This window comes from Mytilus trossulus, chromosome 13, assembly GCF_036588685.1.
Source record: "Mytilus trossulus isolate FHL-02 chromosome 13, PNRI_Mtr1.1.1.hap1, whole genome shotgun sequence".
NCBI classification, from domain to species: domain Eukaryota; kingdom Metazoa; phylum Mollusca; class Bivalvia; order Mytilida; family Mytilidae; genus Mytilus; species Mytilus trossulus.
In genome coordinates this window covers 9,467,400-9,611,578 of record NC_086385.1, presented here as the reverse complement: position 1 = coordinate 9,611,578, position 144,179 = coordinate 9,467,400, and the positions used below count along the sequence as shown (strand labels likewise).

The 144,179-nt window shown below is 32.3% G+C and overlaps 5 protein-coding genes across 5 annotated transcripts; 3 read left to right on the top strand and 2 right to left on the bottom strand.

Moving 5' to 3' along the window:
- The first annotated feature begins 67,064 nt into the window (after nucleotides 1-67,064).
- On the top strand, nucleotides 67,065-88,093 carry LOC134694963 (uncharacterized). Its single transcript, XM_063556087.1, has 10 exons — nucleotides 67,065-67,120; nucleotides 68,618-68,701; nucleotides 69,746-69,844; nucleotides 71,354-71,452; nucleotides 78,174-78,281; nucleotides 81,080-81,142; nucleotides 82,963-83,038; nucleotides 85,135-85,401; nucleotides 86,465-86,905; nucleotides 87,761-88,093. The coding sequence occupies exons 1-10, from the start codon at nucleotides 67,103-67,105 to the stop codon at nucleotides 87,952-87,954; spliced, it is 1,449 nt and encodes a 482-aa protein (XP_063412157.1). The 5' UTR covers nucleotides 67,065-67,102; the 3' UTR covers nucleotides 87,955-88,093.
- A 2,967-nt stretch (nucleotides 88,094-91,060) lies between these two features.
- Nucleotides 91,061-95,705, top strand: LOC134695468 (uncharacterized). The gene is made up of 3 exons (XM_063556738.1): nucleotides 91,061-91,130; nucleotides 93,845-94,313; nucleotides 95,430-95,705. The coding sequence occupies exons 2-3, from the start codon at nucleotides 93,875-93,877 to the stop codon at nucleotides 95,480-95,482; spliced, it is 492 nt and encodes a 163-aa protein (XP_063412808.1). The 5' UTR covers nucleotides 91,061-91,130; nucleotides 93,845-93,874; the 3' UTR covers nucleotides 95,483-95,705.
- A 16,847-nt stretch (nucleotides 95,706-112,552) lies between these two features.
- Nucleotides 112,553-119,263, bottom strand: LOC134693959 (uncharacterized). The gene is made up of 4 exons (XM_063554937.1): nucleotides 119,137-119,263; nucleotides 117,368-117,532; nucleotides 115,337-115,429; nucleotides 112,553-113,266 (listed from the first exon to the last, which is right to left on the bottom strand). Exons 1-4 carry the CDS (start codon nucleotides 119,207-119,209, stop codon nucleotides 112,893-112,895), a joined length of 705 nt encoding a protein of 234 aa, XP_063411007.1. The 5' UTR covers nucleotides 119,210-119,263; the 3' UTR covers nucleotides 112,553-112,892.
- Nucleotides 119,264-119,329: 66 nt separating this feature from the next.
- LOC134693958 (superoxide dismutase [Mn]-like) lies at nucleotides 119,330-123,247 on the top strand. Its single transcript, XM_063554936.1, has 4 exons — nucleotides 119,330-119,590; nucleotides 121,204-121,295; nucleotides 121,760-121,923; nucleotides 122,997-123,247. The coding sequence occupies exons 1-4, from the start codon at nucleotides 119,342-119,344 to the stop codon at nucleotides 123,245-123,247; spliced, it is 756 nt and encodes a 251-aa protein (XP_063411006.1). The 5' UTR covers nucleotides 119,330-119,341.
- Nucleotides 123,248-127,937: 4,690 nt separating this feature from the next.
- On the bottom strand, nucleotides 127,938-142,988 carry LOC134694630 (prohibitin 1-like). The gene is made up of 6 exons (XM_063555671.1): nucleotides 142,756-142,988; nucleotides 138,719-138,880; nucleotides 137,527-137,669; nucleotides 130,645-130,761; nucleotides 129,630-129,725; nucleotides 127,938-128,240 (listed from the first exon to the last, which is right to left on the bottom strand). Exons 1-6 carry the CDS (start codon nucleotides 142,835-142,837, stop codon nucleotides 128,028-128,030), a joined length of 813 nt encoding a protein of 270 aa, XP_063411741.1. The 5' UTR covers nucleotides 142,838-142,988; the 3' UTR covers nucleotides 127,938-128,027.
- Between the last annotated feature and the right edge of the window lie 1,191 nt (nucleotides 142,989-144,179).

The window sequence follows — 144,179 nt, the reverse complement described above, 5'->3', positions numbered from 1 at the left end:
TTTTGAATCATCACCAAAAAGTATACAGATCTTTAGATTAATATAACAAAGACATGTGTAAAGTTTTAAGCAATAATCATAAATAGTTTTTGAGATATGGCGCGACATGTAAAAAAAAACTCCCCCTTTTTTACAAAATACTGAATAACTCAAAAATGAAATTTTGAATCATCACCAAAAAGAATACAGATATTGCGATTAATATAACTAAAAAGTGTTTAAAGTTTTAAGTCATAATCAAGAATCGTTTTTGAGATACAGTGCAACATGTGAAAAAACACACCCCTGTTTTAGTTATAAAGTGCCGTAACTCAAAAAGTTTAAATCTTATTTTCACCAAAAAGTATACAGATCAACAACTATATTAAGTCTCATGAAATTTGGAGAAGTAGTTCTCACGTTACGTTGCAACATGTTTACGCCGGACAGACAGACAGACAGACAGACAGACGGAAGGACACTGGACATTTGTATACCATAATACGTCCCGTAAAAATTTTGACGGGCGTTTAAAAAGTTGTATTTGTTTACAGTTACAGAAAACAACCTCAAAAATGTAATCTGTTGACTTATAACATGAGGTTTTACTCTTACATTATGTACATTTGTTATTATCTAGAACAAAAGGATTCTGATATATTATCAGCAAGTCAATTGTCGAGTGGCTATATCTATCTTTTTGTGGTTAATATGATGCATACATTTACATGTCGTTTAATATTTAAATGATGAGTTAAAGAGTTCAAATCATAGACCAAGAATTAACAAGAAACTCCATTTACTAATCATTCCATTCCTACCCTGAGATTCCTAGTATCTTCTACATGAGAGCAGATATTTAGCAAATATCATAGATTATATGTATATTGAATTAATTGATTCATTTCTATTTGCAAGATGCTTTCTTTTCGTACTAAGCTGTTGGACTTCTTTATTTACGTTGAGTTCAAATTTGTGTTGTCAAATGTCCTTTTAACACGATAATTCGCAAGGCATTTTTTCTTTAAACTAAATGAAATATTTAATCTCCAGAGAAGAATTTGAATATTACTTAAGAAAACGCATCTATTCTTGTCAAATGATTATTGCACACACCAATGTATTTGATTGATTGGTTGATTGGTGTTGAACGCGAATTTCAACACTATTATACTATTTCGTAGCGGTCAGTTTTTTTGGCAAAAGAAGCCGGAGAGAACCAACGACCGTCGGTAGGAAAACTAATGATCCTAGTCAATAAAGAGTGGAATCGAATGCACACCCCAAGTGTTGAAAGACTAGTGATACATTAGTTCGACTACTTTTTTTTCTGTTTATCATTCGGCCACCGATGTCTCTCAATGTATTTGAAGATGAATACTCCATAAAAGTTGTATATCTGTTTATTGACCCCTTCCGATAATTTAAATTCACATGTTTTGTTTTGTTTGGTATGATATTTAACGTTGTAAATTTAATCGAAATATCGGTTCAATATAATTTTTTTTAAAAGAGAACTGATAATATTTATTTAAATGGTAATACGATACGAAAAAACTTTAAAATGAATATCATTGATATAAAGATTTGATATGCACGCTATGTTTGTTTTGTCTGTTTAAAAACGATGATCACGCATAAAAAAAATGGTTGACGAAGGATTGTAAGTGACCGTTTTCAACTGCACATATTTGTATATAGCAGATATCCAACTTTCACCAGGTAAGTCGTCAAATATTGAAATCTAAGGAATTTCTGTTTGGTTTTATTATTAAAGACAACCTTTAGGTACTTCGATTTACAGGGAAACTGGAAAAAATAATCTGCGAAGGGTGTATGGAGATATTTTTATCCTAAAATGAAAATTTGCGATCGGTTATATTACGTGGAAGTGTCGAATAATAGGAAATAATTTGTTCACAGATAGAACATTACTTACTAGTTCTGATTCAAAAGCATAAAATGTTTATTCAAAGTCGCGAGATAATTTTACAGCTTTTCACATGGAAGTTGGTCGCAATGACATTAACGGTATCAAATGTACTGTACCAGATTAGCATTTCGACACTGGATAAATGCAGTGATGATCGCGAAGTCAATGTATTTGAAAATTCAAAACCTTATACAATGTTTTTAATTTATAAAACCAAAAGGGATCAAAGTAAAACCAAACCTGGACAGAGCTATGTATAAGGGAGATACATTCCCTAATCAAAAATGATTTCGAAATTTTATAACGGCAAGTTAAATATGAAAAAAAGTTTATTAAGTTTTGCTGTGGTAAAAATTGACTGGCATTGATCATTGAGAATGTCATCTTTGCTCTTGGTGTCACTTTTAGGAAATTTCATTTATCTTTTTAACGGTGAGACTGCTGTCCTTTTTAGGTCTTTGCTCTTGATGTATAACAAGAATTTCGTTGCATTGTCTTTATAATCAAAGCTGAACTTTTCACTGTACCTCTTGCATGATTTCCCATTGTACTTCTTGTTTCATATCCTTACTATCCTTTTCTTTTTAGTTTTTTGTCTGCTTTTTATATTTTGGTTTAATTTGCGTTCTAGTAGTTGCATAAATCCATGGATAGGGTTAGTTATAATGGAACTACATGTATCTAATCTATGGCTGTTTTGAAGGTCTTTCACAAAGAGTCATCATTTCTGTCTCTGATGTTTATGAATGTTGTTACGAAAGTTTAAAAAAAAAATCCTATATTTTATGTATTTTCTTTTTTTTTCAAATGAATATTTTCCTTCTGACTGGTTTTAGTTTCTGTTGTTTACAAGCTACATGTATATCGAGTAGAACGATGTCAAGATCGCTGGGTCTTTATAATCTTCAACTTCATACTTTATTTGGTCTTTTTAACCTTTGATTCGAGCGTCACTGATGAGTCTTTTGTGGACGAAACGGAAGTCTGTCATATGCATGATACAACATTTCAATCCTGGTATCAACGATGAGTTTATTTCATATTGACGATTTATGTTTGCAGCTTAATTTAAATGATGGGTGAAAAGTTAACAATATACATGTTAGTTCCAAGGTGTTTTCTAGTTTTGTAAAAATCGTGCCTGTTCAATGTGTAAATGGAAGGTGATCATAGTTTTTGGCGAGGTAAAAAGGCCAACAATTATCTTGACATGTAACTTGAATTTATTAAAGGGGCACTAGCTGTCAAATTCGTGGTCACCGATTTGACTCAAAATTCTCATATTTGATTTATAATAGTTGAAAACATTTATCCAAACTACCAAAAGTCTAAAATAAACAGTTTACAGAGCATGGGGTAGATAATATGTAGGTTCGTTTCGTGTGTATTTTAGCCCAGGCGCCATATAATTTACTATCGATTTGACCTCAGATGACCATATAAGCGATGTAAACATGAATGAAGATATGAATAGATTAAACCAACACGTGCAATTGGATTTTTTTTATGTCTGTTTGAGTTCATTTTATAGCTTACACATATATGTTTCTCATTGTTTTAACCTTATAAGAATGATTTTATATGGATCAAATCAGTAATCAAATGATTTACCGTAGTTCACTTTCATTGTTGACATTCTTTTTCTTTGAATAACCAGTACACGTATAATGCATGCGTTGTCAATCTCTAGCAAGGGGTTAAATTGAAGTTCACATGAATACGGACTTAATGAGGTCGACTCATTCACTTGCAAGGGAATGAGTAATTATCAATGTTTCTTCGCTTAATTTGACAAAATTGAACCATTTTGGCTGCTAAAAGCGAATTATTATTTCACTATTTCACTTTCATTATTGATTGCACAAAAACAAATCTTACTTTAGTTTTTTTATATATCTCGTAGCTAGTGCCCCTTTAAGGAATACCTTCTTGTGGTATTTCAAAAAAGTATTGAGAGATTAATGCGACATGTTACAATGTTCTGCAATATAGTGATCCACTTTAACATCACTTTTATAACCAGTGAAACACAAAATCCAAAAGAATACCTTCGTGACTTTTATACCTTTACAATCCACAGTAAAGTAATTTGTAAACAAGTTAAACAATTATATTTTCCCTTGTGAGCAAATAAATAACTTCAACCTCTATCTAGATTAAGACTACGACATTTAAGACGAATAGTGCTTAAACCAATCATAACTTTACATAAATATGTAAAAAGAATCAATATTGATTTGTCAAAAATGGTTATCTAATTAAATGGAATCAGTGAATGTAAGTGACAAATTGTTAAAAGATTATTAGGAATAACTGCAATTCCCCAAAAAGATATTCAATATATCAAACAGGGTATCTATCTTAAAACAACATCTTTTTGCGCATTAATTAGATATTCGAGACCGATTCACATATAGTCGTCATTATTATTAGAATGTTTGGCCATTACGTGTAGTGAACTAGATATTATATCGTAGCTGTGATCGAACCATTTTTACAGGAGTTATGGGTCTTTGACTAATTACTGGAAGCATTGTAATAGTAATACCTTGTGAACGCATCTCATCAATTTCCATAGAGCTCTCATACTAGGTCGGATTGTTTGCCATCATGTGTTGGTTACTGTTTTATGCTGAACAATACGTAGATGTGGTATGATTGCCAATTAGACAACTATCTACCGAATATCAAATTAAGTGAATGTAAGAAATTATAGGCAGCCGTACGGCCTTCAGCAATGAGAAAAAAAACCATACCTTATACTAGTAGTCGACTATAAAAGGGCCCGACATGAAAAATATCTGACTCAATTCAATTGAAAAAAGTAACGGCATAATTTTTAACAAACCAATTTACAAAAAAAAGTGACAGACATGAACCAACGCCACCACTGAACTTCAGTCTACTGGCTTGGGTTAATCACATAAAAAATATGGCGGGGTTTAACATTTTTTCTAACGCTAACTTTCCACCACATTAATATGGGCATTGATGTAGTATTACAACACAAGATTAAACTATAAAAGTCAGTTGAAAAGAGCTGAACAACTAACACAAACACAGACCGGACGTGCCAGGGAAAGTATACATCCCCACAACAAATAAGACACTATGTACAGCTCTGAGAGTTTTCGCACCTGACAGCAAGTCAAATCATTTATCTAAGACTATTTTTTAGTTGACTTCTATTACACCGTCATTTTGATAGGAGTAATAGATTTTCACAAATTTTAACGATCGATTCGCAATAACACATTGTAATACCTCATTTATACAGCAACATGATACCTTTCGATATGGCCTAGCAATCGTGTTTGGTTTAATACGGTAAAATAAATATATATGAAAATATAACTTTAAACAATATATTGTGGTATTAAAGTTTAGATAGAAATGAGATACGAAATAAGATCACAACCTTAAAGTAAAAAAGCATTGATATAATTATGTTTTTAACACGGTCTGGTTGTTTTGTATGTTTAAACATCGGTGATCACGCAACAAAAATGGCTGATAAAGGATTTAAAGTTTTGTACATATTTTTGGATATAGCAGATATCTAACATTCACCAGGTGAGTCTTTCAAAATTGAAACTGAAGGATTGTCTGCCTAGTTAAATTGTTAAAACACGACGAAAACGAAGCAACAAAACAACACTAAACCTACTGTTAGTCGTGTTAAATAGATATGTAATCTGATATAGTAACGCCTATTTTTGTACATGATAACTGAAGTATTATGCATAGAAAATGTCTATTGAAAAATGTGCCATTTAAATCGGTTTGACGGCAATTCAACAGTTCACACAACGTTTGACAAATAAGGATAATCTAAGGACGGATACAAAGCAGGGTTACTTGTTCTGTGTCTAATGATGCGCAATCGATTACAATAAATTTTATTAATGTAATGTAATTTAAAAAGATTTACCAGTTGAGCAGTGAACGAAAAAGTCTCAATAATTTCAAAAACTCTTACTCTAAATTATACAAAATATATTTCAATGGGACCTGCTTTTTGAAAAAAAAGAAGAATTTCGATCCGAAGGGTTCACAAGAAATTGTTCTCATTGTACAATCGCAGTCATCCCCAAAAATATAATGTTTGCTGCTTAATAAGTATGATCATTTCTGAAAAAGAAATGTTTTGTCATCATAAACACGATAATTTGACTGTAAATATCGAGACTGGAACGAAAATAGTACACATTTGGAATATTCTCCCAACGTCAACGAAATGAAACACTTCCTTTTTGACAAAATATGTGTGTCTCCTTTCATATCCGCAGTTTGGTATTTTCTGGAAAAAAAGGCTTCTGAGATTTTGATACCCTGCAAGCCAATTGTCCAGTGGCTGTATCGATCTTTTTGTGTTGATGAATATGATGCATAAATCTACATGTTTAATATTTGATTTGAGTCGAAAGGTTTAAATCGTAGATCAAGAACTAATAAGAAAATTCATTTACTAGCTATTTTACTCTTACCATGAGATCCTTTGGGTCTTCCACACGAGAGCAGATCTTGTGCAACGATCATATATTATATGTATATTAGATTAATTGATTTGTTTTCTATTTGCAAGATGCTCCCTTTTTATATAAAGCTGTTGGAACTCTTATAATTTGTTTTGAGTTGAAATTTGTGTTGTCAAATGTTGGTTTAACACGATAATACGCAATGCTATTTTTTTACTTTTAACTAAATGAACCATTTCACCTCTGACCAACAATTTAAATACGAATTTAGTAACGTACCTATTTTTATCAATCAATTATTGCACATACCAATGTGTTTGAATGATTAGTTTTTAACGCCACTTTCAACACTTGTTCTATTTCGCGTCAGTCAGTTTTCATTGGTGGAGGAAGCCAAAAAGAACCCCCGACCTTCGGTAGGAAAACTTACAATCCTAGTCAATAAAGAGTGGAATGGAATGCACATCCTCAGTGTTGACAGACTAGTAATACAGTAGTTCGACTACTTTTTTTCTCTTTATCATTCGGCCACCGAGGCCCCCAATGTATTTGAAGATAAATACTCTCTCTCTATATATAATCATATTAGTTGTATATCCCTTTATTGACCTCTTCCTGTAATTTAAGTTCACATGGTTTGTTTTGTTTTGTATGATATTAACCTTTTTATATAAAATCGATATACCGGTTCATATTAATTTTAAAAGAGAACTGATAATACACATTTAAATGGAAATACGATACGAAGGAGACATACAACTTTAAAATAAATACCATAGATAAAAGATTTCATATGCATGATCTGGTTGGTTTGTCTGTTTAAACAACGATGATCACACATACACAATGGTTGATAAAGGATTTTAAGTGACCTTTTTCAGCTGCATATGTTGGTGTATAGCAGATATCCAACTTTCACAGGGTAAGACTTGAAAATATTGAAATTTACGGAATTTCTGACTTTAATGTACTTCGATTCACAGGGAAACCGGGAAAATATGACTGTAACAAGTACAGTTCCCCAATGGTGTAAAGGGATATTTTGTGTCTTAAAATGAAAATTCCCGATCGTCTATTTTATGTGGAAGTGCCGTGTAATGGGAAGTATATAACGATATCGAATTTGTCAACAGATAGAACATTACTAACTATTTTTGATACCTTTGATAACTATTTACACCACTGGGTCGATGCCACTGCTGGTGGAAGTTTCGTCCCCGAGGGTATCACCAGCCCAGTAGTCAACACTTCTGTGTTGACATGAATATCAATAATGTGGTCATTTTTATAAATTTCCTGTTTACAAAACTTTAAATTTTCGAAAAACTAAGGATTTTCTTATCCCAGACATAGATTACCTTACCCGTATTTGGCACAACTTTTTGGAATTTTGGATCCTCAATGCTCTTCAGCTTTGTACTTGTTTGGGTTTATAAATATTTTGATTTGAGCGTCACTGACGAAACGCGCGTCTCGCGTACAAAATTATAATCCTGAAACCTTTGATTTTTTTTATTTACAACTAATCTGATCCAAGACCATAAAACGTTTATTCAAAGTCGCGAGATAATTTTACAGCTTTTCACATAAAGATGGTCGCAATGACATTAACGGTATCAAATATACTGTACCAGCTTAACATTTCGACACTGGATAAATGCAGTGATGAACGAGGTCAATGTATTTGAAAATTCAAAACCTTATATTTATACAATGTGATTAGCTTATAAAACCAAAGTAAAGCCAAACCTGGACAGAACTATGTATAAGGGAGACACATTCTCTATGACAAAATGATTTCGAAATTTTATAACAATCAATTTTTCCCAAATTAAGTCGTACCTTAAGAATGCCAGCTTCGTTCTTGATGTCACTTTGAGTAAAGGAGTAGGTTCAGTAAGACGCCTTTTTGGCCCTAAAATATAGCAGTTTTACAAAATTATGAAAATGTAGTCTTTTAGCTATTTACTGGAAAGTAGAATGCTTCTGCTACATAAATATGGGCTGTTTTTGACAATACAATGCACATATATCGAGTACTAGATCATTAAGTCATGCTGAATTACTGAAATCTTCACAATTTGAGCATTTAAGTTAAAATTTAGACGGTTTCCGTCTTAAATGAAAGTGGCCGCATTCGTGTTCATTTATAATATTGAAATGTAAGTTATATTTAATGATAATATATAACATATATAAAGGTTGAGGATGAACACGGATGCGGCCACTTTCATTTTTGACAAAAACCATCTGAAAAGTGACGTCTTTTGGCATATTTGATATATTTTTCATATTTAAGCTTGATTCGGAGCGTTTTTAATGACTAAATCAGTTAAAATCTTTCATATAAACTAATTTAATCAATTGAAATAGACACTTAAGTGTTTAAAAAGTGTCCCAAAACATTCGTTAGATGAACGTGAAAATTGAGGCAAAAATCGGCCCTTCCCGGACCTACTCCTTTCATTTTATATTTTTAAAGGTGGCTGCTATTCATTTATGTTTTTTGCTCTTGATTTTTCCATTTTTTTTTAATCAGAGCTGATGTTTCAATGTACCTCTTATTCCCTTGCATGACTTCCAATTATACTTCTTGTTTCATATAGCTACTATCCTTGTTTTTTTTTTCTTTTTAGTTTTTTGTTTGCTTTTGTTTTTTGCTTCTGCTTTATTCTGCGTCTAGTAGTTGCATAAATCCATGGATAGATGTGTCTTCCTTTTTTTAGTTATAATGAATGAAGTTGAAGTATATTGATTATCTTGACATCGTCCTGCTAGATAAAGTATGTAAACCACTAAAACGAAAACCAGTCAGAAGGACATATTCATTTGATAAAAAGAAAAATACATAAAATATAGGGCGTGAAGATCTTTAAACTTTAGTAACAACATTTACAAACATCAGAGATAGAAATACTGACTCTAGTTGAAAGACCTCCAAACAAACCAATACCAATAAATTATTGAGGGAATGCGACTTGTAACAATGTTAAAGAATTTAGTGTTCGACTTTGACAACCCATTTTATAACCAGTGATACACAAAATTCAAAAGAATACCTTCGTGATTTTATGCATTTTAAACTTGACCTTCAAATAATGTTTAAAAAAAATAAGATTTTACCTTGTGAACAATTAAATGACTTCAACCTTCTATCAATATTAAAACTACGAATGAATAGGGCTTAAACAAATCAATTGTATAAACAACTTCATGATTTGGTCAAAAGTTTGATAAATGTATATTTAATTGAAATAGTAAAAGTTTGTGATACATTGTTAAAAGATTATTAGGAATAAATAGAATTCTCAAAATATTATTCAAAATGTCAAACAGGATATCTATCTTCAACATGTTTAAATCTACATCTTTGTGTGCATACATTAGATATTCTGAGACCGATTCACAGATAATCACCACTATTAGTAGAATGGTTGGTCATAATGTGTAATCGTGTATATATAAAATCGTAGCTGTGATCGGACCATTATGCCATCACTTGGCGTCCGTCGTCGTCCGTTGTCTGTCGTCTGTCGTCCGTCGTCTGTCGTCGTCCGTCGTCGTCTGTCGTCGTAAACTATTTCAAGAATCTTCTCCTCTGAAACTACTGGGCCAAATACTTTCAAACTTTAACTGAATGTTCCTTAGGGTATCTAATTTATAAATTGTATCCGAAGTTTTGATCTATCAACAAACATGGTCGCCATTGCTAAAAATAGAACATAGGGGTCAAATGCAGTTTTTGGCTTATAACTTAAAAATCAAAGCATTTAGAGCAAATCTGACATGGGGGTAATATTGTTTATCAGGTCAAGATCTATCTGCCCTGAAATTTCAGATGAATCAGACAACCCGTTGTTGGGTTGCTGCCCCTGAATTGGTAATTTTAAGGAAATTTTGCTGTTTTTGGTTATTATCTTGAATATTATTATAGAGAGAGATAAACTGTAAACAGGAATAATGTTCAGCAAAGTAAGATTTACAAATAGGTCAACATGACGGAAATGGTCAATTGACCCCTTTAGGAGTTATTGCCCTTTATAGTCAATTTTTAACCATTTTTCGTAAATCTTAGAAATCTTTTACAAAATTCTTCTCCTCTGAAACTACTTGGCCAAATACTTCCAAACTTTAACTGAATGTTCCTTAGGGTATCTTGTTTGTAAATTGTATCCGAAGTTATGATCTATCAACAAACATGGTCGCCTTTGCTTAAAATAGAACATAGGGGTCAAATGCAGTTTTTGACTTATAACTCAAAAACCAAAGCATTTAGAGCAAATCTGACATGAGTAATATTGTTTATCAGGTCAAGATCTATCTGCCCTGAAATTTTCAGATGAATCAGACAACCTGTTGTTGGGTTGCTGCCCCTGAATTGATAATTTTATGGAAATTTTGCTGTTTTTGTTTATTATCTTGAATATAATTATAGATAGAAATAAACTGTAAACAGCAATAATGTTCAGCAAAGTAAGATCTTCAATTACGTCAATTTGACCAAAATTGTCAATTGACCGCTAAAGGAGTTATTGCCCTTTAAAGACTTTTTTCACAATTTGTTCATCAAGTTGACTTACTTTAAAAAATCTTCTCCTTTGAAACTGCTGTATCAATTTCAGCCAAACTTAGGCTAAATGAGTTTCAGAGTATCTAGTATAAATTTTATATTTTATTTCCTTGTATGTCAAGAAACATAGCTACTATGGCTAAAATAGAACATAGGAGAAAATGATTATTTTTTTGGCTTTTGAAGAAAATAGGACGATCCAAAAAACATTTAAATAAATTGAAAAGCCAAAATAATCATTGATGAGAGATTTAACCAAAAGAATTAAGGTGAGCGATTCAGGCTCTTGAGAGCCTCTTGTTTTAGGAGTTATGGGTCTTTGACTATTTACTGGAAGACTTGTGAACGAATCTCACTAATTTACATATAGCTCTCATACTAGTTTAAATGGTTTGGCATCGTATGTTGGTGACTGTTTTATGCGGAACAGAAACCTCTATAAAATACGTAGATGTGGTATGATTGCCAATAAGAAAAATACCTGCCGAAGTTAAAATGAAGTGGATGTAAGCAATTATAGTCATCCGTACGGCCTTCAACAATGAGAAAAACACATTACTTATAGTTTGCTCTGCATGGCCCCGACATGAAAAATCCGTGACTCAGCTTAATTGAGAAAACTAACGGCTTCATTTATAACAAAACAGTTTCCAAGAAAGTGACGAAAATGAATCAACAACAACTACTGAACTAGAGTCTCCTGCAGCTGACTTAGATATATCACATAAAAATGTGGCGGGGTTGAACATTTTTTCTAGAGCTAACCTGTCACCTCTGTAATATGGGCATTGCTGTAACATAACAACACAAGAACAAACTATAAAAGTCAGTTTAAAAGAGCTTAACAACAAACAGAAACACAGACCGGACGAGCCATGGAGTGTATACATTCCTAAAAATAAATACAACACTATGTACAGATCTGAGAATACTCGTTGTTACTGGAAGCAAGTTAAAGGCCAATAACATCTATTAAAAAAGACTATTTCTCAGTCGACTTCTATAATATCGTCATTTTGAATTGACCTTTTAACAGTATTAGACTTTTCACAAATTTTAACGACCGATTTGCAATAACACATTGTGACACAAAATCCATACTTTATTCATACGGCAACAAGATACCACCCGCTATGACCTAGGAATCTTGTTTGGTTTAATACGGTAAAATAAATATATATACGAACATTAAAGAATTAAAAATAGTACCATTCAAATTAAGATAGAAATAAGATACGAAATAATATCACGACCTAAAGTAAATAAGCATTGATATAACTATGTTTTTATCACGGTCTGGTTATTTTGTCTGTTTAAAAATGGGCTATCACGCAACAAAAATGGCGGATAAGTTTCTTAAGTTTTGTATTTTTTTTTTAGATATAGCACATATCTTACATTCACCAGGTGAGTCTTTCAAAATTGAAATTGATTGTTTGTCTGCTTCGTTTATTGTTAAAAACGGCAAAAATGAACCAGCGTACTACACTAAACCTACTATAAATCGTGTAAATAGATAAATGATGTCAAAAAGAAACGCCTACTTTTTGTACATGCTAACTTCAATCATTATGCACAGATAATGTCTATTGAAATACTAGCCATTTAGTTTAAACTAGGGATGTCAACTCGGTGAAGATTTACTTATCGATGTACTCGTTTGATTTACCGAGCGATACTCGAGTACTCGTTCGGTAAACATTACACCCATTTATTATTGTGGGCCGTTGTCTTATGATCGTAAAACCCTCAACATTATTACCTAGGACTAGATAATAGTCTAAGGAATTTTATAACGTAATTAATATCTCATTTACTACATGTAATAATTATGTAAATTGGTAATTAATTAATATTTATTGAAAAAATATTGCCAAAACAACAGTACTTGGGAACCGTAAAAAAACCCACATTAAGTGATCAACAAAGGGGTGATGATTAGAACTTTCTGGTGCCATTCATCAATTAATAAGGCTCGATACCGGGTGCAACGATTTTTCTCTTATTAAAAACATTATCTTGTCAACTTTTTCTGGGAGGTAACGATTTCTCAAATTTGTTAGGGAACTAACAGTCCTGCCGATGAAAATATATGCTCTGATGGTACAGAGGTGGGGCAGTGACTAAAAAAAAGCTAATTGTGTAGGCCTTGGACAAATGCTCATGTTCTTATATCCTACATGTGCCTCTGTTTGGGGGAATTTTAAATGACACCTAAACGCAAACATTCAAATCGTTAAATTTTAAATTTTTATTATTTTTGATTAATGTATAATTTCCCGGAAGGAGCTTTCAATAAAAATATTTTTTTGTTTAAACCTAAGAAAACAATACAATTCTAAGAAAGCAATACCATTCTAAGAAAGCAATAGAATTTGAGAATGGAAATGGGGAATGTGTCAAACAGACAACAACCCGACCATAGAGAAGACAGCAGCAGAAGGTCACCAAAAGGTCTTCAATGCAGCGAGAAATTCCCTCACCCTTCTAAGAAAGCAAAAACATTTTAACAGGAAACCAATTAGTTGAGCATCATTTTGGTAATCGATACTCGGTACTACTGAGCGATGCTCGAGTACTCAAGTACTCGTTGACATCCCTAGTTTAAACAATATTTTATTTTCAAAACTGCACAAAACACAATAACAAAATCGAAATACATGGATTCGGAAACAAGACAAAACTAAATAAATCCGTCTCCCTTTCAAAAACAATGACAAAATTGGAAACAATGTGTAGGAAACTCGCACAATATATTTTCAATTCACGTAACATGTTTCTCAGAAGTCAGTTTGTTCGAAAAATTTTATAAACTAATTTTGATAATTGTGGAATCACTTGCCATTTACATCAGTTTGACGAGATTTGAACTGTTCACAAAGGACGGCTATTCACAAAATAAACCATGCTATTCATTTTTATCATCTACATTACTTTTGCTGTAGAATTATAAAAAGAGGCAAAATCAGTGATACTTTTTCTGCGTTTACCGATGCGCTATCAATATCAACAAATCTCATTAATATAACTGAAAAAGATTACGGATGTCAACAAAATTGGTCAACATTCAACATTCAACATTACACTTTCAATTTTTTTTAATTTTTTGGTTTGAACATTCGATTTCAACATTCAACATTCGTTTTTCAACATTAAACGTTCGATGATAAACTTTCTCTAAATTATACAAATTATATTTCAGCCAGTGCCCAGTTTGAAGGTCAATTTAGTTACTGCATTTACTGATTGATTCAATATACGTGTATAAAAAGCATAAACAGTTTGAAGGTTAACTAATAATAACTTAATCCAATCCAATTGCGTAAGATTTAATAAGAATGTCGACCGGTCGACTTTATGAAATTAAGTAATGACAGATATTTTCAGTTCTTTTTTTGCCAAAATGAACTAAACGTTGTCAATCAAACGTTTCGCCATAATTTCATAAACGTGTCGTTCTGTATTGGTATCGTTTTTTGGTAACTTTCATTTGCGCATTTAAGACAATAAAGAACTCGGGCTTAACCTCTCACTTTTATGACAGTCGCATCAAATTTAATAATATTGACAATGATGCGTGAACGAAACAAACCGACACAGGTAAAAATGTCACAAATGAAGGTATAAAGTCTAATTCGGTAGATCACATTCGTGAAAAGGGAACGGGATTGTAGTTACGACATAAGGAACACATCCGATATCATCTATATAACAGATATTCCATAACGGTCAACCAACTCGGGATGGCCTCCGTAAAATTTGCGAAGTGATCATTTCAGCTTCTCAATGCTTCACTATTTGGAAGCTGAAATCACCTCTTTTGTCGTAACGTTTTGTTTTCAACCGACCCTGATAGTCCATTTCTAGTTATAAATCCTTATCAAGTGGCAAAATCAAGAGCTCAAACACACAAAAACAAAGGGACAACAACTGTCATGTCCCTGACTTGTTACAGGCATGTTCAATGTAGAAAATGGTGGATTGAACCTGGTTTTATTGCGCCAAACCTCTCAGTTTTATGACAGTCGCATCAATTTCCGTAATTTTTTCAACGATGCGTTAACAAAACAGACATAAAACACTCTAATACACAATCAGATTACTTCTGTACTTTTTTCTCCGAAGAGATTTTCGAAAAAAGTGCATAATGAGTTACAATCAGAAAGACAGTAAATTTTGTTAAGTGAATGCGCCGTAAAGGAATTTTAAGATGTAATCGAATGCATAAATTTATTGAAATACAAACGTATCATTAAAAAAGAAATGTCATCTTTAAAGACTGTCTGAATTGAGCTTGCAGTTCAAAGGTTTATCTTTATATTAAATCAGTTGTGAATAAACTTTTACGATAACTGCTTAGAATTAGTATATCTAGGTACTGTTTGTTTTGTTATGAGTTACAATTTATGACAAAAATAAGCAAAGACCCATCAAAACAACATCTGATAAACAAATTTAATAATACTTTTAGATATTTGGATGATATTTTGGCTCTCAATAATGACGACTTCAGTATGTATATTAATGAAATTTATCCTGCTGAACTTACTTTAAATAAAGCTAATACTAACAATGACCACTGCCCTTTCCTCGATCTTGATATCTATATCACTAACGGAAAGCTGAATACTAATATTTATGATAAAAGGGATGATTTTTCATTTCCTATCGTTAATTATCCGTTTTTAGATGGTGACGTTCCCTTGTCACCATCTTCCGTTGTTTATATATCTTAACTTGTACGATTCGCTCGTGTATGTAACAATGTTTTAGATTTTAACGAGAGAAATTTATGTATTACTGAAAAACTATTACACCAGGGTTTTCGATATCACAAACTAGTCAAAACATTTACTAAATTTTATCATCGGTATAAAGACATCATTCGTAAATGTAGCTCAACATGCAGACTTCTTATACGTTCAGGTATTTCACATCCAATTTTTTATGGAAATATTCTTTATAAAGCACAAAGGTGTCAGTATTCACCTCAGAAACTTACAAAACCTTTGAATAGACTTATTAAGAAGGGATATAATTACGATACTGTTGTCAAGTCATTAAGGATTGCATATTTTGGCGTTAATATTGAGTCACTGATAAGGTCTTTGCGTCGGAACTAAACACATTTATTCTAAAAACAGTTGTTAGCATGACACGGGTTATGTTCTTCTCATATATGTTATGATGGTATGATACTAAACCCCTAACGGGAAGGATTGTGCCTGATGTTCATATGATGAAATCATAATCTTTCAGTCAGTTTAATTGAAGTCTGGAGCTGGCATGTCAGTTAACTGCTAGTAGTCTGTTGTTATTTATGTATTATTGTCATTTTGTTTATTTTCTTTGGTTACATCTTCTGACATCAGACTCGGACTTCTCTGGAACTGAATTTTAATGTGTGTATTGTTATGCGTTTACTTTTCTACATTGGATAGAGGTATAGGGGGAGGGTTGAGATCTCACAAACATGTTTAACCCCGCTGCATTTTTGCGCCTGTCCCAAGTCAGGAGCCTCTGGCCTTTGTTAGTCTTGTATTATTTTAATTTTAGTTTCTTGTGTACAATTTGGAAATTAGTATGGCGTTCATTATCACTGAACTAGTATATATTTGTTTATGGGCCAGCTGAAGGACGCCTCCGGGTGCGGGAATTTCTCGCTACATTGAAGACCTGTTGGTGACCTTCTGCTGTTGTTTTTTTATTTGGTCGAGTTGTTGTCTCTTTGACACATTCCCCATTTCCATTCTCAATTTTACTATAACCGCTGTACTTAATTGACATTAAAAACATATAGACCATTTAAGAAGACTGTCAATGCTTCATTTCACATTAACATAGCTTCAATTATATATTTTTTTAACTGACTCAAAGAGGATTGTTAGCTTCGATTTTAACTGGTCATGTACACATTTGAGTAACCCTCCCTTACCAATCCAGCCCCCCTCTTTTAAAAGAAATTAAATATGTTTTTAAAGATCTACGTCAAATTGTGACTCATCATTATTAGAAATAAAAAGGGTTGTCTTGTAAAAAAGTATCATCTCTTTCAAATTTCTTGATGGTGGAAAATAGATAGAATTGTTTTAATGGTACTTTGCTTAAATAAGTTCAAGGCCTTTTCAAATCAATGCATATTTTCATACATGATACTTCTATATATTTAAAAATATAGACTTACACATGATATCTAAAAGATATATCAATAAGCTTTAATGCTGGTTTTCAGTCTTTCATTTCAATTTGGATTGTTAATGAATCAAAACTCGATAATAAACAAAAGTCAAAATTGGATAGATCAGACGGCTATTGCTTATTATACTTTGTCCGATTCAAACAAAAAAATCATTGAAACTGACATTTTCAAGATACTTGATTTCTTGATTGACAACATATTTCTTACGTTTGAAGGACGTGTTTTTCAACAAACTATTAACATTCCCATAGGGACCAATTTTGCCCTTTTTGCCGACTTGGTCCTTTATTTTTGTGAGGCTGACTTCATACATGAACTTCATAGGGGAAAAAAAGAAGTTAGTAATATCCTTTAATTTTTCTTTCAACTGTATAGATGATGTTCTTTCACTAAATAATTCAAAATTTGGTGACTATGTTGAACGCATCTTTCCAATCGAACTAGGAATAAAGTATACAACAGATACAGTTATCTGCCTCATATCTTGTCTTACATCTAGAAAATGACTATGAGGGTCGGTTTAAAACAACACTTAACGCTAAAGGGTGATTTCAGCTTCGCATTTTTGAACTTTCCATTTCTATGGAGCAACATTCCAGCAGCGCCTGCATACGGAGTATATATCTCCAAATTGAAACGATATTCGCGGGCTTGTATTTTTTATCATAATTTCGATGATAAAGGGTTACTGCACACAACGAAGCTTTTTAACCAAGAGTTCCAAATAGTGTAGTTGAAATCATCCCTTCATATATTTTAGAGAAGCCATCACTAGTTGGTTGACAGTTATTGAATATCCGTTTCACAGATGATATCGGGTATGTTTTTTATGTCGTTACTACAATGCCGTTACCTTTCAACAAATGTGACTACAGAATTAGATTATTTATCGGGTTTGTAGTAACATGAGCAACAAGACGGATGCTACATGTAGGACATGATCTTCGTTCCCTTCCGGAGCACCTGAGATTACCACCTGTTTTTGGTTAGGTTCGTGTTGATTAGTCCTTAGTTTTCTATGTTGTGTCTTGTTTACTCTTATATGTTTGATTATTTTCATCTTTTTTTTGCCATGGCGTTGTCAGTTTATTTTCTATCTATTAGTTTGACTATCACTCTGGTATCTTTCGTCCCTCTTCTATTTAGCTCGATTCAATTTTATGCAACTTAACAGAAAAATCTTGTAAACTAAGACATGTAAAAGGTATACTATACTTTAAAAAAAATTAAAAAAAAGAAACAAAACTGGTCAGGTAAAGCAGTGTATGAATATTAAAAGTCAACAATTGCAGTTCGAAAAGAATTAAAACAAAATCTGTTTAACTGTTCACTAAACATACATATTTTTGTTTACTCAAATCTTAAGAAAAATCAACAAAAAAAATAATATTAAAAAAAAATCTTTGATAAACTTTCAAATTCAATAAACTTTTTAATGACATCGCAGTATATAATTTAATGTTTCCAAGTCTGTCTTCTACTGACAAACTAGTAGTCCTGCTTAATCCTAGTGGGGAAAAACAGGTTTTTTTATAAGTCTTAACAGCCTAGAGCAGGGGACTCTTAAATATTTTTGCTTGTATATATAAATATATATAATTCGTCTTAACATCAGCCCAAAAATGTAAGTTCTGTAAATTGCCTTTCCCAAACGTTTCCCTCCCCGGGATTCGAACTCATGCTACTGAGATATCGTGCCACCAAATCGCCTGCACTGTATCCGACGCGCTAGACCACTCGACCAACTAGGCGTCACAATTATAAAGCTATCGGTGGCTTGGTGTTACCTTTTCTCGTCAGTTGTAATCTAGCGTCGTAATACAGTACATGTTATATGAGGCATGCAGATGGAATTGTTACAGATCAGCTGAGTTATCTATTGTAAAGAATCCTACAAATTAATGCAAGATGTTATTAAAATCTTTCTGGTCACGATACGTGATTTCTATACTATAGAGAATACATGTCTTCGTATTTACAAATGATTGTTATGTCATACATCAAGGCAACAGTAGTATACCGCTGTTCAAAACTCATAAATCCATGGACAAAAAACAAAATCGAGGTAACAAACAATTTTGTTTATTTTCTTTGGTTACATCATCTGACATCAGACTCGGACTTCTCTTGAACTGCATTTTAATGTGCGTATTGCTATGCGTTTACTTTTCTACATTGGCTAGAGGTATAGGGGGAGGGTTGAGATCTCACAAACATGTTTAACCCCGCCGCATTTTTGCACCTGTCGCAAGTCAGGAGCCTCTGGCCTTTGTTAGTCTTGTATTATTTTAATTTTAGTTTCTTGTGTACAATTTGGAAATTTTTATGGCGTTCATTATCACTGAACTAGTATATATTTGTATATGGGCCAGCTGAAGAAAGCCTCCGGGTGCGGGAATTTCTCGCTACATTGAAGACCTGTTGGTGACGTTCTGTTGTTGTTTTTTTCTACGGTCGGGTTGTTGTCTCTTTGACACATTCCCCATTTCCATTTTCAATTTTAAAACTGAGGGAAACGCATTAAATATAAGAGGAGAACAACGACACAACATTAAAATGTAACACACACAGAAACGGACTAAGAATTAGACAAAATCATATGAGAATAACAAATATAACATCAAAACCAAATAAATGAATTTGGGATAGATAAGTACCGTGACATACATACATTTTACTTAGTTTTAATATATTTTTTAATTTTATTTCAACTTCTAGCAACGGAATTTATGAACACTTTTTCGACGTAAAATCTAGCATATCATTTCTTTCAAAATTAAATTTCTATTGCAAATAATACAGTAATTTAGTAGTGATCATACGTGCTTTTATTTAAAGACAGACTGTTTTGTTGTTTTTTCTCTCTGATTAATTGTGAACTTTGATTTATTAATGCATCGTTGAAAATATGATAGCATTGCTATTTAAATTCACTTACAACATGTACAATACCTTCTAGTAAAGAAAAGGCTTTAATTTTGAAAAGGAATCAACACAATAGTTAAGTTATAGATACAATTGTTAAGCGTTGTATATGAAAAACAAATGATTTGCCCTCCGGGCTCATGGTTTCTTTTTCAAGAATCTACGCATTCATTGTATCTATATTACGTATCTATGATTTAGCACTATAATCGAAAAAAGTCCAATTTCAATTTTTTAAGTTCTTAGACAATATTCATTATATATAAGAAACCTAACTATGCTTTGTCAAATATTTAATCACAAATTCAGAGCTGTATTGCACAATTAAAAGACGTTTTTAAAGCATTATATTTTAAAAGAAAGGCGACAGATTTTATAATCCTGTATAAATTAATTTTCAGAATGCTATATATGTATTATTTCATATTTGTGAAGTGATCCCCTTTAAAAACTTAGCTAATATTGTCAATTGATAACGGAATAAATAAATTAAATTATTGGTGTACTTGGATATTCTGAATCTTTCCGTATATTTAGATGTGGGATATTATAACACAATAGGTAAAAGTTAATTTTAAAAAAATCAGTTCTTTGACCTAATTCGTTCTGAGACAGAAACCTATACTGTAACAAATGTTTAATCATTATCCAAATTCAAAACTGTATCAAGCTGGATAGCCAAGGCTTCGTGTTAAAGACCGTACTTTGACCTATAATGGTTTACTTTTACAAATTATGACTTGGACGAAGAGTTGTCTCATTGGCACTCATACCACATATGCTTATACCTATTGAATTAAGTTAACAAACTAACCCCTAACGCTACCTAGGGGTTGACGTCAATGCAGCACGTAGCCTTAGCATTTCAGAATATGTATGAAAAATCGTTAAACTGTATGGTTTGGTTTCTGCTTTTTATGTTTCGATAGTTGAATTATCACTACCATTTATTGTCTGTTGTCTTTCGATATGATAAAACACTTCTTGACTAGATATTCGTGTAATAGCAAGTTTATTGTCCCCACGGAGACAACTATTGCCCTCGGCTACGCCTCAGGCCAATAGTTGCACCTCGAGGACAATAAATATACTATTCCTCTCATACCCAGTCTATAAGTATACATTGTCAAATCCAAATTATGTCTAATTATACTCAGGCATATCACATGACATATGGCAGAGCAGAGAGAGGCATCGTCCATATCTAATGTACTTATGGTTTTTTTCCAGATGTTACAAAGGCAAATCGTGTCAATTATCAGCCATAATGCAAGATCCAAATACGTGTATGAATAGCTATGATGAACAGTGTAAAAAGACATGGTCTTAAAGTCTTTGAAGTTAAAAGAATGAAACCGCCAATTTGATTTTAACAATCCAAGACAATGGCTTCTATATTTACACAAGAGGAAGAAAACTATGTCAGGATGAGTTTGTTACTCACCGGAATATCTACTCGTGCAACACGAGCCTTGTTTGATAAAGAGTTTAGTCCATCATGCTTGGGTAAAACACTGATGCAAAATAACCGTGACCTGAACAAACTCAGATATATGAGAGTAATAAACGAGTCTCAGTGGAATCGCCTGTTCCCTAATTTTCCAAGTAAGTTTAAAGAGATATGGTATGTGTCAGTCACAGTGAAACGTCATGTACCCATGATTTCCTGGTAAATTTAGACTGGTATGATAAATGTTAGTTACAGTGAAACCTCATTTTCCCAAGATTTCATGGTAAGTGAAGAGAGATATTTTATATGACAGTCACAGGGAAAACTCCTATTCCAAAGATTTCATGGTAAATTTATAGAGGTATGTTATATGTCAGTCACAGGGAAAACGTTCTCAAGATTTCATAGTTAGTTGAGAAAGATATGATATATGTCAGTCACTTAAAAATCATGTTCCCCAAAATTTCCAGGTAAATACAAGGAGACATATGTCAGTCACTATGAAACCTCAAGTTCCCTAAATTTATTTGTAAGTTTAGAGATCTATGTTATATGTCAGTCACAGTGGAACCTAATATTCCCGAGATTTTCTGGTAAGTTTCGAAATATATGTTATACATATGTCAGTCAAAGTGAAATCTCATGTTCCTAGATTTCACAAATGATATCAGATATGTTCCTTACGTCGTAACTACAATCCCCTTCCCTTTCATGAATTTGACCTACCGAATTAGACTATTTACCGGATTTGTAATCACATAAGCAACACGACGGGTGCCGCATGTGGAGCAGGATCTGCTTACCCTTCCGGAGCACCTGAGATCACCCCTAGTTTTTGGTGGGGTTCGTGTTGTTTATTCTTTAGTTTTCTATGTTGTGTCATGTGTACTATTGTTTTTCTGTTTGTCTTTTTCATTTTTAGCCATGGCGTTGTCAGTTTGTTTTAGATTTACGAGTTTGACTGTCCCTTTGGTGTCTTTCGTCCCTCTTCTACACATACATAGACTTGCAGCAAACAAAAAGCTTGCCGAAACCCTTCAATAATGTTTGGAGAAGTTTGCAAACCTCCTGCAAATATTGCAGCTTTTTGCTACAAGCTTGCAGCAAGTTTGCAGGAAAAACTAGAATATAAGGATTGCTCACAGCTCGATTGCAGAAATCTTTGACCATTCAATATATTTGCAAGAGTAGTGTAAGAGAATTACATAAAATGACTGAGTTGGTAACTTCCTGGATGAAAAAGATTTGAAAAATCAGAAAATGTTGATGGTATTTGAGTAATGATATATGCTAGTGTTCAGGGAAGCATTTAAGGTTGGAAATTAAAAGTTTAGTTTTTAACAACATTATTTGTAAGTACAAATTCTTCATTTAAATGTTAACTTTTAAAATATGACCCCTCCATAAATACCTGCATGAAGGTTTGAAAAGCAAAAAATATTAATTTATCTAGCTGTATATATGCACAAAATAAATTTCAAATACACTTTTTTTTGCATTTTAGATATTCATGCATGCATTCATTTAAGCACGTACTTAATCAACAAAATACTTTAAATTATTTGTTAAAAGATATTAACTTTTAAATGCTATGATAATTTTGCGACTGATATAGTTTTTGAACTATTGTATGTATATGTATGTAACATTACTATTTCAGAATTTGCTGTGTAATATAGATAATGTGATGTGTATCCAACAGGACATTGGCTAATTGTATAATGTATGTAGTTCCTTCAAATTTGCGGCAAACACGCAGAAGAAAGACTAATTTGAATATATATGTTTGCTGCCGGTGTTCAGCAAACAAACATGAGAAAGATTTGTTTTAATGTTATAAGCAGGTTTGCAGCAAACACTCATTTGTCTAGTTAACTGTTTGTAGCATAATTGCAGCGTATTTGCAACAAACATACCGCAATTACAGAATCTATGTTCGCTGCAAGTCTGCAGCATGTTCGCTGCTGACTTGCAGCAAATATTTGCAGAAGGCTGACTTTTTCAGTAAGGGATGTCAGTCACACATTCACAATGAAACCTCCTGTTCCCTAGGGTTCCTGGTAAGTTTAGCGAGAAATGTTACATGTTGAGATATGTTATATGTCAGTCATTGTGAAACCTCCTGTTCCCTAGATGTCTTTGTAATCGTAGAGCCGTATGTTATATGTCAGTCACTATGAAACCTCAAGTTCCCTAAATTTGTTTGTAAGTTTAGAGATCTATGTTATATGTCAGTCATTGTGAAACCTCCTGTTCCCTAGATGTCTTTGTAATCGTAGAGCCGTATGTTATATGTCAGTCACTATGAAACCTCAAGTTCCCTAAATTTGTTTGTAAGTTTAGAGATCTATGTTATATGTCAGTCACAGTGGAACCTAATATTCCCGAGATTTTCTGGTAAGTTTCGAAATATATGTTATACATATGTCAGTCAAAGTGAAATCTCATGTTCCTAGATTTCAGTGTAATTCTGGAAAGATATGTTATGGCAGTCACAGTGAAACTTTATATTTCCTATATTTCCTGGTAAGGTTAGCATGTTTAGAGACACATGTTATATGTCAGTCACACGGAAACCTCATGTTCTCTAGATTTCCCTGTATAGAAAGATATGTCATAGTTGAATGACAGATATATGTCCTGTTACCTAATCTCATGGATAATTTTGTAGAGACTTGTTAATATATTTCATGTAATCATGTATGTCAGTCACAAAGAAGGCTGCTGTTTTTCATACTTTCTGATATAATAGACAGGTTCTATGTCAGTCGAAGTGAAATTTTCTGTTTCCAAATTATCCTGTTATGTTTTGAGAGACATGTTACATTTCAGTCATACTGGAACCTTATATTCCAAAAATTAAGTTGCTTGTTGTGAGTAACAGATTTAAAAAAATTTAGAAGACTTTACATTGTTCATCACCGACAAATTGTAAATACTAGTAAAAACAAATAAGTTACCACAGCACAGGAAAAATGCCTTTTTCCCCACTGCAAATCAATAAAAATCACACATCAGCTTATGTATCTTCCTTCCTTAAAACAGATAATATTATTCCTTATTTAGAAATTAACAACATTTTGGGGATTATTTCAGATCACTCTCGGGATATATAAAAATTAATCATTTGTCTGGGATCTTTGATCTTACTCATTAGATATACAAAGGTTATTTATAGAAATGATGTTGCGAGACACAGTGACAGGTATAAATTGTTTTATAACTTTACATCCTTCATCATTAACCAATCACAAATACTAAAAGAAATTAACACAACCCACAAAAAATAATTTTCTTCTGTTAATAAAAAAAGATAGCAAATTTTCTTATGAAACTGTCAACTTTTTCTGTAACCTTTTAAACTAGTTCAATTGTTGTATTTTATTACCATTAACATGATCCATATTCATGTATTTATACACTCACATTTGTTTACCAGTGAGCAATAAGCGATTCATTTTCAAGCTTGGACAAGTTCAGACATGGTGTGTAATATCTTACTCTGATTCCTTTCTGAAAACATATCATTATATGCATTATTTAGAAATGATCAAATTTTGGCAATGTTCCATCACACTATTAGATATTTAATTAGATATTCAAAGGTTGTTTATAGAAATGGATCAAGTTTTCTTACTCGTGGGATATATTAAAGTTATTTTTAGAATTGGATCAAGTTTTCTTACTCTTATGATCTATAAAGGTTATTTTTAGAATTGAATCAAGTTATCTTACTCTTCGAATATAAAGGTTATTTATAGAAATGGATCAAGTTATCTTACTCTTAGGATATATAAAAGTTTCTTAAAAAAAAATGGATCAAGTTATCTTACTCTTAGGATATACATGATATATGAAGGTTATATATAGAAATTGTCAAGTGTCGGTAATCTATCTGCAATGGTTTGATGTTTTTATATATTTTATTTCTAGATGTACCTGATTCTAAAACATTTGATGTAACTCTAATGATAAATTTACTACGTCACCTGACTAATGAATATGATCTTCGTGCTGGATATGACAGCTTGCCATTTGCTAATGAAACGACACCAACATCTGATTTAGCCAGGATAAAATATTACAAGAATTTCCTGGCTAGTCTGTGTGAGTGTAAAGTAGACAATACTACATTTACCATAGCATGGGATAATGTAGTTGGTGTAAGTTCATTTTAAAAAATATATTACCATGGATACAAAATATATAAATAATATTTTGTATATTGAAAATTAAATCAATGGAGGACATTCGTTTCATACAATTGCACATGCATAGCATAAACAGTTAGCATAATTTGTTAGAAAGCATAAAAAGAGGACTGTGAAAAATATGAAGTTTAATGCAAAGTATTAAATTCTTGGTGTTTTCTCATATGCCGAATCTAACCATGTATTTAGATTTTGGATTTTGGAACCCGTTTTTTAAGGTGTAATAACACCATTGATTTTCCCCTATTAGTCTTTGTTAAATTTGCACTTTTCAAAAAATTGTGCAGAATTTATCTTTGTTTCAAATAAAGAAATACTTGGCATGAGTAAAGTGTTATCCTGTCCAGTTCTATAGAAAAAGTTTCACATAACATTTCATTGCATATAAGAAAATAACCATCATTGGAAGTTAACCAATCAAATGTATCCCCTTATTCTATCTGTGTACAAGGTTTAGTCACCATGTAACCTCAATATTACAAAATTTTCTATAGAAATCACAAATAAAAAATAATGGTGTTTTGAAATACCCAAGACATATGTTTATGACACAGAAATAGTTTTACTGCAATAAAATGTAGGACTAATTACCTACAACGGTCAAAATCAAGGGAATATTTTGAATGTAGTGACCATACTTGCCCTAACTGTTCAATGTTCGACCTCTGTGGTCAAAGAAAGCTGTGCCCCGTGGACATTTTATTTAGTATTGTCATTCCAGAGTTATGAGACTTCTAATGGTCATCATTTTGTTATAGTTTCTGATTTTCAAATACATGTACATATCATTCAAGAATTGTGATTGTCATGGTCAACTTCTTCAAAAACTGTACCTAGTTCATACAAGTGATCGATTTTTTACAGCCTTAAATAAGTACAAAGCTTTCAGGGTTTTACCGGAATTATTTTTTGTTGAAGATGCATGTAGAAAAGGAATAAGCCATATTAACCTTTACGCATGAAGACTGTTCTCTGTTAATTTCTAGGCCATCAGCAGATTAGGGGGACAAACAATGAAGGAGGAGTGTGATGACCTGAAAGTGAGGATACTGGGACAGGCTAACCATGAAATAATGATGAACAATGAATTTTCAAATGAATTAATGGAACTGGAAAAAACCAAGGACGATGTGCAAATAGAAACAAAAAAGTTAAAATTGTTTCACAAAGATACCGTACCTTGGAAAATTAGCGGTAACTATTTTATTCAACAATTGTATTAATTCAAATATTTCAATTTTGCCAGAGTTGACCCTGAAATCAATACATATATTTCAATCCATCTCTATGTTAGCATAGATAGAAATAGCTTGAGCATTTCTATATTATTTTAATGGTTAAGAAAACACTTAAAATAACACCATTACAAACTTAATCCCAATTTCATATATTTTTTTCCTGTGACCTCGCTTTTTCTGGCATTGATACATTCGTTTGACGCACTTTTCATAACTCTATTGTGGTGTACTTGTGTCAAATTATTGTAACCACCATTCCTTCCTCTTTTCCATGAAAGGGATATATTGAATAAGATTTATCACTGAGTTTGTACATTCATGAGCAACATGATAATGTCGTTGTTGTTGTCTTCTGAAGACAGAAGGTTTCTAGACAATAACTTGAATATAAGTGTCTGGATCTCTATCTCTATGAAACACAACAAAGGAAGGTTAAGATTGGTTTTGGGGGTCATCGCCCTAACCGTTGAGGAATTAGAAACTAAAAAAGAAGCCAAAACAAGACTTATAATACTTTTACTATAGGATTTTTGTCTCTGTTTTTGGCTAACCTAGCCTAAAAGGCACTTGGTGTCCATCGTTAACTTTTACAAAAATCTCCTCTGAAACTACTGGACAAAATTTAAATAAACTTGGCAAAAATTATCATTAGGGTAGTTTATTATGTTTGCCTAATATCTGAAAAACGATAATAGAGAAACTTTATATTCAGAGAACTATCAACAAGGCAAGATCTACAAATAACTCCACATTGCCGAAATCATCAGACGACCCCTTATTTGAGATATTGTCCTTTAACGACGATTTGATCATTTTATCTGAAGATTATTATAGATCGATTGAAACTTAATAAAGAACAAAAGTGATCAGCAGGACAAGATGTTACAGTCTTGAAATCGTCTGACAACCCCTCATTTTAGTTTTTGCCCTTTGACAATGATTTTTTAACATTGTTAGCTCACCAGGACCCGAAGGGCCCTGGTGAGGTAAAAATTGAAGACCTGTTGGTGACCTTCTGCTGTTGTTTTTTTATTTGGTCGGGTTGTTGTCTCTTTGACACATTCCCCATTTCTATTCTCAATTTAATTATGCCATCATTTGTCGTCCGTTGTCGTCCGTCGTCGTCCGTCGTCTGCCGTCTTATTTCAAACATCTTCTCTGAAACTACTGGGCCAAATACTTTCAAACTTTACATAAATTTTCCTTATTGTATCTAGTCTATAACTTGTATCCGAAGTTTTGATCCATCAACAAACATGGCCACCATGGCTTAAAATAGAACATAGGGGTCAAATGCAGTTTTTGACTTATATCTCAAAATTAAAGTTTTTAGAGCAAATCTGACATGGGGGGTAAATTTGTTTAATTGGTCAGCCCTAAAATTTTCATACAAACCGAACCAGCAGTGGCATCGACCCAGTGGTGTAAAAGTTATCAAAGGTACCAGGACTATAATTTAGTACACCAGACGCGCGTTTCGTCTTCATAAGACTCATCAGTGACGCTCATATCAAAATATTTATAAAGCCAAACAAGTAAAAAGTTGAAGAGAATTAAGGATCCAAAATTCCAAAATGTTGTGTCAAATACGGCTAAGGTAATCCATGATTGGGATAAGAAAATCCTTAGTGTTTCGAAAAATTCAATGTTTTGTAAACAGGAAATTTAGAAAAATGACCTTATTATTGATATTCATGTCAACACCGGAGTGTTGACTACTGGGCAGGTGATACCCTCGGGGACGAAACGTCCACCAGCAGTGGCATCGACCCAGTGGTGTTAAAGTTATCAAAGGTACCAGGATTATAATTTAGTACGCCTGACGCGCGTTTCGTCTGCATAAGACTCATCAGTGACGCTCATATCAAAATATTTATAAAGCCAAACAAGTAAAAAGTTGAAGAGCATTGAGGATCAAAAATTCCAAAAAGTTGTGCCTAATACGGCTAAGGTAATCTATGACTGGGATAAGAAAATCCTTAGTGTTTCGAAAAATTCAAAGTTTTGTTAACAGGAAATTTAGAAAAATGACCACATAAAAATAGAGTTATTATGAGTTAATATAATTTAGAATTAGCTAATCAGTTGGGAGGGATATTATCATACATATTTAGTAATAAACGCCCTAAAAGGGGCCAAAAACATTTATTTTTCTGGTTTGCAGACAATAACTTGTGTAGAAGTGTATGGATCTTTATCAAATTTTAGCAGAAGGTCCCATACCACAATAAGAAGGTTGGTTTCTGGAAAATAACTTGAGTTTGTATAAGTATCTGGATTGCTATGAAATTGTTCCACAAGATTCCATATCATAAAAGTAAGGTTGGGATTGATTTTGGGGGTTATGACACTAACGGTTTATGAAAAGGTGCCAAAAACAATACGTTTGTAATACTTTGTATACAATGCTTATTTCCTGACCAATTCCAATTGTGTTTAATTCAAAATCTGAAATCTGGCGACTTTTTTTAATATGCTGAATTTTACTGTGTATTTATTATTTGAATATTGGGTCCGTTTACGGGTCGCATTATGGTATACCATTGTCAGTCCGTACATCCCACAGTTGGTTTCCACTCAGTTACTTTCGTTTGCCTAAACCAATATTATGAAACTTATATGCAATGCTTATAACAACAAAATACAGACGAAGTTTGAATTTTGATAGCATCACTTTCACTGTTCTTGAGCTATGTCTCTTTAAGAATTGAAAAAATGCTGAATGTTTCGTTACCGTTCTCTAACTTTAGTTTGCCTCAACCAAATGTTATGAAACTTATACACAATACTTATTATTACCACAAAACTAAGATCAAGTTCAAATTTGGTTAGCGTCACTTTGACTATTCTACAGTTATGTTCCTTTATAACTTGATATGATATGCAAGCAGGGGCATCATCTGTGTCCCATACACACATCCCCATTTATATCATAATGAAAATATTTCTATATCATTTTAATCATTGTACCTTTTTCTATATCAAACATTTCTCCAACAGTTTACTTTAATTTCTAATGAAAGCATTTCTATATAATACAAACTTGTTATTTGTAGACAAAGTTCCGATTGAAATCAGACTAATGTCTAACAAGAAATATGTACCTTTGTACCTGAAATTGCTTGAGTCGGGCTCTGAGAAAAAAAGGGACATTCGCTTAGTCATTGTTGGAAAGAAAGGAACTGGAAAAACCTCATTACTAAAGAGATTGTTTGGAGAAGAAATAAGCAAAATAGAGTTTCCAAGTACAAATGGAATTGAAATTCATAGAATAAGATGTAAAGCAAATTACGATGACGGCATATGGAATAGATTAGATGGTAATATACACAAAAATAAACTTTGACACAACTGTATCATATTGTTTTTAACCAGACCAGTTTTGAATCTGATTTAGTATATCATGTGAAGTGTCACAATTTTAATATTGGATTTGTTTCTTCAAATAAACTGTTTTGTCATGATGTTCTAACGTAATATGTTTTAACCGATACAACGTTGACTTATCATACGATAATTAACGTCCAGGTGTCTAATAAATCAACATATTTGTTCCAAAATAATAACGTTCAGCCAGAAACGCAATCTTTAACTTGGTGAGATGAAAACAGTTCAAAATATATTTTGAGGTCACTTGGTCAACAGCAATTAATATACTGAAATTGGATCAGAATATAAAAAGTCTAGGTAATAGTGTAAAAGATAAAATGTAATTTTTGGAAATGTTTCGTCTGACACAGTATATATCAAAGCATATTTTTTTCTTGCAAATCTTTGTTTGATAACGAGGATAAAAAGTCCGATACATTTTGTAGTCCATAGATCAAAAGTAACAGCAGCTTTTAATAGTCTGAAATGATAATGTTTTTTGGGGGGATGATATCTTTTAAATCATCATTTGAACTTATGACTATTGAAAAACTGTTAAATAATACCATTGAAAGAACAGGATTCATATCGTCAAAGATCAGGTTTTTTTTTTAAATATTTGTTTTCTGATTATATCTTTGAAGTACTTTTCAATCATTCAAAAACTTAATGGGACTAAATCATGATTTATATTGATTCTGCATTATTGGTCTTTGTTTTCATTATTTGATAATAGATAAACAGAATATGTTAACTACAAAAATCGAAAATTAGTGTATTGACACTAATTTTCGATTTTTGTAGTTAACAGATTATTTTTTAATGCCCCTTGGAAATATTGATATTATGAAAAGTTACTTTGTACTTAGCGCTTGAAACATGTGCAAGCCTACATCTCTCTCAGATCTTTATAAAAAGTTTTAAAAATCCAAACCTACTTTTTTAATTGTCTGTTTGCATATCATTGAGAAGCAGTTTCAATCGATTTTATTATTTTTTATGAGTCCCAATTGTCCAGGATTGATGAAGATTCTAGTTTCCTTTACATTGATTTTAGGATTTTAACAACCTTAGTTCACTAACCTATAGAAAACTTTAATTTGTTAAGACTAGTAATTGTACTTTGTTATACATCGCAAAATAATCCATGAATATGAAATAATAATCAATTTAAGATATTTAATAATACAATATATCCTATTGTATTTATATGTTCCTATTATTTTCCGCATATCTCCCAGTATTTGAAAATAAGATAAGGAAAAAACCGATAATGACAGCGCCCAATAGTAGTTTACATCTCTCATTATAGGCAGAAATGAAGAAACAGAGCTTCATGAAAGACTGTTAAAACCATATGATGAAAAACTTACTAGTCAAGGCAAACAATCCATTGAAGTATTTGCAGAAGCAACAGCCACCCAAGCCAAACCATACACCCCTGATACTATCCCTTATATAAGAGAATCAACGGAATTAGAAGCAAAAAAATTCATAGCCACTGAAAACCAGCCAGATAACCTATCATTAGAACAAACATTTACAGATATTGAAACCATGCTAAAATCTAAAGTTGATCTAGATGACAAAGAGGAGTATGCCACGTTATTATTATGGGATTTTGCGGGAGATGAAGAATTCTATCACACACATCAAACCTTTTTGTCTCCAGATTCAATTTATCTTGTTGTTACAAAACTCAATGAGGTTGACGATATAGAAGCACAAGGTAATGATAAAAAACTGTCGAATGTTTGCAAAAAATTAACTCACAAAAAGAATAATAATGCCATGTTCGAAACTTAAGTTATCAATTGTCTCCTTTGAAACAGATTTGCTTGACGACTGGGACTTAGGTAAAAAAGGGTGACAATCCATCGCGATATGAATATATTCAAATTTAATACAGGGTCTAGATGTATATTCCCAATTCATTATATAATTACTTACTTTGTGTTTCTTAACAAATAAGTACAAAAGTGGGAACATAAAAAAGAATTATTCAGAGCCCAAACGTTTGAACATATTCAAAATAGGTAATTAAAACATTTCAAAATTCTGATGGGCAAGAATTTTCAAATTCAAATCTGGTGATTGACAGATGGGGAGGAGATACTAAATGCAGCAGCTTTATATTTATCTTTACAAAGGAAGTAATGTGCAACAAGAGAAAACATTCATATCTAGATTATACTACATGCTGCTTATGTGCTGACAATCAACCTATCAACAATATGTAGGAATTAGTATTATTTTCCTGGTTAGTTTATTAAGAAATCCCAGTTATGCTCGCAAATCAATGTTATAAACACTAAAGCAATTATGTACTACAAAAATTCTATAAGATTAAAGGTATAAGTTTTAATTTCGCAGATTCACAACTTTTGAGGTCTTTATACTCTGAACAGAATAAAACATTTTAGGAGGTCTCGATTTTTTGTTTTAAATACACGAATAAAGTTTTAAAACATAGTTTTACATTAGATCTCGCTAATGCAAAATAAAATTCTAAATTTTTGATCACAGGCCAAAATTACTTTCCCGGTATCTATCATCCTGCAAACATCTAGATAGCACATGTAGAAAAGACTTGCTTCACTCGAGCTCTTTGCAATTTACTGAAAAACAAATCTTTTATCATCCTTTTCATAATATGTGGACAGTTGTCTCATTGGCAATCATACCACATCTTCTTTTTTATTTTGTTATCATTGTTTGCAAGAATTTCATCGGTTGGACTGTTTCGAAATGCTGGGATGTAATTTGGTTCCTGTGATAAGTCTGTTCCTTTATATTATTCTATGCGACTGTGATCATTCAAGTAAGTTATAAAACCAGCTTTAATCCACAATTTTCTGCGTGGAAAATGCATGTACCATGTCAGCAATATAACATTTGTTATCCATTCGTTTGATGTGTTTGAGCTTTAATTATTACATTTAATAACAGACTTTCCGTTTTGAAATTTCCTCGTAGTTCAATATTTTTGTTATTTTTCTTTTTAGTAGTCATAAAGTTTATTCAACTGACCCACCCAATGAAAGAAATTACCAGGCAACATTGTATTTCATTGTTGTTTTTTTAGCTCTATTCCGACTATGGATGGACTCAATTCATTGCTATAGCAGACTGGAAAATGAGAAAAATAGATCTGAGGTCATCAAAAATATTTCAGAGGATCTTGATCCACCAGTGGTCATTGTTGGTACTTGGAAAGATGCTGTGACCTCAAAGTCAACACAGGTAAACACATATTAAATACGCACACTTTAGATCAGCTCACTTTCCGCCATTTACATTAAATGATATAGTTTCTGTAATGGAACTTAAACCTTCTTGTCACAGAAATATATTCGAATGTGATATAAAATTTCCTCAGATTTAACGATTTGAAGTTATTCTGAGTGAAGGTCTCTTTACCCTTTAACAATATCTCTTAAAAGTCTTTTATTATGCCCGGGACACAGTTATTGTCCTTTGGCTTTCGTTGTGTTCATTGCCAGTTATTGTCTTTTTACTTTCGTGATGTCCATGTACAGTTTTTATACTTTTCTATAATTTCGATAAAATGTGTCAAAATATTAATACACTAAACTATAACAAATATTTTTGATAAAGCAGGTGCAATTTTATGCCCCCACCGAAGCGCAGGGGTCATTAAGTTTTACCCTTGTCTGTCTGTTCTTCACTTCGTCCATCCGTAAGAACGTCCCAAAATTGGTTTTTGTTTTCTTACTTAACTTTGCCTCAACGTAATGTTATTAAACTAATTAACGAAGCTTATTACCAAACAACACAGATATGGAATTTTGGTGGCGTCACTTTAACCGTTCAAGAGTTATGCCCCTTTACAAATGGAAATATTAGTTATAGTATTGAACATTTGCCTCATGATATATCTCTACCCTTGATGATATGGTTATTGTTATCATAAGGCAGCCGTTGCGTTCCATAGTTGTAACATTGACAACCATGCATCATCTTCTTTTTTATAAAAATCTTTTAGTCGTGTCACCTAAATATGGAATTAAAATGTGGTCATTATTTACAAAATGAAAAAAAATCTGTTTAAGTTATGCTTTATGTAAATATTATGCGTTTTATCACTTTTTTTAAGTTACCTTCTTTAGGAACGCGCATTAAATATAGTTTGAAGTTGTTTTTAACATCCTTAAAACAGTTGATCACTTATCTTCAATCTTTAGTTGAACAGATGTATCAATAGAGAAGTATTACATTATTTGAACAACGATGAATGTAGAAGAAACCTTTTAATGTTTACTGAAGGTATGGCAGAAGATGAACGAGGGCATGTAAGGGATGAAGTGTTAATTTCTAACACAAATGATAATGACAGTGTGTTTCAGCAAATGCGAGTAGACATCCTAAAATTAGCTAGAACAATGAAAACATGGAATAAAGACTATCCTTTGAAATTCATTCAGCTTGAAATACGTCTTCAAGAGAGGAAGAAAGAGTTACCCATTATTGCCTTTGAGGAACTAAAGCATATATCTGCCGAAACACAAAATCCTTTGAATGATGAGGAACTAATCTTGTATTTGAAATATCATCATGAAATTAGAGCTTTGGTATATTTTGAAGATCTTCCAGATTATATTATTTTAGATACACAATGGCTCTCTGGTGCATTCAAATGCATAGTCACAACTGAGAAATTTCAAACTACGTGTATTAGCATCAAAAATCAAAAACGATGGAAGGAATTCCACAGTATTGGAAAATTGCATGAGGACGTTTTAGAAGATATATTCAAAGGAGAAAACTTGTTGAACGAAAACAAGGAACATATCCTGAATGTTATGGAGAAATTTGATATCATTATACGTCCAATCAAATCAGAGGAATATTCTACCGATGAAAAAAGATGCTACTATGTGCCATGTATGATCAAAGCACAACCTGAGTGTGACATATACAAGATGTTCAATGTGACAGAATATACCTGTAAAAAATCTACTTGGTTATGTTTTAAGTTTAGATTTTTGCCACCACATTTAATGAATCACTTGATTGCTTCACTATGCCGGGAGTATGAAGTTGCTGAAGTAAATGTTATTGGACAAGAAGGAGAAAAAAATACCACTCAACGGGTAATAGCTCTTTTCAGAGGGACGGCTGTTTTCGAATTAAAGAAAACAACAAAGTTAAGTAAATTACTCATAGCGACATATGAAAATTGCATTCTTCTCCAAGTTTTTGAATTTGGGAAAAGAGTTATTATAGAGAGAGGTATGTACAAACACATTGCCGACTTTGTTACAGATGAAATAAAAAAGATTATCAGCACGAGATTTAAGATGACAAATGTGATATTTGAGAAAAAATGGGAATGTGGCTTGACAAAACCAGAATCAGTTATTGGATCAAATGACTTTAGTGCAGAGGAGATTACAGAATATTACTGTGAAAAATGTACAAGCACACACAAGTTCAATGATGTATGGTCAAATCTTCAAAGTGATACACTATGCGTAAGTAAATCCCTTAAAAACTTTTAAAATGTTTCTAATTTTCTCTTTTCTTAGTTACCTTAAAATCTAAAAATATATATTTTTTGGTTAAATTTCCCGCTATTTTCGTAAATATTTTCTATGCACATATCATCAAGGATCATCGGAATGATGAAGACATAAATATCATACCATCTCCAAGTAAAACTTTTAAACTTAAAGTTGGCTGTTTTTAGATAGAAATTTAACGCGTTTTTCTTTGAAAACGAGAAAACATATGATTCAAAAACAGTATTTGACATTTGAGAGGACAAAACATATTATTGCAATACTGCATGCAAATTTTGTATTGGGCAAATCCCGAACAATTTTGTAAAAACCTCAAAAATAAAAACATCATTTGTCCCTTTTTGAATTACGGAAATTTCCTATCCGTCAATCAGCTCTACCATTTATTTTTTCCTTCACAATCAAATTTGATAGTTTAGATGTGATTATGCATATTTTGTAGGAGAACTTATTTTTTTTTAGTGATTTGAATATATATTGTAGTTCTTTCGTGTATTTTCTGTGAATAAGTTATATTTTTGTTAAGAAAATTTTGAATTTTCTAAAAGTTAACCAAATCCTTCGGATAAGAGGTTTTTCCAGTTAATGGCTATAGTTGATATTGTGTGAAAACACTTGGTATGTCAATGTTAAACTCGAAGCAATGCATATTAATGCAAGTGGTCCGGAAGCAAGTACTATTGAAGTTTCGCAGAAATTTGGTGATGCTAAAACCAACATCTCTTGATATTCTGCTTTCCTTGGGCGAATCATCAACGATGTTATGAGACTTGAACCAGAAGGCAAAATTGGTGCGTCTTCAAATTAGATTGATTGATTGATTGTTGGTTGCTTAACGTCAATTGGTAAATATTTCATGCAGGTTCAGGACGAGAACAATATAACAATAAAAACAATAGGTAGGTTTTGTAATAGTAGAGGCCATTCGGGATGATGTTCGTGAAAATTAAGACTGCCACTGAAACTGATTGTATATTGGATTGGGACAGAAAAATTTCATTACAACAGGCCAGGAGGTGTAATATTTTGTAGAATTAGAGGAGGTTGATGTTTTGTGAAATTGGAGGGAGTCTGATATTTTGTGAAATCGGAGGTTTGATATTTGGTGAAATCAGAGGAGGTCTGACATTTTGTGAAATCAGAGGAGGTCTGACATTTTGTGAAATCAGAGGAGGTCTGATATTTTGTGAAATCAGAGGAGGTCTGATATTTTGTGAAATCAGAGGAGGTCTGATATTTTGTGAAATCAGAGGAGGTCTGATATTTTGTGAAATAAGAGGAGGTCTGATATTTTGTGAAATCAGAGGAGGTGTAATATTTTGTAGAATTAGAGGAGGTTTGATATTTGGTGAAATCAGAGGAGGTCTGACATTTTGTGAAATCAGAGGAGGTCTGATATTTTGTGAAATCAGAGGAGGTCTGATATTTTGTAGAATAGCGGAGGCTGATGTTTTGTGAAATTGGAGGAAGTCTGATATTTTGTGAAATCGGGGGAGGTTTGATATGTTGTGAAATCGGAGGAGGTTTGATATCTTTTGAAATTGGAGGTGTTCTAATATTGTATGAAATCGGAGGAGGTTTAATATTGTAGGAAATCGAAGAGGTCTTATATTGTTTGAGATCGAAAGATGTCTGATTTTTGGTGAATTCAGAGGAGGTCTGATATTGTTTGAAACCGGAGTAGGTCTGATATTTCGTAAATTCAGAGGAGGTCTGATATTTTGTAAATTCAGTGGAGGTCTGATATTGTTTGAAGCCGGAGTAGGTGCAATAAAAGGATGACTGATAGAATATGATATCGGAGGAGGTTTATATTTTGTGCAATCAGAAGAGGTATATATATATTTATATATATTTTAATCAGAGGAGATGTGATATTTTGTGAAAGCGGAGTAGGTCTGATATTTTGTGAAATCAAAGGAGGACTGATAGTGTGTTATATCAAAGGATTTCTGACATTTTGTGAAACTGAAGCAGATCTTATATTTTGTGAAATCTGGGAAGGTTTTATACATTATATGGTGTGATACATTTTACCTTTACATGCATATTGTCATTAATTGTCATCAAAATCTGAAGATTTTTAAGGAGAATTTTTGCAGAAAGGTATGGCCATTGACTTCCTCCTCTTGATTACTTTGCTTGTTTATCATTTCAGTTGTCACGGGGATCTGAAGAACGTTATGAAACAAATTCCAAAACAGAAACTACCAGTAAGAATGTAAACGTTTCTACAAAGGTAAGAAACAATTCCAAACTATCGGTTACATGAATAAATGAAGGCAACAGTTATTCATATTTCTGCTGTATTTGATATTTTTAAAACTATCAAGTAATTGCACTCAATTTTTGACAATCATTTAGCAATAATCCTTTAGAAACAATGCTCTTGCATGTTATATCATTACCAACTGCATTTAGATTGTTTCGCATTACACCTATTTCTTTTAGAGACAATTTTTATGAATGACCTTGATCAGGTATACCTCAGACTCTAAGATTTAAAGGAAAAAAATACAGGAAATTTAAGATCTTGCATACTCCATAGATAAATACAAAACACAAAACCGACATCATTCAAATCTCGAATTTTTATTTACTTTCATAAATATACATACCTTTATTGGATAGCAATATAAATATTAACTTCAGATCCAACAAATTCAGTTTAATCAATTTGAATCTACACAGATGTATTTTTTTTTACTAAAGCTTATATTTAAGCTGGATTATATTTTTTCTCATTATTGAATGCCGTACTGTTACCTTTAATCAACTACCTTTGAAGTTTTGTAGATACAATTGAAAGATGGTTGTCTTATATTGGCAATAAAACTACATCTCCTATTTTTTTTTAATACATGGTATCATAAACCTTTGTTTTCAATATTAAATATGTGTCCTAGATTTTGATACAGAATTTAATGCTTTTTATAGAACTTTTAAAGTATTTTACTTGCATATAATAAATGCGCGTATTTTGTTTATTTCATGAATATGTCAACAAGTGATTTGGCAAAAATACATGTTTCAAATTTTAACATTTTGTAGGTGCGCTGTGTTTTCAAAGGTGAAATGGGAACATTTTCAAATGTATCTGAAGAGTCAACTAGACCCGGCAGTTTAACAGGGGTATGTTATGAATAAATATAGTCAGGATTTAATGTGATTACTGTTTATCAATAAATTACAGTTGATTGTAAGTTGTTTATGTAAATATTACATGCATTATACACCTTATATATGTATAATGACCTTGTATATTTTAATTTATTGTATATAACATACGATTGTCTTAAAGTCATAAGAAACCTCAAATTAGAAAAAAATATATGCATATGTTTTTTACAACTAAATGGGTAGTTTTCATTATACAACTTATGTACATATACTCTTTTCTGAAGAAAATTCTTTAATTTGTCCACATTTAGAAAAAGTTTACTTATTTTTAATTGCTTGCTTCCAGTATGCATAGTGACCCGCGCGTAACCCTCTTCGTAACAATCCGGTGACCACAATACGCATGGATGTGTCATTGAAATAAACAAATATCTGATTATACATGTTAAACACGTGCTCAATACCCATGCTTTTTATGATTTGTTTACTATAAGGTGACAATCGGTTAAACTCGGCTTCAAAACACGGCATTAAATGAGCAGCCATATTTGTTAAATCATAACAAACAGAGAGAAAAAAAATAGACGATTATATGATATATTTGCGAAAATAATGATAAAATCGTGCACAGAGGACTAAGTTTATGATGTATGCATGCATTGGTTCAAGAATTGGACAAATATTATTTTTCACCACTCACTCGTTTCATATGACTTTAACTTTATTTATTACAACAATAGCCAGACTATCCTCAGCAAAAGCTTCATCACATCTAACAATAGGCTCTACTTTCAAACTTTTCCTGCGGTAGTTAATTTTGAATGAACAATGATATTTTTAATCATTTTTTATATTGATAAAAAGTAAAAACACAAAAATATTGAACTCCGAGGAAAATTCAAAAAGGAAAATCAAAAATCAAAAGGCAAAATCAAAAGTTCAAACACATCAAACGAATGGATAACAACTGTCGTATTCCTGACTTGGTACGTGTTACATCTTAATACATTGATTATTAGCACTTTTTTCACTCCATTTTTTGGTGCTATTTTTATGGTGGGTTGATATGGGTGGTGTTTTATATGGCAACCTTTTCAATAAAGTCAGGAATCCCACTAAGGGGTCCTCTATGGGAAGTTTGCATTTCTAATTTCTTAATATTTGGCATATGTACATATAGTTTAAAATCACATCTTTGAAAATCTTGTAAAATCCGTGTATTTTTTTCATCGTATTGAAAGAAAAAATGTGTCAATTTTAAATGTACAAAAATCTAGAGAGAATTGATTTTCACTACATTGCCAATGGCTTATAACTCGAAAAGACGCACATGGGTCCTTCCTTTTTTAGTTTCATTGTTTATACAATATCAATTTATCACTGTCTTTTGATGAGCTTTAATTTTGAAACAGAGACGCAAACATCCTTAATGTGTTTACTTAGTCTGATTGGAATGCATTTCTAGATGATTGATATTTTAAAGTATTAAACAAAAATTCTGTGTCTTCTTCATATTTTGAAGCTATTAACCTGAAATAGGAAAAAATGTGATTTCTGTCCACGTTTCTATAAATTAAAGATGTAAATTTTTCCACCTTTATAACGATCTGTATGTTCATGATGGTCTTCGCCTATTTGATGTGATAAAAAAGGACATTTCATAAAATATCTAAGTAAGTGTCAAATTTGCCGAGTTTCTAAATAATTAGGATTTTTATGACGTCACAATTACTTTAGGGATGACGCAATATGTGACAATATGTTGAAAGTGAAACGATTGAGCATTTTAACATATATAATTTAATCAACTTTCCACTACATTATCACAATGGATTTTTTTTATACTTTTACAGCCACAATTATGAGTCAGTAATCTAACTACTTTACGTCCTTTTTTTCATTTTACTTTTTACTAATTTTCAGTTGACAAACGAAGAGTTTTACTTTGCAAAAATTGGGATGAGTGTGCTGAATATTCTCACTAATGCTTTGTATGATTTATTGAAACAAGACAAATTATTCGTTCGAGCTAGGAAGGATTGTGATATAACATATTTGTACAGTGAGCACAGAAGAACTAATAAGCATATTCCAAGTTATGGATGGGGAGGCCCATGGCAAAATATTCAGTATACAGACATTTCTATTGGTGACGATATTGAGCGCATACGACTAACAAGAAATGAATTATTTCATTCTGAGACTTTTAAAATGGACGAAAAACGATATACTGACCTGTGTAAAATACTTGAGGATCTTTTGTCACGATTTGATCTACATAACAAACCAGCCAACCTGTATGTTTATCACTTTAACGAAATCATTGCCAAAACTATTTCGGAAGAGGAAGTCAAGGTTGTCCATCGTCAGATTGAACACAAATTCGAATCAGGTAAATTTGTTTTAGTTTGGTCAGATTTCCTTGATAATGAAATTTTAATATAAATGTAGTTAGTTAGATAATCATATCGGTAGTACCTGACGACTATAAAAAAGTGAAGTTAACTGTACGGCGCTCCGAAAGAATAACACGTTACTTCTAACTAGCGACATTCGTATGTTTACCCAAGTTAAGTAAAACCAAACTGATTTGTAAATATCATTCTATGATGTCATCACCCGTCATGATATCATATATACAAGCAGCCAGTATTGATATGATAAAAAGCACTCTTAGCAAGTTAACAAATCAAAAGACTTAACGAATGCCTGAAAATGAAACTCGATAGAGGGAATGTGTCAAAGAGACAACAACCCGACCAAAGAACCATCAACGGGTCTTCGAAGCAGCGGAAAACTCCTGCACCAAGAAGTGTGATTCAACTGGGCCCTTTATCTAATTTTTTATACTATTTCAGTGATAATGAACGTCATACTAAACTCCGTAATATACACAAGAACCTATACACAAAAATCATACAAGACTAACAAAGGCCAGAAGCTACTGATTTGGGACAGGCGCAAAATATTGCCGTTGGGGGTTCAATTTTTTTTTACAACTCAGCTCTCCCCTTTTCATACAGCCAAAGTAGAAAAATCAAACACATTACAATATTCAAAATGAAACTCAGTTAAGAAGAAATCTAAGTCAAATGTCAGCATAGGTAACAAAAGAAACAAAAATGACAATGATACATAAATTAATAAAGGACTACTAGCAGTTCACTGACATAACCCGTATAATGTCAACAACTGGTTTCAGTATAAATGTATTTATTTTCGATGCAAAGACCCTATCACAGTGAATCAATATTTAAGATAAAATATGCAATTTTTAATTACCTAACAACAGTTTCATAACTAACCCATTTCTAATAAGTCTGTTGAAAGGTTTTGTAAGATTTCGAGGTGAATGCTGACATTCTTCTTTCGACCATAAAAATTGGATGTGAAACACCTAAACGTATAAGATGTTTGCATGTTGAATTACGAGTGACGTCCTTGTACTGATGATACAATCATCAATACGGATGATAAAAAAAACTTCACAACATATAATGTGTACTGGTTTGTGACATTGACACATCGGACATTATTGCTGGTGTATCTATGTTGTCCAGTTTTTCCCAAACAATTAATACAAAATTGTGTATAACAATAACTGTTACGGTAATATCAATTGCTTGCATAAAAGGAACAGAACATTATTCTCAATGTCGGGCGTTAAATGAAATTTTCGGCATTATTTATTAAGTTTATTATGGGATGATTGAACAGTTGAAAGGGGTTTGTTTTGCTGAATCATATGATAACTGGATTTTCAACTTGTTTCGAATAGATCGTTAAGAAAAATGTTCTTTGTTCTTTAAGCATTGCGTGTTTTTAAAGTGTGATATTGACCAAAATAATATCGTATCTTTGAATTATTTATAAAGCTTTATGCATCAACTTAATGTGTAGTGCAGTGATCTTTTACTTTATTTTCAGAAATGGCTGTTGAAGTTGAAATTGAGCACCAAGTGAAAATCGACCCACATTAAAGAAAGAAACTTGACTGAAATGTGCAATAAATGACAGTATTTCCAACCAGAGAATGTCGGCGTAACCGATTTGGCGAAAGCAAATCTCAAACCTTAAAAAAATTTGAATTACCCTCTTTCATTATGTAAAAAATGTTGAATTACCCTCATTCATTATGTTAAAAATGTTGAATTACCCTCATTCATTATGTTAAAAATGTTGAATTACCCTCATTCATTATGTAAAAATTGTTGAAATACCCTCATTTATTATGTAAAAAATGTTGAATTACCCTCATTCATTATGTAAAAAATGTTGAATTACCCTCATTCATTATGTAAACAAAAATGTAGAATTACCCTCATTCATTATGTAAAAAAAAAAGTTGAATTACCCTCATTCATTATGTAAAAAATGTTGAATTACCCTCATTCATTATGTAAAAAATGTTGAATTACCCTCATTCATTATGTAAAAAATGTTGAATTACCCTCATTCATTATGTAAAAAATGTTGAATTACCCTCATTCATTATGTTGAAAAATGTTGAATTACCCTCATTCGTTATGTAAAAAATGTGGAATTACCCTCATTCATTATGTAAAAAATGTTGAATTACACTCATTTATTATGTAAACAAAAATGTTGAATTACCCTCATTCATTATGTAAAAAAAATGCTGAATTACCCTCATTCATTATGTAAAAAATGTTGAATTACCCTCATTCATTATGTAAAAAATGTTGAATTATCCTCATTCATTATGGAAAATAAATTGTTGAATTAAACCTAGGTATATAACCAGCTAAATGGTTTGCAATCACATTTTTAGCTCACCTGGCCCACAGGGCCAAGTGAACTTTTCCCATCACTTGGTGTCCGGTGTACGGCGTCCGTAGTCGTCCGTCGTCGTCGTCCGTCGTCATTAACTTATACAAAAATCTTCTTCTCTGAAACTACTGAGCCAAATTAAACCAAACTTGGCCACAATCATCATTGAGGTATCTAGTTAAAAAACTATGTCCGATGACCCGGCCAACCTATCAAGATGGCCGCCATGGCTAAAAATAGAACATAGGGGTAAAATGCAGTTTTTGGTTTATGAATCAAAAACCAAAGCATTTAGAGCAAATCTGTCATGGATTAAAATTGTTTATCAGGTCAAGATCTATCTGCTCTGAAAATTTCAGAGGTTGCTGCCTCTCAATTGGTAATTTTAAGGAAATTCTGCTGTTTTTGGTTATTATCTTAAATATTATTATAGATAGAGATAAACTTTAAACAGCAATAATGTTCAGCAAAGTCAGATTTATAAATAAGTCAACATGAAATGGTAAGTTGACCCCTTTAGGAGTTATTGCCCTTTATAGTCAATTTTAAACCGATTTTTGTAAATCTTAGTAATCTTTTACAAAAATCTTCTCTTCTGAAACTACTGGGCCAAATTAATCCAAACTGGGCCACAGTCATCTTTGGGTTATCGTGTTTAAAAAATGTGTCTAGTGACCCAGCCATCCAACCAAGATGGCCGCCATGGCTAAAAATAGAACATAGGGGTAAAATGCAGTGTTTGGCTTATTACTCAAAAACCAAAGCATTTAGAGCAAATCTGACAGTGTTGAAATTGTTTATAAGGTCAAAATCTATCTGCCCTGAAATTTTTAGATTAATCGGACAACCCGATGTTGGGTTGCTGTACCTGCATTGGTAAATTTAAGGAAATTTTGCTGTTTTTGGTTATTAGCTAGAATATTATTATAGATAGAGATAAACTGTAAACAGCAATAATGTTCAGCAAAGTAAGATTTACAAATAAGTCATGATGACCGAAATGGTCAGATGACCCCTTTATGAGTTATTGCCCTTTATAGTCAACTTTTAACCATTTTTCGTAAATCTAAGTTATCTTTTACAAAAATCTTCTCCTCTGAAACTACTGGGCCATATCAATCCAAACTTGGCCACAATCATCTTTGGGGCATTTTGTTTAAAGAATGTGTCTGGAGACCTGGCCATCCAACCAAGATGGCCGCCACGGTTAAAAATAGAACATAGGAGTAAAATGCAGTTTTTGGCTTATAACTCATAATCCAAAGCATTTAGAGAAAATCTGACAGAAGTAAAATTGTTTATCAGGTCAGATCTATCGGCCCTTAAAGTTTCAGATAAATCGTACAACCCGATGTTGGGTTGCTGCAGCTGAATTGGTAATTTTAAAAAACTTTGTTGTTTTTGGTTATTATCTTGAATATTATTATAGATAGAGATAATCTGTTAATAGCATTATTGTTCAACAAAGTAAGATTTACAAGTAAGTCAACATGACCGAAATGGTCAATTGACCCCCTAAGGAGTTATTGTCCTTTACAGTCAATTTTTAACAATTTTCCACTGAAACTACTTGGCCAAGTTAATTATAGATAGATATAATTGTAAGCAGCAAGAATGTTCAGTAAAGTAAAGATGTACAAACAGATCACCATCATCATAACACAATTTTGTGATGAATCCATCTGCGTCCTTTGTTTAATATTCACATAGATCAAGGTGAGCGACACATGCTCTTTAGAGCGTCTAGGTATGTTTGCAGATGTCATGTCATAATGTTATTAGGCTCCATGTTGAAGGCCGTACCTTGACCTATAATGGTTGACTTTTATAAAGTGTTTCTAAGATGAATAAATGTCGTATTGGCACTCATACAACATCTTCCTGTATCTATATTTGATGAACAAACGGTCATGATATAAAGCTGTAGTTAGACATGGTATAATGGTTTAAGTAGAGAAGAGTACGGAAATATTGTTTCAATTTAAAATAGTTGAACAATATGTGTATAAATTAAATTCATGTTGAACTAAAATCAAAAAGATAATTCAAAGTTGGATAATAGACTTCCAATATTAAATTTTGGAAACTTTTTAAAACTTTCAGCACGGTATTGTTATGGCCCAAAACGCAGTTGTCGGTGCCATATAATTTTACCCTAGTCCTGTATTCAGAAATTCCGTCATTCCGTCATTCAACAACAAACCATTATACCAAGTTTTTTTTAAACACCTTCATATATTGGTCTGATTTTTGGTATGGGGATTAACCATTGTGAGTTACAGATCAAGTTTAAGGTTCGTTCCGCTCCGCTAATTTTTGCCAAAATTACGGGGCATGTGAGTTAACCAAGATGAGTTACAGATCAAGTTAAAGTTTTGTTCTGCTCGGCTAATTTTTGACGAAATTACGGGCTATGGACTTTGATAAATTGTTGAGAATCACAGTTATATATTCTTTTATCTTAACGCTTCAGATATTGGGCTGATTTTTTGGTATGTCAGTTACCCATGATGAGTTACAGATCAAGTGAAAGTTTCGTTCCGCTCCGATCATTTTTGCCAAAATTAAGGGTTTACAACTTTTAAAAATCACGGTTATACAGACTTTTCCCTACGTATCCACATTTTGAGCTAATTTTTGATATGTGAGTTAACCATGTGCTTGTCCACATGTGTTATTGAAACTGCAGAGTTTGCAACTTTTTGAGAAGGGGCCATTTCGGTCGCTTTGACACATCTAGTTATTTATTTTATTTTTTTTCATTTTGAAAGTTAAAATATTGTTTTTGAAATAAAATATTGGTCCAATGATTAAATATTCAACTTGGATAAATAACCAAATTTCTTGAAAATTATTGTTCAAAATAACTACATGGTACCTTCATATATAAGTTGTTAATCCATTAAATATGTTAATGCAAATAATAACATATTTTCAAAGATGAAAGACATGGTTTTTTTTTCAGAAAAAAGAAACATTTAAAAGAACGTGTTTCAGTATGTTTATATTATAAAAATTATAAGAGGGACGGAAGATACCAAAGGGACAGTCAAAATCATAAATCGAAAATAAACTGAAAATGCCATGGCTAAAAATGAAAAAGACAAACAGACAACCAATAGTACACACAACATTTAAAAAACCTAAAGAATAAGTAACAGGAATCCCATTGAAAAACTAGCGTGATCTTAGGTGCTCCGGAAGGGTAAGCAGATCCTGCTCAACATGTGGCACCCGTCGTATTGCTTAGGTTTTAAAAAATCCACTAAATAGTCAAATGCGGTAGGTTACCTTCATGAAAGGGAAGGGGATTAATGTAGTTACGACGTAACGTTATGTCAACCAACTCGTGATTAACGAAGGGATGATTTCAACTTCACAATTTGGATATCCCGGTTTAAGGGGGCTCGCGGGTCAAAATCATTTTTTTTTATTTAATATAAGATTTCGCTATATTTTTCTATAAAAAAGTAAAATCACAAAAATACTGAACTCAGAGGAAAATCAATTTGGAAAGTCCATAATCACATGGCAAAATTAAAAAACAAAACGCATCAAAAACGAATGGACAAGAACTGTCATATTCCGGACTTGGTACAGGCATTTTCAAATGTAGAAAATGGTGGATTAAACCTGGTTCTATAGCGCTAACCCTCTCACTTTAATAACATAATAACAGTCTCATCAAATTCCGTTACATTTACATGATGCGTTAAATAAACAGTCACAATCAATAAAATAGTCAAAATATGGGAACATCAGTCATCATCGTATAACAATTTAACAGGACACAACAACATCTACTATCTACGAACACATGGATTGATTTGAGTGTCTGACGTCACATAAATTTGTCGTTCAATGTGCATACAATAGTTATCAAAAGTACCTGGATTATAAACAATTTTAAATTTTACATAGGCAATGAGCGCAGACAGGGTTAAAAAATCAAAAGTATGGAAGAATAAATTACAGAAATCGAACTAGTCCAAAAGTTATACATAGAATTTATGAGAATCCAAAACTTTTAAAAGGAACAATTTAACAGGACACAAAAACCTATCCACGAACACATGGATCTACTTGAGTGTCCGACGTCAGAAAAATTATATACGTCACATAAATTTGTCGTTCAATGTGCATACAAACAATTTTAAAATTTACATAGGCAATGTACGTATACAGGGTTTAAAAATCAAAAGTATGTAAGAATAAATTACAGAAATAGACCGAGATTAAAACTAGTCCAAAAATTATACATAGAATATATGAGAATCCAAAACTTATTAAAGGGAACAATTTAACAGGACACAATAACATCTACTGTCTAAGAACACATGGATTGATTTGAGTGTCTGACGTTAGAAAAATTATATACGTCACATAAATTTGTTGTTCAATGTGCATACAAACAATTTTAAAATTTTTTTTCATAGGCAATGTACGCATACAGAGTTAAAAAATCAAAAGTATGTAAGAATAAATTACAGAAATAGACCGAGATTCAAACTAGTTCAAAAGTTATACATAGAATTTATGAGAATCCAAAAATTGTCAATTCCACTACGCCATTGATTGATTTTGACGTTTGTGGTTCAACGTATACAAGTAATTCATAATAGAAATATATCATAATGACATATTATAGACAAATATCATACTGACGGGATCTTTTAAAGTACAGAGTCACGTTATAAGCACAAAAGAAATACAAAGAGTCACATATACAAAACAAATCACCAAAAAATGAAAGCCAATACAAACACATTGACGAGATGTATAAGTACCGAGCCACGTCAAACGGATATCACATAAAACCATTCAACAGTAAAAGTAATCTAAATGAACTTTATTTTATACCCAATAGAAAAATGAAATAAAAAATGGGGTCACCGTACAAATACGCTCAAAATCTGCCTTCGGAAGAAACATACATTTTTGTTAATGTCCTTTATTCTGTTGAACTAATAGGAGAAATAGCAGTAATATCGAAACGAAAAAAGAACTAAATTACAGAAATCGTTAAAATTTTACAATTATTAAGTTTATGTACAGCTTATTCGAAAACAACAATAAAAAATATAGGTCACCGATGAGTTAAAAAAGATATTTCAATTTTAATGCCAAAAAAATGGCATTTTTGCACCAAAGGGAAATAATTTGGAGCTTTTTCAATGATATCTACATTTTAAAAGTCACCTGGGACCAACACATATTGATTTTTTGGAATGATTTTTGTACCATATGATAAAGTAACAACTTCTTAAGGTAATGAATAAAATTTGTAATGAAAAAATAAATGTTTGATTTTTTTCTGAAAATTTTATACCCGCGAGCCTCCTTGTAAGCAGCAACCCTCTATCAAGAAAATCATGATAGGAAATGCAAGCACGGGAATATCGTATCAATAGGGAGATATATACCCCGTATGCAGGTGCTGCTGGAAATTTGCTATTTATAAGAAATGAGAAGTTCACAATTGGAAAGCTAAAATCATCTCTTTTTTCATAAAGTTTTGTTTTCAACGGACCCTTATTGTCAATTTCCAGATGTAAGTCAAGATATGAGGCTGACTTAACTGTATCCTTTTTTATTTTTATCTTTTATCTATAGTTCGGTGGAATAGATTCGTTCAAAATATTGAAAAACAACACGTTATTAATTTCTTGCGTCCGAAGCGCTTTTCTGGATTTACCTTCATCAGGAACGCTCAAAGCCAAACATTTGAAATCCGAAGATGTATAAGTACCGAAACCATTGAAGAGCTGTATGTCAAAAATACCTAAGATAAATAGCCAAATTCATCTAAAGCCAACTTTGCCTGAGGGAGTTGAAACCTTAGTTTCTTAATAATTTATAAATTTATAAACGGACAATTTTAGTAAAGTTTGTTTAATCATGTCAGTACCGAAATACTGACTACTGAGCTGATGATACCCTCGGGGACTGATAGTCCACCAGCAGAGGTATCCACCCAGTGGTGTAAATAAAGGCAACAGTAGTATACCGCTGTTCAAAACTCATAAATCCATGGACAAAAACAAAATCGGGGTAACAAACCACAACCGAGCGAAACGCATTAAACATAAGAGGAGAACAACGACACAACACCTTAACGCAATACACACATAAACTGACCAATCATCAGACAAAACACCACGAGAATAACAAATATAACATGAAAACCAAATACATGAATTTGGGATAGACAAGTACCGTGCCACGTCTTATCTCAATATCTCAAAAATAAGAGAAAACACAAACGACTCAACGTTAAAATGCAACACACAGAGAAACGAACAATAATATAACAATGACCATCTTCCTGACTTGGTACAGGACACTTTTAAAAATATTGAAAACAACACGTTATTAATTTCTTGCGTCCGAAGCGCTTTTCTGGATTTACCTTCATCAGGAACGCTCAAAGCCAAACATTTGAAATCCGAAGATGTATAAGTACCGAAACCATTGTTCAACATAGTTACCAAATTTTGAATTATTCAGTGAAAGAACGTCATCTATATAGCGGAAAGTAGAGTTAAAGGATTTTGAAGAGGAGCGCAATTTGTTCCCATTGGAATGTCGATAGTCTGTTAAAAAAAACGTCCTCCGAACGTAACAAATATGTTGTCAATCAAGAAATCAAGCATTTTGATTGTGCAGTTTCAGAGAATTTGAAGCCCGTCTCTAAATGCTGCTTAGATGGATGTTAGTAATTCAGAAAGAGGTTTTTAAAGCAATTAGAAGACCCAGTAATATACAGTTGTTTGTAAGGACACTATGTAGTTTATATATCCAATACATGCAATGCAGGGATGGAAAATCCAGTTCATCATCTTTGGTGGAAATTCCAAATGAACATAGAACAGACCTATGAATATCTAGGATTTCCTCAGTGTTAAGTGTCGTTAGGGTATATGCTGAGTTTCCAAGTGAATTTGGGTCTTTAAAGATTGACGTAACATGGACATTGATCCATTCCCATTCTTAATTCTGACTTTTATCAACGACCTCACTGCCTTAATTTAATCGAAAAGAAAATGTATTGTACGTCTTCCTTCTCGTGCTAATCCCATTGCCTGGAATAACTTTTGACCATGTTGACTGCATCAATCAAAATTTGAAGTTGTATTTCCAATAGATGGATTAATGCTCACGATATTTTGGACCTTTCGATAACACATTTCAAAGGGAAGTGTTATTGACAATGTTGAGGTAACCGGTAATAACGTGGCCAGCCGGATTATTTGTGAATTGAGAGCAAGCACAAGTGCAATCAGGAGGTTTAGACTTGAAATCGTTTAAAGTACATGCATGGTGAATGCCAGCATGTTCATAATTCATATGGTTTCCAACACAATTTTTCAATGTTGAAAACCAATGATCCGAAAATATCCCTGCAATGTTAATAACAAAGCTGAAAACATTAGCTGCGTTGTGGAAAATCTTTCGGTGTTTTGGGTCGTCAGTGCTCACGGTGTTTATTTAGAACACTAGCTTCCCGATTCTATCTCGAGTAACGCTTGCTTTCCAATATCGGAAACACATATCTCCGATAGTTAACAAGAATATTACAGACAGGGTAGAAAGGTAGGATGCTACAATATTAGAAAAATAATAAATTATCCATTTTTTTTAATGAAACTAAAGTTGATGGAACAAAACAAATATATTATTATACTTTATTTGAAAAAACAGACAAAAAACATTTTTTTTTTATGGCAAATACATTGACATTTAACAAACATGATCAAACTTAATGAATACTCGACAATATTATTGTTCTCCTTTGTTCAGTTCGTATGACTCTTTGATAAAAGAAACTGCTTTTACATCATTTGGTGTTGATGGATTTAGTATAATCACGAGTTTATCAGTAAATTAAGTGTATTAAAATTTATAAACTTTTGTATATAATATTTTAGACATAATATTACATTTTTATCTAGTGTTTCTTGATATACCATAGGGAAAAGACCGACCACCCGATTGAAGTAACGCCCATTACAATTTCCTGTCTCCTGCTTCTCTGTCAACATAAATCTGAAATCAAGCGTTACGAGTATCGGATACCAGCATTCCGAATATATACACCAGGGTGTTGTTCAATTTCGTACTTTATTTTGCTTTTATAAATATTTTAGTTCAGCGTCAATCGTTAGTCTTGAGTAGACTAAGTGCTATGTTTTGAGAAATTTGTTAAACCTAGTGTATATGATGAGTTCATTAACATATATAAATACCCAACATTTCGTGTTACAAATGTATATTCTATAACTTATAATATATGTATCTATATTTTATCACTTACTAGTAGTTGAATATGCTTGTCATGTATTTCATTATTTCCGCAATCAAAACATTTTTTCATGTAGAATTTGAAATAATGTAAAGTCTTATTTTCTTTTTGAAATTGTAAGCATAACTTAATGATACACGTTTTTAGCAGCGCTTATTCATTTGTTTGTATTTTAGATATTGCAACATTCTCATAACACGTGTTAGGAAAGACGACACTACTGTTGGCGCTTGTGTTGAATGGAAGATGAATACAATATGATGTGTGGACCATCTCAAAAAGTATAAAACTAAATGTTTGTGTTACCTGTATGTATAGGCGTGTTTGATACCTCTGATATTAATCTCAAACAATTATAGTTACCAGTACATGTAGTATAAAAGTACGCAGCAGAAGATCAAAATAAAATATATTTTTTAAGAACCAGTTTCAGAAGCAGTTATTGTTAACAGATACTTTTTTTTAGAATAATTAAAATTATATATAATTTATCTTAATCTAACGTTAACAAATGGTAAAAGGGTATAGTCGTGCAATTAGGATTCTACTGCGTCAAAATTATCTCCCAATTACGCCAGTTCCTTTTTACAATCGTGGAAATGGAAGCTATGGTAGGGATGACGCGCTGCCAATTTAGCACTTGATAACCGATAAATGTATCCACATAGCACCATTACGATCCTTATATATTAGTCGTATTTAAAAGACAAATAATTTTTCTAGCTAATAGTCAACAGTTAATGGTTTTGTCTGCATTGAGTCAACTTAAAACTAATGCCAAATTTGCATTTTTGAATAACTCATCAAGCATTCATCTTGTGTACAAGGGGGAACTTGTGTCTAGTTTCCAAAATAAATTGTTTTAATCTTATTTCTTTTTTTCAATCGTTCTAGAACAATGTAGAATTATAGTAGAACGATGGTTTCCATTCGGAGATAAGGTTGGACAAAACACTATTTTTTTGCAAAAACTTGTTGATTCTGAAACTAAAATTAAAACATGTCCCCTCCCCTTTTTCTCCACAAAAGGCAAAAATTTCCCTGACTGTTTTCTTATATTTTGCAATTTTTAATCAAATAATTACAGTTACGTAACTTTCTGTGTATGGTTATAATTATCTTCAATACTAGTGTTCCACGTAAATTATTTTAAAATTCACATTTAGTTGCTAATGTTAGGTCTTTAAAAATGATAGATTTGATACTATAAATAAAGTATTTTAGTCGTCATACAGGTAAATAAAACGATATAGTATTCATACTTTTGGAGATGACCCCAACATCATACTGTATTCATATTCCATCCAATACGAGCGGCAGCAGTAGTGTTGACATTCCTAATACGTCTTTTACAACTGGTATTCTGTGTTTGTCGTTTAACTTATCCTTTGTTTAATTATGTGTACCTCCTCACATATTTTATTGTATAGTTTTCATAATCGGTTCTTTAGCTTCAGGTGGGCGATACCAATGGAAGACAAAAAAAAACATTAAAGAGAGGACAATATAAATTTAGATTTTTGATTTCTTCCTATCCCACCCTTTAAGGTTTTGTCTGACTTTGTTTGGTTCTATGAACAAATGACACAATACTATTTTTGCGTCTGAGTGATGACACTAGAGAAAAAGTTCCAATTTATTACCAAAAAACCCAAAGATTTTTTTTAACGATTGTTGTTATTATCGACATAAATTCAATAAAAACTGACATCTGCTTCTTCATAGTGCCTTCCTCCAAAGATAATCGTACAGATGGTTGCATCCAAAATTTGTCTTTCTAGAATAGAGGGACGAAAGATACCAGAGAGACAATCAAATTCATAGATTGAAAATAAACTGACAACGCTATGGCTAAAAATAAAAAGACAAACAGACAAAACATGGAAAATTAATGACTAAGCAACACGAACACCAACAAAAACTGGGGATGATCTCAGTGCTCCGGAAGGGTCAGCAGATCCTGCTCCACATTTGGTACCAGTCGTGTTGCTTATGTTAATAAAAATCCGTTTAATAGTCAAATTCGGTAGGTCACATTCATGAATAGGGAGGGTTGTTACGACATAATGAAGTTATCTGATATTATCTGTGAAACGGTCATTCCATAACGGTCAACAAACTCATGATGGCCTCCGTGAAATTTACGGAGCGATGATTTCAACTCCACTATTTGGAATTCTTGGCTTTATATATTCCTTTTGAGCACCAATCCTCTATCAAAGAAATCATGATAAGAAATACAAGCCAGGGAATATAGTATAAATTGGGAGATACATTCTCCGTATGCAGACGCTGCTGGAATGTTGCTTTATAGAAATTGAAAGTTCACATTTGGGAAGCTATAATCATCTCTTTTGTCGTAAAGTTTTGTTTTCAACCACCCCGTTTTGTCAATTTTGAGATGGAATAGATTCGTTCAATTTATAGTCACTGAATTTTGTATTATTTAGCAAAAGAACATCATGTTATAGTGGAACGTAAAGTTAAAAGATATCTTATTCTTCCTAAACAGTTCCTTATGAAGGCAGCTTCATAATAATAATGAAACAAGTCGGCAAGAAGAGGGGCACAACTGATTCCAATTGAAATTACACGTCCTCGAAAGGTAATAAATATGTTGTCAATTAAGAAATGAATCATCATCATAATGTCAGTTTCAGTGATTTTTTTGTTTGAATGAGAGTGATTGTTTACAAAGTAGGATTTGTCCCCAACAAGACAAGATACCTGCATCGACGTTCGCCATTTATTATTTAATGAAATAAAGTGATACCCACTCTTTTAATTTGTCTTTGAGTTTAGAATGTAGAACCTGTGCAGCTCACCTTCTAAATAATGCTATTTTAACAGTTCTTGTCCATTCGTTTTTGATGCGTTTTGTTATTTGATTTTGCCATGCGATTATGGACTTTCCGAATTGATTTTCCTCTAAGTTCAGTATTTTTGTGATTTTACTTTTTGATATGTGAAAAGTTACATAACTAAACTACAGAACATCGAGGGAAATTCAGAACAGAAATACCTAATTCGATGATAAAAAAAAAATTAAACTCTCAATCGAATGGATAACAATTGTCATATTCCTGTCTTGGTGAAGACATTTTACTGCGTTAAGTGCACTTTTACATTAAACATTGCCACAAAGCGCTGGGGTTTAGTCAGGAACAAAGTTCAACCCACTTTTTTTTCAATGTGCTGGGGCAAGTCAGGAATATTGCAGTTGTTATCTTATAGTTCGTTTGTATGTATATTGCATTATTGATTGTTTTTGCTTTTGTGTTCTGTTATTTTGTTGTTTTCCTCTGGTAGTTGGTGTGTTTTCCTCGGTTTTAGTTTGTAACTCGGATCTAATGTCTCTCAATAAAAATATGATTTTTGAAAAGCGGTATACTCACCGTGTAGAACGCCACATGCGGGGTGTCGGCAGTGTTTGACACGGGGTGGCAATTTCGAAGCGAAGAAAAACTGTCAAAGAAAGTTCAAGTATCAAAATTTCTTTATTTAGAATTTTTAGTACCGTATAATGTACTGCATGGAATGAACTGAAACACAATCTATTTCCTGCAAGCTAAAGCAGTCGTTTTCAGTGCTCTTTTTTTCCCAAACACCTCTCCCTAGTTTTCCGTGTTGCAGATTTTGACGCTTCATATGCAAATTTCTGGATAAAAAACTAGTTTAGACGACTTCCCTCTGCATCATTTTTATAGAAATGAATTCCTATTATGGAATTTAACAAAATACCAGCTTCATACTTAAAATTAGTTGGTGTCATAACTAGTTTTTCATCAAAATATGAAGTGTCGCTCGGGGTGTCAGGTTTTGCATCGCAAGGGGTAGAGGCTTCCAATAAAAAACGAATAGATTTGCATATGAATCGTGTAAATCTGTCGTTTGTCTTATACTTTTTAATTCAAACACAACTATTATATTATGATAACAAATAAAATACTAAAAGTACTTCATTTTGTCTGTTTTTTAGTCATATAAAACATGTGCTTTTGATTTCATAAATAGTAAAATAGGACTCAAAATATTTTTTTCACAGGTGGAAAAAGATTTCTTTTCCTTTTCAGTTACTATCACGGTCAGAAAAAAGTCACTGATGTGGCTCAATGCACCGAAACATGGTGGAAAATCACAGAGCAGACCTCCATATAAGATTTTGCCGAAGCCACCAACAATCAAACTCCATCAAAGTTCTTCAATCAGGCTCCTATCGAAAGCGGAAGTACACACCGCAAAAAGCTCTAACTCCAAAACGTTCGGTTACTTCCGTCAATGAAACACTCACCGGCATCTTTATCATCAAATGGCAATACAGCTCCGAGGAGACCTGCAGACGATGACACTTCTATTCTTGACTATTTCAAAACAGCGATTCAAAATCTTGAAAAAATCAATTTGGCTGCTGATTTCCAAATTTTTATCCAAATGGTAAATTTGATAGGTGGACCAAAAAGTATTGAGCATATTACAGAAAGCTTATGTGAACGCAGAATGGTCAACCATCAAGACGAAGACATACGTTTTGCAGTTCCAAATCGTAAGATACTATCAGACTTCATCGCCATAGACTTTGATAATTAGTATCCTAACGTCTGACCTCTGTCTAAGATATCTTGGTTCTAACATTGAAACATTTCATCATGTTCCAAGAGGCTGACATGTTTTCTTTGATTCAAGATGTCTACTGTGCTTTCATTAACATAATGGGAGTGTGTTCCAAATATGTCACTGGCACTAGAAAGAACCGAGTTGATACAAGAAAGGCAATTTACACAAAGTTCCGTTAGCTGGAACAATGAAACACTGATCACAAACACAAATCTCGATTGATGCCAATTGTCACCCGTAAAGGAAAGTTTTCACAAAAATCAAAACAGAATATTGCCAATATTGTGTATGAAGTTTGTATGAAAACTGGAAGCAATGGAGAAAGTGGTGCGTCACTTGACGTGAATAAATTACTACACAAAGCAACATTTGATAACACATCTAGTAGTTTTTCCGCAATTATAGGTGATGTTCATATGCAAACGACTTTCTTGAAATGGACGGTAGACAGAGAAACTAGTAGACGAACATCGCGCAAAATGTACGGACAAATTCATGTAACCAATATCCCATTTAAAGCTGGCGATTCCGGAACTTCAACTATGTGACCCGTCCTGAGAAAGGCTGCATTGGAATGGCTATTGCTAATCACCCAAATGGTGGTTGCATAGCTACCCCTATTATGGAGATACTAAAACATTTTAATATAAGACACGGACCGATTCAAGAGTCTTAGAAAACGATTTGTGTAAAAACCTTAACATTACTGTTTGTATTCACAATCATTATTTTGATCCGTTATCAGGTTATGACAAATGTGTCGTTACAGTTACGTTCAATAAAATAAAGTGTAAAATTGGACAATGGGACAATAATAAAAATCGTTCTGTGTGCTCAATCCGCCAATAACTTGGATACGTTTGTAAATGCAATACATAATAACAGTTTATTTAAATTTGTGAAAATGCTTGACTATTCAATTCAGCCGTAAAGAAATATGACTCTTAGAAAAAATAGTGTACCTCTAACCATGTAACATGTGTAAAGGTGAATAAAATACGAAGTGAAAGAGCATTGAAAAGATAATTGAAAACGACCAGACTTGTGTTTAATATGCTGTAAGATGAGAATTTATTTCAATAATTAAACATGTTTTAAAAGAAATTTAAAGAAAATACAATACCATAAAAAAAATTCATACAGGACGTAGTAGGACCTTTAGTGTCAATAGTTAAAAATCAATTAGTTTTACATCATGCATTTGCATACTTTTAACCAAAAAACATATCTTTGTTGGTTTAACCTAATGCTGCTTTATTTTTATTACTGATCCTTTTGCTTTTTACGTTTCTGCTTAAAATCATTCATAAAAGAGATACTCGAAACATCATGAAAAGTCAGGAACAAACTGACAACGCCATGGCCAAAAAAAAGTACAAACAGATAAATAACAATACACAACAGACTTCATAGAAAATTGTGAGTTGAAAATAATCCTTAAAGACTGAGCAACTTGAGCCCACCAAAATCCGGAGTTGATCTCGCGTACTCTGCAATAGTAAGCAGATCCTGCTACACATGTGGCACCCGTCGTGTTGGTCATGCAAGTACAAATCCGGTGATTAGTCTTATTCCGTAGGTCATATTCGGGGTAAAGAGAACTAGATTTTAGTTACAACAATTGGAACATATTCGTCGCCATTAACAAACTCGTGATGGCGTCCGTAAAATTTACGAATGAATGGTTGCAACCTCACTACATGAAACTCTTGGGTTAAAACTGTCCTTGTGAGCAGCAATCTTCTATTAAGGAAATCATGATAGGAAACACAGGCTCTGTAATATCGTATCATTTAAGAAATAACTGGCAAAAATACGAAAGATTGTAGGAAATCTTCTTTTCAAGTGCAATAATACCCAGGAATATGCGTAAATTATCAGAATGCGAGTTCTTATTATTGCAAAAGTCACACAATCGCATCATTGGCATTAATAAAAACCTGGCAAAAATATCTAAATTAACAGTATTATTTATGACTTGTTGATGAGATACAAGTTATTAACATATCTCTGTATTTAAGAATTTAGCTTTATATATTGATATTAATGAATAAAGGACTAAACATAATAAACTAAAAACAGATATTAATTTTTGTATGATTTCAAACTACTTTAGACAACATAATATTATTTGTTCATCATGTTCATGACCTACGTGTATTTCATTTTTTAAATTTGCAAGTAAGGTTTTATCATTATGTTTGTCTTTCTCAGCCCTTTTCTGACATCGAATGTATTAATTTTTTTTTTAATACAGGGTTGAAAAGTAATGGGGGTCAGTATAGGAATTCAGTGCGAATCTACATTGTTTGTAAACAAGCCCAAAAATTCCGCATGACCCTATGGTTTTATTGTTGCATAAGATAGGGCTACATTTGAACTTTCATGAATGATATATGAAAGTTTCTAATTTCTAAAGGTAAATCAGGTATAATTTGATTCCATACATAGATAAGCATTAAAGTCAATGGGAGATTTTTTACTGAATTTATCCCTACTGCAAGGATCTGGATGGAGTCCTCTTTATCTTTATTTCTTAATGTTTAAAACAATTTTCTCTATTCTTTTTTTTTAATTTCCCCATTATTCACTTTTCATTTTGATTTTACACCCAATTATTCTCTATCCTGTACTATTTTGTCATTTTTTCTATATTCTTTAATAATTTAATTTTGGATGTAACACGCCTTCTGATTGGCTGACGTCGTTTTGTTTATCAGCTCATAATATAATTTTGTCATTGGACTGTGACGTCATCAAGGTTTTTTCATGATTTACTCCGGTTTAAAATGGAATTAAGAATTAAGTTATAAGAAATTATTGTTACATTTTTTATGCCTATTCGAAATAACATAACAAATGAGGTGCACACTTTAAAATAACCTGCTACGCGCATGATTTAGTTTGCACCGTATTTTTTATGTTATTTCTTCGTAGACAGAAAAATTAATACAGTAATTCTTTTATTACATATACCGATATCGCACTTTTTCACCATTACTCTCTATTCTGTTAACCTCATGTGTGCCATCTTTAATTATGTACGCTAATCACAAAAGGATATGAAAGCCATCTTCATACGTATGTGGAAAGATACGATACATATACATATACAAGTATAGATGCTGCATTGATTAAAGTACAGATAGGAGTTGAAATATGTTCAACAGATTATGTAGTCACTGGAAATGAAACTACTCTTGATCATGGTCAAATTGGTATTAATAAAAATTATTATTTTATTAAATATATACTGTTTTTGAATTGACCTATTAACTTCACATGGATTAAACAAATAGACAGTAGATTGTCTATTCCTTAAAAAAATAAAAAAACACCTTCTAAATTGGATTTAAAACCCATGAAAGCATAAAAAAAGACCTTTCTAAAAGTTTAACTCATAATCATTTCGGATAACGTTTTTTTAACCTTAAACTATGGATGAAATAAATTTATTGGGCTAAAAGGGCCAACATCAGTTTATTACAGCGATCCTATACAAAATAGTGTCTTTCTAAATGATAGAAGGGCTAGATCCAAGATCAGTATATAACCACGAAATCGCTGTTTTATACTGCTGTGACATTATAAACAAGGGATTATTTTTCTACGGAATAAAACTCATGCAAAAATATGTAAATGCGCTTCATTCCTGAATAACTCCTAGTCGAAAACAACGCCTTCGTATTAAAGAAAAATACAAACAAACAACACTGAACAATTCATAACATAGATAACCAAAGAATCAGCACCAAGAACTACACCAACAACTGAGGGTGTTCTCAGGTCTCCGAAAGGGTAAGCAGACCATGCTCAACATGAGGCACTCGTCATGTTGGTCATGCATGATAGTACAAACCCTGAGATCAGTTTTTTTCGGTGGTTCACATTTGGGGAAAAAGGCACGTGAATGTAGTCACAATAATTGGAACATTTGAATTGTCATCTATTTCACAGATGTTTAAATAATATGCAGCAAGTCATTTAAGTTCTAATAAAAAATATTGCGATTATTGCCGGTTTAAATTACAAATTAACCTTTTATCATAATTATTTCATGAGCTTTTTGTCGAGTTTGCGAAATTGATTTCGCGAAAGCGATACATAGCGATACTATATTCCGTTTCGGATTCCTGATATCACAGTTGCTATGGAACATAATTGCACATTCTACATTTAATCTATCTATTATCTTTCCATCTAGAACCATTTCACTCTATAATAAACGTTTGTGTCACAGTAAAATAGGCGAATAATTTTACAAAACGCATACTTTTAAATCATCAAAACTACTTATACAATTTTTAGTTTGAATATAAGGAAAGTTCAGTTAATTCAGTGCTGATGATATTAAACTTAGAGTATTCAACTATTTAAACTGATCAACAGCTACAAAACCCAACAATAGAAAATTATGATACAAAGGCAACCTATATATTAAATACAGGAAGGAAGTATGTGGTATCATTACCAAAGAAAAAAAAACTACAGAACAAAACACAACAAACACAAATTCACGATGTCCTCAATCTGAAACTATCCCCTAACGTATGAAATACTGAAAATTGGCAGTTTTAAGATTTATTCAAACGTCTGTCAACGTCGGACAGCGCTTTTCTTTTCAATTGTTTCTAATTTGTCAAGCTTTGATGGCTTCAAAATAAGCTATATCAATTCATTGTTTTGGGTCATACAGTGGCCTGTAATTGTTCATATGTTTGTCCTTAACGATTGTGTTTTTATCATTCATATTTGAAAAAAGTCTAGAACGATTACTGTATCAAATGAATATAACTACATGTATGGTAAGGATAAGATGTTACAAAAGTTCGATTATCAAAGTGTGGCCCAGAACAGAGCAATACTGGTTCGTCGATAAGATACCCGCATCCAGCTTTAGAAGATCGTAAACCAAGAAAAAGTATATGACGAACTGAGCCGGACAAAAAAATTTAAAAAGAGCAAAGGTTCAACACCATTTACATTATCTTAGATTTGTGAATTTAAATATGTTTAACAAAGCGAATCAAATGAATAAGGGTCAGATAGTTTTAAAAGTTTTATAAGTTTGTTATAATCCAAGTTCGATTTATCTTATATTGAACGAAATATTTCAAATTAAGAGATATATGTCACAAATCCTATTTGACAAACTATTTCGCGGTAGGTATATAGTGTCCGCCTAGGGTCGTGGTTTTTCGAGTGATTTGATTGTTTTTTTTCGAGTTGGTTTACATTTTTTCGTGTGATTGTGGTCAAAAATGTAAACCAACAAAATTTCGTTGTGAACTGTCTATGTAATTATGAAATTTAATTCAAATTCTATGGCAAATGGGAATAAAAAAATGGTCGAATTTAGTGTGTATACATGCTTTTAGTTTTTGATTTTATGATTTTGTTTTGTGGCGGCAGGGGCATAGCATTCTTCTGATTCTTCTGATTCTTCTCTGCTGTCCAGAAGGTTTCTTTCTGCGTTTTTGATAAAGACCTGCGCCATGATTGCCTGCTATGCCAGAAGCAATTTAAAAGAATAAAGTTCATTCTGTTATGGTTGAGGCTTATTATCTATATCTTGCAAGATTAGACGTTTTTCGTATCCCACTGCACAGAATGTGACACGAAAAAATTATTCGAAAATCATCGTTAATTTGATTTGCTTATCCAGATTCATAAGATGCTATTACGGCATTTCATTGGTTATTCGTTTAGTCATTGATGACCTTCAAATGTTACGACGATGTTTATTTCATGTGACAAATACTTCACCAAGGATTCGCGTAATTTTCTTATTTAACACAACGAAAAATAGGTTTAACAACTTGTGAGAATTGAATACCGTTTGTTGTCAACTCTCGTTATTTAATTCAAATAGAATTAACTCGCCGTTTTATATTGAAATTAAATAACTAGAGTTAATATCAAGCGATATAAACCTATAAATAATTTCACAATGTCATAAAATATTTATGAAAAACTGTAGGGAGGTTACCTTAATCTATGTAAACTAGTCACCATAGTTTCGTGAAATCTTACAAAAGCACTTTAAAAATGTTGTCTGGAAACTGTTATATCACCCCTTTTTGTCCCCAAAAAGATCGAGTGTGATTTTCCCATCACTTGACGTTCGTCGCTGTCCGTCTGTAAAATCTAAAATTTGTATGATCCGAGAGGGAGGATAACTTACTACATTTAAACAATTCTCCGAAGTTTCATGCACATTGGTTTTATCGTTCTTGAGTTCTGTTCCGACTTGTTGACCATGGATGGACAACGGTACACCCTAATACGTCCCGTATAACAACTCTGGGGTTAACCAGGAAAAAAATTATTAGCTGTGACAACAAAAGAACAATGCAATAAAGTTGAAAAGATTATCAGTCCCCTGTGCTATATTCTAAAGACCTTTTTTAAAGGATCAAATAACATCAAATTTAAAACTGGAAAATTGTGGTAGAACGTTTTCCGCATAGAATTAAATTAAAAAAGGTTAATTTTGACCACCGTTGTAATATGGTTTTGTGATTTGCTGGGATGATATGAGATTGTCCTTCACTTGATTACAGATATTAATTAGAAAAAGTCATTTTTTCAAGTCAAGAATACCTTTTTTTATCAAAATTTTCTTTTAAAAAGCCGGACAGTTTGTTAAAAAAAACCCGGACGATATCACAGTTGCTCTCGAAACAGCCCGGACAATATTTTTTTTGTTAGATACAAGTAACTTGTGCTACTTTGTTGATCAAAACATGTATAGTAATCATAATAAGTTGGGCATTCACGACGAAAGAAACTATTATAATTACGAATTAGCAGTTAATTGACCTTATCGCATGGTTTTTTCACTCGAAAAAGCCCGAACTACACTGGAAAAAAACGGACCGAATAACTAAAAAAAACACGATATTAGCCGGACACTATACCTACAATGTATTTGCCCTTTTATATATATTCTATAACGTTTGATTGAAATTAATAGAATTGCTATCCCAATGTTTCAATAATTGTGTTATGATACTGACACTGAGCCAGCATAGAGAGTTATTCTGTAGTTGCCTGCCGTTGAATTTTACCAACCTTACCTTATTGTATCATTGAAATTCCATTACTTCAACTTCGTACTTTATTTGGCCATTATATTATTTTTGATTCGAGCGTAACCGCTGAGCCTTTTGTAGACGAAACGTGCGTCTGGCGTAAATATAAAATTTTAATCCTGGTATATATTATGAGTTTATTAAGTACATTATTAGAGAAAGGTAAATTTAGATTAATATTACCTGAGTTAAAATCAATAAAATATATAAATCACTGTATACAAATAAAGTATCCTAGTGATTACGCGTATGCCAGACTGATAACACATCGGAATACACAACCACCAAAGTTTTGGAAAATTCCAACTTTTTATCAATCAACACACTTGCATGAGAATGTAAGTTTATTTAGTTGTTGGGGATTTTAGCCACAGGATTTAAAAATTATTTTACTAACTTTGTGTTTTTCACAAAACTCTTTGACTGTCTGATCTGTGGCTGATAAATCACATCATACTTTTTTGGTCACAATTGTTGTCTCTATTTGATATATAATAACATTTTGAAGTAGTGTGGATATTATGTATTAAACGTACAACTTTGTACTAGAAGTTGAATTATCATCGTAGTAATGTATATCGTACGTAACCTTTTTTTTAAATTCTGCCTAGAAGACAATTTAGATAGGCTGAGTTAAATGAGAAGCTGAATTTATTTTCTAAATGCGCAGCAGTGTTAACGTAGACGATACAAATACAAAATTCCATGTGTATCAGCATACTTTTGTTCGTCTTTTTTTTCAGAACGGACATAAAATTGATTAGAAAACATTGATATTACTGTTGAACAAAATACGCTAAGTTGAATAATACATTACAATGTGGATTTGGTAAAAAAAAAAAAAAAAAAAAAAAAAAGATCACTCAAATTGGTGTGGTATTTAAAACATACTGTATACTCCGTGCTCAAATAACGATTTTGAAATTTCTTTTTTTATTGTGAAAATATAGTGTTATTCGTAAATTTGTAAATATTTCAGTTTTCAGCGTATATAAATTAATCAGTATCGTTTTAGATCGTGACACTTTAAATTAAGTTAAATATGAGATTTTTGTATCATTAAATTACTGTTGCTAAAAAATAATACAAGGAATAAATAGGTTGTTTATTTATTTTGTTAACCAAATCTCACAAATTTCATTACAAGAAATTTGATTCATTTTATTTGATAAGCATGATGTATAGATACTTCAAACTGATACTAAAGTGTTCACCCACAAAGAAAGAACTCAACATATACCTTAGCGATTTATATTCGTTGTAATTTAAGTGTTCATGATGTAAATCAATACTGTTCAAACATAGTTATACTTCGTTATATGTACATATAGGTATGTTATAAATTTAAATGTTTGCTGTTTACAATAGAACATCTTCGTTATTCACCTATGCTATTTATACGTGAAGTCATTAAAGTGTTTTTATTGCAACCCTATTTGACGCGACAACTTAGATTTAGGAAGATGTGGTGTGAGTGCCAATGAGTCAAATCTCCATCCAAATAACAATTTATAAGAGTAAATCATTATAGGTCAATGCACAGCCTTCATCACGGAGCCAAAACTTTATATAACCATTTGACTTGATTTGGACTGCTGATTTGATGTTTGACAGAAGTGAATAGTCTGACTTTTTATGTTTTGTATTATTTGTATTCGAACCGCCAACGACAATAAATTAACAATACAGATCCATATTTTGTCTGAAAATAAATGAAGATAGTTTTCATAGGAATTTCTATACAAAGGAATCCATAATGGCCGTACGTTGTCTCAGTGGGAGAAAGATGTTATATTTGTTATTCTCGTGGGATTTTGTCTGATGCTCGGTCCGTTTCTGTGTGTGTTACATTTTAGTGTTATGTCGTTGTTCTCCTCTTATATTTAATGCGTTTCACTCGGTTTTGGTTTGTTACCCCGATTTTGTTTTTTGTCCATTGATTTATGAGTTTTGAACAGCGGTATACTACTGTTGCCTTTATATACCACATCTCCTGATATTTGTTGTGGTTATAAAGAATATGGAATCAGATTATCTTAAGTGACATTGTTTTTATCATTACACTCACAAGGTGACAGTCTATATACATAGAATCGATCATGTAAATAACCTACATATGTACCTCTGTGTGAAATGATCATGTAGTTTTAGGAACATGAATTCAAACATTAATTTTCGATTGATTCGGTGTAATCAATGTCTAAACGTTTGTGACCTTATGAATATCAAAATGGCAATTTGCAGAGGAAAATCTCTTTATTGTGAAGTTTCCTGCCCAAGAATATCATCATCTCAGTAATCAGCACTATGGTGTTGACAAAAGTATAAATGATATGGTCATTTTTATGAATTTACTTTATCTTACAGCAAAAGTAAGAATTATTCGAAACAATACTGATTTTTTTTATTACTGGCATGGATTATAGCTCTTCGTCTTTTATAAAAGCTTTGAATTTCAAATATTTTGGCCACGAGCATCACTGAACAGACATATATTGTCGAATTGCGCAGCTGGTGAAGGAAAATTGGTACCGTTAATTTAATTACCGTAGTCACATTTCGCATAACGTTTTAGAATTTTGGATCAAGGCTCTTCAACTTTATACTTGTTTGGCTTTCTTACATTTTTTATCTGAGCGTCACTGATGAGTCTCATATAAACGAAACCCATGTCTTGCAAATTAGATTATATGCCTGGTACCTTTAAAAACCATTCATAACATTTTACATCTTAGTTTGAGATAAAATTGACAATATATGATTATTTATACTGACCATTTCAAAATAAAGAATGTCTTCAGTTGAAACTTTGTTGGTTAAGGACTTTCAAAACAGTTGTGTGCCAAGTATGGTTTTACATCAAAAGCATTTTTATGATAATAATTAAGGGCGGCATGTAATGAAAGGTACTAATTAGTTTTTAGATTATATTCAACATATTTACAGATATCGTATAAAGGTAATAAGTTTAATTGTATCTTTTTAAAAAATCCAGGTAAAGACTTTCCGTTTAGAATTTTCCCCGAAGTTCGGTATGTTTGTCAGTTTACCATATAAACTTTATTATTTGTAATGTCAGGGAAGTAAATCGAGTAAGGGTTATTTTTCATACTGTGAGATGTTTTTGTCTAAACATGATTGTTTTTGTCAGATAATCTTTAATTATTTATAACCACAACACATATAAGGAGTCAAGTCATATGGTAATATAAAGTAATTATTTTAGTATTCTTTAATTTCAGGATAGACAATTCAAAATAAATGGTTCTCCTGTTTGCAAGATATAATGTCAGATTGGAATGAGGTAAGGATTTGTGTTTCAGATCTGATTGGTCATGTTACGTACTGATATAAACTAAAAACGACGGGAACTGTATTATTTTGATCTGAAAATTAATTCTAGATAGTATGTATCATTGTCGGTATCTAGATCTTTTTTTGCAGTACCGTTAGCTAAACGATCAGTAGTCGCAATATATTTAGCCATACGGAACGGCTATGATTTCCAACGCAGCCTTGCTTATTTAAAAAGTCTACAAACATTACAGTAGAATAAATCATAAACAATGGCATTTGACAATTGATATAAGTAAGGATTTATGTTTATACCTTTCTTCCGCAGTTCAAAGGTTGATATCTGTCATATATGTGTTGTTGCTTATAAAAATCGAGCCAATTGTTAATAACAAATATATATTTATAACAGTGTGAAATATTGCAGACGAAATTACAATGAAGATGTGACCACAAATAGTTGTGTAATACAACTCAAAACATTGTTATCTATTTGAGTACATGTGTAAACGTGCGAAGGAAAACGGCAGACACACTGATTTTTGACTCCAACACAATTTATATATTTTCTCCTAGAGTTAAATTTAATGTTTCATACAGACTATGAAAGACGTGTAAAATAAAGAGAGTTTATCGTTTTAATTATTGTTGGTTGATCGCATCTGAAAATAAAAAACAAACTCCGTTTTTTATATAGATTAGACCGTTGGTTTTTCCCGTTTGAATGGTTTTACATTAGTAATTTTGGGGCCCTTTATAGCTTTTTGTTCGGTCTGAGCCAAGGCTTCGTGTTGAAAGCCGTACATTGACCTATAATGGTTTACTTTTATAAATTTTTATTTGGATGGAGAGTTGTCTCATTGGCACTCACACCACATCTTCCTATATTATCCAATATTGTATTCCTTAACTAGGTTTGTTAAGATTGGTACGATGTGCAGGATATTTCCTAATAATTGCATAATAGTGTCAGGTTTTTAATCACAAATGAAAGTTTTAATCGTTTGGAAAAATCCCGAATGTAAATTTTGGCAATGAAGTTAAACAATAAATTGTTTTGCTTTCGGGAGTATTGTCAAGGTTATAAAAACGCATTGCGAAATAAAATTTTGGTAAAGAGTAGTGTAAGGGTTATCCGGTTTTTGGGAACATATCGTCATGCTTTCTTACGGATTAAGTCAGCAATAAAAGCAAAAATGTTATAATTATTTAAGGAATGACTGTAATATTTTTTTCTGTCTATGAAGAAATAACATAAAAAATGTGGTGCACACTGAATAACCCGCGAAGTTATTTCTTATAATTTAATTACCGTGGCATGGGTAAACCATGAAAAAACGTCAATGACGTCACGGTCACATGACAGAATTATGTCTATTAGATGATGGATAAAACGACGTCAGCCAATCAGAAGACCCGTTACATCCAAAATTAAATTATATATGTTTAATTTAAAAAATAAAATCACATTATGTATACTGTCATTACATCTTTTGTGTATTTATAGAAACTCATTAAAGCTGCACAGGAAGGGAAGATCGAGGATGTAAAATTATCTTTACAAAATGGAGCCGACATTGAATATAAAACTGTAAGTGTACAAAAAATACTTCAAATATACAAGTTTTACGTATAATATCTAGATCACAATAGTTTTGATATTTTGTTGTTGACTATATGTGCATCTAATGACTCATTTATACACATATCAAGAAATATATGACTCTCCTTGACGTATCTGTATAACAGCAACGACGTATGTTAACATGGTATATTTACAAAAAGAAAGACAATTATAAGCAGTTGAGGGACTGGCATTAATGATATTAAAATTAGTAAATTAATGTTACTAAAATGTATCTTTCTGAAAAATTTTCAAAAGAGGGACGAAAGATACCAGAGGGACAGTCAAACTCATAAATCGAAAATGAACAGACGACGCCGTGGCTAAAAAAGAAAAGGACAGACAAACAATAGTACACATGACACAACATAGAAAACTAAAGAATAAACAACACGAACCCCACCAAAAACTAGGGATGATATCAGGTGCTCCTGAAGGGTAAGCAGATATTGCTCCACATGTGGCAGGATTATAATTTAATACGCCAGACGCGCTTTTCGTCTACATAAGACTCACCAGTGAGGCTCAGATCAGAAAAGTTGTATAGCGAAACAAGTACAAAGTTGAAGAGATGAAAACACAATAAGCTATAAAAACTAGTGACGTCTAATTAGCATGATGATCAGAACAACATCACCTCGATGGTAGCGTGTGGTCACTTTAACTGCGATAGATCGTGGGTACAAACCCTTGCTGGATCAAACCAAATACTTTAGCTGTTTATCCACTAAGCACTCCTCATCCTCATCATCATCATCATCATCATCATCATCATCATCATCATCATCATCATCATCATCATCATCATCATCATCATCATCATCATCATCATCATCATCATCATCATCATCATCATCATCATCATCATCATCATCATCATCATCATCATCACCGTCTATACCAATCAAAAAATAAAACGTAAGGTCTTCTTAATATAATGAAACCACAATGTTTTAGCTCAAGTTAATTTGAATTATGATACAGGTTCTGATGCTATCTATATTTTCACAGGTCAAAGGAACAACTGCATGTATGTGGGCCTCATGGTATGGACACTTGGAGGTGATCCGCTATTTACTTGACCAGGGAAGTAACATAGATACACGAAATGTATGTAAGATATCTTTTATTTCAGTCTAATTACATTTCTCATAGGAGGATCAACAAACTAGCATATCAATTGTCACAACAATCTTGACGAGCACCAAATGGTTTATAGAATTGCGTATCACATCGTTCTGATCGGAGTAATTGGTATCTCGTTGTTTTGTAGAGATCAGTTTTAAGGGGTTAAGTTTTGTTGCTGTCTTTCTTGTGTTTTATCATGGGGTTACAAATAAGTTTTAATGCCCCTATTGTATCGTCAGTCTTAATTTTCTTTTGTATTTTGCCAATTGGTTTTGGGACATTTTTACAATGGTGAGAAACTCTTTAGTTTATAAAATGAGAATATTCAACATGTTTTATCCCTTAAATGAAATGGTTATTTTGTCAATAAATATCTATAAACCAGATAAATGGATAATATACACAACTGGTTGTTTTCAGGCGTTTCTCATAAAAACGTACTAAACTTTTCAAAGTATATCAAGTGGGATCCGGTACACTGTTATTGCCTTGTTTTCCTCTTCTCGTCGTTCGTAATACAATGACATTTATATCTATAATCTGTCTTTGAGCATTTTTTTCTTCACAAGACAGATCAAATGGAGGTTCTGACATATATCAAAAAGATATTGGTTGTTTCTTGTTTATGGAAAATATGAATTAGAACAATTATTGCTGTTTTAAGACTAATTTTTCTGAGATATTAAAATGTTTTATTTCTGTCTCATGTGTCCGTCAGGGTAAGGATTTGGTCCCAGTATTTAAAGTGTTTTAATCCTTTGTGAGTTGATTTCACATATAAAAAAAATCTTATAATAAAAAAACAGTGAATGAGGTAAATTTGATGAATGTCTTTTTGTGCTTCTTTGTTACATTTGTTTGTTTTTATATTGCATGTATTGATTAAGATTATAACACAATGTTGACTACTGTGCCCCTATTTTTGACTTTTTTACCTATTATGTCTCTCTGTTTGTTTTGTTCACGCATCGTTGTCAATATAATTGAATTTGATGTGACTGTCATACAAGTGCTTTTACGCTAGCTATAAAATCAGGTTCCATCCACTATTTTCTACATACGAAAATGCCTGAACCAAGTCAGGAATATGACAGTTGTTATCCATTGGTTTTGTGTGTTTGAGCTTTTGATTTTGCTATTTGATTAGAGATTTTTCCTTTTTGAATTGATTTAACTTTGTCCTACTCTACACTATTGTCTTGTTAAACATAGAAGTGTTCATGTTAGTTGCAATTATTCGATACTGACATGATCTATAAGAAACATTTCCTAAATTGTCCGTTTATAAATGCAATATTTAACAAGTCAACAATGTTTATAATCCCTCACGCAGAGTTTTCTTAGCACAGATTTGGTCCTGCTTTTATACTGTTGTGGTTCTTTTAAATTTTTTTGGCTTAAGGTGATGCTGATGTTGTAAATCATGAAATGCGCTCCTTAAACATGCAACTTATAAAGTGTTATTTTCGTGTTATTTGTGTATTATTTCAGATAAATGGATTTTCAGCTTTATTGTTAGCTGCACTATCAGGACATTTGGGGGTTGTACAACTATTAATTGACAGAAAATGTAATAAAGTGGCCACAAATGTATGTAGTTTTATAGAAGTTCTAAATTAAAAAAAAATGAGTCTCAGAAGCAGATATGATTTCTTTATTTATAAATACTAACTCGTTTTAACACTTTTAATGAACAATCAGTAGTTGAAGTTATATATTTAAAAGTATTTTCATTTTACTTCTAGTTTTTTTTGTTAATATCGAAATTTGATCGTTTATAACTTGTTGAAATTGTTTCTACCTCGATAGTAAGATTTCTTTGTACTGGTTAATTGTAAAAATATAAATGAATAACACTTTCTAGAAAAAATAGTGAAAACATGTACTCGAATTGTCTTCTAGGAATATAAATAGATAACATCTTTTAGACAAATAAATGCATAGCTTTTTCTGCAATCTAAATTAAAAGAATCTTCTAAACATAAAATTGATAACATTTTTTTAAACACAAATGAAAAACATAAACTAACAAATGTCAAGGAATTACATTTTCTAAAATTTAAATGAAAGACATTTTCTAAAATACATGTTAAAAGGATTACTTCCAAACAAAAAATAACATCTTTTAGGAATATAAATGAATAACATCGTATAGCAAAACTACAATTGCATGAACTTACGAAGAACTAACAGGAAACTGTCTCGGACGTCGCCCAGTATAAAAAGGTCCGAAACAGACGTCACCATGGACACGGTGTCGTCTGATACGGCAGGTGTCCCCTCATCACCAGACATGACAAATATCCCAAACACGACTCATTCAAATCATCGTCCTAGTGACAACAGCAATATTACACATATACAGCCTACAGTTCAGTTCTCCTTAAAGACATTTTGGTTTTTGATGACACAGTACAACACTGTCGCATTTCAAAATGTGAGACCAAAGACTGCAAAACTTGTGCTATTTTAATTACAGATGCTGAATTCACTAGCAATTTAACCAATAAGTCATATTTTACCAGAAGTTACGATGATCTGAATTGTAAATCGATAAATGTCGTCTACGGATTAGAGTGCAACCTTTGCGGATTGGTATACGTCGGTGAAACGAAAGGAAGGCTATACAAACGTATGCGCGGTCATAGATCAGACATTAACCTCAATGCTAACGACATTCCATACCAGCATTTCAATCAGCCCGATCATTCCATCGTTTCTATGACAGTTCGAATTATCGAAAAAGATATACCTTAGCTCGAACAATCCTAATCTTTCAACGACTCCCCGTAGACAAAAAGAAGACTACTGGATTAGACAATTGGGAACTGCAACACCGTATGGCTGCAATGACAAAATTGATGGTATAGGTATTCTATCTAGTCCTTCGTGTAACTCGGTGAATGGAATGAATATTTTCAACTCGACTCCTCGACGTAGACGTAGTCATGGCCATCGTCATTATACATCACCCTCTCTGCATGATGTCTCTATTAATGACTTGCTGCCATGCATAAAAAAACCGATAGGTATTCATCACATTCGCACGAAACTTTATTCATTACCCCTTTCAAAACTTCATTCTCTGTTCAATTTATGTTTGGAATCCACTGTTACAAACCCTCATTCAAACCAATACAAACTACAAGCTATAATTTCGGATATTGCTAGTCACAGACTTTTCAAGCCAGTTCGCATTGGAAAAGATGAAAAAGAGAAAAGATCTTTTCTAAATCTTTCCTTTGCCAACAAAGGTCTCGATGGCGTCAACCTAGGCAATGTCCTTCATCATAAATTAGTTCTATCGAAAATACCTCCTTATTTCAAAGACCAGTCTGTACCAAAAAGTAAAATCACAAAAATACTGAACTCAGAGGAAAATCAATTTGGAAAGTCCATAATCACATGGCAAAATCAAAAAACAAAACGCATCAAAAACGAATGGACACGAACTGTCATATTCCTGACTTGGTACAGGCATTTTCAAATGTAGAAAATGGTGGATTAAACCTGGTTCTATAGCGCTAACCCTCTCACTTTAATAACAGTCTCATCAAATTCCGTTACATTTACATGATGCGTTAAATAAACAGTCACAATCAATAAAATAGTCAAAATATGGGAACATCAGTCATCATCGTATAACAATTTAACAGGACACAACAACATCTACTATCTACGAACACATGGATTGATTTGAGTGTCTGACGTCAGAAAAATTATATACGTCACATAAATTTGTCGTTCAATGTGAATACAATAGTTATCAAAAGTACCTGGATTATAAACAATTTGAAATTTTACATAGGCAATGAGCGCAGACAGGGTTAAAAAATCAAAAGTATGTAAGAATAAATTACAGAAATCAAACTAGTCCAAAAGTTATACATAGAATTTATGAGAATCCAAAACTTTTAAAAGGAACAATTTAACAGGACACAAAAACCTATCCACGAACACATGGATCTACTTCAGTGTCCGACGTCAGAAAAATTATATACGTCACATAAATTTGTCGTTCAATGTGCATACAAACAATTTTAAAATTTACATAGGCAATGTACGCATACAGGGTTAAAAAATCAAAAGTATGTAAGAATAAATTACAGAAATAGACCGAGATTCAAACTAGTCCAAAAATTATACATAGAATATATGAGAATCCAAAACTTTTTAAAGGGAACAATTTAACAGGACACAATAACATCTACTGTCTAAGAACACATGGATTGATTTGAGTGTCTGACGTTAGAAAAATTAAATACGTCACATAAATTTGTTGTTCAATGTGCATACAAACAATTTTAAATTTTTTTTTCCCTAGGCAATGTACGCATACAGAGTTAAAAAATCAAAAGTATGTAAGAATAAATTACAGAAATAGACCGAGATTCAAACTAGTTCAAAAGTTATACATAGAATTTATGAGAATCCAAAAATTGTCAATTCCACTACGCCATTGATTGATTTTGACGTTTGTGGTTCAACGTATATAGTAATTCATAATAGAAATATATCATAATGACATATTATAGACAAATATCATACTGACGGGATCTTTTAAAGTACAGAGTCACGTTATAAGCACAAAAGAAATACAAAGAGTCACATATACAAAACAAATCACCAAAAAATGAAAGCCAATACAAAAACATTGACGAGATGTATAAGTACCGAGCCACGTCAAACGGATATCACATAAAACCATTCAACAGTAAAAGTAATCTTAATAATAGAACAAAAACAAATAAAAGAACAAAAAAACATGTTGTTAAGATGATACACAACATCAGTACGCAGAATCTATACATCAAGACCATCGTGTATTATTTGAGAAGTTGATACGGAATATTTATCAACAAGGTCTTGGTACCTTCCGATGAACTTTTTTAGAAAAAGGACGAGACGTTCTTTGACATACCCCTGGTTCATCAACTTTCTACTCAGACACTGATGACGTTTTACAAAGTCTGAGTAGGAGCTGCAAGCTCTTGAATATCGAATAAGTTGGGAAATATATATCCCATATGCAGGTGAAGTTGGTATATTGCTACTAAGGTGGGGAAATTTATAATTTCGAAATTAAAATCGTCTCGTTTGTCATAGATTCTGGTACTGAGATGACTGTGTAAGTCAAATTCGAGATATAAGTCTAAAAATGAGGCGGAGGAAGCCGTGTCTGTTGTTTCTTTAATCTCGAGTTCTGGGGGATATATTAATGGAACCAATAATTTCTTATACCTATACCAAACCTATTGCAACTAAAATTTTCAATTACAAACGCGTTTTGCAGGATCTCGATATTGACGACTTCAAGTCTAAACCTCCTGATTGCACTTTTGCTAGTTCCGAATTCACATATAATTCTGCTGGCCACGTTATTACCGGTGACCTTAACATTGTTAATAACACTTCTCTACGAAACGTGTTATCAAAAGGTCCGAAATATCGTGAGCCTAAATCCATCAATTGGAAATACAACTTTAAAACTTGGATGGATTCAGTCGAGCATTATGCCAGGCAATGGGCTAAGCGCGAGAAGGAAGACGTAGACGACACTCTATCCGAATGGATTAAGGCAGTGAGGTCGTTAATACAAATCAGAATTAAGAAACTGAATGGGTCCATCAATGCCCATGTTACGTCAATCCAAAGGTTGCTAAACACCTATCTGACCTCCATGATAAATATGTTGTTGTCCCCGCAGACAACGACATCGTTTTTGTCTGTAAAAGTCATTACATTAATTGCTTGATAAACTAATAAGTATAGACAATTCACTTGGAAACCCAACATATACCCTCACGACACTTACCAAAGAGGAAATCCTGGATAATCATAGGTCTGTTCTTTGTTCCTTTGGTATTTCAACCAAAGATGAAGAACTGGATCTTCCATCACTGTATTGGATACCTAAACTACATAAGTGTCCTTACAAACAACGGTATATTGCTGGGTCTTCCAAGTGCTCCACGAAACCCCTTTCTAAGTTATTAACATCCATTTTATCAGCAATCAAAGACGGACTTCAAAGGTATTGTGAAACTGCCTATTCTAGAGGTGGCGTGAATCAGATGTGGATACTTAAAAATTCCAAAGATTACATACAATCTAACTCTCTTTCATCTTGTAACAGTATTAAAACATTTGACATTTCTACTCTTTACACAAGTATCCACATTCCAAACTAAAAGACAAATTAAAAGAGTTGGTATTACTTTGCTTCATAAAAAAGAATGGCCAACGTAGATACAAGTATCTTGTCTTAGGGAGGGATAGATCTTGTAACAGTATTAAAACATTTGACTTTTCTACTCTTTACACAAGTATCCACATTCCAAACTAAAAGACAAATTAAAAGAGTTGGTATTACTTTGCTTCATAAAAAAGAATGGCCAACGTAGATACAAGTATCTTGTCTTAGGGAGGGATAAATCCTACTTTGTAAAGAATCATTCTGATTCAAACAAAAAATTCTCTGAAACCGATATTATCAAGATGCTTGATTTCTTGATTGACAACATATCTGTTACGTTCGGAGGACGTGTTTTTCAACAGACTGTCGGCATCCCAATGGAAACAAACTGCGCCCCTCTACTTGCTGACTTGTTTCTTTATTATTATGAGGCCGATTTCATGCAGGAACTTCTAATGAAGAAAGAAAAGAAGTTAGCAATATCCTTTAACTCTACTTTCCGCTATATAGATGACGTTCTTTCATTAAACAATTCAAAATTAGGTGACTATGTGAATCGCATCTCACCCATCGAATTGGAGATAAAGGATACTACAGTTAAGTCGGCTTCATATCTTGACTTACATCTAGAAATTGACAATGAGGGTCGGTTGAAGACAAAACTTTACGACAAAAGAGACGATTTCAGCTTTCCAATTGTGAACTTTCCATTTCTAAGTAGCAACATTCCAGCAGCACCTGCATACGGGGTATATATCTCCCAATTGATACGATATTCCCGTGCTTACATTTCCTATCATGATTTTCTTGATAGAGGGTTACTGCTCACAAGGAAGCTATTAAACCAAGAGTTCCAAATGGTGAAGTTGAAATCATCCCTTCGTAAATTTTACGGACGCCATCACGAGTTGGTTGACCGTTATGGAATAACCGTTTCACAAATGATATCGGATATGTTCCTTACGTCGTAACTACAATCCCCTTCCTTTTCATGAATTTGACCTACCGAATTAGACTATTTACCGGATGTGTAATAACATAAGCAACACGACGGGTGCCACATGTGGAGCAGGATCTGCTTACCCTTCCGGAGCACCTGAGATCACCCCTAGTTTTTGGTGGGGTTCGTGTTGTTTATTCTTTAGTTTTCTATGTTGTGTCATGTGTACTATTGTTTTTCTGTTTGTCCTTTTCATTTTTGGCCATGGCGTTGTCAGTTTGTTTTAGATTCACGAGTTTGACTGTCCCTTTGGTATCTTTCGTCCCTCTTTTAGACATAAAAATGCATACCTTTTTTTTGGAAATATCAATGCATAGAATCTTCTGGAAATATAAATGAATAGCAATTTTTGTTTGAAAATAAATGAATAACATCTATCAGAAACATAAATTAATAACATATTATATGAACAACATTGTCTATAAATGTAAATATCAATCTGGTTATAGAAATATAGATGCGTAATATATTTTAGACATACACATGATGTACATGATATAGCAAACTCGTCAAATCGTGCTAATCAAGGCATACCTTTTCACGTTGATACAGTTTTATTGTGTGAACAAATATATTTATATTATTAATCAACATTATAAATTATTTTGCTAATTTTGACCGTCTTGAAAGTTAATCAGCAACAATTTGTCATGCATATATGTCGATTTAAACAGATAAAGGAGCAATAAACTCTGAAAAATTATTTACTCTTTTGATCTACTGTCAGATTTATCTAATGCAATACTGTTCAGACAGTTTATAATTTAACCACACTATTTAGCATGTAAATATCAAAATATTATTATTTACGATACACAAAATAAATCCATAGAATAGAGAATGGAAACGAGTTTTTTTGTCAAAGACAAAATAAAACTAACAAAAGAGTAGATAAAATACAATGCCATGTATGATTCTTCTACGCAGCGTGGAAGTGGAGCACCCGGACTCCATCTTCAGTGGAATAGACGTCTCCAGCATACATATGCTGAAATTCGAAGAGACGTAAGGACAACCCTCCAAGCAATATTTCGCAAAAATAAACAAACTTCAGTGGTATTGCATCTGCTCTGATGAAATGGAATGCAGAATTTTTTTTATATATATTATCACAGATAACTGGTAATTCAGCTTTACATTTTTCTGCTTGGTCGGGAGATCTACCAATGACCAAATGGTTGGTAGAAATTGCAGGAATGGATCCCTCGATTACGACATCATCGGTAAATATAAAAAAGAAGATGTGAATTTCCAATGAAACAACTATCCACAAAAGACCAAAATGACACAAACATTAACACTATAGGTAACCGTACGGCCTTCAACAATGAGCAAAGCCCATACCGGGCTCGGGTATATATATATACACTTGTATATCGTATGTTCTTCCTTTCAAACACGATAAGCAGAGAATTGAAAAAGGACATTTGGCATAAGTCGAAAGAAACTGACTACAGCATTGCGGGAAAAATTAGAAAAATTAAACCAATCACATTAACTAAATTGATTCAGACATACCTTTCTAAAGTCATATACAACATACTTAGTCTACAAAAACTTAATCAACCAATTATGTGCGGCAGGCAAACGTGAAACTAGTCGTAACATACAGAGAGATTTTGGATAACTATAAAACCACATTTTTTATATATATAAGAATATGCCTGAACCATGTCAGAAATATGACAGTTGTTATCGATTTGTTTGATGTGTTTGAACATTTGATTTTTGCCATTCGATTAGTGACTTTCTGTTTTGAATTTTTCTTCGGAGTTCTGTATATTTGTTAATTTACTTTATACTCAAACACAAAATCAATCGATCATATACTACATTCTTAGAAGCATCTTATCATAAACAATACATACAACATTGAACAACTAATAGCTCTATCATACAGCTCATAAATATACAGCTCATACATATACAGCTCATACAGTTACAGCTCATACAGTTACAGCTCATACATATACAGCTCCTACAGTTACAGCTCATACATATACAGCTCATACATATACAGCTCATACAGTTACAGCTCATACAGTTACAGCTCATACATATACAGCTCACACTTTACAGCTCATACATATACAGCTCATACATATAAAGCTCATACATAAACAGCTCATATATATACAGCTTATACATATACAGCTCATACTTATACAGCTCATACAGTTACAGCTTATACAGTTACAGCTCATACAGTTACAGCGCATACAGTTACAGCTCATACAGATACAGCTCATACATATACAGCTCATATACAGCTCATATACAGCTCATATACAGCTCATACATATACAGCTTCTACATGTACAGCTCATACATATACAACTCATACAGTTACAGCTCATTCAGTTACAGCTCATACATATGCAGCTCATACAGTTACAGCTCATACATATACAGCTAATTCAGTAACATCTCATACAGTTACAGCTCATACATATACAGCTCACACTTTACAGCTCATACATATACAGCTCATACATATAAAGCTCATACATAAACAGCTCATACATATACAGCTTATACATATACAGCTCATACAGTTACAGCTTATACAGTTACAGCTCATACAGTTACAGTGCATACAGTTACAGCTCATACAGATACAGCTCATACATATACAGCTCATATACAGCTCATATACAGCTCATACATATACAGCTTCTACATATACAGCTCATACATATACAGCTCATACAGTTACAGCTCATTCAGTTACAGCTCATACATATACAGCTCATACAGTTACAGCTCATACATATACAGCTCATTCAGTAACATCTCATACATATTCAGCTCATGCATATACAGTTAATACAGTTACAGCTCATACATATACAGCTCATACATATACAGCTCATATAATATGCAGCTTAAACATATACAGCTCATACAGTTAAAGTTCATACATATACAGCTCATACAGTTACAGCTCATACATATACAGCTCATACAGTTACAGCTCATATACAGCTCATACAGAAACAGCTTCTACATGTACAGCTCATACATATACAGCTCATACAGTTACAAATCATACATATACAGATCATACAGCTCATACATATACAGCTCATGAAGTTACAGTTCATACTAGACAGCTCATACAGTTAGAGCTCATTCAGTAACATCTCATACATATTCAGCTCATACGTATACAGCTCATACAGTTACACATATGAGGTACAGCTCATATATATACAGCTAATATTGTTATAGCTCATACATATACAGCTCATACAGGTACAGCTCATACATATACAGCTCGTTCAGTAACATCTCATACATATACAACTCATTCATATACAGCTCATACAGTTACAGCTCATACATATACAGCTCGCACAGTTACAGCTCATACATATACAGCTCGCACAGTTACAGCTCATACATATACAGCTCGCACAGTTACAGCTCATACATATACAGCTCATATACAGCTCATTTACAGCGCATACATATATACCTCATACATATACACCTCATACATATACACCTCATACATATACACCTCATGTACAGCTCATACATATACAGCTCATATACAACTCATACATATACAACTCATACATTACAGCTCAAACATATACAACTCATACATATACAGCTCATACATATAAAGCTCATACATATACAGTCATTAATTGTATAAATTAATACGGATTGCACCTTACATCATACATAACCATTGGCTATAAAGTATATATAATGCAGTATTCAGCACTTCTATATTGAAGTACTATTAGTATGTTAGTGACTAGTGAAATTTTTGGAAATTATTTAAAATTAAGGAATGTATCTCACTCATGCAAAGCTATGATTCCTTGCCAGTCTTTGGTCCTTTTATTGTTTGTAGATCTGATTTCCTCGGGCATCACTAAAGAGACGTTGAAATGTCGGAATGCGAAGCTGGTGCAGAAAATTAAGTACCGTTTATGTGAATACTGAGGTTGAATAGCATTTTGACGGATAAAACGAATCTTCAGTCTATTGATTTGTCTCATTTCAGGGTGAAACACCATATGATTTAGCCAGGAATCACGGGTATTACAAAGTGATGGAGTATTTACAGGTACATGCATTTGTACTTGATTACCCTATATATATATATATTTATTGTAGTTATTTCAACTGATTTTAGTTGTATTGCAATTACACCATGCAGCTTGAAACGACATTGATTTTGACTCTTGGTTTTAGACCTGAGTGAAGGTTGTGATAACAACGAGTTATACATGGTATAAGCATCATACATAGATGATTTGTACTCATAAAAATAATGCCTTTTTAATGTAAAACTAACTACCAATTGCCTAATAGATTTTGGACTATTGGTAATATTTATCTATCACATTTTACCTAGTTAATTTTTCTTAAGCTATAATAAAATCTCGTTTCTGAATGCCAAACATTAATACTGTGGATTCATTTATTCTCGTGGGTATCAATTTTCGTAAATATTTCTTCTGATATTATAAAGCAGGATGCTACTGTTGTCAATATTTCTTCTTACATAATAAAGCAGTATACTATTGTTGTAAATATTTCATTTAACATTATAAAGCAGTACTCTACTGTTGTAAATATTTCTTCTGATATTATAAAGCAGTATACTATTGTTGTAAATATTTCATTTAACATTATAAAGCAGTACGCTACTGTTGTAAATATTTCATTTGACAGTATAAAGCAGTATACATTCGTGGATCGCTGATTACAAAAAAAAAATCAGATATGTAATTTGTGAATTTCTTTTTGATTTAGGAGATCATATAACCTCCTTGGTTTGATTAATAATAAAACAAACAAAAAAGAAGGAATCCATTGAAAAAGTTTTGAATTGTCAAAATCCTCGCTTGGTCCTTTTAGGTTAAAGTGTTCATTGAAAACTTCTATTTGCCAAAATGGACAAAGACAACTAATTATTTGTTTGTTTTACAATTTATAAATTGTTGTCGGAATTATAAAGGGCAATCAAAACTTAATGATTGAAAGCTCATTTCCCTAATCACGATATAATAAACAGTCCTATAAGTAATAGGTGTGAAAATAAATGTTCCTGTCATAAACAATATTACCTACGGGCAATATCCCCGTACTTAATCCTATTGATTTTCAATCACTAGTAAACCAAACTATGACCCGGTAATTAACAACTTGCAATTATTTTCCATGAACAGTTTTAATCAATCTTAAAAAGTGAATTATCACTGATATTCGCTATATTTATTATTGATTTAATTAAAATACTTGTATCTTCTTTCAATAAAAAAAACACGTGTTATGTTACAATGTTCATCGCTATTCAACACTATACTAGAACTGCATAACATAACCGGAAATAAACATCTGACTCCATACATATTTATCGGGATTATACTTCGTTGAATTCTTAAATTCGTGGTTCGCTGTGACACACGAAACCCACGAAAATTGGTATACCACGAATAAAAATGACTCCACAGTAATAGTTATATTTTATATGTGTACAGTGTCTCGTATACTCCAATAGAACTGAATGAGCTGATAAACAGCTGATGCTAGAACAAACAATGAAGATAAAAGTTGTAATCTATAATATCAGTTTTGGAAAATGAAAATGTATAGATTTTCTTCTTTGAATGAAACTCTGAAAGCTATAAAAAAAACATACATTGAGATTAGGGTTTTGTTTTTCATATCTTTGTTGAAAAGCAAAAAAATATTAAGAATAGGTCGTCGAAACACTCATTTCTGATTCTGTATAAAAGTGTATTCATTTTAAAATTAAATATCTTTTGATTAAATCTTTTTCTTGGAAATGAAAAACAGTTATTTACAAAACATAAAAATTAAATCCGCAGTGCTTTATCTTAGATATATCAATCACACTTATGAAATTTTCCGTTTCAGACAGTCATACCAACACTGTCAGAAGATATCAGCCCGACAACATCAGGAAACATGCAATCCACGCCAAAAGCTAAAGGTTCAACTACTGATTTTGTTTTGGTTTAGCATATCCTTATTTATCATGAGCTGATTGGCCATTATGACAAAAGTGTGTCAGAAATCACATCTGATATTTTTTTCCTAAGTCCTAATAACCTTCCATTATTAACGAATGAATAAAAAAATAACACGTATACGGTACAGAAAATACTTAGCCTTCCGGAGCACCTGATTTCACTCCAGGTTTTTAGTGGAGTTCGTGTTGTTTCTTATTTATTATTTATAACTGTTGATGTAAATGTCCTTTGGTTTTGTTAGTATTTATTTACTCCTTGGTTTTGATTGTTATTGTCTTTTACTATTTCATTAAAATTATGTATGATTCATATTTAGGATATACATCACGTTCTCTATTTACACTTCATACCTTACCACAAATTTTTCATTTACTTGTGTATATTATTCTATTTTGTGGTCTTTCTATGTTGTGATGTTACACTATTATTTTAGTTCAGGGTGAAGGTTGGTACCTATTATAACGTTTTTTTGGTTGCAACTGTCAAAAGTCAGAAAGTCAGGAACCTGATGTTTAGTGGTTGTTGTATTGATGTGGTTCAAAAGTATTTCCCGTTTCTCGCTTTTTATATAGATTAGGCCCTTGGTTTTCCAGATTTTTGGGACTTTTTATAGCTTGCTGTTCGGTGTGAGCCAAGGCTCCGTGTTGAAGACCGTACTTTGACCTATAATGGTGTACTTTTATAAAAGTTATATGACATGGATGGAGAGTTTTCTCATTGGCACTCATACTACCACTTCTTTTATCTATTTAAACAAATAAACAAAAAAATACAAAGTAAATAATAACATTCGATTTAGAAAATTATCATTTTTAACCGGATTATCGAAATAAAAATTTGTGATTGATTTGGAGATGTACAGCGGCTGGATGGCCGTGGGCGGCTTTTAAACTATGTCCGTCCATTACATGAAAACCCTTTGAGAAAAACTATTGCGTTATCGCCTTTTTTAATATCAAAAAGCGGTACTTTTGATATTATGATATTATTGAGTTATTTCTCTTTGTTCTAAAATGGTTAATTATATAAATTAAGTTTGATTACACTAAGCCTTTATAAATAGGTATAACGTTTTTGTCTTATCTGACAAATTCATTTGAAAATGTTCTGTTTTTTTAAGAACATTTTATGGATATTACTTATAATATTTTTTTTTTTTTCGTTGGTAATTGTTTTACAAATTTCTTGGTAGTTGTGTTTGTTATTTTGTATAAATTAACTTTTTGAGTGCTACATATATAATTTCTGTTGTGTGTGTTCATTTTAATTTGTACTTGATCCTTGATTCAAGATTTTTAAATTCTTTAAATAAAATATAAAAATCTATTTGTATAAGTTTTAAAGCAAAGATAAGTTGCATATCCATATTAGTTTGCTACAAATTACAGACAAATATAAAAACTATCAACTACATTTATAAAGTTTGATTACACAAAGTGTTTTAAAATGATTTTCACATTTTATCAAGATAAAACAACATCTTGCAATTTTCAATCATTGGAGTGACAGATTTATTTAAAAAAATTAAATTATATTTGGTTATTATTAAAAAAAAATATAACATCATATTTAATTACATTATATTTACTTAAAGAGTATAGAGTTAAATCATATCAAATTTTAGATTTATATTATTTTCCTTTGAATACTTACGGTTTAACTAAGAAGTATTTCATGAAAAGATGAATTCTTGATGTTTTTTTAAATGCTGATTCTAGCAATGTACTTCGATTTTGAATATTGGACCATATTAAATAGGTAAATATCCAATTTCGAATTTTCATATCATTTAACACATTTATTTTGTGTCACAAACCAATGTTGTATTAAGTATTCAACTACAATCTGAATTCAGAGCTGTTTTAAGCGTAAATGTTGTGTCCATACTTGCTCAACTGTTCAGGGTTCGATCTATGCAGAGAAATCTGGTTGATGTCTCTCTGACAGCCTCTTGCTAAATTTCGAATTTATAAATATTTGTTTTCATTTTTTTTAATTATGTTAACATTCTTCTTTATGAGCTAATTTCTATAAAACAGCATATCAATAATTTTAGATGACAAAGTTCCAATTGAAATAAAATTGATGTCCGACAAAAAATATGTTCCTTTGTATCTCAAATTACTGGAGTCTGGTTCTGAGAAAAAGAAGGATATTCGTTTAGTCATTGTCGGGAAGAAGGGAGCCGGCAAAACTTCATTACTCAAACGATTGTTTGGAGAAAAAATACACAACAAAGAAATGACCAGCACAAATGGGATCGAAATTCATAGAATAAGATGCAATGCAAATTGTGATGATGGTGAATGGTATAAATTAGAAGGTAATAGAATTGGGAAAGGAAATGGGGAATGTGTCAAAGCGACAACAACCCGACCATAGAGCAAACAACAGCAGAATGCCACCAATAGGTCTTCAATGTAGCGAGAAACTCCCACACACGGAGGCGTCCTTCAGCTGGCCCCTTAACAAATACGCATACTAGTTTAGTGGTAATGGACGTCATACTAAACTTCGAATTATAAACAAGAATTTAAACTTAAAATGCATACAAGACAAACAAATACCAGAGGCTCCTGACTTGGGATAGGCGCATACTTGCGGCGTGGTTAAACATGTATTTTTTATATCCCTCCACCTATTCCTGTAGTCCATGTAGAACAAACGCAACAATACTTATAGTAAAAACTCAATTTAAGAGAGAAGTCCGAGTCCTATGTCAGAATATGAAACAAAGGAAATTAAACAAAATGACAATAATACATAAATAACAAAATATTACTATCAGTTACTGACATGCCAGCTCTAGAACTCAATTAAACTGATTGAAATATTATGTCTTCATCATATCAATATCAAGCACAATACCTGCTATAAGGGGGTTTAGTATTATACAATCATGAAATATATGAGCAAAACCTAACCCGTGTCATGCCAACAACTGATTTTAGAATAGATGTCTTTATTTCCGATGCAAAAACCCTATAAGTTAATCAATACTAAATAAATATGATCTGCATTTGGCACAGTATTGGACATATATGGTTGATTCTGAATCGAACGCCACTCATAAATCTTTATTATACGATTCGCGCATAACAAACAATAGAATAACTCATTAGAAATACATGGGAAGGCTGCTAATTTAAAAGACAGACGTGTGTTTTTAGTCTATATATAAGAAAAGCTTTTCTGGCTCTTTGATTGCTCTAGATTTTCAATGACATTTCACTTTTTTTAATCGATTTGATTTGGTTATGCATTGCGAAAAACATTGAGGATGCCATTTGGACATTATGGTGCTTTAGATCTCACTATATGTATCTCTATTTTCAACAAAATATTATTAGAAAAATATTTGAATACAGTTTTAATTCTAATCATAGGCAATAATGAAGAAACTGAACGTCATGCAAGACTGTTAAAACCGTATAAGGAAACCCTTATTAACCATCGTAAGCGACCAATGGAAGCATCAGAAGAAGTAACAGCCAAAAAGCTTAGACCGAACTCATCAGAAACTATCATATATATGAGGGAATCAGAGGAATCAGAAGCAGCCTCTTTTCAGTCGGAAAAAAATACAGATCCTGTAGCTATTGAAAACCAGCCATCTCACCTGTTGATAGAACAAGCATATAAAGATATTGAAGCCATGCTACAATCTAAAATTGATATAAACGATAAAGAAAAGTATGCCACATTATTGTTATGGGATTTTGCAGGTGACGAAGAATTTTACCACACACATCAAACCTTTTTGTCTCCAGACGCCATTTATCTCGTTGTAGCAAAACTCAATGAGGCTGACGACAAAAATGCACAAGGTAAAGATAAAACGTCTTCATTGTAGTCAAAGTGCGGGCATACAACTAGGCGCAGAGTACCTTTAAAGAAACAGTCATCTAAATTTATGGTCACCATTAACACAGATTTAAACTGGAAATAGTTAATGATTTCAAACATTCATTTTAAGAGCAGATAATCTTCACGAGATTAACAAAAATTATAAACAGTTGCGTTCGCAAAATTGTTAAATAGGAAAGGGCTGTAAATAATGCATGAATTGAAAGTTTTTCTTTAAGCAAACCTGTATTACACCGCAAGGACACATACGTCTTTAGTATTTAAGTGATGAGACAAGGTTTGTTGATTGCAAAGAAAAATAAGCTAATGATCTTTAACGATGTTCCAATACGTAATTATGGTTTATGTTCTAAAATAGTTTTAATTACTTTATATTTAAGTTCAATTTTTAAAATAATGCTGTTGTTTTGTTGTTGTTTTTTTTTTTTTATTAGGGATGGGTTTTATAGAATATGCAAACAAAATATATACCTGAATTACCTACAATTACATCCATGGTAACAAAACCAAAAGAAACCATACCTGTTTTAGCGTGTATTTCTTTAAGAGTGTATTTTTGAAGATTGCTAAAGCTGTACTTTGGTAAACCTTCCGGAATTTTTTTTTCGGGTCTTCAGTAATCTTCAAATGATATTCTATCGGGATTCACTTTTCAACTTTTAATATTTGAGTGTACCTGATAAGTGTTAAACATGTTGAATAGACAAAACGTGTTTATGGCAGTCAAAAGTTGCTAGGTATCTATTATGCGTCGAAATCCTAGCACTTTAGTATATAATTAGTAAAATCATTCTGCAAATACCATAACTTTGTAGATTTATTTCGATTTTGGATGAATTCAATACATTGTTATACTAGTAGTAGAATGGATGAGATGAAAAATGAATGTGAGGACAATTTTAAAACAAAAGATGATTTTGATCCACCAGTGGTTATTGTTGGTACTTGGAAAGATGCTGTGACATCAGAGACAAAAGAGGTAAACTTGGTAATGAAAACGTACACATAAAGATGAGCACAATTTCATATTGTTGGTTTTTTTCTGTAATTCTAGTGGGATTTAAACTTTTATATCACCAAGGCCTACAACTATAAAAAAGATAAGACAAATTGCATACGATTTGAAGAGTTATTATATGTTTAAGTGAACGAGCCTTAAAAATAAGCGGTTTAGCCTTTTTGAACAACTGAGATCATTCCCAGTTTTAAGTGGGTTTTATGTTACTCATTCTTTAGTTTTTTATATAAAAAAGAAGATGTGCTATGATTGCCAAAGAAACAACTCTCCACAAGAGACCAAAAGACACAGTAATTTACGGTTATAGGTCACCGTACGGCCTTCAACAATGAGCAAAGGTTGTACCGCATAGTCAGCTTTAAAATGCATCGAAATGACAATGTAGAAACAATGAAATGTAACTCAAAGGAGAAAACTTACGGCCTAATTAATGTACAAAAATTAAAGGTAAACAAATATAAAACACATAAACAAACAACAACCACTGAATTACATGCTCCTATTTTGGGACAGGCACAAACATAATGGTTTGTGTTGTTAACAATTATTTGTCTGTTACACATTTTTCTTTTTTAGCCAGGCGTTGTAAGGTAATTGTGATTTTTAATGTCCATCTGGTTTCTTTCGACTCTCTTTTTAAACTTCAAAACAGTCTACAAAGACTTTCAAACTTTAAAAATTGCGTTATGTCAAATTAAAAGATATCACAATATGGTTATCAATAGTTAATTATCAACATTTTTAGATCTTTTCACAGTATGCTTCATTTTCGTTTTAAACAGGCTTTTTCAAAACACTTCATGTTTCAGATTGAAGATGTATGCAGAGAAAAACTGTTACGATATACAGACAATATGTCAGATGATGAGCGCGGACATATCAGCAATACATATTTGATTTCTAATACAAAAGATGATAACAGTGTTTTTAAGCAAATTCGACAATACATCTTACAGTTAGCAAGGAAAACGAGAACCTGGAATACAGACTATCCGTTAAAATTTATTCACCTGGAAAAACGTCTTCAACAGAAGAAGAAAGAGTTACCAATCATTACGTTTCATGAAATGAAGTATATCTCTACTGAAACATGCGAACCTTTAAGAAATGATGAGCTTGATTTGTTTTTGAAATTTCATCATGAAATTAGAGCTCTGGTTTATTTTGAAGATCTGCCAGATTATATTATTTTAGATACACAATGGCTGTCTGATGCCTTCAAATGTATAGTTACAGCAAAGGAATTTCGAGCTGTAAGCATTCAGAATCAACAACTTTGGAAAGAATTCTATAATAAAGGAAAATTGCATAAGGCAGTTTTAGAGGAGATATTCCAAAAGGAGGAAAACATTTTCTACGAACACAAGGAACATATACTGAATGTTATGGAGAAATTTGATATAATTATACGACCAATAAAATCAGGTAATAATTCTGCCAAAGATCTAAATTGCTATTATGTACCTTGTATTGTTAAAGCCGAACCTGAGTGTGACATATACAAGATGTTTAATGTGACAGAAGATAACTGTCAAAAATCCACTTGGTTATGCTTCAAGTTTAGATTTTTGCCACCACATTTAATGAATCATGTGATTGCTTCACTTTGCAGAAAGTATGAAGTTGCAGAAGTCGGTGTCGTTCAACAAGAAGAAGGAACAAATACCTCCAAACGGGTTATTGCTCTTTTCAGGGGTACTGCTGTCTTTGAATTAAGTGGAACAACAAAACTTAGTAAATTACTTATAGTGACATGTCCAAATCTTATTCTGGTACAAGTTTTAGAATTTGGGAAAAGATCTACTTTAGCTAGGGGAATGTACAAATATATTGCCGACTTTGTCACAGATGAAATTAACAAGATTATTGGTACAAGATTCAAGATGACAAATGTTAGATTTGAGAAAAATTGGGAATGTGGCCTTGTAAAACCACAATCTGTTTCACTGAAGAACAGATTACAGAGTATTACTGTGAGACATGCGCAAATACCCATGAGTTTAAAGATGAATGGTCACACCTTCAAAGTGAAACAATATGCGTAAGTAAAACATGATGAAACTTAAAAAAAGATATAATATTGACTTCTGCTTCAAAAGTCATTGAATAATAGTTTTAGTGATGATTTTTTAAATTGCAGCTAGGTTATTGTGTTGATCGATCTTTAAACTCTAAATCAAGAATAGACCAAGTAACAAAACAAAATCAAAGGCAAAAAAAATTATCTAAGATGCATATGTTTTTCAATAAGAAATGTTCACTTTGTATATCGGTTTATTTGTACAATAATAAGAGTAGGTGTAAATTATTTCTACAACACTAAGATATTTTTTTAAATTGATTGTGCTTATACTTTGTGAAAAACTTTATCTGTATATGTATATACTGTTGTTAATTTTCATATCTATTAGGAGGCATGTCCCTCGAAGATATATATGATCATTTATCCTTCATAATTATATTAAAGTATCGGTGAATATTTTCAGTTGTCTCAGAGTTCTGCAGAAACTTTAGTAAGAAATGACAAAACAGAAACAACCAGTAAAAACCAAACAATTTCAACTAAGGTTAGAAAATATTACATAAATAATTAACTCATCTATTTACATAAAATTTTGAAAATAAGCAACTAATACAGGATGAGATAAGTATATCTGAGTAATTACCAGTTAGATCTTTTCTAAATGATATAAAGCCATGGTTCTTTGGAAATGGTGCTCTTGCATTTAAATATCACTAGCAGATGTCTTTAGATTGTTTAGTAAGATAATAATTTCTTTGGTCACGACTTTTGTTATGAGTGACATTCATTAGGTACGCATTGGATCCTAAAATTGAAAGCACACAGTATATGTTATATTTCAGATCTAGCCAATAACAATGAATTTGAGCAAAATATCCAAAGGTCTTAGGCTTTTGGTCTTGAAGTAACGTTATCACTACCAGAAGGTAAACAGCATTTAATTGAAACGTTTAAATATCTAGACAAATTGTTAGCTGCTATTTCAAAATTGTAGATGGAATAAGACACCCATCTATATTTAGTTTAATAACTAATTTTCATTGATTACACTTTTATTTTATAGGTTCGCTGCTTTTTCAAAAGTTGTACACAAACATGTTCAAATGTATCTCAAGCATCAACTAGAACTAACAGATTGGAAGGGGTATGTTATGCAACAAAGTAGTCACGATAAAGGTTCATTGTCAGTTGTCTTTCAATGTTCACTCCTTTTTATTTTTAGTATGTTCCTAATATAAAAAAAGTACAAGTTGAGCTGTTGTTGAATATGTCTTAACAGATTGAAACATTAAAGTGGTGGAGTAAAATGGTAAAGTTTAATGTTGTTAGAAGGGAGTCAAATAATGATAACAATAGCACTGAGGACCCAAATACCAAAAGAAAGTTACACAAAGATCTGTTTAACAATTTATTGTATCATGCCAACATGTTTGAGTTATATATTTTCTAGAACACACCCTCAAAATCGCGGACCTAAAATGCTTGTATGAAAGTATGTGAACTATTTTCGGATAAATTTTATGTCTGGAGAATTTCAGAAATAATATACTATCTATTTTATAAATACAGTGTATTTCCTATTAACAACCAAATTTTATTCTCTACGGCGATCATGCGTGCACTGCTATAGGTTGCAGTCTTGTAATTGACTGATCCATAGGCTTACATGCTAAACAGCTGATCTTTGAACAAAAATAAATAAAAAATGCTACATAGAAAAAAAAATTCATGTTCATATCATGTATGTACTAATGTGAAATTGTGATTTAATCGAAAAAAAAGGGGTCTTGCCACGAAGAATAAAAAGTTAAAACATTTTTTTTTCTTCTTTCTGTTTGCTATTTTTACTAGGCCGCACCTCTTCCAGTAAACATGATATCCTTCCACTTTCCTGGATTGATATCCCCAAAAGATGCATGACTTTTTTTAAAGTCTATATATATGTTTTAATTCAGCAAACCTATAATCAAACTGAAAAGATTGAGTTCAGAAAAAAAATCAGAAAAAAATGCACTATATTGTTTCCCTCCATGTTTTGACATGCACCGGAAACTAGAGTTGTAATACAAGACTGGTACCTATACAGCCTCTATATATTATAGTAGTATATTAATCATATTATACATGCAGATATATGCGAAATTGATTGTCCTGTCCCCGTCCGTGTACTTTTTGTAAGATTTTGTGTAAATTAAACCAAGGTATAAGGCCACCGACCACAATTAATTCCTCAATCAGTTTTTTATAACGTTTTGTATCATTAAAAAAATTGCACCATGCACTTTTGACAATTTTTTGTGTAATGTGTAGTACTAGTCCAAATATATATCCAAAATTCTGAAAGATTGAAGCAATCACTTTTACAAATTTAGCCAATTCAGTTGGCATAATCACTCATTCCATATCAAAATCAGTTTCAATACAACATTAAAAATTTTATTGCATCTCTCTTCTTTCATTTCCGGCCAAAAACATCTAAGAAATGAGTGAGGAAGGGAAAGACAAAAATAGGAAAAATACACTTTAATTAGAAGGAGCTATATTCTTGGACAACGAAAAGCGGGGTCATTAATTGTGGTTTTGGTCCATAATAGTAGTGGTTAGTACGATCTTTAAACCTCGATATGGACCACGCTCTGATTGGCTTATTTTTTTTCATTTTTGTTATCTATCATATGATTGGTTATCAATGTAAAAACGGTAGTCGTTTCTGACTTGAAAGTCGGTCTGATGACGGATACATATACAAACTTTTTCATTTTCATTTTTCTCCCAAAATAACCCAAATTGAATAATCACAAGAATGGGGACAAATGCGACTATGCATTGTACTTAAGGACACAGAGGCATGAGGATTACTTTATTGTGGAAAGACGGGAATCGACACACGAAATGAGGTCTTCTCGTTTAAATGTAAAGAAGCTGTTACACGAAAATGTCTAATAATCATGTATATGTTAATTTGTTGAAGCAAGAAAAAAGATTGTCTTTATCGGATTGATGATTGCAATAGTGAGACATATCAAAATGAAATCCAAATCTTGCAATAGTAGAACAGAAACTGTTTACCTTTTTATTGCACTTAAGTTGCCAACAAGATGTTTGTACACAGGAAAATTCAATTTCACGTGAATTTAAAAATTGACGTTAATTTGACCTCAAACGAGTTTATACGTGAAACTCGCGTGAAATCTGTTTATGTGAGTCTCACATGAATTTGATGTGAAATTCACATAAAAATCACATGAGTTTTGGTTCACGTGAAATTTACATGAATTTTTGAAATAAAGTATTTCAAACAACATCTAAATTTTCATATTTAAATAAAATCGTAATAATTACCATTTTTTTTGTTCATGTGTAATTCATGTGAAATTTTACATATGAAAATTATGTGAATCTCAATGCATGTGAAATTCAAATGAAATTTTCACCTGAGTTTCATGTATAAGCTCGTTTGAGGTGAATCTCACGTGAAATTTTTCATGTGAATTTCATGTCAGATTCATGTGAAAATCACGTGAGCAAACTTTGCCTGTGTAGAGGGTTCAATGTGCTAACTTTTTGTTGTTTATGTAATTTGCTATGAACCGTCTTCGTCTTTGTTTTTCAATATTTCACCAGTAGTTAATTCTAAACGCACCAAGGTATTTTTTTATTCAACTTTTTTTTTATCCTTTTTCATTTCATCTTGGACGGTTTTTTTTCATGACAGGTTTTATAACATGTGGCGTTTTATTCTGCGACACTTTCACTATTGCTTCAATTCAATTTAAGTCTTTTCTTTAAAATGATACAATTACTTAATATATTATGTGACTTGTCAAAATTTTACTTCGTTTTTGTTTTACTTTCAAGTTTACCAATGAGGAGTTTAACTTTGCAAAAATGGGGATGATTGTGCTGAATGTTCTTACTGATGTTTTATTTGATCTAATCAAACAAGATAAAGCATTCCTTCGTCCTAGAAAGGATTGTGATATAACATATTTGTACAGTGAGCTCAGAAAAACTAATAAACATATTCCAAGTTCTGGATGGGGAGGCACATGGCAAACAGTTCAGTCTACAGACATAGCTATTGGGGATGACATTGAGCGTATACGACTTACACGTAATGAAATACTCCATTCTGAGACATTTAAAGTTAACGAAAAACGCTTTAGTGACTTACGTAAAATACTTTTCGACCTTTTAACACGGTTTGATGAATATACCAAACCTACCAGGTTGTATATGGATCATTTTAATGACATTGTTGCCAAAACTATTTCTGAAAAAGAAGTTCAAGTTGTTCGTCAACGGATTGAAAATAATCTCAAATCAGGTATATTTAGTTCATACTGACATTTAGATAAATGTTCTTAGTAAATATATATAGGAAGATGTGGTGTGAGTGCCAATGAGACAACTCTCCATCCAAATAACAATTTAAAAAGTAAACCATTATAGGTTAAAGTACGGCCTTCAATTATAAGACCGTCTTCATCTTATGAGTAGCCAATGAAGGATATACGGCTTTTACTGTTCTATGTCTGAGTACGTCATGAAATTTTGAAGTACTAAGAAGTAAAATCACAAAAATACTGAACTCGGAGGAAAATTCAATCGGATTGTTCGTAATCACATTGCAAAATCAATGACAAAACACATCAACAACGAATGGACAACAACTGTCATATTCCTGACTTGGTAAGGCATTTTTAAATGTAGAAAATGTTGGATTGAACCTGGTTTTATAGCACTTAAACTTCTCACTTGTACAACAGTCTCATCAAATTATATTATGTTTACAATGATGAAGTATGACATTTCGTACTTATATTCCAATTCCTAAAGAGTTCTCCTTCAATCATGTTAAATGGCAAAATGAATCTGAAAATGTCAAATCATACGCGACACATGTTTTGCTGTCAAGTCTATCTTAAACTTTAGTCAAAATGGCTGCATCTATTTTGCAAAACGTACATTTCACATTTAGTTTAACCTAAACGTTTTCTTACGAATTGCAGATATATAGATTCAACATATAACTTAAGATCAGGCTGTAAAGAAAAACAAATACAATGATACCTTATAGCGGGTTATTTTCGCGGGCGTAAAATTTCGCGATTTTCATTCAATAAGGTATACGAAATATTTTTGCGGTTATTATTTTGGCGGATTCAACATTTTCAACATTACCTTTGCATGTACACTTTTAAATTGGCGGAATTTATTTTGGCGATTTTATTCTATCCGCGAAAATAAGCGAAAATTTACACCCCGCGAAAATAACCCGCTATACGGTATTCGGTTTTGAGTGTTCTTGATGAAGGTAAATCAAGAAACTTTCTTCCGATGCATGGAATTATTGAACGTGTTGTTCTCATTTAAAGTCAAATTTGATAAAGTCGTCAACTGGTTTTTATTCCAGCACATTAATGATTTACTCTATTTTCAGAAATGGATATTGAAGTTGAAATTGAACACCAATTGAATGTTGCACCTCTATAACATGATAAAACAAAGGACATGGCTGAATATTCGTAACTGCCAGCGATTATTACAGAATGTTAGAATAACTGATTTACAAAGGACAAATCTCAAACCTTTAAATGACCTTTTTCATGGTTAAAGATGATATGTCAGGTTGATGCAAAATCACGTTAAGATTCGCGTGCTTAACAAACTGTTTTGTAACATGACCAAGTTTTAAAAGAAGAAAGAATAGACATAATAAACCAAAACTAAGATAGTTGATTAATATGTATATACAAGTAAAAGTTAATCTGAAATTTGTCTATTGATTTAGGGATGTACGTTAACAAATGGTTTGGATATTGAAACATTTTTTAGGTTAAAAATTGGAATTGAAATTTTAAAACCAGTGATTCATGTGATTAGATATTAAATATCGTTGAATAAGTATGGCACTACATTACATTCATTGTAACTTTCAAACGTCATAAAATATTATTGACCTTTCAAATCAACTTTAAAATTTGAATAACTAAAAACTTAATTCAGTGACTATAAATAAAGGTTTAGATGTATATTTGAAAAATAACATTAAATCAGTTTATGCGAATCACTAAACATTTAAGTTATGTTCATATTAAAAAAACATCATTTAAATGTTAATAGAAAAAGAAAATGATGATTTTATAGCAATGCTGGGAAATGTTAAGAAAACAGCAGCTGAAATCCTTAGGATCCGTACTTCTCTAACATTTAGTACTTTATTTGGCCAGTTAAGTATGTTTTTATTCGAGCGTCAATCGCCCGTCTTGAGAACCAAATTATTATCCTGGTGTCTAAAATAAGTTCACTAGTAACATATTTTCAGCAACTTGTTTCACACTTGTATAACAATGAAGACTTATATTCTAAATATTTATATTTTAATTAATGAACCCAATAGTTTCCTTATTCAAAATATGTTTTTCAGGTACACTTTGAAATTTTGTAAATGTATAGTTTTCCTTTAAAATAAATATCTATAATACTGAACAATTTGCGAGTGTTTCCTTATAGCTCATCGATTACATCTCAGATTTTGAATATTTATACCCATTCAAAACATCTGGTGTTCTGTTACTTTTGTTTTCTGTTGTTGTATCATGTCAAGCTCCAAACAGTTTTTCTTTGATGGTTTTATAAAACTTTTTTTTTAAAGCTGTAAGATTGAAAACAATGCAGGAAAACATCAGTAAGAAGGAGAAAATAATAAGTTATATTGTATTATTCTTTAAATATCATATCATTTGTTGGTTTCTTTAAAAAAAATGAAGTTATATTGGTATTGCCTCTGAATGATGACACTAGAAAATTTTCTCCAACTTATTACCAATATCACCTTTTTCAAGTAAATCCTGTAATTGTCTAAATGTGACTTCCATTCAGGTTAACAATAATCAATAATACATGTAAGATATTATACACAGCTTGGGTGTATTAAGCCGTATTCACACCAAACGCCATGTACAGTAAACATAATTACAATTAGTTTAATGTAATGTACACCGGTTTCACATTACATTTGTTCCCATCTATACACCTTGTGTAATTACCTGCACATAAGATGTGTACATACTTTCAAACTATATGTCATTTGTATGTTTGTTGTGTAGAACCGACTGCAAATTGTTCGTACAACTTTTCTAGCAGTTAGGGAACGACCATTTGACTTTAAAAAGGGAAAGAATGGATTTGTTCTTGAAAATTCTTCTGATCCCCAAATTGATAAAACAAAATAATCAGGTCATACAGATGATAAAAAAAATATTCTGAATCCAGAGTTTCTCCATACATTGTTGTGATAAATATTACAAACATTTGAAAACATTTTAATACCATTGCTAGCATAAAAAAGACTGAATAAAATTATTATGTGAAAGAAAAAATGCTGATTCGAAAACAAAAACATAACTCCCCCCCCTCTTTGAAGTAATGAGGTTGCGTCTGACCCTTCCCTTCCATGAATTTGACCTACCGAATTAGACTATTTACCGGATTTGTAATCACATAAGTAACACGACGGGTGCCGCATGTGGAGCAGGATCTGCTTACCCTTCCGGAGCACCTGAGATCACCCCTAGTTTTGGTGGGGTTCGTGTTGTTTATTCTTTAGTTTTCTATGTTGTGTCATGTGTACTATTGTTTTTCTGTTTGTCTTTTTCATTTTTAGCCATGGCGTTGTCAGTTTGTTTTAGATTTACGAGTTTGACTGTCCCTTTGGTGTCTTTCGTCCCTCTTTTATGCTTGTTTGATGATTTGCAATAGTTTACAGATCCTCAAATCCTACGATATCTGATGCATTAGAAAACGTAGGCTGCTAACAGACGGGGAAAAATGGAGATGTTAGGTTCACAACATTTCTATATTTTCTGTTTGTTTCAAATGATTTTTTTTTAAGTAAATCGTTCTTTGAGTAAAGGCCAATGGTAAATATTTATGTGTACGTCCAATCGTTTCGGGACGACCTTTTAAAATGAACTATGTGTTCGTCAATGATGATGCTTGAGTCTTGATAAGGGGTTAATAAAGCTACGTGAAGTTGTCTTTATAACAAAGGTTAGACAAATATTTCTTAAAGAACTTTATTAACTATTGTTATAAATATCAATTTTATTAGAAAATCGTTTCTCCCTTAAATATACATGGTTAAAATAATGTTCTAAATACCTAGTTTTGTATACAGTTAGCCTACACAAGGCATACATTGACTACCGACTGCATGTAGAAAAAACATGATTTATACTACATTGTACATGTAAACATTGAGTTTTATCAATGGTAACGTAATTGTGCTTAGTTTACGTGTAAGTTACACTAACACAACCCCGAGTTTTGGTTAATGTGAACACGGCCCTATTGTCTTGATGTTAATTTCCTAAAAAAGTAAAGAAATCTTTTAAATTGCAACCTACGATTCTGATCTCTTCATATGAGAATTTAGCTTTATATATTGATATTAATGAGTATCGGTCTTAACATATTGAAATAAAATACAGACAATATTTTTTGAATGATTTCAAACTACTTTAGACAACATATTTGTTCGTGACCTATTCCATTTTTTAAATTTCCAAGTTAGGTTTCATCATTATTTTTGTCTTTCTCAGCCCATTTCTGACATTAAAGGTGTACCAGTGATTGCTGTCTGCAAATACCCCCTCTTTGTAAATTCCGTTGATATTGGAAAGGGTGCAGGATGCGTACCACCACCCTCCCATCTTTCGAGTAGCACAATTAGTATTATGATATTCAATATCGTTGTCCTTATCTCGTGTGGTAAATTTCATACCGTTCATCGGATTCGTCGCTAGATCTGTCATTGAATCACCTGTAATACAAAATGGAATGGCTAAAGAATAACATGAATGATGAACACAAATGGAAATTATCTAACTTAAATTTTTAAATTAAATTGGCATAAAATTTCCACATTCTCAAAGATTGGAACAAATCTTTTCAAATGATCAAGATAAATATATATATTTATGGGTGTGTATGTTTGGGTGTGTTGGTTTGGATAAGTGTCAATGTGCGTTAAAAACTTAAAATTATTCAAAACATCCTTGAATTCATTTAATGTTAGATGGTGAAAAGTGCCCTATTTGATCAATTTTTCTCTAATCTTTTTTTTTAATTTTGCCATCATTCACTTTTCATCTTGATATTACACCCAATTATTTTCTAGCCTGTACTTTTTGTCATTTTTTCTCTTTTCGTTATTACATTTATCGATATTCTGCACTTTTTGTCCCTTACTCTGTTAACTTCATGTAGGCCATCCTTAATTAGGTACACTCATCACAAAAGGATATGAAAGCCATCCGTAAAGACAGCATAAAACAAAAAAAGGCGTTAATATTTTAAGGACAATTATACTTTAAAGATTAGGAACTTCAGTACATTACACAATTTTATAAACCGGACTGAGAAATCCAAATTGTATCTAAACAGAAACAAAATCTAAAAAAAAACTAGAAACAATATTCAACAATGAAAAATACATTTTCCTCAAAGTTCAGTGTCTTTGTCGTGTTACTTTTTAGAACCTAAGTCCACTATCTATTATTATGAGGAATTCAATACCTGCTGTTCCATGATAGTCAGAAATGCCCAGTAGATAGTTAGTTCCCTCGTTTCCAACGTTAAATCTGTCGTAGATAGCATAAGCTGTATTTCCGGAATAATCTTCAAAGTCAAATCGGACTTTGTAAAGTCCTTGTTGAGTAATATAGTAAAGATTATCATTCCCTGAAGTGACAACACTTTTTTTTAAATCGTCTTGGAAAGCAATTACTGTGGATTCATTAATTTACGTTGGATTCCAATTTTGTGGATTTCGTGGTTACAGGTGAACCACGAATAACAAATTTTCAATAAGGTTGAATGCAGACTGTAAGTTTTCCTCAAACCATGAAAATTGGTACCCACGAAAATGAATGAATTCACAGTAACGAACTACATGATAAATGAAGACTTTCTTATCGGAATGTGTTATGAATGGTTTTATCGTGTCCTGTTCGTGCAAGGGCAATTTGTTTACCCGTTTCATATGTTTCTCTTTATAATTTATTTTATTTCTGTATATCAGGAATGATGTGTCAATTAGTGTTATCTAACAGGCATATTTTTAAATCCTTACCTAAATTGTTACCAAAATACAGATTGGTTGATTTTGGTGTTTTCACGCCACTTTTGAGAACCGCATTTATACTATTTCGCGGCCATTTTTTTATATGGTGGAGGAAGTCGGACCTATTGATATGAAAACTGACAATCCTAACTAATTAAGATTGGAGTCAAGTGCAACCAAGTCGATTGTTGACTGGCTAGTGATTACAGTAGTAACTACTTATACCATTCGACCCCCCCTCCCCATTTACAGGTGTTATTGGTTGAACTTTATAACTAACTGTTATTAGTTTATTATGAATAATTGAAAATGACCATGACTCAGCAACCAAACGACACAACACTGTTTTTCTGTACAAACTTTGTTTTTCTCGCCTTCGGCGAAGAACAATCTATTTTTTTAGCGACAAACCGAAAACAATTTTTTTTTTCAATTTAAGCATTACCAATAGTGGCAGCTGAGGGTGAAACTTTTTTTTCTCAGGGTTTAAAACAAATTATTTTTTTCACCAAAAATTGGAAACAAACTTTTTTTTTCCAAATAGCCCATAGCCCCCCCCCCCCCCCCCCCCCCCCCCCCCCCTTTCCCTCTCAAAAAAATCAAATGGTTGCTGTTTTAGGCATTCAACAATACACAGGAGTCTTTGTTGAAATGAAATATCATTGCTATGATAGGATATTGATAATAAATCAACTGTTTACAAACCTTTGAATTTTTCGAAATACCAAGGATGTTCCACCCTATGAAGAAATTACCTAAGCTGTTTTTGACAAACATTTTCCGGAATTTCGGGTCCTTTTTGCTCTTCAACATTGTGCTCTATTTCTTCCTCTTTAAATTTTAATTTCGAGCGTCATTGATTAGTCTTTTGTGTGCCAAAATAAAACAAGCGATTGGCGTCTCAATTTGAATCATTGTATCTATAATGAGTTTCTTTACAGTGTGGTAAAGATAAATTTGCCCAAATTCTTTAATAGATGAAAAAAATCTTATCAGATGAAAAAAATCTTATCAGATACTATTAAAAATTTGCTATCGACATCAAATCTTTAAATATACAAATAAATACGTTTCCAATTATTAATTTTGAAAAGTGAAGTACCTTCTTACGATTTTCAAGATCGTTCCCGAATTAATGTTGTAGATTTCAATGAGCATAATCTATAAAATGAATGGTGAACTACTAAGGCACGAATTTCGCTTAAAACATTTATCGAATTATTATTACTCAATTTATTTCACTTGACTGGGCGGAGTTTAACCGTTTCGCTCATAATAAACCAGTCCATTTATAAATAGGTGTTTTAGGATAAACTCATCAAAGAAGTGTCCAGTCATTATTTTGTAAATTTCTTTGATGACACTGATAGGTGATTAGAAATCAGTAATAATTATAACGGCAATCATACTTATCACACACGTCTTCAAATAGACTGTCCCTATGCAAATTAAAACGTAAGCTCCGCCCGATCAGTTGAAATAACATTGGTAATACATAGATACAAATATTTGGTTTGGTATTTTCACTTTAGCTGTATATGCCTAATAATTGCACATGAGACAACTATATATCCACCAAAGTTCAAATGAAGTGGAGTTAAATAATTATAGCCAACCGTACGTCCGTCAACAATGAGAAAAACTCATACTTTATAGTCGGTAACATAACAAATAGGGTATAATTTGATTATAACTTGCACAATTTGTTAGATAACAGAAATAAATATATGTTTAATAGTTTGTCGTGTCGTTGTATCAATTCTTTTAAAGATTTTGGTTTTGTGGATATAATCATTAACTCTATCATAACACGTGAACAACTTATTATATCTACCCAGCCAATGTTCTCCTATCGTGTCACCAAATCCAGATTTGTAATCACTCCAAATCCTGTCAAAACTTACTGTACCATTAAACCGTCTTTGAATAACCTACAACAGAAATATGATTTGAATAAAACTATTACACTATTTGCTAGTCAACGCCAAGTACATCGTCATAATTTTTTTTTTTAATTTTAAACACACTAGAACAACTGAAAGAACGTGTTTACATTTGTCATAGTACGATGTGTCTTCTACGTCAAAAAAACCCTTGAATTCGGTCCACCATGTTGTACGTTTAACATAAATCAAAAAAATATCTGTTACTGATATCAATACTGATAAGAATCATGTATCGGACTAATTCGATCCCTGCTCCGAGGAGAAATTTCAGTGACTGAATGTTTGGCTCTCCCTTGACACCATTTGCGAGTATGATCTTGAGAAAACGATGATAGTCCCTCCGAAGAGGACGATAAATGGCTGACCCGCGTCAAGAGAAAGCCCCATCACTTGCACGTAGAAATATCAGGCTAATGCCGCTACAATATAACACTCTCATCCGCAAACTGGAAAGGGCTTAATATCAGTTGAAAAATTTGTTTCCCAATCAACTGTAAATAAATAGGTTTTAACTAAGAATCATGCTGAAGATTAAAGAGGAAAAGATGCTAGAGGCAATATTCGTAATGAATTGATTTTTAGGATATTTCAAACTAGTTGCAACTCTTTACAAGACAACCTTTTATATTTAACGATCATTTGGCCGATCATATCATAGCACTTATAGTTTCATTTTCATTTCAAAAAAGGGTGTCGGTGCTTGACTTTTTTTGTGTGTGTAGGAATAATTCCCAAGATATATTTTGAAAGAATAATCTTTGCAAGATGTGCGAAAATCTTTTCCGCAAAAAAAAACACAAAGTTAGCAACGACTAAGACACAATACAAAATATGTGTCTAATATTTCAATTGAAATGAAATGAACCAGTGTTTTAACTTACTTAATGATGCATATTATAACATGCGTATCATTAAAGTTCGTTTCCACAGTTGTATTTCGTTGGGTTTTTTTTTTTTTTTTTTTGGGGGGGGGGGGGGGGGGGGGTAAAAACTCGATAAGCATTAATCATTGTGTAACAATAAAACTCATCAACTCGTTTGTCATGGTTACAAAGGCAAATAAATGCAACCAGAGGTCGGTGGGACATATTTAAACACATTGCAAGATAACCTAATATGATTCTTTTTCATTGCCCAACATTTGTGCAATCATTAATAGTTTTATATTGAAACACTTCAAATATGTGTAAACCATGCACAGCATGTGTAATTTATCATATTAAGTGTAACCTGTTTTATCCGACACGCTTGGGGACAGGTAGAAAATGTCGGATTAAGCAGGGTGTATGTGTACGCAGGTTTCTTCTGCTAGAATATCCATATTTTTGGAAAATGAAAGTGTGTCGGATAAAGCAGGTTGTAGGAATACTCAAGTGTCGGATTAGGCAGGTTGCACTGTATCTCTTAAGATCACAATTAAATGGAGCTTACCGTCCAACCTCCATCATCAGTCACCATATCACAGAAAACAGATATATCAACACCATTTTGTGGTCGTATAGTATAAACTCCACTGCACGATCCTGGTGACAGATCACTACAATCTCTTTCTGAAAATTAGAAGATGCCAATAATGTCAACATTTCAAAAAGGAATGGTGAAATGTTCTATGGGAATATTTCGACTCGTGAGTGAAGATTATTACGCCATGGCAAAACAAAACGATTAACGTAAAAAAATAACACAACAAATAAAAAGAACTAAAGACTACACGAACCCCAACATTATAACAGATGAATTTTATATTTTCCGGAATAACTTATATATGTGTACATCTAGTGGTAAATTTGAACACGACACAAATATGCTAAATGTAACTAAAAGTATTCGCTGGCGTTGATATCAAATTATATTATGCAGTAAAGAACACTACTTTCGAAGTTAGTGTTACCCATGGAGAAATAAAGATCAGCACCAAATGTACCCCTTTGGTGGAATAAAAAAGGTATCGAACTGAATTAATCAAAATTTCCCTTTCAAGTTGTTTAATTGTTCATGATGTTATGAGACAAAATATTTGAGAAGTATATATAAGAACATTCGATCTATCTTACCTATTTTTTACCAAAGATGGTAAAAAAAGTATAAATGGAAAGGATGTAGAGAATAATATGATTGATGTTTTCTATAATATGTATCATTTGTTTGAAATGGTGTACAATTAATAATTAAACATTTTAAGTATTGATTGTTTGATAAGCTATACCATAGAACTTGTATTATTTTAACAGCCATTAACAGTATCAGTGTGTTGTATACATTGATGTTTGTGATTTAAGAAGCAGCACTTAATATATTTTTATATTTTTATATTTTTATTTCTTTTATTGAAATTATATGCAAAAGATAATTATTAAAATGCAAAGCTTCTAAAATTTAAAAGGTTTGCAACAGTATCAATTACGAAAAGTGAAATCACAACAATACTGAACTCGGATAATTCAAAACGGAAAGTGTCTTATTAAATGACAAAATCAAAATTTCAAACACATCACACGAAAGGATAACAACTGTCATATTCTATCTTAGGAAGAAAGATAAGAAGTTACCAATTTCCTTTAACTTTACGTTCCGCTATATAGATGATGTTCTCTCACTAAATAATACAAAATTGTGTAACCATGTTAAACGAATCTATCCCTTTGAACTGGAGATAAGGGGTACTACAGATACACCTAAGTCTGCCTCATATCGGAGTTCAGTTCTTATAGTATTTTTTTGAGATTTTACTTTTTTTTCACATAAAAAACACTTCGGATGAACTAATTGTATTTAGTGTTATATTCATTTTTAGGATAAATACATTCCAATTTTCATGGACTATCGGGTTTTTTTCTCTCTCACTATATCCGATGATTAAATTGACAGGGATCGAATAAAATTTCTATCATCACCAATCATTTTTTAATTCATAATAAGACTGGCGATACCAAGTTAATCTTACATGCTTAGTAATTAAAACGATAACTGGATAATTTGCAGTACATTTTTTTTTCTTTTCTGACCTAATACCAAACCCAACGACTGTTGTGTTAATTGCAATAACATCTTTACAGCCGACAGATCTCAAATTATGCTATGAAAATTGGAGGACTATCGATTTGTTGCTTTTTGTCTCGTTTGACGGAGTAAAAAAGCGAGACAAAGGTATGCTGTTTACGGCGTCGGATTTATGGAGAACCACTAGTGGTAGGTTTATGATAATTGATATGCAGTTGTATAAGCATTGACATATTTCATACACTTCATGGAGATTATGTGGGCCCACCCCTCGGTCATGGTATATTTACTTTAAAACTTTTGCTTAGTTTTCATGCATTATTTTTTTATTGAGTTGGTTTATGGGGAATCGCTAGTGTTATGTCAATGATAATTGGTATGCAGTTGTATTAGTATTGGCACATCTCATTACCATGGAGATTATTTGAACCCCTCCGCCTCATTTATGGTTTATTGTCTTTGAAAAATGCTAAGTTTACATGTATTAGTTTGTGCTTAGGTTTGCTGAAAGGGAACTACTTATGATAAGTCAATATGTTTTGGTATGCGTTATATAAGCATTGACACCACTCATTCAAATGGAGATTGTTTAGCCATGTACCTCCAGTCAAGGTTCATTGACAATATTTGCAAATCTTACATGTAAAAGTGTTGCTATTTTAATTTCAACATTACTCATTGTCAAACTCATAGATAGAAAATAAACTGACAACACCATGGCTAAAAATGAAAAGAAAAACAGACAAATAATAGTACAGAAGACACAACATAGAAAACTAAAGACTAAGCAACTCGAACCCCACCAAAAACTTGGGGTGATCTCATGTGCTCCAGAATGGTAAGCAAATCCTGATTCACACGTGGCACCCGTCGTGTTGCTTATGTTATTACAAATCCGGTAAAAAAGTATAATTCCGTGAAAAGGGAAATAATATTGTAGTTACGACAAAAGGAACATATCCGATATTATCTGTGCAAAGGTTATTCCATAACGGTAAACCAACAGTGGCATCGAGCCAGTGGTTGTAAAAAAATTCATCATAGATAGCAGGATTTAAGTTGCATTCCGCCAGACGCGCGATTCGTCTACAAAAGACTCATCAGTGACGCTCGAATAAATAAATGTTAAAAAGGCCAAATAAAGTACGAAGTTGAAGAGCACTGTGGACCAAAAATTCCTAAAATTTTTGCCAAATACAGCCCGGGAATATCGTATCAATTGGAAGATATATACTCCGTATGCAGGCGCTACTGAATGTTGCTACATAGAAATGAAAAGTTCACAATTGGGAAGCTGAAATCATCTCTTTTATCGTAAAGTTTTGTTTTCAACCAATCCTCATCAATTTCTAGATGTAAGTCAAACAAAACGATATATTCATCAGAAATGCCCAGACCTTAATATTTGAAAGCCAGGGACGTATAGATACGTAGAAAATTATGAGTTTAAAGTATTATTATTGTGAAGTCTATGGTGGTCATCCCATGGATAAAATATGTTGTAGAGTCGTCACTGGTTCAGACGAACTTATAGCATAATTATTTCTGTGACTGCATCTTGGTTTAATTTGTAGGATCATTTAAAAAAAAAACATCAGCTGATCTGTAAAAATTCCATCTTCATACCTTACAGTATTTCGACCCTAGATTAAAAGTGACGAGGAAAGGTAACACCCGGCCACCGAAAACTTTATCATTGTGTCTGTTAAAGCGTTGTTTAAAAGTGGCGTTGAAACACCAAAAATCAAATCAAGAGTCATTCTATAAGATTTCTATTAACCCTTCATTATTCCATTGATCTTATTTAGAAAACGGGAAGAGTGAGTGCTAAACAAAAGCCTTATTATGCTACATGTTTCCGTTCTAGACCACCAAAGTCGAAAACATCGGCAAAAGTAGTTCAAATATACTGTGTTCTTAGGGGAACGTTGGTAAACATGAGCCTCTTGCTTTTGTTAGTCTTGTATGACATTTAATTGTAGTGTCTTGTGTATAATTCGGAGTAAAGTATGACGTCCATTAACATTGAACTAGTATGGATATTTGTTTAGGTGTCAGGTGAAGGACGCCTCCGGTGCAGAAGTTCCTCGCTTTATAGAAGACCTATTGGTGACCTTCTGCTGTTGTCTGTTCTATGGTCGGGTTGTTGTCTCTTTGACACATTCCCCATTTCCATTTTCAATTTTTTTTATGGTATGTCTATGATTCATTACAATATTCTCTCGACGTGGGTCGACCCTTGTCTGCCATGACCGTGTGTTAATTTTAATGCTGTTATATTTCCGTCTCATTGGTGAAGTATACATGGTATACAACAACGTTCTTAACAAAGAAAAGAATCACATCATTGAATTGAAAGTAAAGACACCAGGCTTATAATTTGTAACACCATCTATATAAGACTCATCTGTGACACTCTGGTCCAAATACTCCTAGTTAGAAAGCCAAAACAAGTATAAGGTTGAAAAGCATTGATGACCCAAAATTTAGATATTCTTTAAAGCCGAACTACTCAATATGTGCAAGGACTAATATACGTCCTTGATATGTGTGAGAAAAATATATTCAAGACCTACCTAATATTGAATTCCTTATAAGTGTTGTTGATCCAGCCATATGTTCAGTTTTAGGACAACAAGCGTAAAATAATGAACATTGTTCTATAGAAATATTATACTTGCTCGAGCAGCAGTCTTTCACGTTTGTGCACTGCATTGCACATTCCATTTCAGATTCAACTAGCTTACTATAAATTATCGCCTCACATAAAACTATTTGTGAATCTTTTTCTTTAGCAAATCTTTGTGACAAAGCAGCACAGAGTGATGTTAGTTCTAGAATATATACTATTCTGTAATAAAACATACTTTATTGTCATCAACTAGATAAACTAATCGAGATATATTATAAGTTTTACAGTGATATATATTACGTGATTTATTTCACTTGACTGGGCGGAGTTTAATCCGTTCGCTCATATATATGTTATTGAACATTGAAAGACAAATTCATGTGACGTATAAAAAACCTTCTGACGTCAGACACTCAAATCAATCAATGTGTTCTTAGATAGTAGATGCTTTTGTGTTCTGTTAAATTGATCCTTTTAAAATTGTTATACGATGATGACTGAAGTACCCATATTTTGACTGTTTTACTTATTGTGGTTGTTTATTTAACGCATCTATGTAAATATAACGGAATTTGATGAGACTGTTATTAAAGTGACAGGGTTAACGCTATAGAACCAGGTTTAATCCACCATTTTCTACATTTGAAAATGCCTGTACCAAGTCAGGAATATGACAGTTCTTGTCAAATCGTTTTTGATGCGTTTTGTTATTTGATTTTGCCATGTGATTATGGATTTTCCTAAATGATTTTCCTCTAAGTTCAGAATTTTTGTGATTTTACTTTTTTTATAGACACGTCTATCTATAGAAAGGTGTTTTGGGAGAAACTTATCTATGAAGTTTCCAGTTATGGTTAATTGATCCGGTTTTTATGTTAACGGGTATTCGCAAAATAGATAATGAGACACAGTCGTTAACAATGGTAAATGTTCGTGTAAAGCCGATTCTAAAAACATATTAAAAGTATCAAACTTTGTAATTTGTGGATCTACAAGTAACACTTTAACGACACCAGTTTGAAAATTCTGTATATGTCGCTATTTTTTAATGTTATTGTGGCACTGATAGATGATTAGAAATCAGTAATAATTAAAATGGCAATCCTCCTTACCACACACATCTTCTAATAGACTGTCCTTATCCAGATTGAAAAGAAAACTTCGCCTGATCAGTTGAAAATACATTGGTAGTATCAATAAGATAACTGTTTTGTATAGTTATAATGTCATCAATATAACTAGTGTTGAAATATTTAAATTGATTATCAATAACTGAACTAATCATCAAAAATATTATTTGATACAAAAAGTAAAATCACAAAAAGATTGATATCCCGAGAAAATTCAAAATGTCCCTTATCAAATGGAAAAATCAAATGACAAATCACATCAAACGAATGGACAACAACTGCCATATTTCCTGAGTTGGTACAGGCATTTTTAAATGTATAAAATGGTTGATTGAACCAGGTTTTGAAGCGCTAAACCTCTCACTTGTTTGACAGTCTCATCAAATTCCATTATATTTACAACGATGCGTGAACAAAACAGACATTATAGGTAAAATTTTCAAAATAGGGGTACAACAGTTATCATTGTGTCACAATCTCAATTAGAACAAAAACAAACAAATATTCAACAAAGAAGCACAAAAGGCATCTACCAAATATAACAACAACATTCATAAATGTAATCTATATATTCAATATAAAAAATACGGAGTTGTGGTATGATTGAGAAGGACAAATCTAACCATAAGAACAAATAGACAAAGATTGTCTTATTAAAGGTCACCGTTAAAACTTCAACAATGAGTAAATCCAAATCGTATAGAAAGCTGTGAAAGGTTATGGTTTGACAATTCAAAAGTAAACTCGTAGGGCTCATTTATACTACAAGAACAACTAACGAAAACATACAAGAGAACCAGCTACAGTGAAACATTGCTTAACCGAATCCTACATAAACCAAAACCTGTATAAATCATAAAACATTTATGAATGCAATTAATAAATATTTTTATTTCTTATAAATATATTTTTTTCATTGGGACTAGATCTACTTCAAATATTGGTCGGATTGACATGGGACAGATTGACTTGGGCCGGATCAACATGAAAGCATTCATTGGTTGTCATTTGTTTATGTGTTTCATATTTGTTTTTCATTCATTATATGAACATAGATAAGGCCGTTAGTTTTCTCGTTTGAATTGTTTTACCTTGTCATTTTGCCTTTTATAGCTGACTATGCAGTATGGGCTTTGCTGTTGCCATGAGCATTGTTGAAGGTCGTTCGATGACCTATAATTGTTAATGTCTATGTCATAAGAGTCTCTTGTGGAGAGTTGTCACATTGGCAATCATACCACATCTCGTTTTTTATAATTAGTTTTACAATTTTGAAATTAGTATGGCGTTCCTTATCACTGAACTAGTATATATTTGTTTAGTGGCCAGCTGAAGGATGCCTTCAGGTGCAGGAATTTCTCGCTACATTGAAGACCTGTTGGTGACCTTCTGCTGTTGTTTTTTTCTACGGTGGGGTTGTTGTCTCTTTGACACATTCCCCATTTCCATTCTCAAAACTATAAGCATATACAGATTTCTAGTTAATTGCATTATATATCAAAAGTGGGTCTCATTAGGGTCTAAGAGTGACGCGGGATTGCCGATTTTTTGTAAGCGTGACACGTGAAAGTCAAATTATTGTTGCATGAAAACGGGAAATGAGTTCTTGAGGGACCCGGGAAATGACAAAAAATGAGAATTGCTTACGTTCATAGTGTAAGCAGGAAACGGGAATCTGACAAAACAGTAAGCGGGATTTGGGATCAGAACCCCCCAATGAGACCCCCTCAAAATAGAAATTATCATAGAAATGCAGCATGAAACAACTCTATAATTTTTATTTCTATATTTTCAGGTAAATACTACAGAAAAAGTTAAATAAATACACAATTTGTATCAGCACTGACATATTTACAATTAAAGTGTTAAGTGTACACTAAAGATAAAGATTGCATTCATTTTGCAGTGTGAATTATACTACAGATTAAACTTTGCATTGCATTTTTTTTTTAAAATTGAAGACATCTTCTTTTCCAAATCTTCAAGTAAGATGCTCATGCTAGCCAGCTATTCCTATGAAACAAGTGTGTGTTTGCATATTACAAATACTTTATCTTCATTTGAGGCATTGAACTACAATACAACTGCATGCTGCATCAAGCCAGTCCAATTAGGGTTTTGATTGCATGAATGCAATCTTTACCAATATTTAAAAAAAAGTATATAAGATATATAAAATATATATTGCAGTGACATTGGATATCAATACATGGAATGTTATTTTTTTTATCTTTCATCCTACTCTCAGTTAATCATACATTTATTCAATATATATTTTTATCATATACTTGTACAAAATATTACTAAAATTTTACAGTTCAATAACATTTGAAAATATTAAAAGGCTATGAAAGGATTACTTGGTTTATTGACCAGATTCTTAAGAATTTCCATAGCGGGCTGATAAAGGTACCTTTATTGACTGCTTCCAGAATGTTATCACATGCCTTTCTGTTAATTTCTGTGACGTTTATCACATGCAACTTCGTGCATTTCCAGAAATTTGATTGAATACGACAACAGAACGCAGAAAACGGCAAGTGATAAAATAGTTGAGGTGCAAAAATGAATTAAGTTACACATGTTTTGAAAGACATATTAAATGAGGTGACAATATTATTAAAGAACATGATAATTGTTTTGACAAAATAAATAAAATTCTTGTTATATCAATAAAACAATTAAAGTAAATAATATGTTTTGGTTGTCTGTAAATATTTTCTGAAATTGCAAACACAAACAAAATTAAATTTTAATAGTTCTTGTCTGTATATCTTCTGCTGAAGTATATGATAAAAAGATAATTACATGTCATTTTTCATATCAGACTCTTTATTGGCCCTCGTTCATGATATCAGCCCTTGAGCCCGTGGCTCTTGGGCTGATATCACAACCTTGGTCCGATAAAGGGTTTGATATGAAAAATGCCATGTAATAATCTATACTTAATTATATAGATATCATAACAAGTAAAATAAAGTATACACATAATATATATAACAAAGGGAAATCATTTATGAAAATTAAAAAAAAATGAATGAAAGCCCTTAAACCTATGTCATTAATGATTATCCAAAACTAACTTTCGAAAAATTAAATGGGCACTATCCAATAGGAATCTACCCACCCTCCCACCCACCCCGAAATTCATTCTCAAAACCAACATTCACAACATATGGCATAAACACCAGAATGTTTACAAAATTATTGATATAGTGTTCAGGTTTAACAAAAAATTCTGAGCTTATTGAAAATTCAAATGGTAAAATCAAAAGCTGAAATACATGAAAGGAATAAAAAAAAACTGCTGTCATATTTAACAGATTTCTCAAAAAAGTGGTGGTCAAAACGTTTTGGGGTTGTTTTTTTGTTATGGAGATCAGTTTTTATTGGTGAAAAAACCTGGAGAGAAATCCCCCCTTTTCAGTAGAAACACTGGCAAACCTTGTTGATTAAGATTGAAGTTAAGCACATCTATGATGTGGGAGATTCGAAATTCACAACTCTAGTGGTGACAGGCTAGTAAAACAGAAGAACTATTTAGACCACTCCCCTACAAAGGCTTCCTAGCCGATACAAAAAAATGACAAAGATCACTGAATCCTGAAATTGTCGAGGTAATGAGACATTGGGCATCTACAGACTGACTCAGATTTCGAAGGATAAAAAATCTTGGAAATTAGAAATTGACCAGATGACAAGTTTCTTAAAATATTTCAAAGACAGTCATAATTCTTGCCTTTTTTAAAGCAACATGTATTTTCTGACATTTTCATAAAAAGCATCACATCATATTTAGTAAAATCTCCTTTTATTTTTCCTCCTATCACTAGGAATCCATTTATTTTCGCGGATGGAGGAAAACTAACACTTTCATAAATATTTAATTTCGTGGTTTTGCCAAAGGTCTGTATAAAAACAATGAAAAATTTGCAATTCATTGACCATTTAAATTTGTGTTAAACTTGTACTCACAAAATCCACAAAAAATTGGGATACAACGAAAATTAATCAATCCACAGTATAACACTGTATTAGTTAATTAGATAAATTCAAAAATGTTTGTAAATTATGTAAATCTCCTGTTAACTTTGTCTTTAATCCACATTGATTTGATCTTCTCAATTGCAATCTGATTGGTCTTCACAAAGGTCAATAATGGATTCTCATTGATGTTGTCATGGGTGCTTAGCTGCAGATTTAATTTTTTCAATGAACCTGGCCACTGGTTTTGTGTACGGATCTTTGAACTTTGACCTTTTGGTGGAATCTTAAAACAGCCAAGTTCATAGTCTGCTATAGAAATGTACGCCAGATCTATAATGATTTTGGCACATCCACTAAATGTTGAGTTAGAAAGGTCAAGGTTGAAGAACTTCAGACACATACTGGCTATTTTCTTGGTGTATGGTAGTTCTGCGCATAATGCTGGAGGATTCTTAGCTACAAATAGATAGAAGGAAGGTCAAAGTCAGAAACAAAAACTTAGATAAATAATTAAATAATTAATACTACTGTGAAAGTATTTTAATTCGTGGGTATCAATTTTCTTGGTTTGAGCATTATTTACATGTTCGTGGGTTTTTAAATTCGTGGATTTTAGTTTAAAAAAAAAAAAAAAAAATTAAAGCCTTTAAAAATGAAAGTTACAAATAGTCTGGATTGAAGGAAATTGCGGTTGTAGTTGTAGTTCTGTGACTGCTATTTAAGAATTCTCAGATATGGCTTTATTCAATATATTTTCTAGATCATATCAGTAGTCAAACCTCCCAATGGGGATCTTTCCATGTCTTGATTTGGACAATGGTTGTTTTATTTCGTTGGACACTTAAATTCTTGGATAAGGTCATCCATGAAAACCACGAAAATTGATATCCCACGAATAAAAGTTCTTTCAATTCACAGTATCTAATTAAATCCAAAATAGCCTTACTGACGATGGAAGTTTTTAACAACCTTGACTGGCTATACAGCCCTTGCACAGTAGGTAGCCTTAAGTTATTTTCTTCATACAGGGTTCTCGCTAAGGATTTTTGAAGGTGAGTCAGGGGACTCGTCATTTTTGGCCATGGTGAGTCCAACAGCAGGGAAGATATTTTATTGCAATACAATGTATAATGTAATATTTGAGTCTCCACTGACCTAACAAAGCAATTAAATTAATGACATTAAACTCAGATTACTTTTAAACAATTGCTATAACATGTATAAAATGATGATGTGTGTCTTCAGTTTACAAAAAAATATTTCAATCTTGATGCAACTGTGGACTCACCATGCAGTTTTGAAAATGGTGAGTCCAGTCAGATTTTGATGAGTCCAGGACTCAAGGACTTGCCTTAGTGAGAACCCTGTTAATAGTTTCTAAATGTATTGAAGCACTAACTACTGTTGATGATAAATGTACATTTGGCTACCAACAGTTTACCAGCAGTGGTTTCAATCCAAGACTAATAAATGAAAGTAACACTTGTTAATTTTTTTTCAGACAATGCCAATTCTAGATTTACCATAATCAAAAAAAGCTTAAACTTCAACAATTAACATGATTAATAGTCTGGAATATAATGCAGCAATTTTGGTAGTCTTTGTGTGTAATATGTTAATGTATTACTTAATGCTTAGTATATTTGTGGTGACTTTTTCTGTTATTAACTTGTGTTGTTTATTGTTCTAATTGATCTTACCACACATTGTATATATACATAATTTTGGGGGGGGATGTTTAACAGCCACTTATCATCATCATTTAAATGGTTTGAAAGTGACTTGATCAAATTTAAAAAAAAAATCCCTTATGTATAAATAACCTCAATCAAGTAGAATCGAATATAGTGTTCCTATGGAGAGACATCCAATTATGAGGATTAACAGAAAAGAGAAAAGTTGACCTAAAATAAGAAACAAACAAGAATAATGAGATGCTAAAATATAAAGAATAAAGAATAATGGGAAAAGTATAAAGAATTTAAACACCTAAGTTAGTGCTCTCACATACCCCCACTTCCCCATATTGTCACTGGAGAAATAAAATAACTGTAAGAAAAAAAATTGTATAAGAAAAAAAAATGAATTATAATTTCCTGTTGATATGCACATCTGCATAGTATGTCCTTATTATCTAAAAAGGTTTCATGAAATTCTGTTGTGTGGTTTCAGAGGAGTTGCGATGACAAACTGTTGCAGTAGTTTATTGTTCAAGCAAATAAGTTCAAAGGGACGTAACTCCTAGAAAAAAATGGAATCCTAATTTCCTGTAGATTTGCACATCTGCATAGTATGTCCTAATTATCCAAAAAAGTTTCACGAAATTCTGTTGTGTGGTTTCAGAGGAGTTGATGAAAAGAAAGATGACTGACGGATGGACAAACAGTTCAAAAACATTATACCCTCCGCACCTTGTTGGCTGGGGTATAATAAGGACAATTGGTATAAAAATTTAACAATACAGAAATAAAGCACCCCCCCCCCCTCCAGACCATAAATTATATACCACTTGACTTCAATGCTTACCAGAAACTGTTTCATTGATTAAGGCCTTTCCATCAATAGTCAGAGTGAGAGAAATACCATATTCTGTTGGTAAATATATCATATTAACACACACTGAAAAATAAAAAGAGGCATATAGAGGGTTTTAAGGTGCAGTTTATCCTGCAATGAGGAAATGTTTTTGTTTTCTTTTTGAGGCTTTTTTTTGTTGCTTTACTTTGCATTTTATAAAGTGTTATACAATGTATTAATCAAACTTGCTATATTTGTGCTAGAACAATGAAAATAAAGATAATACTTTTGTGTTATCTGTATGAGACCAATGAAATAAGTATAGAATATTTTTACCAGTCCCAAGTGAGAAACTTCTTTAACTGTGATGTTTAAGGTGGTTCCTAACACTACAGGGAGATAACTCTGTAAAATCTGCTAAACTTTTCAATGACGTCTATCGACATTTGATGATTACATACTGTTGGCATACTTGGACGTCATTTTACAAAATTTTACCCCAATTTATGCAAAATGTATGTTTCTTTCTTATATATGTTCTATGTATACATGTATATATTTTAATTTGCGCTATAGTTCCTTAACTTATAAACGAATGGTCGACAAGTGCGTTCATTTTTTTAAATCAATATTTCTGGCCTTCATCATTGACAACGAGAATATATTACATTTTACCAAATTTACCCTTGGAAAAAATATGTACGTATATAGATTTTATTCCATCAAATCTGGGTTTGTTTTTTTTTGGTATTATTTATATTTTTATAAATAATTTTCTTTTCACCAGAAATGTTATTCATAAACAAGCGTATGAGTTTAGTAATATCACTTTCGGACACACAAGATAGAGATGTATATTATGATTATACACCTAATAGTTCAAAATTGAAAGTTATAAGTTATCGGCCGTGTACGCTTATCAATACACTAAGAAGTGAAACGATGCAAACTCAACAAGAAATCGCTTGAATACCTGGACGTGTCACCTCACACCCCCTACAATACCTTTGGGAGTAATACCTTTAGCCATGCAGGTGATCAGTGAAGCAAAGATCCTAATTTATTTGAATAAAGTTTATTACATAAAAGAATTATGAACTAATTAGATTTCCGAAAACAATTCAAGTTTCATGGAAGACTTATTTATGATTTGAAATTTTGACTTTTTCACTAATTCCTAATTCTCAGTCTAAAAATAACAGATCATGGTTATTTAAAAAAAAAAGAAAATTTTCCGTATCAAGTTAGTTAACTAGTTAACTAGTCGGATGAAACAACCGTAGGATTGACGAGATATCATCACGCAATTACGACTACATCGGGTTACTGTAGTTTTGGTCCTTAGACATATCTTAACTGCAAATCGGAGAAGGTGACAAAATGGCTGACCGCAGAGAATTGATACTCTAAATTTAAAATTGATGGCGATCTCTTATCTAGCAGAATAAAACTTTAATATCTATGAATTTGAGCATTTTTATACAGAATAAACATAATATCAATTTTTGAATTTTTTGCGAAGTTTCCCTTTAAGGGAATATTAAGCTTCTCAATAATCAAAATAACTTTTTGTCAAACTGCTATATAACCAGTGTAATTTTTCTGATAAAACGGTTGGTTTAAATTTTTTGAAATTTTTATCATTTTGTATTTTTGTCAAAGGGTCAAAGTAAATATTTTGTCAAAATTTTAAGAAAATTAAAGGAGTCAAATAAATTTTAGTTAAAGTGTTGGGTACCACCTTAAATCCATTTCATGGTGTTCACGCTGGCAACATTCTCTTGTTCTGGAAGTGTTGAAGCGGTCTGGTATATGATTCTATAAACGATATCATATGAGGAACTTCTGGACTTTGTTGTATTTTTTTTATTTTGGTTCATTTACATGTACATGTTTCCGAATTAAGTGGGATGTCTATTTTGCCAAAATGATACATGTAGCAATAATTGCAAGTATGTCAGGTAAACCTATATTTTATACATAAAAAAAATGTCACTTTGATACAGATTAAAACCTAAATAACAAAATTGCCATGGTTACCTGTACTGTTTAAATTCACTTCATCTAGTTCTACATGTTGACAGCAACCAGCATTGTATCCCACAACATGACACTCTCCATTCTTGCCACCATGGATGATCAGTCTCTCGTCTAATTGTTGAAGCAGTCTCTCATTTTGTACCTGACCCAGTCTGGTCTGTAATTCTATAAACAAAATAAATTAATATAATTTTCATTGATATTGACACACAAGCACAGTATATCTGCATTATGGAAACTTCGACTGCAGATTAACCACATAGAAGTTGAAGTAGAATATATAATTAAGGGGGGATAGGAGGGATCCTGATCCCGAAATCCTGGGCTTAAAAACACGATATCCTGTAATCCCAGGCTTATAAATACGAAATCTCCAAGAAAAAAATAATTCCTGGATCCTGAAATCCCGAGCTTAAAAACACTGGATCCCGGAGTCCTGAGAAAGGTCCTGAGAAAGGTCCTATCCCCTTTACTTTAACATGTTTAAATAAGTTTTTGTTATTTTTTACATTTTTTATTAATATGTTTTATTGGTGATCGATATATATAAAAAAAATAAAATCTTGTTTGAATACCGATGAAACAACTGTTCACAAAAGACCAAAATAACACAGACATTATCAAGTGAAACTGTCAGCTACTGCTCACTGATGATACCCCCGCCGCAAGTGGATAATATAAATAGTGTAAAAATATGCAAGTGCTCGGTAAACAGGAAGTTGTTGAGTGATAAATCTGAAAATGCATCACACGGTATAGCTGACTTATATAAATCCTGTAACCAAATTTCAGAAATCCTTGTATTGTAGTTCCTGAGAAAAATGTGACAAAAATTTTCAACTTGGCTATCATGTGTAAAATCATACAAGTGTTCGGTAAACAGGAAGTCGATGAATGATGAATCTGAAAACGCATCACACCGTATGGCTGACATACATGACATATATAAATGTTGATACCAAATTACAGAAAGTGTGGATGTGTAGTTCCTGAGAAAAATGTGACGAAAGTTTCATGAGACGGACTGACTGACGGATGGACGGATGGACTGACAGACAGAGGTAAAACAGTATACCTCCTTTTATTCAAAGCGGGGGTATAACAACTATATAATTCAAATATATAAACATCTAGCATCAATGAGGGGGGATAGGACCTTTATCGGGACTCTGTGATCGGGTGTTTTTAAGCTCGGGATTTCGGAATTGACCCTTTCGGAATCTGGGAATTCTTTTTTCTAATTTCGTGACCTCAGGATTTAGTGTTTTTAAGCCTGGGATTTCGTATTTTTAAGCCAGGGAATTCGGGATCAGGACCCCTCCTACCCTCCCTCATTAGTCCTATAATATATGCCTTCGCATTATATACTCACTATTTAACGTTTACATGCTGATATTTTCATTTTTTATTTTTTGTCTAATGCGAAAGGTGGCACATTGATAGTAAAAAAAAATATCAGAACAGCAAATGTAATTAGTGAATAAAGCCCCCGAGGTCATATGTTATAGGACTACCTCCCTCATCAATCTGGCCCAAAGATGATTCGTCCAAAAAAACAATTTGGCCCAAGTCTACATGGCCTCAAGTCAGTCATGCTCAAAAATTAAATATTTATCAAAAGTCAGGGATCTTGTTGCACCTTTATCAACCTTAATTTTATTTATAATATAAATCTAAAATATCATAAAAATCAATTTAAGTGTCAGTTTCTTCAATTAAATATTTAGGGTTGACATGATGAAATTGTTAACTAGAATACATTTTCATACCTCTTACACTAAATGCAAATGTGTGACAAGACAAAAGAAGAAAACCAAATATCAGATCTGTCATTGAAGTCATTTTGTTTTCCAAAAAATTCCTTCCTGGATAAATTTAGAGTGACTTCCCTTTTCCCAAATTTTCTCTAGACTTTTCCATTCAAGAGTTGAAAAATCCTTATGTCATGTGACACTACCTGTTTGTCTGGTCAAAATGGCGGCAGTATTTAATTATTTTTGTTTGGCTATTTTACTCGATTTCAGCAGTGGCAAGCAAGAAATATACAAGATAAACGACGTTATTGCTGCAGATTATGACTTACCAAGTCTTCCGTATGAATATGATGAACTTGAACCTTACATTGACAAGGAAACGTTGAGAGTTCATCACCAAGGACATCACGCATCTTATACAAAGAAGTTGAATGCTGTTCTAGAAAGCTGGAGACAGTATAATCATTCTGTAAGTACGAAAATCAAACGATTTTTCTTCAGCATACAGTATAATCATTTGAATACAGTTAAAATGCTTTTTGTATTGACATGATACACCTTATCGCTATTTGTCCGCCATTACTAGACATCACACAAGTTCCCGTAAAATTTTGACGTCATAAAAGAAAATATCTGACGCCACAATGGAAAAGAGATTGTTGTATGACGTCAAAAGTTCAAGTGGGACAGATTCTCGGGTCAAGCGGGAATAGCGATAAGGTGTATTGAGTTAGTTCAATTTCACAAAAAGATGACTTTCGAATTTCAGGCACTAATTTCCTGTAAATCTCCTAATCCTAAAGTAGGAACCAATGTGTTTTTTAATGGTACTGTTTACCAAGTCAACCATTCATAAAAATTAACTATAGAGATTGGTGTTTGTCACATGATTTAATTATGTCAAAAATGTACAAAAAAATTGTATTCTAGCTGTTCATTTTTAAAATGCGTTTCTTCAAATTATGCCTAGTTCACACGTATTTCGAATTCGATTCACATTAACCAATTCGAATTAGTTTAATTTGCATTTGAAACCTTTTACGTCTTACGTTAATTCTAATTCGAATTACAATGCGCGTCAAATTCGCAAAACTGTGATGTCCAAACTTTTAATTCCTCCATATATAGTGACGCCACCCCCTTTACTCTGTAATGACGCCTGTGTAGTACCTCAGTTGAAACGCTTTGACTTCAAAGTGTCTGCAGTAGACTTTCTAAAATATGTATCCAATATGAAAAGGAATATCATAGGAATATCAGACTTTAATTTATTTGATGAAATATTTGTTTTTTGCAATGCATTAATACTTTTAAAGCATATTTTTAGCATTTTATTGAAAAATCCTTATGGGAATCAAGTATGCAAAACAAAAAATCAATGGAGGAAAGGGTTAACAAAAACGTATTTCTAATTCAATTCAATTGAATGTCCATTTGAATGAGGCATTACTGTTGTATTAAGAATATTTATGTAATTGTTCTGTTTCAAGATTACAACAAAGACATATATATACCAGTACACTCTATTCATGCCATTGCAGGTTTTGGATTAAACAAATTTCTTTAAGTCAAAATGTCATGTTGTTTCTTTTTAAAACCTTCAGAAATTCTCCAATGCAAACCTGTTGGATTGGATTGTCATTTCTATCTTTCATCATAAAACTGTGTAAACATAGGAAATGAGAGCTTAAATTATGTACTGTGGATTTGTCAGTTTTCTTGGGATACAGAATTTTCGTGGATTACATGCATATGTGTAAAGGCATGAAAGTAAACCTCAAATTAAATGTTCAAGAATTACAATTCATTTATGCATTATGTATGCAGACTGTCAAAACCACAAAATGAAGTATCATTATACAATATCACCTCAATCAAAAATTGCAGATCCATATCCATGGAAATTAATGACAGAATTCCATAAATTTGTGAATGAATTGAGTTTTCAGTAGATAGCTGCTCACAAGTTGGCAGGTCAAATGACAAAATCTCCATGTCAGAGTAAGTTGTATTGTATATCAATTCATTTATATACTTAAAATATATGTATTAGATATAAAATAATGTAATATCTATTTTTAGTGGCCAGCAGAAGAGTCTATCCAGACAATTTTGATAGCTATTGAAAAAATTCCTCAGCAATATAAATCTGCAATAGTCAACAATGGTGGAGGGTAGGTGTTGTGTAAACATAAGACACAAATAGTATGCTGTTCATTCTGAAATTTTTGCTTCTTCTTCTTCTTCTTCTTCCATATTAGAGTTGGGTTCCTTGAAGGAAATGTTTAAACTCTGTGTGACTAATACCTTCAACAATGAGCAAAATTATTGTTGTGTAATCAGTGCATTTGGTAAAAAGGCACTTACATGACATAGGTGAAACAAAAAAAATGAAAAAAAAAGATTGATCTGATTTATAACTAAACAATTGACCTAAAAAATGACTCCAGCCAACAATAACAACTGAAGTTCAGGCTACTGACTTTGGACAACCCTGTTATATTGCTGGTGTAAATCACCCAGCAGTCATCCATAAAATCCCAACTCAAATAGTAAGTTTTAACTGATTTGTACTAATTTACTAAATATATTTAATATTGATGACGTCACCAAATCTCAACCTTTATTTTTTTTATAGATTTGTGAATCATAATTTATACTGGTGGGTCATGTCACCAAACCCTGACGGAGAAGAGAGAATACCTTCTACAAATCTGATGACTGATATTGAAAGAAGTTTTGGCAGCTTTGATAAATTTAAAGAAGCATTTACCCAGAAAGCTCTGTCCTTGTTTGGATCAGGTATTTCAGATTTTTGTAATAAATTGAAATTATCTCCATTTTTTGTTATCAGATATTTCAGATTTTTATGAAATTAAAATGATCTCCCCTTGTTTGCACCAGGTATTTTAGACAATCGGAACAACTCGGCCTTTCTGGTTGCACGAAGAAATAACTTCTCTGTAGTGCAGACGAGCCAATTGTACTGCGTAGCGAGAATGGCAGAGTAGTTACGATTGGTATTTTAGATTTTTTTTTATGAAATTGATATTTACCTCCCCTTGTTCGAATCAGGTATTTTAGATTTAAAGAATGAAACTGAAAATTATCTTCACTTGTTTGATCAAGAACACAAATGTATTTGAGATTTGAATAATGAAATTGCATAATTATCCCCTTTTGTTTCGATCAGGTATTTTAGATTAGAAAAAAGAAATTACATAATTATCTATTCTTGTTTTGATCAGGTAGTTTAGAATTGAATCATAATATAATTTAAATCACACAATTATCTCCCTGCTTCTGATTTAACTTTAATTATAATTATTTTTGAAATCTGCGTTTTCTGATTTAAATATAAAATGTACTTTCCTATTTCTTGCTCAAAACAAAAATCATATATTATCTGTGACAACTTATGTTCATACATAATTTTCTGATCAATCATTCTTATGTTTTAGCATGTTAGTCATCAATGTAAAGAAACTTTTCCCTTAATACATGTACTTTTAAAAATAAACTTATCTTTAATTAATACTGCAACATGGAAAAAATAAATATACCTTTATTCCAGATTTCAACACCATACAAACATTGACTTACTGACCTGGTATAAACTGCTATAATACTTTATTCCAAAAGCAAGTACAGTCTATAGGATATATATACAATTTTTGACAAATTAATGATAAGTCAGTGGCAATTACACATCATCACCTCACTTTATAATAATGATATGGAGCCCCTAAACGCCTAAAGACTTAAGTCCAGTTTTCTATATTGACTTCAGTGTACAAAAAAAAAATCATGTATTTCAATATTTGAAGTTAAATTCTAGGTAAAAATGTTTTAAAATATTTTTCATTAATTTACAGGTTATGTATGGTTGTCAAGGCAACCAACAGACAAGATGCTCATTATTTCAACAACAGCCAATCAGGATTCTCCATTGTCACAAGGACTCTGCCCAATTTTAGTGATTGATGTATGGGAACACGCCTACTATTTAAAACATAAAAACAAGAGACCTAATCACATCTCTGATTGGTGGAAACTTGTGGACTGGAAAAATGTAGAAGAACTAGATTCTTGGTTTATGAAAAATAAAGGACACGATGAACTATAATATAATATTTTTTTTTTTTTTATTTTTTTTTTTGTTCTGTCAACAAATATACATTGATATAGGTTCTGCCTAACAGAAGGTTCTCATAACATACAATAAAATTGAGAATGGAAATATGGAATGTGTCAAAGAGACAGCCACCAGACTAATAAACCGCCAATGGGTCTTCAATAGTGAGAAAATCCTACACCCGGACCCATTGCATGACATATCAAGTCAAAAACCACACACAGGCACTTGTCTCTAAAAAATTTTAACCTACATACTTAAATATGTAATACATTATTGAAACTTTTGTGCCATAGCGGCTTTCTGTGGATTCATTTGTTTTTGGATTGTGGAAAAATTGTGTTTTATGAATTTTTTTAATTCGTTGTTTACACTAAAATTAGTATCCAACAAATCACAATCCTACTTCTAAGATATAAAATTAGAATACAGAAAAATCAGTCTGTTTTTTATGACTTTGATCTTTTGACTTTAACATCCATAGGGACTTTTACTTGTTATACATACCCATATATCCAAGTAAGGTTGATCTGATACAAAATAATCATCCAGAAAGGAAGTTGACTGAATGGCTGATAGATGAGAAAAATACTTAATTCCCCCTTGTTCTGTATAATGATTTGAATGAGGGGGAGTAGGAGGGGTCCTGATCCCGAAATCCCGAAATCCCAGGCTTAAAAAAACGAAATCCTCGGATCCAGAAATGGTCAATCCTGAAATCCCGAGCTTTAAAAAACCTGATCCCAGGTCCTGATAAAGGTCCTATCCCCCCTCTTGAATGCTCACCAACAGACAAACAGAAGTGCACACGATAAAATGTCTTACCTGCTTAAATGACCACTGATTTATGTTTAAAGTCTAAGAGATAAAGGTTTAAATAAAAGCATCACAGAAACTAAGGTCAGATAAATGCTGTCAGATAGACATATACACCATACAATATTTTTACACACAAAATATAATTGATCTATTCCATATACCAAATATAGTTAACCTATTGCTTATAGTACCTGAAAAACAGACCAAAACACAAAAAACGTAACATTGACCAATGAACCATGATAATGAGGTCACAGTCAGATGTTACCTACCAAACTGACATTTACCCATTAGTCATTCGATACACTAAATATAGTTAACCTATTGCTTATAGTAACTTGAAAAACAGACCAAACACAAAAACTTAACATTGACCCATGAACCATAATAATGAGGTCAAGGTCAGATGATAACTGCTGGACAGACATGTACCCATTACAGTAATTCCATACACCACATAAGGGTGACCTACTGCTTGGAGTATTTGAGAAACTGACCTAATAATGTAACTTTAACCTTGATCACTGATCCATGAAATGTGGTCAAAGTCAGATATGTAAACAGTGCAAGGAACCTATACACCAAATATAATGTTATCCTATTTCTAGCTAACAGTAAGTGTTATGTGTCCAGGTAGGTTGACTAGTTTTGACTATTTACTGTTTCTTAGTGAACTACCACTTTTCCAAATCGAGCTCAACCTGTTGGTCAAGTAAAAAGCAGGCTTCATATTCACATTTACATGTTCTCATCCTGAATATGAATTTAATTTGCCGATGGACGTTAACCAGTTGTCTGTCTTCACATGTAAAAATGTCAGCTGTGACTCACAATCGAATTAAAATAAAGACCTGTGTCCAAGCTTACCTTGCAGGGATCTGAAAATGCTCAGTTCTACTTTCTGTTTTAAGACCTTTCAGAATCCTTTGGTTAACACCTTTGAAAATGTGAATGTTGGAATTTCTTTGGCTGATGTAATAATTATCAGAACAGAAAGTAAAATAGAGTGTTGTCAGATTTTTGTTAGCAAAGCTTTAACAAAGGATCTGTATTTTAGTCCAATAGTTAATTCCCGTAATTGACCCTGTAATTATAGATCCCTTTTTAGTTGTCTCCCTTATGAGGAACATTAATTATAATTGACAATGGAGAGCTAGCAGAAAGAGCAAATTTACCTGTGCGTAATGTCAATGAATGTGAGTAATCCTTAAGGTTTTCAAATCTTTTAAATACATTAATTTTTTGTTAAGCTCAATAGTTTTGACATCAGAAATTATTTTTCATTAAAACCAGATGCTCCACAGGGCACAGCTTTATACGACCGCAGAGGTTGAACCCTGAACAGTTGGGGCAAGTATGGACACAACATTTAAGCTTGATACAGCTCTGAATTTGGATTGTGATTTAATAGTTGACACAACATAGGTTTCTGACACAGAATGAATGTGGTCTAAGAACTTAAACTTAAAAATTTTAAATTGGACATTTACCTATTTTATATGGTCCAATATCCAAAATCTAAATACATGGTTAAATTCAGCATATCATAGAACCCCAAGAATTCAATTTTTGATGAAATCAAATAATGTTCAATTTTAGACCCTTTAGACCTCAATGTGGACCAATTTGATAACCAGGGCCCAAATATTAAAAATCTAAATACATGGTTAGATTCAGCATATTGAAGAACCCCATATATTCATTTTTTGTTGTAATCAAACAAAGTTTAATTTTGGACCCCGATTTGGACCAACTTGAAAACTGGGCCCATGATAAAAAATATAAGTACATGTTTAGATTCAGCATATCAAAGAACCCCAAGAATTCAATTTTTGTTAAAATCAAACGAAGTTTAATTTTGGACCCTTTGGACCTTCATGTAGACCAATTTGAAAACAGGACCAAAAATTAAGAATCTAAATACACGGTTAGATTTGGCATATCAAAGAACCCCAATAATTCATTTTTGATGAAATCAAACAAAGTTTAATTTTGGACCCTTTTGGCCCCCAATTCGAAAACTGTTGGGACCAAAACTCCAAAAATCAATCCCAACCTTCCCTTTGTGGTCATAAACCTTGTGTTAAAATTTCATAGATTTCTATTTACTTATACTAAAGTTATTGTGCAAAAACCAAGAAATATGCTTATTGGGGACCTTTTTTTGGCCCCTAATTCCTAAACTGTTGGGACCAAACTCCCAAAATCAATCCCAACCATCCTTTTGTGGTCATAAACCTTATGTTAAAATTTTATAGTTTTCTGTTTACTTATACTAAAGTTATTGTGCTAAAAACCAAGAAAAATGCTTATTTGGGCCCTTTTTGGCCCCTAATTCCTAAACTGTTGGGACCAAAACTCCCAAAATCATTCCCAACCTTCCTTTTATGGTCATAAACCTTGTGTTTAAATTTCATAGATTTCTATTTACTTATACTAAAGTTATAGTGCGAAAAACCAAATGTCTTCAAACGACGCCAACGTCATACCAATATACGACCAAAAATTTTTTGCGGTCGTATAAAAATTAGTTAAACTGCTGATTCATCATTTTCAGTTCATCATGCTATGCATTGACAATAGCCAATTTCAGGGGCGGATCCAGGACTTGCAGTTAGGGGGGGGGCAAATTTAAATTTTTGCCGAGCGGAGCGAGGCGAAAAAATTTTTGGAGGTTTTTTTAGGTAAAATTATTGAAATATTCTTCTAAAGGGGTGAAATGTAAATATCTCGAACTATTGTGTGTTAAAATTAGCGAGGAATTAAAGTTTCAAGCTGAAACCGCCTTAATCCACACTGGACAACAATCTACAGATAGACAGGCGGACAGACGGACGCAAAGTGAGACGAGACAGATGACAATTGCTCACCTGACCAATATATTTTTCAAACAAAACGTTCTACTTTTACCAGCGATTTTTAATCTGTTTTTTACTTTTTTGATTTTCGGAGGTCGTGCCAGACTTTACTGTGTTCGCCACAAACAACTAAAATCAGAACGAGATGCATTTCACAGTTATATATATTTTCTTGGGATCCCAAGCATACAGTCATACGGTACAGAATTCGGCTAAATATTTAGGTTGCAAGTGAGAAAAAAATATAGACACAGAGATAAAAATTAATAAACTAACCTTTCGCTTGAAACAGTATTTTCTATTTTTCATTATGGATATTATAAAAGAATCTTACCTGCCGACTGTTTACTTGACAGTGTCATGATGAAATTGTGAAAGTGAGTAAGGGATGTTTTGGAACTTCGATTATCAAACAAATTGATTATAAAAAACCACAAATACAAATATGTAACATTTGTTTTTACTTTAACTGCTAAAAACCTATTATATTTGTCATCAAACGCAGCTCCGCGTTTGAAATTATTTATAGAACTTTAATAAAGCGTATGTCAGTTGATTGGAAATCACGTTGATTCTGTTAAACTGACTGTTTTATATACTTTGAATGTTAAAACAGATTGAATGGTCTCTTCTGATTCTTAAATATGTTGAAGTCAACCTATGCTTAGCAAATTTTAGGGGGGGGGGGGGGGCGCACGCCCGCCACGCCCCCACCTAAATCCGCCCCTGAATTTTGTTTGGTATAGAACCAGTCTATGATTGACAAAGGGAAGTCATTTGTTTAAAAAAATGTGAAATAACAGAATCAAACCGGTAATTGGCAAATGTACTATTGATGTGACAGACAAATTCTAAGTACTGTTCTATAAATGAAACTTGATTTACAGCTCAGAATGAAGAATTTTGGAAAAATAAAGTCTTGCACCTTTGCAATGTTAATGACCACATCTGAAGCTAAGCCTGTGATAGAAATGTGTAAATCATTCACATGAAAGACAAAACCATTCTATGAAAATTGTTCTTTTACTGTCTCAAAAACTTCACATACATATACACAAACAGAAATATATCGTCTATTCTATTTATAGACACAGTTACTGCGGTAACGATAACAATGTCTGTTGTCCTGATGGCAAGTATGTGATGTTACGTGACCCGGACAATTGGTAGGCAATGTCTTCTGCCGCCTCTAGTTTACGTAATTCTACTAATCCTTCGCCTGCCTCTCTGAATGCCAAGGCCAGTAACTTGGCTCCTTCAGAGTCTCCCTCTGCTGATATTACAGCAGCTTGTCTCATCATCTCAGCCTACAAAAGATAACTCTGGAAAATCAGAAACCTTTTCACTAGTTGAAATATGTTACATTTTTTAAGAATTCTAGAATTCATTTTTTTATCAGGCCAAATAAAAATATATGTGTGGTTCCAGTTACCCTACCTACCCTACTTTTTAGTCTTAATAATAGCCTACCCTTAGGCCTAAAGATTTTTTTTGTTATTTTTCATTAAGTACTGTTAAAATAAGAATGTTGCTCCCATAGACTCTATGTAAAAAAAATCCCTCCCTACCTAACTTTTTTTTTAAATTTGAACCACACTTACTTTTTTATTTGGCCTCATAAGGATTAAGCGTTGATACTAGATCTTAGAATGTGTCTGTTAAATTGATTCACAACTTTGATTGACTCAGGACTATTTGGCGACTGACATATTATATATAGACCTACTGTAAATTCATTATCAGACTATGTGTCCTCTAAAAGTCTTTTGCTTGTTTTTGTCGTTGGGTTGCTGTCTTATTAATGTGTATATATATATACCCGTATCTACTTATTTTCATATTTATTATAGATTGATCAATTAATTTTTATACAGCTGATTTAACTTTTTAAACTTTTGACTATTTCATTTCAAAATGTTCAAGGTCATCTTCACAAGTCTGTGTGCATGGTGTGTGTCCATATTGGCCATTTTTAGTGCATGTTTATAAATATATTAGAAGAAATGAATTCTTGAAATTCAAAATAGTAAAATTTTAAAAAGTGAGACTTCAATATCAGCAAATGAGACATGAACAACAAGACAGGTGCCATACAAGGATCAGGATCCATCATAGTTTTGACGGCATTGGTTTTGCTTTAGTAGTGCCTTGAAGACTTGTTTTTCTTTTCATTGTTCTTATTTTGTGATGGTATCATTGGTTTTTCTAATTCTTTGACCTTTGAAATCTCAGTGTTCCTCTGGTATCTATGAGCCTTCTCCTGGTTTTTGATTATGTGATTACTTGTGTGATTACTTGTGTTTTTGATTATGTGATTACTTGTGTGATTACTTGTGTGATTACTTGTGTGATTACTTGTGTGATTGATTATGTGATTACTTGTGTGGTTACTTGTGTGATTACTTGCCCATTTTTAGTGATTATTTGATTACCAAACCAAATATTTCATGATTATTAATTTTGATTAATTAATAATCTAGGATTGTATTTTTGATTATATGATTATTTTGTTCAAAAAAAATAATCAATGATTATGTGATTATATTGGCAAAACAAATGTGCATATGTAATTACTTGGACACCCCTATGTCAGAGGGGCTTTATCTATCTTCTGCCTTTTTTTTCTGCCTCAATATGGAGGGTACCTAAAAATGTTGAATGAAAATTAAAAATGCCTAACCTCATATTTATCTTACCTTTTCTACAAGATATCTAGCTCGTTCAGCATCTTGCTGGGCCACCTGTTTCATTTCTACAGCTTGTGTGAATTCTCTACCAAATGTTAAATGTGTCTGGAAAATAAAATATCTTTGGATTATCTTCCCCTGATCATTCTACGAGTGTAAAGAACAATCACAATGCCATAATCATCATTCCACTTCTCTTTAGTTTAAACATATTTATTTATAGTGGATTGGGAAACAAGTTATTGGAACTTATATTGATCCCTATCCACTTTGCGGGTGCAAGTGCTGCCTTGTAGCGGCATTAGCCTGCTCTTTTTCGATTACTACAAGGGTGTCTCTTATGTGCAAGAAATATGGCTCTCTCTCAACACAGGCATGACAGGTCAGCCATTCATCGTCCCCTTCTGACGAACTATTATCTTTTCTCAAGACCATACTCGCAAATGGTGTCAAAGGAGAGCCGAAAATTCAGTCCCTGAAATTTTCTTCCCTGAGCGTGGATAGAACCAGGGACCTTAGTGTTAGTGGTCCGATGCACTAACCACTACACCACAGCTCTACTTTGTAACATGTTTAAGGTATTGCTTGCATGGGGTACCTTGACATAGGAATTTGTAAAAAAAAAAGAAAGAATAAGAAACACATTTTCGACCGTAATTATGGCAATTTGTTAAAGTATCGATGGTAACGATTAAAACAGAGATCCATGGTAACTATTAAAACAGAGACATCTGTTATCTTACTGTATGTGAATTCATTATTTATACCAATTTTTGTGGATTTTATGAGTATTGTTGAACCACACGTTTAATAATGTTCAACAAAGCACAAATTTTCAATATTCTTGTATAAACACTTTTCCAAACTACAAAATCAAAATTCCAAGAAATACATTTTTCCTCAAACCAGGATAATTTTTTTTAAATGCACGTGTTTATATAGTCCAAATAAATCTTAGAAATATTCTTAAAAATATTAAAACCCAAAGGTCAAGGACCAATTCTTGACCCCTGAAGAAACTTACCAATGAAATGTCATCCAGAATTAGACCAAATTGGGCAGCTCTTTCTGTTAATTCCTCACTAACTCTGTGTGAAACAATTTCTCTCTGTGTTATCATTTCACTTGCATCAAATTGGGCCTAAAACAAAATGAAGACAAATTGAAGGTGGTACATGTATTTTAAATTTCAGTTTTTTCCATGCAACACTAGTAATTTTTGAGGCCCTTTATAGCTTGCTGTTCATGCTGTTCGATGTGAGCCAAGGCTGCATGTTGAAGACCGTACTAAGACCTATAATGGTTTACTTTTACAAATTCTGACTTGGATGGAGTTGTCTCATTAGCACTCATACCACATCTTCTTATACATATTTACTTTGTATTTAACTATTTATTCACATTTGAAGGGTTCTATTTTCCGTTGTTTCAAGAGTACAGTTAACAATGTTAACATGTTAAATAAACAGCTGCGCCATGAGCGCATGATACGCCCATGGCTTTTTCAATAAAGTTCAATAACTTCTCAATGATATATCAGAAATTTATAAAAAACTAAAGGGAGGTTATCTTAATAGATATAAATCAGTCATCAAAGTTAAATGAAAACTCGTTACTGATCTAAGCACCTAAAGGATATTGTCAAGAAACTTGAAAATCACCCCTTTTTTATGAATAAAATCTTATAACTCGGAAAAGTAAAATCAACCAGATGCTCCGCAGGGCGTAGCTTTATACGACCGCAGAGGTTGAACCCTGAACGGTTGGGGCAAGTATGGACACAACATTCAAGCTGGATTCAGCTCTAAATTTGGATTGTGATTTAATAGTTGACACAGCATAGGTTTCTGACACAGAATGAATGTGTTCTAATGAACTTAAACTTTTGTTTTCTCTTAGAGCAATTCACTATGATGTTGAATATTTATCCTCTCCAAGAAATGTTTGAAGAAATTTTCTTTTTATTTATGAAATTTCAAATGAGAAAAATTGAACCCAATTTTTAATCACATCCCCCTTTCCCTTATTCCAAAACTAATCTCAATTAAAATATTCTAATGGAGTTTGCAACAATAACTACTCATTTAAATACATCATAAAATATTAAGATGTAAAAAAACTGCTTGTTATCACTGAATGGTAAAGATTATTTAAATTTATCAGTTGGTAGTAAAAAGTGAATATACATTGTATATTGTATATAACAAAGATTTAAGTTGATTCTGGACAAAGAAAGATAACTCTAATTAAAAAAAATTCTTGCAATAAGATATTTCTTGCTTCCTATTCTGGACAAAGAAAGATAACTCTAATTTAAAAAAAAATTGCTATTTCACAATATTGTGAAATTAGATATTTCTTGCCATTGCACAATACTGTGCAATTGAAAAGACTTGCTATTGCACAATACTTAATAAAATAATTTTAGATCCTGATTTGGACCAACTTGAAAACTGGGCCCATAATCAAAAATCTAAGTACATGTTTAGATTCAGCATTTCAAAGAGGCCCAAGAATTTAATTTTTGTTAAAATCAAACTTAGTTTAATTTTGGACCCTGTGGACCTTAATGTAGGCCAATTTGAAAACGTAACCAAAAATAAAGAGAATCTACATACACAGTTAGATTCGGCATTTCAAAGAACCCCATTTATTTAATTTTTGATGAAATCAAATAAAGTTTAATTTTGGACCCAGATTTGGACCAACTTGAAAACTGGGCCAATAATCAAGAATCAAAGTACATTTTAAGATTCAGCATATCAAAGAACCCAACCAATTCATTTTTTGTCAAAATCAAACTAAGTTTAATTTTGGACCCTTTGGACCTTAATGTAGACCAATTTGAAAACATGACCAAAAGTTAAGAATCTACATACACAGTTAGATTCGGCATATCAAATAACCCCAATTATTCAATTTTGATGAAATCAAACAAAGTTTAATTTTGGACCCTTTGGGCCCCTTTTTTCTAAACTGTTGGGACCAAAACTCCCAAAATCAATACCAACCTTCCTTTAATGGTCATAAACCTTGTGTTTAAATTTCATAGATTTCTATTTACTTATACTAACATTATGGTGCGAAAACCAAGAAAAATGCTTATTTGGGTCCCTTTTTGGCCCCTAATTCCTAAACTGTTGGGACCTAAACTCCCAAAATCAATACCAATCTTCCTTTTGTGGTCATAAACCTTGTGATAAAATTTCATTGATTTCTATTTACTTAACCTAAAGTTATTGTGCAAAAACCAAGAATAATGCTTATTTGGGCCCTTTTTTGGCCCCTAATTCCTAAACTGTTGAAACCAAAACTCCCAAAATTAATCCCAACCTTTCTTTTGTGGTCATAAACCTTGTGTCAAAATTTCATAGATTTCTATTAACTTAAACTAAAGTTATAGTGCGAAAAACCAAGAAAATGCTTATTTGGGCCCTTTTTGGCCCCTAATTCCTAAAATGTTGGGACCAAAACTCCCAAAATCAATACCAACCTTCCTTTAATGGTCATAAACCTTGTGTTTAAATTTCATAGATTTCTATTTACTTATACTAACAGTATGGTGCGAAAACCAAGAAAAATGCTTATTTGGGTCCCTTTTTGGCCCCTAATTTCTAAACTGTTGGGACCTAAACTCCCAAAATCAATACCAATCTTCCTTTTGTGGTCATAAACCTTGTGATAAAATTTCATTGATTTCTATTTACTTAACCTAAAGTTATTGTGCAAAAACCAAGAATAATGCTTATTTGGGCCCTTTTTTGGCCCCTAATTCCTAAACTGTTGAAACCAAAACTCCCAAAATTAATCCCAACCTTTCTTTTGTGGTCATAAACCTTGTGTCAAAATTTCATAGATTTCTATTAACTTAAACTAAAGTTATAGTGCGAAAAACCAAGAAAATGCTTATTTGTGCCCTTTTTGGCCCCTAATTCCTAAAATGTTGGGACCAAAACTCCCAAAATCAATACCAACCTTCCTTTTGTGGTCATAAACCTTGTGATAAAATTTTATAGATTTATATTCACTTTTACTAAAGTTAGAGTGCGAAAACTAAAAGTATTCGGACGACGACGACGACGATGACGACGCCAACGTGATAGCAATATACGACGAAAATTTTTTCAAAATTTGCGGTCGTATAAAAAAGGATACAAAAAGAAACCAAAGGCCGAATACCAAATTATGGTCCATATTGTACATTTATGTTTTAATATTTAATGAATTGATTATTTAGACAAGTTAATTAATATTTTATCAAAGTTTTCAAAAGCAACACATATTTCAATGTATATTTTTAATGATGAGTCTGCAGCGGTACAAGTTCGCAATGATTGCAGTTGTTCTAGTTGGTAGTTAATGTTGGTACCAGTTGACTTTTAGTGGTACAAGTTGACGGAGTAAGAGTTTGTAATAGTATGAATGGACTTGCTTCCCTGGAAGGAACACTGAGTTTGGGTTCTACAGTACAAAAGTTATAATGAGACACAAATCAGACAAATGATTACTACTATAGGGATCAAAGGTGAGGTCTGACTGACCTGCCCATAGTAAATGTAAATGTTTGGAATAAAATGACAGTTAATTATAAAACAGTTGGTCAAACATGCATGGGCTTTACACTGCTTGAAAGATTTATATGTTATCTTTAAAATTAGCCATAAATGAAAATTTTCATAGACCCAGAAATAATTCAAAAAATAATTAAAGTAAATTCAATTACCCTAGAATCATTTTTTGCATCAATAAAAATTTATAATATACAAGAAATAATTGTAACAGGATGCTGTTACAAAGCTCCCAAAATTCGTCATTCCCATGGTCGCCTGACAATGGGCAAAGTCCAGTACACATTGGTTATGACTAGTAAAGTGATATGCATATAGAAGATTGACCCTGTATGTCATTCAAATCTTTTAGAAATGATGAACAGGAGTAAATATGGTTTAGGAATGGGTATCTCAACCGTTTACAAGTCCTCAAACAGGAGGGGTTGGGGTGACCCAAGGGACTCCCCCTATTTTTCATTTGATTTGTTATATTGTCCCATACATGAATAAATATGGTTTAGGGGGTGGGGATCTTGTCCGTTTACAAGTTCTCAAACTGGAGGGACAGGGTGACCCCAGGGACTCCCCCTATTTTTCATTTGTCCAATACATGAATATATATGGTTTAGGGTGGGGATCTCGACCGTTTCCAAGTTCTCAAACAGGAGGGGATGGGGTGACCCCATGGACTTCCCCTATATTTCATTTGATTTGTTATATTGTCCCATACATGAATATATATGGGTTAGGGGTGGGGATTGCGACTGTTTACAAGATAAAAGCACATTTTCAAATTGAAGGGGGTGGGATGACCCCCAGGGACTCACCCTATATTTTATTTGATTTGTTTTATTGTCCTGTTCTCATTACTGAAGACCATGTGTGTCCATCACTTACTGTTTTCAAGTAATATTCATTTGAAAATTAAAAAAGTAAACCCCTCCCTTCTTTAGGACCCTCAAAATACCCTTAAATAGTCCCCAATGCACAAAGGAATGATTGATGGCTCCGCTAGACATGTTAATGACTTAGTCTTACATTTTATGAAACCCTAAGTAAATCTGACAAGCGGTCCAAGTTGTCTTCTTAGACGGTCCGAGTGGATTCCGTCCAACTTGTCTCGAGGACGAGTTGTTCACATTTCTTAAAAGATCGACCTGATTGGTCGATGTTGATTACTTTGAATTCTGGTTCTTTTTCATTCATAAAATAACAACATTATATGGCAAGGTCAGTGATAAATGGAATAATTTAATAAAAGAAAGGAATTTAAATGTGCATACATTTAATTGAAACCAATTAAATAATCACAATCTTTTTTAACAGAAAGAATATCATGATTAACCAGTCAGAGATATAACTCTATAGGGTTATTACAGAAAATAACTTGCGTGCCTTATTACAGATACTTTTCCTTAAATTTTCTAAATCTGTAATAACATATGTTTGTTATTTGTAAAATTATTTAATCTATAGTGGACTCTAGGGAACTCTTGAGACTTTGCGGGGAAACTAAATGCATAGCCTTGATAATTAATTTTTAAATTGAATTAATACATTTTTGATTAACCATGGTAAATCAATGAGACAAGGCTATTAAGGAATTAACTTAGCTGTGATAACAAGGCTGAGTTATTAAAGGAATGTAACTTATTAAATAAGACACTTGGGAATTACTGAGAAACTTGTGCAGAACCTCATTACATGCTCTGGTCATTATTTCTTACAATAAATTAAAATACATTGTAATTAAGCATGATTTATGTCTGCGCAAATGCTTTGAAAGAGGGACGGAAGATACCAAAGGGATAGTCAAACTCATAAATCTAAAACAAACTGACAACGCCATGGCTAAAAATGAAAAAGACAAACAGAAAAACAATAGTACACATTTCACAACATAGAAAACTAAAGAATAAACAACACGAACCCCTCTAAAAACTAGGGGTGATCTCAGGTGCTCCGGAAGGGTAAGCAGATCCTGCTCCACATGTGGCACCCGTCGTGTTGCTTATGTGATTACAAATCCGGTAAATAGTCTAATTCAGTAGGTCACATTCATGAAAGGGAAGGGGATTGTAGTTACGACGTAAGGAACATATCCGATATCATTTGTGAAATGGTTATTCCATAACGGTCAACCAACTCGTGATGGCGTCCGTAAAATTTACGAAGGGATAATTTCAACTTCACCATTTGGAACTCTTGGTTTAATTAGCTTCCTTGTAAGCAGCAACCCTCTATCAAGAAAATCATGATAGGAAATGCAAGCACGGGAATATCGTATCAATTGGGAGATTTGAAGTGATATAGAGAAGCTGTGATAACACCCTTTAGTTATTACAGGCATATTTTTTCTGTAATAACATATAGGTGTACTATTCAAAATTGGAATACTATGAACTGTTACATCTTTCAATAGTTAAGTATACATAAAGACAATAGTAATATCAATAGAACTTGTATACATTTTAACTAAACTTATGATGTATATTGTCCCTTTGAAACATGTAACATATGTATGTTATCAGAGTTATATGATTTTTTAGTCCACAATAACAAATGTATGTCATTTTCCTGTAATAACCCTATAGAGTTATATCCCTGACTGTTAACAATACTTTCTTTTAATTCGGCTTTATATCATCAGAATCAAACGTACTTACATTTCGTGTAAGTTGAAATTTACTGCCAACTTAGACTACTATATATAACTTTATTTCCTCTATCATAGAGATTTGGTGAACATGAACAATATTCCTGCACATTTTGCCATTTGGGAAATATAAATGACTTGTAACTTTTACAGATTTTCGGCAATGATATATTTCATACAATTGTTCTTTGACATCTTAGCCAAAAGCACAGGGGATATTAAACTACGTACGGATTTCTATGTCCAATTAGTTATAAATAACATATTAGCCTGCTAGATTATAACAATGGCACTTTTTTCAGCATTTGTTAGGAAGAACACAAATCTAGGGTGCTAGCATAAGGCAGCTTAACTGCCTAATAACAAACGGGAGCTCATGTCAATAGATATAAAACAATTCACCAAAGTTTCATGCATATATTGGTTAAAGCGTTTTTTGAGTTAATGTCCGACATGTTGACAACGGACAGAAGGACGGACAGTCGGTCAAGGGTATACCATAATACGTCCTGTAAACGGGCAAATAAAAATGTAAATTTTAAACAAATTTGTTGATGCTAAATTTTGATTTTAAGGAGTCAACCCTCAATGACATGAATGAGGCACATGCAAATGAAATGATTATCATTACTCCAATACAGCTGAATGGAAAATGGCAGCAAAAAGATTATGATGTCCATCCCTAATCATATTTACTCACCACTACAGCCTTTAAGACTTCATTTGTGATGGATGGAAGAATTCTTTCATCATAATCAAGACCAACATTTGTGTATATATTTGGAAGGGCATCAGCCTTTGGTCTGAATAAAATTCTCAATGTTACATTAACATTCTGTAAATCTGAAAACATAAAATGATAATTACAGAACATAAATTTGTTGATTTCTGAAAAACAATATGTAATTGAAGTAAATTTAAATTATAAAAATATTGAAACAACAAAATTGTCAATATTTTGCATACATTTAGATTTTGGAAAATGAACAAAATATTCTTTCGACGAATGTCATTGAAAAAAGGGCAATTTTACACGTAAATTTATATCATTGAAAAAAGGGCAATTATTTAAGTCTCATAATTAATTAGCACATAATTTATTATGCATTATTGAAACATCAAGTTTCAGTTAAAATGAACTTATGTAATTTAATTTTTTTGGAAGAATTTGTTTTATAACTGACTTCATAAATCTATGGTCAAAATGATGGTTATAATTAATGCTGAGACTCTCTTTGGGAAACTTTTGCCTTATTATGTATATTTAGCTGTCTTGTAGTTGATGTCACCATAGCAGTTTGACCAATTTAGCTACAATTTTCAAAATTAGGAATTCTTCATTGCACTTGATAGATCAATTAATGGAAGTAAAGATGCAAAATATAATTTTCAAAATATTTATTTTTGAAATGTATTCAAGTCAAAATAATTTAACTTAATATTCTAATATCAATGAATATGCATTTGCATTCAATTTCTTTTACATTTAATCTTTGTACGAAAAGAAACATAATTTAAGTAATATATTGTGAACAGGTGATAAATAAGGGGAAGTAATCAAATTGTTTGTCAAACTTTTTGGAAATACACAAATTATTTATGACCTAAAGCTAAGGTAATTGGTGTTAATTAACAATGTGTTTGACATCAAAGCCATCAGGTAAAGCCATACACTTAATGGTTCACTTAATTTGACAGCTTGCACAGGTAGAGGAACTTCCTGTTCTTGGAACAATAATGATTTTAACCGTATTTTAAGGCAGAAAAATGCTGATTTTTCGGTGATAAAGAGGCAGGGCGCCCGAGGAGCGACAGAAAAAAGACAGGGGCATCAATAAAAAAGGGCGGGCGCTATGCCCTGTTCAAGCTTTGCAGCTAGGACACTGACTTACCTTTGCTTCCTGTTACGACAGGTACACTTCTTGGTCTTGACCGAATGTCAAATATAATTGGTTTCTGTACCCATGGTATCAAAAAATGTGTTCCTTCTCCAGAAACTATATCCTGTACTCCTCTGAATCTATCAAATATAACTGCTCTATGACCACCATCAACTGAAAAAAAATGTCACCAATTATTCTGGATTCATTAACATTCATGGGATTTCAATTTTCATGGATTTTGCGAGAAAGGTTAGCCATGAATTCAAATTTTAAGCAATTGCAGTGTTCCAGCTTGAATCTCAGGGCAGAAGGGTGCTACATGTCTGAAAGGGCACTTTAGCGCAATAACCCAAATTGTAAGGGCACTGTTTGTATTTGTATAAAATAACCTGGAATACATGTATATATTGCTAGGCTCAGCTGCAGAACATTACTTGTATTTTAACCTTATTCAGATATTAATGTGTTCCAAGTGTTGGTTCCAGTAAGATTTTTTTATTATCAAATTATCATACCATGACACAAAGCATATCATTTTAATTGATGTAAATTGATGCAAACTGTGCATTTTGATCAGTAAAAAAATCCTTAGAATTTTATTTTTTTTAATTTTATAATTTATATAACTTAATTATACAAGTCTATAAAATAACAAGCAGTTCTGAAAGATGGAGCTTAACAAAATTGAAGTTGTTATATTATTTACATTAAAATTACTTGTTTAGACATATAGTATAAAAATTTGTGTTATTGAAAGTTACCTAACTTGTAGTCATTTAAATTGTTACAAAAAAGTATTAAGAAGTGCACACCAAAGTGCTCCTAAGTAGGGAGTTTTATAAATATAACAGGTGATACAAGAGATGATTATATTATAATGATGCAATAATACATTGCATATATTACAGTAGGTATAAACTCCATTATGGTTAAAAAATAAAAGCATTTGTTAAGTGCTCCTATTTAAGGAGGATTATAATGCAAGAAATAAAACAGGAAGTGGTGCAATCTTGTTATGTTCAAATACATATATTTCTGTGGTTTTTCTTTTAATTTCATACTCGTGGTTTTAAAACAAAATGTTTTTACCAATCTACCAATTTAGTCAAAACTTAGTATGCCTTTTAAATTGTTTTAAATTTTATTTAAAAAATTTCTTTTATGTGTACATATGCTATGATACGTAAACATTAAAAATGGCTAACATGTGGACATTTTCAATCTGTATTAAATATCTTGTATTTGTTCAATTATCTTAAATCCACTAATTAGCAGTGAACAATCATTAGCAGAGGTGATAAAACTGCCAAAGGCATTAGGTATTTAACTTAATCCTATTGTCAGTTAATTAGTGTTACACAATCAGGTAACAATTTTACCGGAAACGCCAGAAGGCATGACATTTGTAAAATGTATCTTTTGAAAAGGCAGAGGGGGGAATTCTTTGGCTTTGGAGGGCAGAAGGGCGGGGCGCCCTTCTATTTAGGGCAGGCGGGAACACTGAATTGTTTTAATTAGGCCATAAACATGTCACCTAATGAAAACAGTAACATAAACAAATGCTATAAACGTACTTTATCATATTAGCATATCAAAACGGAAATCAGGCTTTTGCGATCCAAAATATTTTTTAAGAGAATTAAAAGATAAAAGTTGTATAGTTTAGGTTATTAAAGATTAAATGGGTATAATCCTGAATGCGGTTGTAGTTCTGTAACTGCTGTAAAAGTATTCTCAGATTTGGCGTTATTCAATATATTCTCTAGATCATTTCAGTAGTCAAACCTACCGTATGGGATCTTTCCATGTCTTTATTTGGACAATGGTTGTTTTATTTCGTTTGACACTTAAATTCGTGGATAAAGTCGTCCACGAAAACCACGAAAATTGGTACCCCACGAATAAAAGTACTTTCACCAGGGCTCACACTACTTCAGAATTATAGGGAGAAGTGACTTCTCTTTTTGAAACTGATAGGGAGAAGTGGTGAGATTTGAAAGAGAAGTGCTCTTTCGCGCGGTGCGCTACGATGTTTGGATTTATACTATAGCATATATAGTATAAAGGGTCATATGTAAATAATGTTCTTTTTATAATGTTCAATTCATATCTGAGTATACAATTAAAGCAACATTTCAAATTAAAAGTTGTTAAGTTTTACTCAGGTTCTTGTGAGAAACTACCAATTAAATATTTAGTATCTAGCACTAAAAAAAAGTTTTTTTTTTTCTTAAAAAGGTAAAGAAATTATAATATATCAATTACAATTTAATTCAAAACTATCTTGTGTTTTTCATTAAAAAAAATAAAAGTTATTAAGCTGGGCCATAATATATTGATAATAGTATAATAGTCATGATAGTCTCAGAGTTAAACAACTTTAATCAATAGTTTGAAACAATCCATAAAAAATATAGAGAAGTATATACACCAATCAATTAGATGTAACCAAAAGTCTTTTAATTCGTGTGGAATACGTAATTTTCCCCTTTGGGATCAATATTCTTCTGTCAGCTGTTCCATCCGTGCGTCCGTAGTAATTATTGTAAAAGTACGGATTTTGGTCATAGCTGGTCCGGTTGAGATCCGTAGTTTAGAAATCGGTCAATGGCGGTCAATGGCGGACGAATGCAAGAAAATTTACAAAAATAAACGATGTTTGACAAGTTATTTGGAAGGAAACATTACGTTTTTAATGCAATAAATGGATTAAACACTTACTGGAGGCAACTTGTATCACGTTTAAATGAAGAAACAAACTTATTTTGCCGCCGAAATATAGGTTGATGTACGTTTTCGAGTAACAAGCACCGGAACAAGCGGAAATGCACGAAGTGATAACAAGTTGTATTTTTATCAAATAACCTGCTACAGACTTCAAAGACAATGCTTCAACCTCTTTTCTTAAGATAATGAATCGTTTATGTCTAAATGTCTTTAATATCAATAAAAAATTGATGTTTCATCCACTTGGTAAAAATTGAAAATGTCCGATGACGGAAGCGACTGAAAGCGAGTATCGTCAAGAACAGGGCGACTTCTTTTCGCTTTTGGGGGTCGGGGAAAGCGAAGTGACAGTTGGGAAAGCGACTTCTTCGCCCACTTCGCCTGGTAGCGTGAGCCCTGTTTCACAGTATATGCATTATGTGTTCTTTAACCAATAAAAAATTTAATTTTTAATTTTGAAAACACTAAAAAAATCATGTATGTCATGATGTAAACAATGCAAGACAACTCAGCCTAGAGACAACTGGGCACTAAATAAAACCTGATCAAACAACACAGTCTAAAAGTTGTGATCTTGAATTGTATGTAGACCTCCTTTTAATATACAGTCCGATATGTCTAATCATTATTTAAAGTCTTTGAGTTACCATGTGATAATGACCACCCAACTTCTCTACAGAAAAACGTTTTTATTCGTGGAAGAAACTCATTTAATCATTTATCATGTTTATATAGTCAAATTTTTCCTATTCATACTTTGTCCAAGTTGATTGTATAGACATGATAGATGGTCAGAGTTTACTTATTGACGGTCAAGATACCTTTTATAGCAGACTATAGCTTTTAAATCATACTACATCTTCTTTTTTATAATTAAAAGATGGTCTGAGTTGTCTTTTCTTTGTTATCAGCATATTTTTATCTCAGTGACAAGTTGTCTTGCACCTGATGTAAGTTATAGGTCTGATGATGAAATCAAAGTCAGAAAAATGACTGACCTACTTACTGCAACCTTGTTTGAGTTCACAAGCATTTCAATTGTTGTTAATTATTACCTCGGGTTATTCTATTACACTCAAATATAATTTGAATATGAAGGTCAATAATTATAGGACCTCTGGCACTGAAATTCAATTGAACCTGTGCTGTGCAGCGCTGCCCAGCTGATTCAGTGATTGCATAATTTGAATTACATTTTAGAAACTAAACTTCTAGTCTCAAAGGTTCTTTCAGCTAAATTCAACATATACACAATTTATCAATGCGTCAAATACATCTTCGACAGTATGACAAAAAGTTTTCAAAAAGATGAAGTTTACCGTTGTATAATGCTGTCTGGGCGACTCCACCGACAAGAGCAACACCAAGGCCTAAATATCCAATTTTACTTAGAAGAGACATTGTTTATGGCGTTTATGGTGGTTGAGAAAGAATATATCGCTCAAAAATTTTGTTGTCAAACACTCTGAATAAAAAAGGATGATAAAATCCAAGAAAGGTCAACTTTTTTTGGTCAAGGCAGCATGCTATGAAAACCCGGATATTTTCTAAAACTGTTACCGGACGACGGATACGGACCTGTTTTAAATACGGATGAAGGTATTTTTTAGAAGTAATTTGCCACCATTTTATTAAAGAATTAGAGATTTTTTTTCATATAGCTTTGCATGTTTAGTAATAAGTAAACAATGCATATCTTCTGTTAAAATACAGATTTCTTTTTACAGATTTTCTTTTAAAGAAAAGAAAACTATCAATTTTAGAATGTTTTAAAAAAGATATGTTTTAAATAGCACTGTTTTAGAGACTTCTAATAAAAATAAAGAATAAACTTTTATATGGACACTTTGTATAAATGTGTTATAGAAGACTTATTTGTATAAGATTTCTAATTCAAACGTATATTTCTATATTTTTTTCTATTCTTAATCTGTATACTTCTCAGTCTTGATCTTAAGACCGGCAAAATAGCAAAACTCTATAAATACATATGTAGCTATTTTGCCGAAGCCGGCAAAATAGCGACAAGTTTAGTTTAAACATATTTTATTGTCTAAATATACAATAGGATTGGATACAAGTTATAACAACTTAAGATAATCCTCTCCATATAAGTACAATATACAAAATTTCAAGATGACAGCAATTAAATATTTCAGTACAATATAATAAATATATACAATTTTATATTATGTTTAAACAGTATAACAGTTGGATACGAGTACATTTTAAGATACAGCAATATTAATCAAAGAATCTTTTTGTATGGCGTATATAACTATGTACATTTCTGAAAAGGATTGTGTTTTGTTTAACAGTAATTTCGTCTGTTCCAAATAAAATATGTTCTATAGATATATCAGCTAAGTGTTGAATGTTTTTAAAGAGCTGATTTCTAAAGTTTATGTAGGGTGGACATTCTAAGAAAAAATGAATCGAATCTTCTAATGGACACCCACATTCACAACTGGGGTCATTTACTAAATTAACTCTGTATAAATCAGCTTTTAAAGGACTACATCTGTGTCGTAATTTTGTATGTAGTATATTTTCTATCCTGTTTCCAAAGAAATAATATTTAGGTACCAAAAGGATGCGCCTATTAATTACCACTGATTTTGCCATATTTTCTACGCCCAGGAATAACTATAGATTGCATAGATTGTAGTTTGGCAAACGTTTTGGAATTGGGCGATATATAATTAACGAGCAGGGAGTCGCCAGTGGTGTAATAGTACAATGT

Bases quoted from the DNA above. Each gene is read 5' to 3' on its own strand.
- LOC134694963 (XM_063556087.1), top strand. The intron at 85,402-86,464 runs GTAATAGAATTG...TTCTAATCATAG, and splicing joins TGAATGGTATAAATTAGAAG to GCAATAATGAAGAAACTGAA. The intron at 86,906-87,760 runs GTAAAGATAAAA...ATAACTTTGTAG, and splicing joins TGACGACAAAAATGCACAAG to ATTTATTTCGATTTTGGATG.
- LOC134695468 (XM_063556738.1), top strand. From the start codon at position 93,875: ATGGGGATGATTGTGCTGAATGTTCTTACTGATGTTTTATTTGATCTA. The intron at 94,314-95,429 runs GTATATTTAGTT...CTCTATTTTCAG, and splicing joins TGAAAATAATCTCAAATCAG to AAATGGATATTGAAGTTGAA.
- LOC134693959 (XM_063554937.1), bottom strand. From the start codon at position 119,209: ATGACTTCAATGACAGATCTGATATTTGGTTTTCTTCTTTTGTCTTGT. The intron at 117,533-119,136 runs GTATGAAAATGT...TTTTGTTTATAG, and splicing joins ATTTGCATTTAGTGTAAGAG to AATTACAGACCAGACTGGGT. The intron at 113,267-115,336 runs GTAAGCATTGAA...ATCTATTTGTAG, and splicing joins AATCAATGAAACAGTTTCTG to CTAAGAATCCTCCAGCATTA.
- LOC134693958 (XM_063554936.1), top strand. From the start codon at position 119,342: ATGGCGGCAGTATTTAATTATTTTTGTTTGGCTATTTTACTCGATTTC. The intron at 119,591-121,203 runs GTAAGTACGAAA...ATCTATTTTTAG, and splicing joins GGAGACAGTATAATCATTCT to TGGCCAGCAGAAGAGTCTAT. The intron at 121,924-122,996 runs GTATTTCAGATT...ATTAATTTACAG, and splicing joins TCTGTCCTTGTTTGGATCAG to GTTATGTATGGTTGTCAAGG.
- LOC134694630 (XM_063555671.1), bottom strand. From the start codon at position 142,837: ATGTCTCTTCTAAGTAAAATTGGATATTTAGGCCTTGGTGTTGCTCTT. The intron at 137,670-138,718 runs GTAAGTCAGTGT...TTATGTTTTCAG, and splicing joins TGTCGTAACAGGAAGCAAAG to ATTTACAGAATGTTAATGTA. The intron at 128,241-129,629 runs GTAAGATAAATA...TATCTTTTGTAG, and splicing joins CTAGATATCTTGTAGAAAAG to GCTGAGATGATGAGACAAGC.